We start from the raw sequence: 126,964 nt of genomic DNA, 5'->3' as shown, positions 1-126,964 counted from the left end.
TGGACAATGAAGTTACGTAACCCCAGATAGCAAAAGTTAATCAGGAAATTTAAAGAGAGTGAAAACAATGTTTTTACCAATGCTTATTTGTGGAACAAATGTAATAAGTATATTTAAATTAAAGTAATTTTGAAAAGAGTCAGGTAAATGTTTGAAATAGTGGATATTCTGTCCATCCTATCCTATGGATATTGTATTGATCTTAAAAACATTTTTTATTTTTTTGCAGTTCTTGAAACTTGCCTTTTCTCGACCAATCCTTTTCCTCCCTTCACTCATGTTTTTGCAGTTAACAGAATACCATGTGATTACTTTAATAGAGTAAATATTGTCAAGTTGGGGAAAATTTGAAAATTGCACAAAAGGTCTTGACTCAAGTGTCTTTGGACATCCATCCATCCATCCATCCATCCATCCATCCATCCATCCATCCATCCATCCATCCATCCATCCATCCATCCATCCATCCATCCATCCATCCATCCATCCATCCATCCAACCAACCACGCAATCCTAAACATTCACATTTGCACACCTGGGGACACTGTTGAGTAACCAATTAATCTATGAAGCATGTTTTTGGGCTGTGGGAGGAAGCCGGAGAACCTGGAGAAAACCCACATGTGGACAGGGAGTGCCTGCAAAGTCCACACACAAAGGTCCTAGCCGGGATTTAAACCAGGGTCTTCTCGCTGTGAGGTCAGAGCGCACTGCGCCAGCATGCAATTCATCTTTGTTCAGAAGCTTCAGGGATTCACTGTTTGCTGTGACATCTACATTTACTTTAACTGATTTTCATAAACAATTATACTATGGGAAATTGCAAAGCAGAAGTTTTTTCACAGCCAAAAAGTCTGTAAGTTTTCCAGATATCATTGCCCTACTCTCAGTAATTTACTGAATCAGGTGAGTCCAGCCAATTTGAACATGCCAAAGCCAGGTATGTTGGAAAAAAAAGCTGGAGTGCATCCATTAGTACTCATCCATAACCTAAGTAAGATACCTCCAACTTACCAGACTTACCAATAGGCAAAGATAGGCAATTGCAATGGCCCCCACACACTTTGGGGGCCCCGAGCTGAACACTTAAAATATCGATAAAACATTTTTCAAGCTCTTTATTAATTATAACTCTGTCATTAAAAAAAAACACTAAAAATGGCCTAAAACTGCTTATGTGAAAGGGTTTTGTCTTTCCCATCCTTCTGCTGCAGTTGATTATTCCGTCAACAGCAACTTAGCCAGGAGAAAGAAAATCTTTAAAGAAAACAAAAGAAAAATACAGCAGTAAATTAAAGTGTAGATATCCGAGCAGCAGGTGTGCAAAAAGGAAAAGGCAAAGAGAAAGCAAGACATTTTTTGCCAAACAGACCAAACAGAATAAAGTTTTTTTTCCAAGTAAAAAATATTGTATATAAAATACATTTAATGTGATTACCGTTCTAAGATGCTTATCAAAGCATTTGGATTGTTTACATTGATGCTATCTAAAAGTGAACTAGTGAGGCAGTTATTTAACAGGCATTTTTCCTAGGTAAGATAGGAAAAGCGCTTTTTATAAATAAAGATTGATTGATTGATTGATTGATTGATTGATTGAGTGATTGATTGATTGGAGGATTTAAAAAAACAAAAATGAATACAACCGCTGCAGAGGGTCCCATATTACTGTTCGCCTTAGGCCCCCAAACTGCTAAGTCCACTCCCTCCAACAAAAAACACCATCATTTGTATGAAAGGCCAAATAATTATTTCTCTGCAGGGATCATGCCTTAAGGTAAAACTATCAGAGAAAAGTAAAGGAGCGCACAAACCTTGTTCACTGGGTGGGAAGAGACCACCTTCTATGAAAAGCATCAGGATATTTTGACACCTTAACTTTGACTTTTCATCAGCCTATTTATAGTGGATAATACAGAAAATTAGTTTGGTTTTTGCCATCAACCAATGAGAGAAGCTGCAGAACTTCATGTATTGCATTCCTTCCTGACTGCAAAAGCTCTCTATAGTTGCAGGATAACTATAGATAGAGTTGTTAATATCAAACACAGGACTATTTTTGAACTGTCACTGTGCCAGGTCAAAGTAAAATAAAAATGGATCAAGTTTCTGGAACCTTTCTATTTTCTGATGTGTTAACCAACATGCACTTCATTAACCATGAAACAAATGTGCAGCTTAAAGCAAATTAATGTTTTTAAATGTATTCCTCTTTGTACTTTGATTAATTTAGTTTGGCTACAATTCTGTATCACTTCTTTCTGTCAATCATTGATCTGATCCCTCTTTTATTGTGCAGAGTCTGTGGCTCTTTCCAGAAGAGCCTTCCTCTCCACCTGTGGCTCTCCCTGGAGCAGCATACAGCTGCCTGCACTGAGGCTGATCAGCTCACTGCATGTCAGTTGCCATGGCATTATTATTCTGTCATTACACCAAAGAAGGGGGCAGTTCTGCTCCAATGTAGGAGAGCATTAATGACAGGATAAAATGCCATTGTTGCTCCTTTGTGAGACCGTATTAGTATTGATGAGTTCTGTTTGTTTCTTTGCGTTTAAGGCTTTTTTTCCCAAACCTAGAGACCTTTCTTAAAATAAACATTTTCAAGTCAAGCCTGCGTTCTTACTGCATCTGGGTCTTCCCCTTACAACTTTATGACAATTAGAAAAACAGATATAAATTAGTTAAAAACACACAGCATAAAATGAATGATGTTTGTGTGTAGATCACTAGCCATGAGTAAAAAGCAATTTTTGTGAAACGTATTAAAAATAGAATTTCTAAGGCCTAATGGGTTATAATATACCCACAAAGTTGTTTATGTGCAATCAGTGCTTTCCTAATAGACAAGCTTTGTGTACTGCCACGAGAAAGGTATGAAGGGTTTGAACTTAAACGTAAACAGCAAACGGACAAAGGGAGACCACTGTTATCGGTTAGAGAAGTTCCATTGTCTTTGCCGTCCAAAACCCTCTTTGAATCCAAGAAGCAGATCGTTGTGCAGAAGCACTAAATAAGCTATGGTTCTGACTCTTTATTTATAAGATCTGAACTAGAATTTTTATTAAAACATTGAGAGAGAAAAAACCCTGACCAAAAGCATAGGACTTTTTGCACCCTCAACACAAAAAACTGGATACAGTTGCAACCTTTTACAAATAATGTTGCATTATTATGCATTATTATTGCAATAAAGAACTGGATCAATGCCTAGATTAAAAATGTCTTTCTATTTAGTATTGTGTCATAATCCATTAGAAAAATAATGAAATTCCTCTGGTGTTATAAGTTTTACAAAATTCCACCTGGATTCTTTTTTTTATCACAGATTGGGCAAAATGTCTTTTTACCAACATTTTCCCTTTAAGTTTGACTCAATACATCATGTTTTTTCAAGTATATCACTCATTGGTGTGTATGCAAAACATGTCAACATGCTGATGACACAAAAGTATTTTGAACTCTAGGAGACACACAACGCTTGTGAAGCAGTAGTGGTGAGTGACAGAGTAAACCTACATGTTACAATTTAATTACCGGTACTCCTAAACTTGAAGTTATATTTAAAAAAAAACAATTCCGATATTGGTAATGAGTATCAGCTAAAAAAAAAACGAGAATATGCTCAGTAATTCTATAATGAGGATTCCTTGTTCACATTACTGTCCATTTTATAAAGGAAAAATGTTGGCACCTAAGCAGTACACTGCAAATAATCTGCACACATTGAATCCTAACTTTTCATATTCACTCCCAGATTTCTTTAAACAAAATTTTAAATCTAAATTCTTATGTATTTTTCTACAAACTAAAAAAAGCGTTGAGATTTTTTACAGATGAGCCCTTTAATTTCACTTTCTAACTTAAGCTTTTTATGGGCTAAATCAGAATGTATTAGCTTACATCTGCTGAAGGACTGTATGTCTAATGTTGAATATAAACAGCTCTTAACAACTGTTTTTTCATGGATTTCATTAGTTCAAAATTTGTTTTAATGAACTTTTTCCCCCTTTTAAAAAGTAGCAATATATTCTAGTCATCTGAAAGTTTGGCAGAGAGGACTGAAACTTTGACGATCTAGTTTCAGTCTAAGAGTAAAGCAGGGGGCAATTTAAACTGCAAACTGATAATAAGCTGAATTCTGATGCCACACATGGTTTTTGTAGTTCTCTGAGGTTAATGGAGTCATTTTCACACTTAAACCTGACCTTCAGTTGCAATGTGTCCTTGTACACAGCCTACCCTGAGACCTTTCTGTCTTTCAGAGTATCCCAAACAGTTTGGGAGACCTCTGAGCTTATTTTATGGCTCTGTTCTGTTCCTCTAGATCTTTGCTACTAAATATAAACATGTGCGCCATCTGTGAGAATGATTTTCTCTCCTTAATATCAACCATCAGCACTTTCAGCTGGCCATCAGAGACTTCCCCACAAGCATTAATGACCCTCCTCTCCCGTTTCATTTCAGACTCCCAACTTCAACCTCCTCCTCCTTCTGTCTTGACACCAACACTTCTTCCACCCACACCCCCAAGCCTCTGGAATATCCCTTATCTGAGTGTTGTGCAGGTTTTGCACTTCCCAGGACCCGAGTCCATAGGGTCAGAGGCTCTAAGGGATTTGTAAACTTGTGATTAAGATCAAGAACCTCTGCTTGGTATTTTTAGGTCTAATTGTCCTTGCAGGATTACAACAGAAACCCGGTGAGTAGATCTTAACTTATTAGTCCATTTTTTTGGGGGGATAAATTATTAAGAAACACTTCAGAATTTCAGGTACTGATGCAGTAGAGAGGAACAGAATTGCATAAAATAGAACAGATTTCTACACAATGCTCAGGAGGTGAAAATAACCTTGAATATGTCAAATTGCAAAAATGTAATACAAAAATATTTATAGACCAACTTGAAAGCTCCACTTTGTTAGATTTCTTTGCATGCTTTAAAACAATTAAACACGTGGTTAAATATGCCAACCTTTGTTGAAATTTCGCAGCATTAGACCCTGAGAGGAGGATAGCAAATCTCGTATCTCATAACTATACATCTAAGTAAAATGTCAAAATTCAACCTCATGAATATCAGATTAAAGTTCCTACTTATGTTTTAGGCTTGTCAAGTGTTTTGCTTGTGTTTTGTGTTCTTTTGAGTTGTGTCAAGACCATTTGATCGTTGAATGACGCCATTGCAGGTTGCTAAAATGTCTTGGCTGAAAATGGCTTTTAAAAATAGCCGCAGTGGCTTAAATTACAGCCTGTAAATGTGATGTGATGGTTTGCTACTTGACTGGGCCTTGAAGTAACAGTTGGAGCTGAATGTACTGAGAATTAAAATGTCAAAGTTTTCTAAATAAATGACTAAAATAGAGAGAAAAGCATCAGACTTGGAAATGTGGATGACCGAAAGTGTGAGAAAGGTGATCGTTAGGACATAAAGGACACGAGAAATAATTGTATACACTTGGTAAACTTATTTTTAGCATGTAGAATCAAAATATTCTTTAATCTGAGACAAATTAATAAAATGACTGTTACAACGAAGCCTTGCACTGTCGTGGAATGTCGGTTGACATAAAAGATGAACACTTTCCACACAAACTACACCTCTGCCTCTGTTTACGCTGGCACAGACTGTCTGCAGATCTTGTGACCACACACACACAACTGAAACACACGTTGAGCCATACATTTCCCCAGGAGCAGACATCCTTTCCACGGGAGCATTTAGGGAATCTCTGGCTAATGACATGAAATATATGCATACGATCCCTAAAAGCACTTTAAAACTTTTTATTTACTTTCATGTTCTCCTTTAAGTCGACTACACCTTTAATGAAATTTAATTCTCTAAGTTAAATGTGTATATGACACTTTGTGCCATTTTTGGCTAAAGTGGATCCAAGATTGTCTGTCAAACAAACTTAAAATAAAGTTAGGTATCAGCAGCAGTTTAACTCTATTTTTTGTCCAACCCTCCAGACATGCCTCTGAGAACACCTGCCCTCCTAAACAAGCGGAAAAAGCCCTCCAAGATCATCACTGACCTATCGCATATCTCTCAGAATGGTAAGAATTACGTGGCCATGTGCTACTCTGTCATATAAATGCACCACAGGAATAGATGGATTGTGGAGAACAGACATTGTATATGGGGCACTAATCTTAGATTTGGAATATCTATACTTTATAAATGCTGAACATGAAACCTACAGCTGCAGAAATGGTCATGTAGAAATAACCTTTTTTTATCAAGAAAACACATTTCTTTCTTTTTCTTTTCTAAATCACTGATTTCATGCTTACATGTAAAAAAATTATTCAAATTTAAGTTTTTGTGCTGATAAAAAGGAGTATTTGTGATCTTTTAAGATAATCTTGGGAGATTATCATTGGAATAACAACTCTGGTTGTTTGTGCATCACCTCATCTAGAATATGAGTCAGAACCAGAGGCATCGGAATTCGACCTGGGAACAAAGATTAGGACTCCCAAAGACATCATGCTGGAGGAGCTTTCCCTGATGAATAACAAAGGCTCAAAGATGTTCAGGATGAGGCAGAAGAGAGTCGATAGGTTTATCTACGAGAACAACCCCGATATCTTCAGCAGTGAGTCGATGGTGAGAGCCTAGTTTGTGGTGAAACCAAATCAAATTATGAAGAATAAGTTTGTCTCAAAAAAGGTACTGTTAGATTTGTATTTTTTTTTAATCTTTGGTTAAAGTGACCAAACCTATAGGACAATTCTCATAAAAGAATGATTAAACTTATGAAGTAACAAGGACTTTTATTATAAAAACACTGAGACCACAACTAACCAAGTCAAATTTCCTATTTAATCACTTAACTTCTTTCAAATCATTTTGATGGTGTCATATTGTTGTATGTTTCAGGACAGCCTCCAGAAGTTTGTTCCCTCTCTAGGAGGTCAAATGGGAGGTCAGACAATAAATGTCGGAGGGCATCATGTTAGTAAAGAGCATGGACATATGTATTTAGGAGTAATACCTGTGGGAGGGGCCCCTGTACCTCCCCCAAAACCTGGAAGTAAAGGTGTTGGAGCTGGAGGAGCAGGCAGTGGGTTTGGAACTGACGGTGCAGGTGGACAGGGTCGGGGAGAAAGCCTGGGAAATGGACAGGGGGCTGGCGAGTGGTCTTCACAAAAAGGTGTGTTTTTGGAAAAAGAAAATGCATTTGCAAATCTTAACTGTGCTTAAAGATGTAATCAAACAAGATATCTAGCTAAATATCTATAAATCACGATTCATTGATTTCTGTTATACCATATTTATACCACTAATAAAAAAAGCAAGATATTCATTGCATAATTCTGAAAAGTTGAAAATACTTTTTATAGAAAAATCTAGTTCACAAAGAAGAACATGAAATAAGCAAAATAATGATTAGGTCATTTTAAAATGAAAAAAAAAAGAAACCTTATACTTTCTTTCAGCAAAGAGATGAAAGATTATTTCAGTTTTCAAATAGTTTAATTGTAATACTTTTCAATATTTTAAAAGTGACTTTTTGTTTCACTTATGACATTAGTGTTGTTTTTTCTACTTGCAGTATTGTTAAAGTGTACATGAAATACAAATTTTTTGACAAAGAAAAGTTGTTTGTTGGACCTATCCTTTAGATTTTCCTGTTATTTTTTGCAGCGGGGGGAAAAGCTGGTGAATCCAAGAAGCAGTTTGTTGTGAAAACGTATATCTCACCATGGGAGAAGGCCATGAAGGGTGATGAGAATCTGCTAGCTACCCTAAAACCAATGATGCCTGGTCCTATTGACTATAAGGATTTGCCCAAGTACAAGTGCTTTAACAGGTACTTTCTTAGCCCTGCTTTTAAACTCTGTTTGCAGCTACAGAAAATTTACCTGCCATGTGTCTCGCCTTGATTTGACAGGGCTGCTATGCCTTTTGGGGGCTTTGAGAAGGCAAATCAGTTCATGAAATTCCAGATGCCAGAAGCCCAGGCGACCAAAGAGGAGCCTGAACCTTCGGTGGTGTACCAACATGACATCGGCTGCCGACCTTCTTTCAACCGTACTCCTATTGGTTGGGTGGGAAGCAATGAGCCCAGTAGCATTCACATGGAGACCAATGCTGTGCCATTTGATGGAGAGACAGACGAGCTGTAAAAACATATCAGTCCTGTGATTATACTCAATGTACACAAATATATGCTAGCATGACTGTATGTAGTCCTCTAAACATGCATACACATGATGGATAGGTTGACATTTTTTGTGGTACTGATACATCTAAAAGTCTTAGTGATGGTAACTGAAAGTGTACATGAGTTTTGACAAAGCTCAACATGGTGTAAAAATAAAAACAGAATGGGAAAGGAAGAAGCAGCAGATATTACACTGAAACAGAACGTTTTTGTTTAGTCACAGCTTTGGTTTATGAGATATACTTAAATGTGATAAAGAAAGTTATGGCTTTTGTCAATAAGGAAAATAATAAATTATGCATGAAAATTAGAAATTTAATATTATCGTTGTACATGTTGTCTTAATGTTAACTTGTTACCACATTTATTATTACCCTTCACATACATGCTGCTAAGATTATATGTAAAAAGATATGAAACCCTCACAAACTTGTTTTATTCAGCATGTTGTTCCTTATCCCTACAGAGCATATAGGAAATATATATTTTGCCATAATAAACTGAGATTCTTTTTAAATGTATATGGAAATATTGAAATCTTTCATATTATTGGCAAAAGATTATTAGAAGTTGTGAAAAAATTAAGGTTAAAAAAAAAGATGTTCTTGTTTTATTTGTTAAGAAAAAATCAGGTACTAATCAGAACTAGCATTGGTTTTGAACAAAATGTCAATGTCAAGCCAAACAGAGTTTTAACTCATTAAATAAAAGCTTGCAATAATGTTATAATTTTAATAATGACTTGAAACTTAAAATTGAAATAAAAAATCTGGAAAAATGTATAATAATGTATAATAAATAAAAAAAATGTATAGTAATCAGTAAGCAAAACATAAAACAAAATTAATTATTTATTCCTGAACGTGTTTAACATTTATGTTAAAATATAAAAGCCTGAAATTGCAAAAAAGAAAGAAAAAAAGGAAAAACCAAAACAAAACAAACCAAAAACACTTTACCTCTGTCGCTTGACTACTCCTGAACAGATGGGGGCAGTCTTGCTCCGAAAAGTTCTTCGCCAAGCCAGAACAGGAAAAAGCAGAAGAAGAAGACATTCCTTTGAATGATACCGGGATCGCTATCAGCTAACAGCTAGCTACGCGATGTGCGCCGGGTAATTTATTATTTTATCATGATAGAAAATCTGTCAACTTAGCTTCTAACACAGCTGTCGTTCTCCTTCCTTTCAGTTATTTTTGGCGTTTGAATTTCTTCTAGAATGTGATCTGGAAATGTCAAAATCAGTTGTCAAATCCCCTGCCTTTTAGTTTTATTTCCAAGAAGTAATTGGGTGGATAGCAACCCTCGCAGTAAAAAACTTGTGGAAAAACAGAGCTGTCCCAAAGAATAGACGATCTATATTTAAGGAAAGCTGGCAGAAAAAAAAAGAAGACATTATTTATGTACTAGATTTGATGGCAACTTGTTCACAGTTGCTTACTTCCAGATGGCTTTTTTTTATTTCTTATCAATTTTAGGAATTAATAAACTGTGTCAAATAGATTTGATGTGCAATTTATATTTTAATAAACACACCAGGTTTTTCTTCTTCTTTTTAATGTGGACTTTGCTTGAAAATAAAAAAAAATAAAGCAACCATGACCTTGGTGCTCACAGGAGTATGCTAGTAAACGCAAATTTCTCTCTCTACAATGTATTTTTTAAATTGCCAGATTAACACACCTACACCACATTTACAAAGTAAGAAAAATATTTATTTTCGTACAAGATAAAAGATGTGACTGACAATGTGGTCTTGAAAACAATCTTTAATATCACACTACTCTTTTCCAACTAAACTTCAATCATCTTTAAGAATCATCCTCCACCAGACTTGACATTTTTCAGAACACTTAGCTTTGAAACTTTCACTTCCGAACACAAAAAAATGCTTTTGTACGTACTAAATTGTATAAAACATTTTTTTTACATTTATTAAAAATATGTATTATGTTAAATATGTTAAAAATTATAGTTCAAGCTAGATAAATTCAAATTAACCATGGGGAGGTGTCAATTTTGACCTAAACTGTGAGAAGAAAAAAAACATCCTGTGGAATTGTTTAAAATAACCGGTTGCAATTCAGGTCCTTGAATTAAAGTCTATTAAAATAATTCAATTTGGAGCTAGATGGAAAACAAAAGAACACCAGGTTCAGGTTATACATCCACAGCTGTCTGCTTTTAGTTTTTAGTTCCTTGCTGTTCTGTTCTAGTCTGCCTTGTCTCCCTTTTTGTTGCTTCAATGATTTTTTGGGTCATTTTTCTGGTCTATTAATAAATAAAAATAATAAATATTTTACTTTGTGTCACCAAAGCTGGTCTCCTGCATTTTGGGTCTGACACCACCAGTTCCTGACAGAATTACTGGTGAATGCATTGGCTCTGGCAGCAAAATGTCACATTCTTAATGCAGCTATGCAACCCCCCCCCCCCCCCCCCCCCACCCCCCCAGCATGAAACTCTGTAGTCACAGCAATATTCAAAAGAAAATGTAAAGCCCTTTTTTATGCTCGAACATGATGTTACTGAACCCTAATTTATGTAAGTCTGAGCTCTCCCCTCAGGAGAGTTTGTTTTAAGTTCATTGGTCACGATTTTATTGGGAACAAATTAATTACTTAAAATGTAAAACAATTAAAATTGTATTTAATCTTTTGTCTTCAATAAAATCTGTGTTGGATGTGACATGTAGGTAAAAGCCAGAACTTAAATGCTGGATACAACAAAATATGAATCATCTATTGTAAAGCATTCATGTAAAATTCAATTTAAAAAAGTCAATTTCGCCTGTAGTTTTTACTCTTACTGATACAGTTTAAGCATCAACTGTTATCATCATAACCAAAAATAAAAAAACTTGACATAGTCAGATGGCTTCCTTCAGTTTAAAGTTAGAAGTCAATCCCTGCTGACAAAGTGTCTCTGTATTTTATTAGATGCGCATTAGCGCCTGGACTTTAGCAGATGAAATCCCGCGTGTCACCCCTGCCCCAGACAGAGATCCTTGTGTACTGGGTGCTGTCTTTTGGCTCCCATCTATATTCTTTCTTCCAGCTGCACAAGTTCTCTAAAGGTAAAGTTGATGATATTATTGTATTTGCTTTGTGGACATCGAGCAAAAAAGTGAAGTGACCACTGTGTTCTTTTTGTAGAGCATGAAGCCGGATTATCTAGAGAATTCCAGTTGGAAAAGGGTCTTCTTCAGGGTTTTAAAAGGGTAGGTTTGATACTTTGAGTTGTTGGTCAAAGCCTCAGCTATCATTTTTCTACATTTTATTCAATTTTTTTAAAATGGAAGATTACAATGATATTTAAAAGAAGGTTTATAACATAGTAAACCACTTAAATACGCTTGAAAAGTTCCAAAACTCACAGTGAATCACTCCTCTTTAGGACTCATCAGACTTTGAGTGGAGTTTCTGGAGTGATTGGGGCAGAAAGTCTTTGCTGTTGACGCTTATTGGTCACTGTGTAGTATCCAGATTGTCTGGCTACTTTTACCCAAAGGTACAAAGTCATTAAGTGTACCTACATATCAGTTCAATTCATTTTTAAATATTTAATGCTCCTTTCATTGTTGTCCAACAGTTTAAGGTGCTTGCTATCACACTATACGGCCTCCTAGCAGCCGTCAGTGTGCTGGGTGTTAAAGGTGTGAGTGTCCTGTTGGTGCATCTGAGTGTGACCTTTTTGGTGGCCCAGCTGCAAAAACCCGCTATGTCGTGGATGTGTAACTTGCTGCTGATTGCTACGCTTTATATTCAGCCAATTCAAGAAATCCAGGTAAGTTCTGTCCCTTGGTTTATGTTAGGGATGTAGTTTTTATTTTTTTTATTATTTTTTGTTGTTACAATATGTTTAAAACAGGAACATATTTTGAAATATAATAATAAATAAAAGGTCCCTGCTTTTGCATTGTGCAGTCTTTAACCAAATGGTTTGTGTCCTGCATAGCTCATGTTTTTGCAAACCACTAACACTGCAGAGTTAAAGTTTACACCAAAACTTTAGTTCTGATTAAAAATATTTATTTTATCTATTTGATAAGTATGTGCTATATTTATAGAAAACACAAGAGGGCGACATATACTAAAAGGATAAGTCGCACATTAGATTTTCTAGCATCTCGATTATAACACAAAACTAATTAAAGAAATAAGATATTAATAGTAGTTTTTTATATTTTCCTGATGTTTCTAGGCAATCCTTTTACTGACCTTAGTCTATTTGTGTATTTATTTTTGGGGGGGGACTAATATCCAATTTATCTGGATTTGAACTCTCACTTACTTTCAAGCCTTATTTCCTAGTAATTGTATATTTTTCATTAACATCATGTGGTCAAATTTCCAGCACAGTAGCTATGAATGCTTTATACTGTTACATTATCCCTGTCAAGCTGTCATTCTGTAGTTTCCATGGTTATAGGCCTTTAGGTATGGCAGACATAAATATTCCTGTTTTCTCCTTTACTCACAAGAAAGTGCACAACAGAGTCTCATTTAATCATAGATATTAGATTATAGATTTGATAATTTAGTCAGGTGCTTAATAATCTTCCAATATGTTAAGTTTTTCTTTTTTAAGATAGAAAGCAAAGATGTTATTTTGTATTTCAGCTGCATGCTTTTGTATCATACAGAAAAGCTGGTACATGACCGAGGAGGAGTACTATCTGCTGCTCTTTAGCGTTGCTGTGTGCAGCCTGCGTTTCATCAGTTTCAGCCTGGAGCAGTGCTGGAGCTCATGCAATGCACTTGTGCAGCTCTTCTGGTTGCTCGCATACACCTTCTATCATCCCTTTTTCTACAACGGACCTATCATGACTTACAAAGCCTTCACAGAGCAGGTAAGGGTCTACACAAAATCTCAAATGCTGGTGTACTACAACTATGGGAGAATCATTTATTCTCTATGCAATAACTCGTTTAATGCTTTTTTCCCTAAACTAAACTTCTCAAAAATATCATTGGTTCTATTTCAGATGCAGAGATCTACTGAGGAGAACAACAGGACAACCTTTGCTTTCAGTCACCTGCTGCTCAGATCAGGAAGAATCCTTCTGTGGTGGTGTCTGGCAGAATGCCTGATTCACTTCATGTACATGCACTCCATCCAGTCTAATGAAACCTATATAGAAATACTTCCACCCTGGGCGTTGGGTAATTCTTTTTCCTTTTTTGGGTTTGGGGTGGAGGGGGATCTCATATAGGATAAAATGATCATCATTCTAAACGTTTCCTTGCCATTTGGGAAGCATTCAACCTGCTTTTGAAATCCTACATCCACAGAATTTTCCCACTGAAGTGCCAGCTCCAAAATGACTCATCTTTAGGTCATAATCCAGTTTTTTCCTAGTAGGTTAGCCAAGATCTCATCTCTTTTATGTCCCTGAAAAACCTGTGGAGGCATCTATAATGTAGGAAAACAAGCAACCTGGCTGAACAGATTGAACCCCTTCAAGTTCCATGGTGTTTAAAGCAGAACAGAAAAATGCTAGCAGGGATTTAGAACCACAAACCTCTATTTAGGGTAGGGATGTGTGTTATGTTTAGCACAAGTTTTAAATGACATTTACCTCACATTGCCAAAATCTCCATAAAATAAACTGAACTGTTTTCATGAAGAATATATCATCTTATGGTCGTGCAGCATTTGGTGAAAACCCTTGAAGTGTGTACATCCCCGTCCTCTCTGCTGCAGGTGGTCTGGCCCTGGCCCTCGTCCAGTTTTTCTATGTAAAGTACCTGGTGCTGTTTGGACTTCCTTGCATGCTTGCTTCCTTGGATCAGCTGGTTCCTCCACAGCTTCCTCGTTGTGTCAGCCTCATGTATAGCTTCACAGGGATGTGGAGGTATGTTGCTGCAGAGAATTCCACAACGTTCTGATCCAGCAGCCTTAATGGTAAAAAACTGTACTTTGCCGGTACCTTTGAAGAAAAGAGTCAAATGCAATAAGGGCCCACTTCATCTTAGGAATGAGATCCGCTCTGGGAAAAAGGGAATTGTTTCATCTTGTGCCACTACTGACAATAGAACAATAGGTCACCTAAACACAGGGAGCTCTATATATCTCTTTCACATTTGCTATAAATTGTCTCATTCACTTTGAACAGAACCTCATTCTTTCCTCCTCTAAAGTAAAAATGGATGTAACACTTATTAAAAATTCTTAAATAAAAATTAAAAATGTGAGCAGCAGAGGAGCATTTTCGTTAAATGGTTTCACGTTGAGAAAAACTGCACAAAACTGAAAAATGCTTCCTCTGCAGTGTTTTAAAATGGGATTTTACACTTTTATGCGCTTCCCCCCCATGCGAAGGATTGCTACACGTCAGGCTTGTTTACCACTTGTTCCATCACAAAAGCTGTTTTAAAAGATTATGCCTGTTTCAAGCTGAAGGGGTCACAATTGCTTAAGTTAACAGACAAACACAGTGCAGAGCTTGTTACATGGAAAAGATGATGAAAAAAGACAAAAAAGGGGGCTTAAGATATAGCTGTGAACAAACTCAGGCAATAGATGTAACAGGCTGTGATCCTGTAGTTGCTCAAGAGCTTTAGAGAAATTCTAATTCAGCTCAGTATTTTGCATTTAAACATCCTACTTGAGCACAGTAATTATCCTAATGAAGCTGAATAAGTTCTCTTTAAAAACAGTCTTTCCTTAACGAAGGTTTTTTTTCTTTTAATGTTGATTATTAGTTAATTGGGCCCAACACATCCAGCTAGCTATGGTTTAAAAAATAATATGTATTTATAACATGTTGGAATCTATAAAAAAAAAAGATGACTAATTCTGATTTCTCTGCACTGTTGTGTTGCAAAACTGCGAGTTTGTTGCTTTTAATAATAAAATCATGTCTGCCATTTTTACAATTTGGGCTGAAAAAGCTTAAAAATGGAAGGCTTAGGTTGTGAATGATAAAAGTGGACTGTCTGTGCAGTAGACCAACCAATATGCTGACACGGGAGTAGCAGCCTGTGTGCTGAGCTGGTCGATGTTGACAACTTTGATGGAATGTATAAAGCTGTCCACTGACATCAGTGACTAAATGGTTTGAATTTATTGACGCTGCCAAATCTAATCTTTGTAACGACAAAGAGGAGGCATGCGTGTGCGTGTGCATGCTGCAGAAGATGCTGCACAGGACTGCGTTTATTGCACATGGAACCTGGAGCTCAGGTGCTTCTCACTCAGTGCAAAATGATTATGTAAATTTGCGACTAAAATATCTATTTCTTTTCTATCTCAGGCACTTTGATGAGGGGTTGTATCGATGGCTCATCAGGTAAGGGGCTCTTCATGAGCGGCGGACTCACTAATTTGCATCTTAACACTTACCAACAATTTCAAATGCCGTTTAAACCAAACGGTTGCTCGCAAATTAAAAAGTCTGGATGTTTGTGTTAATTTCCGTGTGTTTTGCTTCACACTTTATCTGTTATTCATTGCACATTTAAATAGCTCATATCCAGTGGGACACTGAACTTGGCAGCAGAACAACCAAAAAAAAAAAAAGGTGCCACTCTCCTGCTGCCTGTCTTGTTGCAATGGAGAAGGATGCTGCATTTGCACACAGGCTTTCTCATGTTTATGAGGTTTTTACATTGCTGGTGAATGATAATCCTATTGCATTACAGCTCCCACACCACAGAGAAATGCCTCCCTGTTTAATATGTGCATAAGTAGCAGCGCGATTATCTTTTTCTCACTAGTACTTTGGACAACACTCGTTATTAGTCTCCTTTCTTTTAATGATGCACACTCGGCTGAGTTCAGCCTAAAGGGAGTTTATGGTCTGTTTGGCTGAGCTGCATGCTTGTCAGAGAAGACTATTACATTTTTTTGGAAATGTCTCTTATCTTTGTTGTTACGTGCAATCGGGGATTTGTGGTGTTGTTGTTATTTTTTTCCCCTCTCCAGGTTTTCGTACAGTAAAGCTAGTTTTTAGAAACACATCTGCTATGTAGTTGTAGAAGCACAAAACGCTCATCAAACTGACACCAGTTCAAACAGGGAGAAATCCCTCAATTTAAATTGCAAATACAAGTTTCCATTTTAGTCTGTGCTCGTTGGAAATTGTTTTTTTTTCCTGCTTAATGGCATCACTTGCAATTATCCTTCTGCAGATGCAAAATGATACCTGTGATACAAAGCCCTGGCGGGTTCTTTCTGCCAAAGTGCTTTTAAAGATCTTTTAATGCAGTTCGGAAATTCAGCTGGACCTGTCTGAAGAGCGCGGGATGTGAGTGTAGGTGTTAAATGATGTGCTCAACATGACTCACTGACACCGCGTCTCCCTGGGCAGCTAAGTGGCTCATTCTTTGCCATTCCGATATGCATTTGCTGCCCCTATACTGTTGTTTCACTCTCATTGAGTCAGAGGGGGCAGCAAGTGAGCAAGGCCTCTTTATAGATTGAGTAACTGCAGAAAATAAGGAACACACGATGCCACATCCTGACCTCTAACTTGTACAAATTTGGAGTTGGAGATAAACGTCATCACTACATTCCAAATAAAACAAATTTGTACAAGATTGTGGTACTTCATTGTAATATTTAGGAGATTTTTTGCTTCATTTGCATGGGGCAAAGCAGGTGTTACATAAAAAAAAGATTATGCAGGGATATAGTATAAGCCTAAATATGATCATACTTAATCAGCTTCTGTTTACAAACCAATCACATCCAAACAAATTAAACTGATGAAGAGCTGCTCGTCTTGTTGAGGTCTTCACTTCTCTCTCCATCTGCTTCAATATCTTCCCTCTTCCTGGCCTGTCTAGCCGATCTATTTAAGGCTCAGAAAATGCTGACTCATCTTTCTGATCATTGATTGGCCACAGGGGAGTTTGGATAATTAGTTTTCAGCTCAGCAGCTATGCACACAATCATGTTGGCTGCGTTGGACTGATGTTGCATGTTCAGCTCAGGTTTCCAGCAGTATATGAAGCCACTTGTTAGTGATCGGTGTTACATTATTAAAATCAAAAGCCTGTCCCGTGAGTCTAAAGCAGCTATTTTTATACAGTGTTACATCATTCATGAATTGCACCAGATTTTTTCATCTTTGGTAAATATGCTGGTGGGCCTGCTTTTTATACTTATTTCGTGGACTCCAAAGCTTTGTCACTTGAGTTTGATTAAAAAGATATCAATGAATATGACATCATTATATGGATGTCAGATCTTTTTTGAAATTCATTGGTGCGTTGTCTCCATTTATAGCCTGTTTATAGTTTTCAGCGACACCAGCTTCTTTATTTATTTTTTTTAAGATTAAACATTTAAGCAAGAGTTGCATTATCATGAATCCATCAAAGAGCTTGTTTTCATCCTTTAGGTACATCTACGTGCCTTTGGGTGGTTCACGGCGCGGCCCTCTTCACAAACTGCTCTCCACTGGCCTCACATTTGCATTCATTTGCTTCTGGCATGGCGGTCATGACTACTTAAAGTACTGGGCCTTGATGAATTGGGCCGGAGTAGTGGCGGAAAACGGACTGGCGTCTCTTTTCTCCTTACCCCGCGTTCGCATCATGATGGTAAGTTCCAAACTTTAACAGTAGTGATTAACGTTGCTATTATTTAAGATTTCAGGACATCATTAAACTGTTCCTGTAGCTAGAATCAAGTCACATAATCTGATTTAATAGGAGATAATGCCTCAAGTTGCTACATAAAGTTCATGCAGCTGACAGACTGATTGGACCATATTACAGATAATTGGAATCTATATTTAATTCTTAAAATGCCTGTAAGTATTTGCACACATTTGCTTTAGAGACTACTTGTTCCGTCTCTAAACAGTGCTAAAGTCTAAAGGGATTGTGTGTAATCTTTGTTGTTTATGGTCACATGGTGCATTTGTTTCAGGAGCTTTGCAGATTTAGAAAAGGAAATTTCTTGTGATTTTTCTTTCTTTTTTTACTTGATTTCCCAGGAGCAGAAATTCTCTATGGCGATACAAAGACGCTGCACTGCTCTTCTGTCTGCCTTCTCAACTGCTCTGCTCATCCTGTCTAATCTAGTCTTCCTCGGGGGTACACATGTTGGCAGAATCTTCTGGAAACGTGTATTTGTTCAAGGTAAATTGCTCGGCCCTCGCCCAGCAGGAATTGTGTAGTTTTTTTTTTTTTTTCATTACCATTAGGGTGGAGGATTTTTATGCTCTTTATAGTTTTGTTTCTGGGACCTAGTTTATATCTGCATGATAATAAGTTGCATTAAGATCGAATCAATTATTTAAAGTCCTTCTGTTTAGTAAGTAAAATAATAATTAATCCATTACTTGCTATTTTGAGTATCTACGTGAAAAAACGGAGCGGGGCGTCTGATTCATGTTGTGCCAGTGCCCGCTCTCTTCTTGGCACCTTTATTTGGCTGATTTGGTACCTAAAGCGAGATGGCAGGCCCTCCCGAAGCCTGTCCACTTATGATAAGCAGCCTGAGCTCCACTTGAGTTGCTGCTGTACTGGGAGTGGAATCAGCACCGAGAATTCAACCCTGATTAATTTTCATCATATGCCGTCATGAGTGTATTTAAATCCTGTGTTTCCAGAGGCTTTGCTGACCTGAAGCTTCCAGGTGTGTTCTAACAAAAACGCACAGGAGAGAGCCAGCTGATTCTTCACACCAGTTTCTAAAAAATAATAATGGAAAAAAAAACATTTTAAACACTTTCTCTGAACCATCTCATAAAATATACAGCACATCTTTGCCATGCAGTGCTGTGGGGATGTAAAAACAAAACAAAACTCAGATTTGACATGTCCTCCTCAGTGTGTTAAATGTTAATTAGAAAAAGACTGAACAAGTGTAGTTTCTTGAAAGGTTTGCTAGGAGAAAGAATGTATATAAAATATATATGAACTTTGACAAAACAGCACCTAAATAAACAACAAGGTGCTGTGTGATTCAGAAGAGACTTCTTAACTGTCAAGCATGGTAGTGGAGGAGTGATGGTTTAGACCTGAGAACTTTGCTCTCACCAATCTTTTTAAACAGTAGTTCTTTGTGTGTATCCGTGAATCACTTCTTAAATGGTGGTCATTTAAACTCTACATCAGAGTAACTAAAAAAAAAAAATCAAATTTTAGATTTTGCACTACCGGTATATTTTTTTTTAAGTCCCACTCTAAGCATCTTTTGATCTCTTATAATAGTGTTCCCAGTGGTCTTTTAATCATGATTCTGCCGTTTTTAGCCAAAATTAAAAAAAAACATGGTAACACTTTGTATTAAGATTCCTTAACAACCTTTGTTAATGCATTAACAAGCATTATAATAGAATTTTTAGGGTGTTAGTAAGACATTTATTAGTACAATAAGTCCAATAAGGTTTATCAAATTACTTAGCACATTTAAAAGCATTATTATTAGGACGTTTTTAAGATGCTAATGATACATTTATTGGTATTATATATGCATAACAAATTTGTCAGTGTTAATAAGCTTAATACGATTTATAAAAAACTTTTGTTGACAAATTAAGAAGTAGTATTATTGTTTGGGGTTCTTGTAAGAAATTTAATAGCTTTATAGAAGTGTTAATAGGCTTAATAGGTTTATTAACTAACTTAAAAAATCTTTATTAATGTGTAAGATGGGAGCCGGTTTAGCTCGTGCTGGTTTGCGGCGCCTTCCGTCCGTGAAACTAGGGTTCGAATCTGGGCTGCTCCCTGTTCCCTTCTCTGCTTCCTTGCCGGTCCCAAGCCCTGATGCATTGAAAGGGTTGCATCAGGAAGGGCATCCGGTGTAAAACATTGCCAAGTTTACCATGCGACTCATTCTTGAAAGAGAGGTTGATTCGCTGTGGCAACCCCTGATGGGAAAAGCCGAAAGAGAAAGAAGATTAATGTGTACGATTCTAGTAAGATATTCAGTAACATCTAAAGTCAAACCATTGTCTTCTAAGTCCATATTACTAAACTGCTTATAAGCTTAACAAATGTATTAATTAACTTTGTTAACAGTTTAGTAAAAGTTTTGCATCTGAAGTGTGGGACGTTTTTACCACAAACAAACACAAAGCAAAACCACAAGCCAATCAGAATCGAGTATTCACCCGGACCATGGGATAAAATAATTTAATTCAGACAAATTTAAAAAAACAAACCGAAAACATAGGGACCGGTGTCAGATTACGCTAGCATCATCAGCTAATAAGGATAAAGTATTAGCATCTATCCTGAGTGAAACATTCATTGCAAATCCCATCACCAGGAGACAGTTCTCTGGATTCAATGCTAGCTGCATTCAACTTCTGTTGCCTTGCTTCCAAGTCTACAGGAAAGTTGCACAAGCCAGTAATTTTTGAAGAGCGAAGGTAATAAACCTACAGGAGCCATGCTAAAGCTAACACGCTAACGACCGACCGATACAGAATCAAAGATGGACGGGGCTTTTTTTTGTCACCTGTGTGAAAGCTTAGAGAAAGTCTAAGAGGCCATTCAATTGGCTGAAAGCGAGCATGCCTGTTTTTCTAAACATGTTGTTTTCTGGGTCATAGCTTCTGCAGAGTGGCAGTTATTCATTAGAAATTCACCATATGATTGGGACTGTTGGTGCAGAGCAACCCCGCCCCCCCTTACCCTCACTATTGCTGAGAGCTCGGGGCAGGAAGTTTGTGGTCCACCCAGCGTATTTTCAACGTCACACATAAATTCTTTTTCAAACGCTATTTTGTCATGTGCTCCTGATCACAAGGATTTGAATAAAGAAATACTCAAAAATGCTAATTTTGAGTCATATTTTCTTAAATATAAAGTCCCACTTTCTGTCACACACCTAGGTGTGCGAAATTTGTTCTCCGCATTTGACCCATCCCCTGGGGGAGCGGTGAGCTGCAGACGAGCCGCGCTTGTCAGGCAGCAGCGTTAAGGGTCTTGCCCTAGGGCCCTCATTGGGTGATGTTAATTGCTCGCCATTGATATGGGAATTGCCCCCGGTACCATTATTTATTCCCTTTACCTTATCAACCGAGCTACCCAGCCGTGGTTCAAAACACCAAAAATGTTCATTGCAGTGGGTCTTTAACATTTCAATGTTATATGGTTATCAAATTTTAATTAACTTTTTAGTTCTTGAAGCTTTTTGCCAACAGAAAAAGATATAGCATGATTTGAAATTCCCCTTGGCATTTGTGCCAAGAAAAATACGATCATTTTCAAAAATGTTCCTATTTTCCTATGTTTTCCTATTTTAAAAGTAGTTCTGAGTGTTTAAAGGCACTAAGCGTTGTTAGAATCAAGTCTCAACATAGTATTGATGTATTGATTGCTCACGTAGCTCAAACAAGTGCAACATTATTCACAAATGGCTGTTTGCCTATAAGGTCCTCTCCGGGGAGAAATCTATGGCTTTCAAGCTGCTAAATGTTTAAATGTGTTTACATGCAAGTCAACAAGATCGGTCGTGTGTGTCCGTGCACAGTAGCTGCTATAAATCAAGTATAAAACTCATTTAGTAAAGTAGAAGGGTTCACAGGTCTCGTTATGCACTAATCTGACTTCTTAATTGATTTTCATGTGGCCTGAAGCTTTGCCCATTTAGCAAAATATCATCAACTATAGAGAGAATAAATATGCGGTGGCCCTGAAGTGCTAATCAAAAGCAAGTCAAAGATCACAACCACAACTAAAAAAGCAAAACAATAAGAAACCGATAAATGTAGGTACTTTGGGACATCCTGATTGGATGATGCTGTTGTAATCTTTGATAGGTTATTGTGTTTAGTGATTTGCACTTCAGGGCCGCCCTTAGAAATAGGAACTAAGGTATTGACCAGTGTTGGGTTGCAAAGGCCTCCTAATGCGTATCCTTTCCTTGTTTAAATATCCAAGAAGCTGATAGTTAACAGGCGTCACAAGCTTTATTAGTTATTAGTTATTGATCATAGAGGCTCTAAACAGAATTCCCAAATAAGTTAAGTGAAAATGCTTGCAGTGTTTTTAACCTTCGGTGTTTGTGAAAGCTGCTGTCAGTTTCTCAGGAAGAGAGATTTAGTTTAGTAAGTGTTAATATGCACTTGTAAATATTGATGTGTACAAATAATCTAATGGTGATGCTTGGAGGGCCAGATGGAGCTGCATGGAAGTGTTGACACACACTGATGTTACCTGCAAGGGTATTTTATAAACAGACTGGAAATGGGTGAGCTACTGCCTTGAGATAAACAAGCTGTAATCTGTGGAGACTCTCTAGCTCTTTCTGATCTCTAATGAAATTTAGGAAACACCTGAGGGAGGTTTAGGTGATGTATTAGAAGGAGAATTTTGTGTGATGTGAGTATGCTGCTGTGGAAGCTATCTAGCTGTACAAAAACAAAACCGGCTGTTTAAGGGTTGTACTTTTGTATGGAAAGCGGCTCTGAACTGGCAGTAAAACCAATCAAGTTTCAGCAGTGACAGCACTGAGGAGCAAGCACATCACACTGGAGCCCGATTGACATTTATATGGTTTTTTTTTATTAGTACTAGCCTGATAAAATACAGTAACTACAACATCCAAGACTATTTTCATGGTAAAATGCTGAATGTCAAACACAGTTTTGTAGACTCAGTCAAAATAAGACACTAAAAATGAGGGAGAGTTGTTTAGAAATACCTCTTTCCTCATGAATTATTCAGTGAAGGAGCTGGAAGACAAACTAGGAATGCCTGTTTGTTTTTTTTGCTTTTTTCATATGGCAGTTCAGACAGATTATGGAAGTACTAGGGCGGCCGTGGTGCTAGGGCGGTCGACCCATGATCGTAAGATTGCAGCCACCGATTGCTTCCACCGATTGCTTGTTTTTTTCTCCTTTTGTGATCCAAATGTAATGGTTTCCTAAGAAAAGCATCATCTGGTGTCCTCATGTGTCTGTCCACCGAGCCACTGGGTGGAGGGGGGCAGTTTCATTAGCACGATCAATGCTTTTAAATCAGCCTGTCTGGGATTTTCACACGAGCCGGGGTGGGGTGTGGTGTGGGGGTTTTCTGGAGAAGTCTACAGTGTCCTACTCAAACTGCATGTCTATAGTTGTTTGAGCTGCTTATGTCCCTCAAAGCTGCATCCTATGTTATATAGTGACCTCCACCTGCAACCTGCCCACCCCTCTCTAAGAGATGAGGAGGTTAATTAAAACATGAAAGAACAAAATTAGGTCAAGATTCTTCCTCAGTGGGACATCAATAATAACACATTAGGTGATTGTTGAGATATATGAGCCATAAAACCTTGTGGCGAATGCAAAGAGAGACAGCACAGTTTATAATCGGGGGGATAATGTGATATGTGGTCTGTGACTCCAATAATAATTAAGTGGGTTTAAAAAATGGATAATAATTTAATGTTCGTTTTACCTTCTTTGTCATTTCAAATATGTGCAGCACTTTCAAAATGATATCTTTAAATATTTGTGCTTCAAAATAAGTAAATTAGGATTGGCAGAATATTTTAAAATTGGTTATCCCTGATAAGGATTTAACCCTCCTGTTATGTTCGTTTGTGAGGAACAGAGATGATGTTCCTGGGTCAATTTGACCCGGTGCATGTTTTATTAATTAAAAGATGTCTGAAACCCAAAAAATCCTAACAAGCAGTGTGAATATTTAATTACTAACTTCATTACTAATTATTCTATCAAAACTTAGTGAAATGGTGTTCCTGACCTCTAAAAGCTAGTGGTTGAATTATTGGATAATTCACTCGTTTTTCTTAAAAATATACATGTTCAAACTTTTTTCAAATTTTTCACTACTGTATTATTTTTAAAAGACTAAGATATAAAATACAATAGTTTTACATAACATTGAAACATAATCTTGAAATTTTGTTTTACATACATGCACTGTGAACCAGAAAAAAAACATCACAATGCAACAGACAAGCAATCGCACTATGAACTTGTGTGTGTGTCTGTACATATACACAACACAAGAGTGATCAGTCATCACATTGTGCTTTGTGCAAATTCATTTTGCACATTTCGCACAGGTCATGCTGGTCTTGACCTGGATCCTGTCTCCGGCTCGACTCGCGCCCCTGACCGTCACCCCAACTCCATCTGGATGAAGCTCATCTGCTGGACTTTATATATGTAGTTGTAGCGTTAGATAAATTAATTCTTCTCTAAGAGTTTTGGTAATCGCCTGTCCGTCCTGGGGGAGGATCCCTCCTTCATGTGGGCACACCTGAGGTTTCTTAGTTTTTTCCGGAATCCGTTTTTTTTTAGGAGTTTTTCCTTACCGTGATTTTATGTTTTACTTTTTCAATTACCTATAGGAAGCCCATTGAGACGACTGTTGTTGTGAATTTGGGCTAAACAAACAAAATAAAATAAAATTAGATTGAATTGACATGGTCACATGTGTCACTGCCATCCTAGTGGGCCCTGGCACTGTGTTTATTATGTTTTCTACAGACAGGTTTGTCTGACGCATATTTGGGGATTAAGACGAATGTATTTCACCATTCTTTGATATGAATGTCTTGCTTGGAGGAACAGTAATAGCAATTCCCTCATCTGGTTCAAAATCAGAATCATTAGAATCAGAATTTAGCTCAAGATGGTCTTCTTCTGATCATGATCAGTGATGACTTCCAGAGCCTCCTGGACTGTCATCTTTCTGCTTCTGCTGCCAATTTTGTAAAGGTCTGTCTAACAGGGTGTAATGTTGGAACGACTCCCATGCAGAGAATCTTTTATATGTTTTGCCCCTCCCCTGTTGAGTGTCCACTGAATGTGGGTTAAGTTTTCCCGAACGAACATAAATGGTTCCTGTCAAAAGTCATAACACCTTTGCACCTGTGTGTATGTGTGTGTGTGTGTGGGTGTGTGTGTGTGTGTGTGTGTGCGTGTGTGCGTGCGTGTGTGTCTGTGTGTGATTGGGGTGAAATATGTCTCACAGCTGCAAAGAAAGCAATACTACTTATAATAAGACATCCTTGTACCTCCAGTTTGACTGCCGGGTCAAATTGACCTGAACAGTATCTATGTGATATATACATGCAGGGGGGGGGTTGCAAAAATGTGAGATGAACCAAATTCATAATATATAATTTGATTACACTAATTAAGGCAAGCAGAAGAAGTTTCATGCTGAAAAAATACTTTTAACTATTTTTCCTAGATGTTTAAACTTTGAAACGGGTCAATTTGACCCGCAACATAACAGGAGGGTTAATGGGCGATGCAGCAGCTCATTTAGTAGTGCTCATTCTTACCATCGGGTGTCTGGATCAGCACTATCCATGTTCCACATTGTCTTTGATTGCTGTGGAAGTGGTGGGGTTGTAGTTTTTTCCCACACACACTTGCATTCTGACAATGTTTTATTTAAAAATTGGCTGGGCGTGCATTAAATGTTTGAATCTGGGTGTGAAATGGGTGCGTTTTGTTCCCTAATTGCTATGTGTTTTACAAAACAGTGGGCTGGCCATTAAACCCCTACTGATGTAAAAATATTTGCAAATTCTTTGTTTAAATCTATTTTTTTTCTGTGCACTGAACTGCCATTAAATAGTTGTTTTCAATTTATTCAAATGTGTCATAAACCTTAGGTTAAAGAGTTTGTCATGTAAAATGTAAAAAGGTGACCTATTTAAAACATCTTTATTTTATATTAAGCAAGTTTTTTTGTTTTTATGACTGTATTTTATCCTGTTTTGTTTTAAAAAAAATATCTGTACTTAGTTTAGGATGGATGGAAGGTATTTAAAGCCAGCAGCCACTTTCCAGTTTAACTTGAGTCATGTGAGAGCACAGAACTATTTTTCTGAGTTGGAAACAAATGAAGGCTCTTAAATTGAACTTTTGCTTAGAGATAGTGATATAACCCAATAAAAACACAACATGCAGCTGAAGGAAATACGTTTCTGGCTTTTATTAACTGCTCTGAAACTTCACTCTAGATTTGATTAACTTTGTAACCGTCTAAAATTGTAGACAGATCCAGCCCACACACTCTATTGGATTGTTTGCTTTTGAACTACAGGGTTCAAAATGCTTGTGCAGTAAAATGAAAACTAGCTTCTTTTCAGGGGAAAACCTAGTTTTACTTCTAAAGGTGATACATGTGAGTAAAATACAATGATTTTGAGTTTAACACAGACTATTCTGAATAAATATAACTTACCTGGACATGTCCAAGCCAAGCTTTTTTTTTTCCATTAAAGAAAAGCAGAAAGACAACTCTGCAATGCATGAAGCAGCTGATGTGTATGTAAAGGAGAGTTTTACATGAGAAGAGAATAGACCATTGAAAAGCATTGTCGGTGCAGGTGCGAGTTGCGGGGATAATTTGGAGGCAGGCCAGTTTGGAAGGAGGCACAGACAGCTGTCTTTACCTGCATGCTCTTGACCCTTTGCAGAAAAAGCTATAAATAGGGGAGAGGAAAGAACCTAAGAGCACAGATTTCTGGGAAATTAACTAAACCACGGGACATAGAAGACACCAACAGTTCCCATTGACATGAATTTATTTGTAATTGTTTGTAAAGCGAGTGGAAAGTCTTAAAATGTTCAGACTGAATTGACATTGTCTTTTTATTTCAGGTTGGTTAACCATTGCCCCACCAATGCTGGCGTTCCTCTACTGCTTTGCTCAGGTTGGACTTGAGCAGGATCGCCTTGGGTCACCTTGACTTATAAAGCAGAAAAACCTGCCAGCTTCAGCAGCCTGTCCTCACCAGCCAGAGCCCACAGAGCTGAACCTGTTTCAGATGGACAGAAGGCATCTGAGCCTGTGTAAACTAGTCCTAAAGAGTACTGTAATTTTCTTTAGAATCTCACTTCTTGAACTTTAATTAAAGTGTAAGGTTATGTTGAAGGCAAGCTGCTGGAGCAGCCTTGACACCTAGAGTTTTTTTCTCTAAGCTGCAGCAAATCATAGTTTTTTTTAATAAACTGGAGGAAAATGTGATCCCTGAGTTTTTTTTAGTTTAAGGATGTGGTAACACTCACTGGTGCCGGAAGAAGAATTTTACATTTACTGCCATTATCAAGCTTCCCAGCAAAGCTCCTCATGATAAAAATAGCTGAAGAAACCAAATCAACTGCATTGATTTTTCTTTTTTCTTTTTTACACATAACATAATAATGATATAAGACATAGTTTGAAAATTACTAAACAAAGGATATGAATTTGTTTTAATTTGGGGAAGTATGCATATTTCGTGGTCTGTTGTGGTGAAGAGAGAGCTGAGCCAGAAAGCAAAGCTCTCAATTTACCGGTTGATCTTTGTTCCAGTACTCACCTATGGTCATTCTGGGTCATGACCGAAAGAACGAGAACCCGGCTACAAGTGGCTGAAATGAGCTTCCTCCAGAGTGTGGCTGGGTACTCCTTTAGAGATAGCGTGAGAAGCTCGGTCACCCACGGAGAGCTCGGAGTAGAACCGCTTCTCCACATCGTAAGGGGCCACTTGAGGTGGCTCGGGCATCTGGTCTGGATGCCTCCTGGACGCCTACCTGGGGAGGTGTTCCGCGCATGTCCCAGGCGAAGGCCCCAGGGAAGACCTATGCCACACTACGTCACTTGGCTGGTCTGGGAAAGCCTCAGGGTCCCCCCCAGAGGAGCTGGAGGAGGTGGCCGGGGCGAGGGAAGTCTCAGCATCTTTACTTAGACTGCTGCCCCTGTGACCTGGTCCCAGTTGAGTGAAAAAGATGGATAGATGAATGGATGGATATTTCATCATTTTGTCCCCAAAATTTGGAACCTACAAACCCACAACCAAATTCACCCAGATACAACCCTTTAAAATCTTAATTTTCTTTAGATCTAATCAAAGTAAAAAAATGTTTAGCTCCTGGTTCTTTTTGTAGATAGGTTTCACAACGTAATGACTGATATATATCTATATATCTTTATATAAATATCCCTTGTGCTATCCTATGGGGTCAAGATGGCCATTGACGTGTTATCCTCACCATGACAAAGGTGGATAAAGGTGGAGAGGATTTTATGTAATCCATGGACACCAGTGAAGATCACAAATCATTGGAGAAAAAAGGTTCAGCGCACTATATATATATATATATATATATATATATATATATATATATATATATATATATATATATATATATATATATATATATATATATATATATATAAAAACCCTTGTGCTATCCTAGGCATGTTAAAGTTGGGAGTGGGCCACTAGACAGTGGGCTGAACCCTTTTTCTTCAATGATTTGTCATCTTCACTGGTGTCCATGGATTACACAAAATCCTCTCCACCTTTATCCACCTTTGTCATGGTGAGGATAACACGTCAATGGCCATCTTGACCCCATAGGATAGCACAAGGGATATTTATATAAAGATATATAGATATATATCAGTCATTACGTTGTGAAACCTATCTACAAAAAGAACTGAGATAGCACAAGGGATATATATCTATATCTATATATATATATATATATATATATATATACACACATATAAACATTTTGACAGTTTTAAACGTTTTAACAATGACAGATTTAAACAGTCTTCAATGTTGGAGCCGCTAATGGATGAATAAAATGAATAAATGAATGAATAAACTAAGACCAAAGATGGCATGTTGAGAATGTTGAAGCCGTAAGAAAATTTAACATTTGGGATTTGACAGCTGAAGACGAATTTTCTAATGTGTAAGGCATAAAAGTATACTCTTATATGGGTTTGAAATATTGTAAATTTAAGCTTTCATGGATGTATTTTGATTTTTACATGTGAAATAAAAGTGAACCAATCGTCTTGCAAGAAGTGCCCGTTTTCAGAAGTAGTCGAGTACAAGTAACCAATTGCGTTAGCAATTGCATAAGGAGGAGTATATAGTTCAGTGCATGTTTCAAACAAGAAAGTCATTTAAAACAGATTATCTGGGGTCATTCAAGAAAAAAACATTTTTAACCCTTGTGCTATCTTAGATGACCCCACCCTAACATTGACGTGTTCTCCCTACCATGATAAAGGTGTAGAGATTTCATGTAATCCATGGACACCAGTGAGGTTCACAAATCATTGAAGAAAAAAGGATCAGCGCACTGTCTAGTGGGTCTAGATGACCCAACTCACAACATTAAAGTGCCTAGGATAGCACAAGGGTTAAGTACATAAAAAATCCTACTTCAGAAAGATGCAAACTGGAAGACAACAAGATTAATTTATCACAAGGACCATGCACTGTTAACACATATAGGTCAAATTTCAGAATAAAATGCATCTAAATAAGAGGTGTCCAAAGTTTTGTTTATCATAGCAACCTCTGTTTGGACTCTGTGTTCATAAGAAATTATCTGAACACTGACTTTTTCCCCACCTATTAAGCTTAAAGCTTTTCATCAAATACAATCTAATCCTCAAGCGATTTGAGGTGTACGCGAAAGCAAGCAGACAGGTTCAAGGTAATGCTTCAAGAAGATTAGTTCAAGATTTGTGGGGTTTAAAGTCACTGATGCTATTAAGGTCATGAATAACATGTCATATATTATACCAACTTATTAGTTATTTATATTCCGAGAGGGGCTTTTCTGTCCCTTATTAACATCTGATCAAAACTGTTGAGCTTTTAGGGTTTTCATTATCTGATTTCTGTCCTTGGGATTATCATCTGTGGCTGCAAGTTGGATCAATCTGAGCAGGGGTCACGAAGGAATCCTCTTAAATGAGCACAGAACTGTGAGCTTTATCTGATGTAAGAAGATCAGTTAAGGAATACACCTGCGGACTTGCAGCTCCTTTGAGGAGGTAAAACACTAGTCCAGTATGTACAAAATATTTATTATGAATAGCACATTATATCACAGTTCATAACAAAATTCCAGCTGTGCTTAAAATAGTACATTTGTCATCACAGGACATAGAGGCATGTGCATAAAACATAAACCGAACATCAAATTCAAATGTTGCTCTTTCTCCTACGTTTGAACATTGCAGGATTTCTTGTGCATATGTTTATATCTGTATGGGTTTCTCCAGAGCACAAAAAAAACCATGATCTTTGCTCAAACTGGTTCAGAGGAGCAACAATAGATTTGATAATAAACTCGACTTTTTCCTTCCACAAGCCCGAAAAGCAGTTAGGGGCAAAAATCATGAAGGCACAGGTTTGCATGCTTTAGAGTCACAATCAAAAGTGAAGATTTCAACAATATGAGAGCTGATGAGATAAAGCAGTTGTGCAGCTTAAAGTTGTGCCTCTAGAACTGTTGCAGCACAGCTACATATTGCTTTCCACTTAACTGAAATTTCCCATGCGTTTCTTTTAATTTGACCACAACAATCCAATTTTGTTTAGCCAGAAACCGTTTTGTAGCTTTTTTTATGTCATCCAAAATGAAGACTATAAAGGAGTTCAAAGCAGAGACATTTTGCCTTGGAAACATATTTAAAAAAATCAAACAAAGTGTTAAAAAACACTGTCATTCAAAGTGAAAGTCACGATTTACCATCTGCTAACAGTTCTGTCATTCATCTGTGTCGGTGGTGAGGTGAAACAGTGATTTGCTTCTTCTTTACAGAAAATATTCCTTCAAAAGTAAATTCAAAGAACAAGTATTTACACTTTTTAAAGTACAACAAAATATTTGTTGTGAGAGAAAAAAAACCTCTTTGCCTGACATGTGCAGAAAAGAGAAAAATATCAGCACCTTGTTAAGTTAGTTCAATAAAGTTCATAGTGTCTGTATGTGTTAACGGACTTCTTGGGTTCTTCTATAATCAGACACCGTGTCTGATAATAGAAGAACCTAAGAAGTCAGCTTGTTAAGTTATATGGAAGGTTTTATTAATAAAGTTACTGTATTTAAAAAGCTAAGTGACATTCAGACATTTTGTTCGGACCGTTTTGTGATAAGAATACGCTGTCAGTATTTGAGGGTTAAAACCCTCAATAAATAAAAAATATATATACTTCCTGGGCTGAAAAAGTAGCATTTATGAGAAACTTTAGCCATCGTCATCAGGCTGTTAAATATGTCATATCTTAGGAAGCAGATTATGACTTTTTTTTTCTGTTGGATGGTCGTGCAAGTACTAACGAGCAAACGCTGGAGGTTCAGAGGCCCAGTTCAGCTAAAAGACTGAAAGCTGTTATCATTTAAAAAAATATATTTTAGTGGGTGCTGCATAAGGTATTTCTGAACTTCTTTAGTTCCCCCCTCCCCACATACTCTGATGGAGTCTTTGTCTTGTGGTGTCTTCTGCAGCTGCTTTAACTGTTTTTGGTGCAAAATTGACGTGGCGGGCCATTGCTGCAACCACAGTGATTCCCTTTCCTGTGAGCGTCTGTGTGCCTCAGCGCATTTGGCCCGGAAAACGTCGGGTCAGTTGCATTAAGCTGGTTCTGCAGCGCAGAATGTGGTGCCAGGATGTGGATGGATTTTTTTTTTTTTTTTTTGGGAGGATTTTCTGCAGCACAAGCGAAGTATATAAAATGTCAAACTGCCCCCTTCTTATTGGTCAAACAACTACTCTGAAGATGATGATGGTACAAAACTGTCTTCTAAAACCAAACTTTTTAGAAGCTCAATTACTGCTAAAATAAGCCACGCTGGATCTCATATTTACTCAAGGAATGTACTTTTATTTGTTACAGAAGCTACCTGTCCTTCTGTAATTGAGTTTTTATGTTTTAAGCACAACAAAACGTACTTGCAACTGGGTTTAATTACAAAAAAGATTAACCTCAAAAGGATAAAACGTTCCACTTTTTTCAACATAAAGAATTCTAAACTGTGGCGATTTGAAAGACCTATTGACTCATTTGGTTGCTTCGATCAACCTTTTTATTCATCATTACATAACTTCACTGGAGTGATCAAATTCCTCTGTGATGCTGTCTGACTCCCTTTTTTCTCCTCTTGCAGTTTGTGAACATTTTGCTCATGAGCAGCAGTTTTTAAATGTATCTACTGTGAGGAAGCTGCTGCCTGGTGACTTCAGAGGCTTTTCTTTTCTACTTTGAGAAGAAATTTCTTGTCCCACAAACACTGGCTCGAAACCAAATGAGCTCTCGTTTTCTGCGATGACATGCCCATTTATTTTTAGCTACCAGTAGCTTAATTTTTGATGGAAATGGAGGCAACCAAAAACCATAAGCATGTATTTCCACTCAGCTGTGTGCACTTAAGTTTGTCTTTTGTCTTTTAAGTGTACAGGCAACCAAGAAACATAAATTATCCATGTGAATAATCAATAATGTAGGGTGATGTTCTTTTATTTATTTATTCTTTGTCGCATCAAAAAAATAAAACCCCTCCCACCTCTTTTGTGCTTTACAGTAATCATACTATGACAAAATTCAAGATCATCTTTTTCCTGCAAACTGCTTTTGTCACATTTATTACCTGCTAAAACAGTCAGGCAGTCTACAGATATTTGTCAGTTACATTAAAAAATTATTTGTTTATCTTCCATTGACACAAAATAATATTTTAGCGCATGATTTAGCTTTAAAAGCTTGAGTTATTGCTTGATTTCAGAGCTTGTGGCTCTAACTTTTAAAATGTTTTATGCATATTTATTATACTGAAAATCTGCAAATCATGTCATTCACACTGATTCTTTTTTTCTTATATATTTTTATTAAAAAGATGCATTTTTGGTAGAATTATAGGTTGGAAAATAGTGCAATTTACAATAAATTCTTGCTATTATCTACATATTTTTTTTACATTTTTGCCCCCAAACCTTTCCAGTTTTTTAGTAAAAAATATTTAAACTGAAACCATTTTTACAGCTGATAGGAATACATTTCATTTAGTATTTTATTTCAGGTGTCTGCATCTTGTTTATATTTAAAAAAGTTGCTCCTTAACATAAATAACGAGCTGCACTTGTATATCACCATATGTATGTAGACTGATGATCACTTTTTATTAATAAGTTAGAAATCTATTAAGATTCAAAAATTTTAAGTTTTCACAGCTGAATGCAATTATTGCATTCAACACACAGAGCTAAAATCTATGTATGATTTTTTTAAAGAAATGTAAAAAAAAATAAAAACAACTCTTGCCTGCCATCACTTTAGTTACCCAATTTACAGCCGTTCAAGTAGCAAATGCTGGTCAGCGACCTATACTGTGAAAATCTATACTTTTGGTACAGTTTTATTTTGGGGGTTTAGAGTTATTTTGGGTTTTGTGTTTATATTTACTTGCTTAGTCTCTGTTTTTATTTTTTTTTATTTCTTCCACTTATATGCCACAAGTAAGTTTGTTTTCAGCATAACACAACTGCTTTCTGGGATTTACCCTAATTTTCTTTTAGTTCATGGTTGTTGTTGTTCACTGCCAGATTCTGTCCTCCTTTGATTGGTGTGATGCTTTAGATGTACAAGTATATTACTTTGTATTTTGGTCCTGATTAAAGTCACAGGTTTGTCTCCTGCATTTTGTTCCTCCATCACCTCCGTTCCAGACATGTATGACCATTTTTTCTTTCACACTGACCCTGCTTTGTGATATGTACATAAAAAACGTTCATCATTGTCTCTAATTTTGTAAAAATTATTTAAAAAAAATACATAAACATGCAGCATCTGTGGCGCACAAGACAGAAACAAAAACTAGAAAAATATCTTCATCTTGTAAATGTCACAACTTACCGTAAATGTGTCCATTTTTGAACACATTTTGTTCAGATGATTTTTGATATATTTTGTTGGATTTCCTCAACCTTTGTTCTCAATTGAAAAAGATTGTTCTTTCAATGTAAACAAAAAAAACTAGATATGTCAAAACAGCTTTTGTAATTGGATCAAATGGGTAAAATTTCAATTAAGTGAACTAGTTCCGTTACCACATGGAAAATAAATCCTTTTAAAGCACAATTTACCACTTTAATAACAAGGTGAGCTCATTACCTTCTTAAGCAATTACACCTTTGTGACTATTATTTTATACCCTCTGGTTGAATTGAATAAAATTACCAACTGGGAGAAAAATTTGACAATTTTTCAACGTGAAATCAAAGAAAACCATGCAAGTAGCTATTGTCATGCTCATTTAAGATCAATAACAGATGTGCTTGTGCCCCCTTTTCACCTCCCCTTTTCATTTGCTTGACATTTCTAAGCAGGCCTGAATGTACAAAGAAAACCTCCAGTAATTAATGTCACCCATGACAATCAGGTTCTAAATATGCTCTCAATAAAAGTAGTTTTCAAACCCTTTCACAATTTGTACCCAAAGTATATAAACATGTGAACACAATTGCAGAAGTCAGGTGGAATATATGAAGGCATTATGACCTTAAAGAGCAAAGTGTGCCTGTGGACAGGTTTTCAAATGTTAACCAATCAGAGGAACATGTGCCTTTTTGAAGCTACTTCTAGATTTGAATGCCAAAGAGTGTTATTTAGGCTTTAAAACAAACATACACTTAAAAAAGTCACCTAAATTTAACTAATCTAAGGCGGAAATTGTTATGTTTTCAATGGTAAAATACCTTTTAAAAAGTATTTTAAACTAGATTATTAAGGAGAAAAAGAAAATGTAGGAATGGAGTCGACGTGAGACCATCGTTTGTTTTACAGAAAAATATATTTCACTTTCAGAAATACAAGTCGTTACTCTTTGTAAAATGATGCAGAGGCATAATCTTCAGCATATTCAGCATTATGTAATTACTCCATGCAAAAGCTAAAAATACACCTCTTTGATGCAAAAGTGTATCATGTTTGCAGCTGAGGAATCATGCAATTAACAAATACCAAACTTCAGGAAAGATGGATTACTTTTTAACCACGGACTCACTAGTTGGCATTTAAATTCATTTTTCGTCAAGCGCATCCGTCTGTGATTTATGGAAATTACTCCGTAAGCTGCTCAAATATGTTTTTGGAAATCAGATTGCCTGGTCAGAGTTATCTGTTGTATAATTCATAATGATCCAGGCAGCTCATTAAATAAGACATGTGTTTGAGGAAATGACTCGAAGATAGTTCCGACATGTCTCTCCTTTCTTATTGCCAACTTGAAATAATGCAAATGACTCACTGTGCAGCCTCAGTTAATCAAACAAATCATCTGCAATTCGAGGCACACATCTATTTTATATGACATGCAACAAATCTCATATGAATGTCTCAATGACACACCAATGGTTCATGCTGCCTGCATTGGTGCATCCCAACAGAGATACATCTACAAGTAAGATCTACTGTTGGGAGAAAAATCTAACCGCCCAGATTATTTTTCCATCCAAAGTGCAGTGGAAAAATAAATCTATGTACAAACATGGAGCTGTCAGTTTTCCTGTAGCCTTCTGGTTATTAGTGCTACAAACACAGAAATCTTGGCTACCATGTCAACTTGTCAACTATACCTTGTTAACCTGCAGGCACACCCCTTCAGCACAGGCAGGTGGACCTTATGGACCACAATGATGCCTAATTTGTATGGTGCATTCACTGCAGCCACAGCTTTCCAAGTAATAGATATTACTGGAGTCCAGCTGTTTCCTCGTTTCCATGTAACCTGACGACTTTTCCGCCCTTCAAGAAAAGATGTCCTCTTTGTCTAATTCTGGTGAAGCAGGTCTAGAAATGTCAAAAAGAGGCTGCGGGGAGCCAGAACTGGATTTCCTGGCCCTAAGAAGTTTAAGTGCTTCAGCAAGTTGAGCCTCCAGGCTGGACATTCGAACACTTAGATCCTTAAGGTCGTCTTTTAGCTCAAGCTTCAGCTCCTGAAGCGAGGCCTGAAGGGTTTGCTCTGGGATGGGGTAGAAGGCATGCCTGGTCTCCGGAGGTTGAACAGGACTTCGGTCCTGAGGAGTCATGCGAAACTCACCTACTTTGTCCAGTCTCAGTTCACTTTTAGTGATCCCACTGTCACAAGAGTCCGTCTTCTTTAGAGAGATCTGCAACTCAAGCGCATTGGTCCTCTCTGGTAACGTTTCCATGGATTCAGCTTTGGACACTTTGTTCCAGTTGTCTGTTTTGGCCATGGACTCCTTAAAGCGGCCCCAGCCTTTGACCTTGACTGGTTCAGCAGGCCGGCAGCCGACCAAAGGAATAGACAAAGGCACATGGAGTTTAGCCTTGTCTGAGGGGTTGCAACTGGGAGGGGTTAAGGGTGAAGGCGTTGAAGATGAGGGCGTTGCAGGGCTCTCCGTTACGGTAACAATGCTGGTGGTGGTAATGGCTGCTTTAGGCATAGGGACATCAGCATACACAGGGCCTTTCTCTACATCTTGAGCATCCAGATCTGGTTTTCCCGTAGCCATGCGGGCTTCCTTCTGCTGTCGGAAGCGCTGGAAGAGTTTTCTGACGGGGTGATCTGGGGGGAGGTTGAGAGGGGCTTCGTTTTTACGTCTCTGTCGCTCCTCCTCCTCTCGTTTGACATCACTAATCTTCCGGAAGACAATCTGGAAGAAAGAATCCACAGTTTGATTTCAAAGAAAAGAACAGTAAACCTGTTTAAATGAATGACGGTATTGGGTTTTTACAATAACAGGAAATAAAAAAAATTTAAAGCCATCTTTTTTTATATTTACTTTAAAGACTAAAAAAAGTAATAAAACTGAGAGATTTACTAAAGAAATGGTCAAAGGAGATTTAAAAGAATTAAAAGAATAAAAAGAGATAAAAAAAAGGCCACTAGTTTGACAGAAATTAAAGAAATATTTGACAATTGTGGTTCCTTAAATGAAAAATTTAAAAAGCCTTGCATATTTTTTCCCTTCTCGAGAAAACATCATTTAGCTGTTACTTCAATCTGGAAGTATTTTAGTGCGTGAAGGAAAGAAGCCCGTTTAAACTGGACACGGGTCATCTCTGATCCCCTGAATGACACTGCACTGGAATCATTAAAAACAAGAACACACACAAAAGAAAACTAAACAAGTAAAAAGAGTAGTCGACATTTCTGAGCATGGAGAATTCAGGGAGTACGGCTGCTTAGATGAAATCCATAATTTCTCAATCTTTTTTGGGATAAAAAAGATGTGATGGGACCCCAAAAACAAAAAAACACTGCTCCCATTTGAGAAAGTGAGATTTTCAAAGAAAATGCATATAAAAACCTGCAGACTTCAAGAAGAAAGGAGGGCTAAAGCAATCATAACAAACGATACAAAGATATCCTTGCGTCATGGTGTCTGTGACAAAATGAAACTTTATAGGAAGGGAAGAACTGTCCTATTTCCTAGAAAGACAATAAAATCTCACAAATGACATTTGGGGGCCAGGCCCTCTCTTGGATCCATTTGCGGATTTCCCTGCCGTATAGGCTACATTCAGAAAGTATGGAACCCACATGAATAGTCTCTTCTTGGCAGCAGATTAGATTGCTTCCTTATATGCAGGCAATTCAGTCTTGTTTTTTCACTCTCATGGGCAGAGGAACAGTATGACAAAAATAATGATTGGTAGACACATTTGGCCTGCTGTTCATTTCTGACACAAGAACGTTAAACTAGTGTTTATTTAAAGGTAAAGTATTTATAAATAACATTTTTGTTGAAGTTGTAACTTTTTCTGTTCAGTCTTTCAAAATCTTTATTCACATTAAAGAAAATAACTCTGCTTTTAGCAGAAAGTAAAAATAAGTCATTACTTTGGTTTGTTTTTTGATAGTATTGAAGCTGTATGTACTTTCTGCCTTTACTTTACAATGTTTTTCCTTTTCACAAGCAGGCTATCCCCAGGTTATGTGATGAAAATATACACACAACACATGAATGCAGTTTTTTAAATAACATTTTCGACTATTGCTTTATATTAAAGTCATATGTCTGGCAAGGAGCCTAAGTGTTTTGCTAAAAACACAGAAAATATTAAATATTTATCACTCGGACCACTGCAATCATTTTATGTCTTCTAATTCTTAAGAGGAAAACCTTTATTTTTCATCAAATATTACATTTTAGAAATATTTTAATCATCAATTTCCTATGCTGAACCCTAATTAAAGGTTCAGCATAACCTACTTTTAACTTTTATACAACAACAAACAACTATCTAGGACGTGAGGATATTGATGATATTGCTGGAGCGGGATGTTGCTCTCCCTCTGTGCCCATTATCTTCTTATGAGGCCTTTGTTTTGAAAGCCTATAGGTGGCCCAGCATGTATTTGAGTCTCTACAGAGCTAGCAAAGCTTTTCTTGGACAGAATAAATGCTCTTAAAAAAAAGGGTCCCACTGACAAAAGGATAAGATCAGAGTCCCTATTGATCAAATTTTTTGAAAGCGAGATCGAGGAAAGAGCAAAAAGAGAAAAAGCTGTGGATCAAATTCACGGGTCTCATTTTTTTTGTATTTTTTCTTGTATTTTTAAGCTTAAAAGGGAAAAATTACATAAAAAACAAAGAACATTTGCTGGGGTTTTCAAATAACTTTCATAAAAACTATTCACTTATTTCTTTAAAGTTTCCAGTTTCCTGGATTTAGATCTTTTATTCCATCCCTCTTCATCTTTCCATTTTTTCGGATTTTAAGCCCATTATTGTGATTGTAGTTTAAGGTTGAATGTGAACTTTTTGGTTTCAGCATTTTTCTGTTGGAGCTCATTTCCACGCAAGAACAAACCAGTTGCTTGGACACACAATTCTGCTTATTAAACTGCTAGTTTGTAGAAACAGCCTGATATGTTGAAAGGTGGATTGGGCAGCTTCCTGATTGGTATTTGGCTTTAGTGGCTTTTTTGGGCAAGTATTGACAAAAATCTCGGTTAACCTTTAGTTCTCAGGATGAATTCTGGGTGAACCGAAGCTTAATCCGAATGGAAACAAACCAAGACCACCTCCAAAGATGGGTCCCAGAACAGTGACTGCTTGGGGGCAGTCAGACTGAAAATGTGTCCCTAAATATCGGGGGAAACAAACTCTTGCTCACTGAAGTGGACCAACTATGTCCGGCTCTGAATACACCCATAAAGAAACTTCCAAACGTTTCAGTAAACTTTTTGGTTTCAGCATTTTTCTGTTGGAGCTCATTTCCACGCAAGAACAAACCAGTTGCTTGGACACACAATTCTGCTTATTAAACTGCTAGTTTGTAGAAACAGCCTGATATGTTGAAAGGTGGATTGGGCAGCTTCCTGATTGGTATTTGGCTTTAGTGGCTTTTTTGGGCAAGTATTGACAAAAATCTCGGTTAACCTTTAGTTCTCAGGATGAATTCTGGGTGAACCGAAGCTTAATCCGAATGGAAACAAACCAAGACCACCTCCAAAGATGGGTCCCAGAACAGTGACTGCTTGGGGGCAGTCAGACTGAAAATGTGTCCCTAAATATCGGGGGAAACAAACTCTTGCTCACTGAAGTGGACCAACTATGTCCGGCTCTGAATACACCCATAAAGAAACTTCCAAACGTTTCAGTAAAGCTTTTAGAATGAGGTTTTGTCGAATAATAAGGTTAAAATAGAAGTGGACCTATTTAGTAATGATGATAAATACAGAAGTACAGCAAATGCTTTCCGGATGCTGAGTCATTTTGAAGAGCACTTAAAAAAATAATTAGTCATAATAATTACTCAGCACTTGGACAAAAAAAATATTGAGTGGAAAAAAGATGCAGGCAGTAAAATGTCAGGCTGGAATCTAGATGGAAAGCCCATCAACTAAATCCAAAATAAATTAAAGGATACATTTTTATTTGTTGCTCAAACTAAGAGAGATAGGTAAGGACATGTGTCGCTGTTTTGTGAAATTTTTCTTCTGAATCTTTGAAGGCAGATTGGACACCATGATGCATTTCAACATTTTGCCTTGTTTTGTTCAGTTTTAACTAAACCCCTGGTTATGTGTTTTTCACTGCCAACTATTCTTTCCGTGCACCTGTGGATTCTTTTGTTTCCACAAACCTCAGCTGACGCCTGACGTCCTCACAGTCTCTCATATTTGAGGCTCATCCATTCAAACAATTCACTCTGAGCCAAAAGAGGGCATGTCAGCTGTTTTTATGACTGTAGGCACGCTTTAACTGACAGCAGCTGTTATTTGTTTGTGAAATGCACCGTGATTTATTGTTATTTCTACAGGCAAGGTAACACAGCTCCAGGTATTCACACATAGGCTGACTGTTTCCTTTTATAGGACATTTGGGTCTGTTTAAAAAGGTCATGATGTTAAAAAGTCTGGTCTATTGAATAGAAATAATGCGAAATAGTCAAAGGTACAATAGATTTAGGAATTTAATGGTTAAAATGTTTGGACATCAGAAATGTTGATTGCTTTAGGCTAGTGCTAAATTATATGTGGGGAAAAAACACATCTTAAAGTTTAAAACGTTTAAATATTTTCCATGAATTATCCAGGAAAAAATACATTTAAAAAAGCTTTAAAAAAAAGGACATAAAAGGAGTTTCTCTGCGTTATAGAAGAACCCACCCACCCTCTTTCTCAGGTTGTAGGTAAGCAGCAGGTTTCTGGAGAAGTGGTTGGAAAATGCGGTGTAGAACTCCAGCACCTTCTGCAGTGCATCACGTTTAATGACGTGGAGGTCGCAGTAGGTCAGCGCTCTGACATTTGCGCAGGACTGAGCCAGAGTCACCTCTTTCCAGAAAACATCACCAAACACATCTCCCTTACCTGCAGGAAAAAAAGACAATGATTTCAGACAGAACGTTTGTTTAAACCTCTAATGTTTTTTTTTTAACACTTGCATTCAGGTATTCTTTTTTATTATAATTGAGAAAAACTTTTTTTTCCCCATTATGTTCAAATGTCAAGCTGGGTAAGCTTTTCTTTTGCAGTGACAATAGGGATCTACCATTTCTTTACCTGTTTGCAAAATGTTAACATGAAAATATGAACTTTCTGCTAATTTATAGAACATATAACTTGGATCAGTTCTTTTGGGAAACCTCTGGGCTATATTTCTGGACAAAACTAATAAACTACTGTTAAATTTCTCTGAAATTAGAGTTTGATGATGGCCATATGAGTAAAAACCGTATACTTACAGTGGTGGACAAAACTGTTGGTACCCCTCAGCTAAAGAAGGAAAGTTCACAATGCTCACTGAAATGACTTGAAACGTTCAAAAGTAACAATAAATTAAAATGTATTGAAAATTAAATAATCAAAATCAGCCATTACTTTTAAATTGTTGATTAACAGAAGTATTTAAAACCGGAGAAAGGTAGTTTGCCATCTCTCGGTGGGTGGAGTGTCCTTGCCCCAGGTGGAGGAGTTTAAATACCTTGGGGTCTTGTTCACGAGTGAGGGAAGATCGGAGCGTGAGATTGACAGGCGGATCGGAGCGGCATCCGTAGTTATGCGGTCGCTCTATCGGTCCGTCGTGGTGAAGAGAGAGCTGAGCCGAAAAGCAAAGCTCTCAATTTACCGGTCGATCTACGTTCCAGTACTCACCTATGGTCATGAGCTATGGGTCATGACCGAAAGAACGAGGTCCCGAATACAAGCGGCTGAAATGAGCTTCCTCCGCAGGGTGGCTGGGCGCTCCCTTAGAGATAGGGTGAGAAGCTCGGTCACCCGCGGAGAGCTCGGAGTAGAACCGCTTCTCCTCCACATCGAAAGGAGCCAGTTGAGGTGGCTCGGGCATCTAGTCCGGATGCCTCCTGGACGCCTCCCTGGAGAGGTGTTCCGGGCATGTCCCACTGGGCGGAGGCCCCGGGGAAGACCCAGGACATGCTGGAGAGACTACGTCTCTCGGCTGGCCAGGGAACGTCTCGGGGTCCCCCCAGAGGAGCTGGAGGAAGTGGCTGGGGTGAGGGAAGTCTGGGCATCTCTGCTCAGTCTGCTGCCCCCGCGACCCGGTCCCAGATAAGCGGAGGAAGATGGATGGATGGATGGATGGATTTAAAAAAAAACAAACTAATGAAATAGGGCTGTACAAAAATGATGGTACCTCCACAAAAGGACTGAGAACTAATTTTCCAGGGGGTCATGATAAACTCAGGTATGTCCTTTAATTGACATCACAGCTGTTTTCAAACCCATAATCAGTCAGTCTGCCTATTTAAAGGGAGTCAAATAATCATGTTGCTGTTTGGTGAAAAGGTGTGTAGCACACTGAACATGGACAACAGAAAGCGAAGGACAGAATTGTCCCAGGACATTAGAAACAGAATTATAGACAAACATCATAAAGGTAAAGGCTATAAAACCATCTCTAAGCAGCTTGAAGTTCCTGTGACGACGGTGGCACATATTATTCAGAAGTTTAAGACCCACGGGACAGTAGCCAACCTCCCTGGACGTGGCCGTAAGAGGAAAATTGATGACAAATTGAGAAGACGGATAGTTGGAACTGTATCCAAAGAGCCCAGAACAACCTCCAAAGACATTTAAAGGTGAACTCCTAGATCAAGGTACATCAGTGTCAGATCGCACCATTTGTCGTTGTTTGAGCCAGAGTGGACTTCATGGGAGATGACCAAGGAGGACACCACTTTTGAAAGGAAATCATAAAAAAGCCAGACTGGAATTTGCAAAAATGCATGTTAACAAGCCACAAAGCTTCTGGGAAAATGTCCATGGACAGGTGAGACAAAACTGGAGCTTTTTGGCAAGGCACATCAGCTCTATGTTGGTAGACTGAAAAATGAAGCGTACAACGAAAAGAACACTGTCCTTACTGTGGAACATGGAGGAGGCTCAGTTCTGTTTTAGGGCTGCTTTGCTGCATCTGGCACAGGGTGTCTTGAAGTTGTGCAAGGTAAAATGAAATCTCAAGATTATCAAGGCATTCTGGATAGAAATGTGCTTAGTGTCAGAAAGCTTGGTCTCAGTCGGAGGTCATGGGTCTTCCAACAGGACAATCATCCAAAACACACAGCCAAAAACACCCAAGAATGGCTAAGAGTAAAGCGTTGGACTATTCTGAAGTGGCCTTCTATGAGCCCAGATCTGAATCTCATTGAACATCTGTGGAAGGAGCTGAAACATGCCATTTGGAGAAGACACCCGTCAAACCTGAGACAACTGGAGCAGTTTGCTCATGAGGAGTGGGCCAAATTACTGTGGACAGGTGCAGAAGGCTCATTGACAAATACAGAAACCGTTTCATTGCAGTGATTGCCTCAAAAGGTTGTGCAACAAAATATTAAGTTATAGGTACCATCATTTTTGTCCAGCCCCATTTCATTCGTTATTTTTTTTTTAAAATAATTATGTTAATCAACAACTCAAAAGTAATGGCTGATTTTGATTATTTAATTTTCAATACATTTTAATTTATTGTTACTTTTAATCGTTTCAAGTCATTTCAGTGAGCATTGTGGACATTCTTTCTTTAACTAAGGGGTACCAACAATTTTGTCCACGACTGTCTATAGCACTTTTCTACCTTGCTCAAATAATAATAATAATAATAATAATAAACTTCATTTGTGTAGCACCTTTCAAGATAAAAATCACAAAGAGTTTCACAGTAAAACATGGTAAAACACAATAAAACACGGTAAAACACATTAAAACACGGTAAAACACAATAAAACACGGCAAAACACAGAATACAGAGAAAATTAAGAAAAAGCAATTTTAAAAAGCACGGTTTTTAGCTGCTTTTTAAAAGAAAACACTGAGTGGGCAGATCTGAGGCTGAGAGGAAGGGAGTGCCAGAGGGATGGAGCCACTGCTGCAAAGGCTCTGTCACCTTTAGTTTTCAACCGGATTCTCTTAACAACCAGCAAACCCTGGTCACATGACCTCAGGGACCTGCTGGGAGTGTACAGCTGCAAAAGGTCTTTTAAGTAGACCAGAGCTTGGCTATTAAGTGCTGTGTATGTTAAAACCAGGATTTTAAAATGCCTTCTCGGTAGCGGATGGGGAGCCAGTGCCGCTGGATTAACAACGGATGACGTGTGAAAACTTAAATGATTTAGTTAAAAGCCTTGCAGCAGCATTCTGGACAACCTGGAGCCGTTCTAAAGATTTTTTCAAAGGCCCAAAGTGCTTTACAGTCACAGTCCCATTCACCCATGAACACACTTTCACACACTAATGGCAGCTCAACTGCCACCTGTAACCACCAGGAGTAATGTAGGCTTGAGTGTCTCACCAGAGGACACTTCAACTCAAGGAAGCAAGTACGGAACCAAACCTGCAACCTTCCAATCAGAGGTTGACCGCTCTATCTCTGCACCACAGCCACCTTCTTATTCTATTCACATTGCTTTTATTATTTTCAAGTTGTAACTTTTAAAAGCACTCCATCTGTGACAGTACCTCTAATACACAAAACTGCCAGCCCCTGTTTAGTCTATTTGAGATGATGTCCTTTAGCTTTCAAACTTCAATTTCAAATTTGTGGAAAAACATTTTCCACAAAGCAGCAAGCTGTGACTCCCTCCTTATTGCAAGGGCTTTTGCTCATAGTAGGATTTAAACTCTGTTTTCTGCAGCGTCTTTATTGCTCCAAAGTTAATTTTTTTACAACAAAGCAGTCTAATCACAGGCACGGAAGTAATGTCCCTCCTGAGAAACATGATGACTCATGCTTCTAATGTATTTACTCTTTAATAATATTCTGTCAACAAAGGCAAAATAAACATAAAGATGAACCAGGTTTAGAGATCCACGAACCCTTTTTTGATGTTTCACTTGACTTCTTTGTTTCTTTTTATTTAGTAACCCAATGAGGCTCTTGTGACTGGAATTGTGCCTCTAATTAATTCAAAGAATGTTAATCAGAGGCCTCTAATGCCAAAACATCATTAAATGGAGTTCACTAAGCTCCTTGAAGCCACTTAGTGGATGTAATGTCCTCGTTTAAATGCCAGTAATTAAAAATATCTTAAGACAATTATGATATTTCCCAAAAAAATCAAAAGATTTTGGGCAAAAATAGCGTTTTGTGTGCTTCAATCATTGATTTTTACCTTTAAAATTTGTTCCACATTTTAAACAGGAACAAATCCAAGCACTGACGATCCTTTTAGAACAAGACATTAAGTTTACAACAAGAGGAAAGAGCTCTTTTTAGGTTAACCAATTCTTAAACAAAAAAAAGTGATGTGAATGAATCACATTTGCTTATTTCTTTTTTTTTTTTTTTACTTGTCCTGTTCAACAGCTAGGCAGGCAGATGAGAGCTGAAGGCCTCTTGTGTTGGACATATTTTACTTTAACAACAGGGATTATTTATCTTCAGACAAACCAAAGGTATGTCTGAATAAACCCCTTTTGTAATTGAGGCCAAACTTTATTAATTTCAACCGTGTTTGAAAATCTCTTGTGTTGGACCGGACGGAAAAGGAAAGAAGGGAAGAAGAGAGAAGGATATTAGAGAGAAGGGGGGGTTAGGAGGGTGATAATACGAGGGGAAGGGGGATAAGACAATGAAGCAGCATAGAGCAGCAAGTTTACTGGTTGTTTATCATTACGGTAATGTTCAAATGTAGTACAAAAAGGGCGGGGCCTGTCCACACACACACTCAAATGTTATCAACACACCTGCTGGCTGAAAAAATGTCCACATGTCAACATGTACACAAAACATAGTGTTCACACACGCATACTTATGCCTTAAAACCAACTAGTGTGAAATATTTCATTCATTCTATCACGCAAACTATTAGTGCAAAGGTGAGCTAACACCTGTGCTCAGGTGAGTGTTTATCTTCTTCTAAAATGGATGGAGGAATGTGTAAAGAAGGAAGGAGAGTGCCCAGCCATCCCCACCCCAAGACCCCCGCCGCAGCAGCAGCGGCAGCCGGAACCCCCCCCAACGCCACACGGGAGCAGGCAGGGAACAACCGCCCCCCGGGCAACCAAATCCGCCACTCAGGCCAGGGCCAGCGGGACCGCCGCGAGGCCCCCAGAGCCAGAGAGCAGGGAGGGACGGGGGGAAAGAGAGCGCCGCCTCAGCCCAACCAGGAGAACAGCCCCCCGCCCAACGCAGGGCCCCACCGGAGAAGGGCGCCCGCAGCCCCAGACGAGCACCCCATCACCACCCAGGAGTTCCGGGCATCCCCCCCCGCCCCAACCCCAGGTACGAGCCAGGACCCCCCAAGGGAGACCCGCTCTGCGCTCCAGGCAGCCACCCACCCGGCCCACGGTTGGTCCAGGGAGGAGCAAGGCAGGGGCCCGCCGCCCCCGCCCAGGAGGGGGGCACCCCGGGGAAAAAGGGGGCCCACAAGGGGTGTTGTAAACATGACCCGACCAGGCTCGGCCATAGTTGGAAATTTGGCGGGGCCCAGCGCTCAGGGGCAAGGACCAGAACCCACCCCCCAGGGACACGAACACCCCTGGCTCAGGTGTAATGTGAACCCCCTCCCCGCACGGAGAGAGCACTGCCAGGCTCAGGAAGCCGGCACCCAAGGGACACGGCCGCCGTTGCCAAGGGCCCCGTACCCCCCACCAGGGAAGGGGTAGGGGACAGATGGTCCGAGGTCCCACCTTCCTTGCAAAATGTGTGTGCGTGTGTTTGAGAGGGAGTGCATGTGTGTGTGTTTATGTTGGGATGTATATATTGAGGGGGGAGGGGTGTGTGTACTAAGGGGGGTGCAGTTAAAATTGGCGGGTAGGGCACTAAGGGGACATCTCCTGATTACTCACAGTGATGTCCCCTCACCCTCCCCACCAAGGGGCCCTAAATGTCTAAGGTGCGGTTAAAATTGGCGGGTAGGGTGCCAGGAGGACATCTGCTGCTTGCTGGCAGTGATGTCCAAGCACCCCCCCTACCAAGGGCCCTACATGTCTAAGGTGCAAATAAAACCGAAAGAGGGGGGGCCCACTCCATACGGCAACCATAGGAGGGGGGCCACTGCCAAGTAGCCCCCCCCCAAGGCGCATCGCAGGCTAAACCCCCACCCCCTCACCCTAATATGAGGTTATATGAGGAAGGGGGTAAGTTAGGGACAGCTGGTAGACTGTCCCATGGCACATTTGCTTATTTCTAATGACGTCCCAAGAACACAAAAAAATAATATTTTTTCGTTAGCGCAGACAAAACAAATATGTGCACAACAAATAACCTTGTAGGGACAAAAAATCCTTCTGTGTGCACAACAAAAACTAAAAGTATTTATTTATTGATGTCTTTTGAGCACAAGGTTAAAAAACTAAAATGTCTTTTTAACCTTGAAAAGTAATTTGGAAAAAATAAAAACATACCTCCAACATTGGCAGCAATATATTTGTGTTCCTCTTTATGATTAGAATTATCTGTTTTTCCTTTCTGCCGATTTTATTTACGTTTAAATTGCCCAACGGGATTAGTAGTGTTTGCATTTGTTTCACAGTCATGCACTCTGCATAAAAAAAGCTGTACCTAACAATGCACGTTTTATTTCCGAACACAACATAAAATCGTATTATTTAAGAAGTGGTGTTGAAATATTTTATTTTTTTGTACAAAAAAGTACAAAAAACTTTCTTGCTTAAAATATTTCCAAGTATATCTCTGGTTCTTCTACATGGAACATACATGTTCCATAATCTTTTATTCACTCTGTATGTTTACATGAGTTGTGTGTGTCTATTTCTTCAAACCCTGTAAGTCTACATTTTTGTTCGAGGCATCTCAAGCTCCCTCTGACTCATGCACTATTTTAAGTCAAACAACTCAGCGTGACTGTACGTAACTGTAACCCACGAAGCACAATGATTCAGACCAAAATCAAAATAAACATTAAAGAGAAAATACCTTTAACTGTGGCTGTTACTGAGAAAATATACTGAAGAAGGTGTTACAAAGATGTTACAAATAAAAATTACAAAACCATGACACAGATCCTCTTACAAGTATTTATAATTAAAAAACATCCCATCTAAAAAGCTGCTGTTGTTCTGTAAAATGCAACACAAAGTGTTTTACATAACAGGAAAAAAAAGAAAAAGTTTAGGTTTTCTAGTCTATTCATTGATCCTATTACCAAAAAACTCCCCAAAATTCCCCTAAAAAAATAAAAAAAGAAGAAACAAAGTCTTCAACTTCAGTTAGACGTTAAAGGTGTCAGCAAAAATTTACCCAAAGAACATCCAAAAGGTCGACCACTATTCGATCATTTGTTGAAAATAAAAGGAAATTATTAAAATAGAGAGAGATCCTGCTGGATCTTAACCTCAAAACTGAAATAAAATGAAGAAATATCTACATCAACTTAGCTGCAATAAAAGAGGAACCTGAGTGATAGTCAAAATGTCTGAGCACTGATCAAAGCTGCTGATTGCAAAAGCTATGTCCCACAATCCAAGTTAACTACTCTCACTGGTCAGATGGTTACACCTCTAGTTGCCTGCAATAATTATTGTAAGGGAAAATATTTTTGCAATGACGTCCGTAGATTTAAACAGATATTTTTTGTATTAAAATTTGTTAGACACTATAATAAGATTTACTCAGTGGACATTGGAGCCTTTATTTCATTTTGCCTCTCCTAATACTGTAACAATTTCTCGCATGTTTTTTTCTGTTTTTCTCAGCTTAATGATGGCTCCTTTCACCTGCAAGGAGAGCTCCTTCGACCGCATGTTGTCTGTTCACAGCAAAATCTTCCAAATACAAGCACGAGTCCTCTAATCAACTCCAGGCCTTTTATGTGCTTCACTCATAATGACATAACAAGGGAATTGCCTACACCTGCCTGGAAGTCAATTGTCCAATTACTTACCAGCCCATTAAATGAAGGGATTGTGTTTAAAAAATGCTTTAGTTTTTCACATTTTTATGCAATCTTTTTGTTCAACCCATGGAATAAAAGACGAAAGTCTGCACTTCAATGGTATTTGAGTTGTTTTATTTAGAATTTACTTTGGTAACGTACAGAAACTAAATTAGAAAGACTGTGTTTCTGTCCAAATATTTATGGTCCTGACTGTAGGTCAATCCACTGATCACACTCCACTTGTGAGAAATTTCAAAGTCTGGAATATAAATTAAAATGTTTCAAAAAATATTTATCTGTTTGAAATGTAATTGTAAAAAAAAATAGGATATAAAATTTTTTATTTTATTATTTTTTTTGTTATGGGGTTGGAGAAGTATTTCCTAGAGTAAAAGGTTTCTGGCTTGTTTGGGCAACAAGACCCTAGTGATTTTTGTTTTTTTCCAACAATCTTTAATGTGAAGCCATGCAGTCAATAATCTAAGCTCTCCTCTGCAAGACTCTGCTTGTTTCCCAGGTGATAATGAACAAAAAGTATAAAATAAACATGTGCTATAAATGTGTCCAACCACATTACAACAAGGTAAAAAATAGAAGAAACTGTTTCCAACTGCTGAAGAAGATTCCTGTCTTCTGTTTGGTCTTTAAGGTTAACAATAGAGCAAATCACAGTTGCTTATAGTATCTTAATCTAAGTTTTATTCAAACATGGAGGCAAACACACAGGCAAGACCCATTCATATCTTTTGAACTAATATAAAAGCGTTCCTGGTCGTCTTTTGATTATGTTTATGCCGTTTTTAGCCAAAATTAGAAAGCTTGTGTTGTTTTTGTAACTGTATTTTTTCATCTGCTCCTGATTCACTGTAATTTGAACTGGCAAATACTCAGAAATGCAATTTTGAGCTCAACTTTCTTCATACATGTCCTACATCAGAAAAATGGCGCAAGAACACGTTGAAAACATCAAAAACATGACTTCCGGGTCTTTAAGAAGTTGATGCAGTTCAGTAGATTTAATTTTATTTTTAAAAATAAAGTAAAAAATGCTGATAAAAATTAATCATGGAAAAAGTTAAAATTCCAGATAGTTTCATCTCATTAATTTATTTTAAAGACAGAATTCAAACCCATCAGGTTCAGGTAGTTTTCCATCACTCGGTGTGGCTCTGCATCTTCTGTCTCAGACCCTGATTCTTTCTACTTGACACATGTCAAAGCAGCAGCAAATTGGTGAAGACTTTTCCTAAAAATCAATGGGAACTGGAGTCTGGCAGCCACAGCCATGTGGACGTGTCGCCGTCGGGAGTGTGTGTTACCACTATTGATCTTAACCCCTAGTGGACTTAGAGATCACAAGTGATGCTGCAGCTTTCTCTTTCACTCAAACCTAAAGGAGCTGGGTTAGTATTTCAGGGAAGTTTAAATCCTCTATTTGAACATTGTGTTTTGTAGTGTAACTTTAGTTGTAAGATAGAAAAAATGCACATTTGCACAATGATATAATAAAAGATGGTTTTGTAATACGGGAAAGGACTGAATTGGATATAGAAGGAGTTAAAAACACTCAACTGTACACAAAGAGCAGCTGGGAGGATTGTAGATCAGTGACAGATTCTAATTCAATTCCTGGATCCATCAATTTGCAGAAAAATATCCTAAACCAGCTCAGTTTCCCTGGAGGGACAGTCTGTAGCACAAAAAGACTGGAATAATTCTTTTTAAGTCTTCCAACAAAATTATTCTGTTGCCATGGTGGAAAACAATTTAGTAGGAAAAATGCTGGAGGAACCTTGACTGAGCTGCACTTGCGTCGTGTTCGCTGCCAGTTATAGTATTGATGAGCAACTGAGATGATAAATTCAGATAAGATGCACTGCTGTGTCTTCACATCTGCACATCTTATGAAGACATTTGTATCAGCATAGCAGCTTCAAACATTTCCAGCTTCTTTGACATATGGCATAAAGAGAAGTGTTGAAGTCCAAAAAAAAAACTTTACTTTTACCGTCAATGAAGATTCCCATTCATACTATTACTGTTTTACACATTTTTTACAATCACTACTTTAAAATTCTTCTATTCTATCACTTTTCCAACTCTGTCTAGTAAAAAATGTGTTTAATAGTCAAGTACTATACTTATGTTTAACCACAGCCAATAAAAAATATTTTTTTCCTAATGATGGTATATTAAAAAAACAACAACAATTGACCTCCTTATTGAGCCGCAGAAGTCAAAATATCCTCAGAAAAGCTCAGCTCACCTAAAATAGCCACCACCTCATCATCCTGGATGACCTCCAGCGATCCAGACACCACAAAACAGAGGCTGTCCACGCTCTCACCGGCATGGTAGATCAAATCTCCAGGAGCACAGTGGATCGTCTGAAACTCCATGGCCAGCGCTCTCAGACACCCATCACTGGCTAGCCTGAAAGCGGGATGCTCCTTAAAAACCTTGCGGTTGAGATGAACACAAATATCTGCTCTCATGTCCTTTGGACAAATCTGCAGCACCTACGGAAAAAAAATGGGGGAAGGGAGAAGAGGTGGCAGTTATGAGGGAAGTCTGGTGGAAAGTCTTCAGATAACACCCATAATGTTGAGTTGCGAGTATTTAGTTTCTGTGTTTATCACTGACACTGGCTGGTAAAAGCTGACGTCACACAAAGAACGTGGACGGGCTTGTGACGCAAGATGGGACTCATTCTGTGTCATGGTCCAAATCAGATGGTAGGTGGATGGTAGGTTCAGTAAAAATAATGCTTCTCCCTGTTGTAGTGGCTTCTTACTAAGAAAGTGCATCATCTGTAAATCTGAATTCCCAAAACACTCCCAGATAAAAACTGGGCATTTGTTCCTTAGTTTTTTAAATTGTTTTATTTTCTCATCCCTTTTCTAAGGCAACTGCTCAGAGGTTGTTAGACATTTCTGTGCAATTTTGTGTTGCCATTAGGAGGAAAATCTCCTGCTGGCAACACTGATTCTTCAGAAATCCCAATCTTCAGACTTTCTGGAAAGGTCTATATAAATAAAAACAGAAGATGGAACCTGGAGAAGAAGTTTTCTTTTTCATTCAAGATCAATGTGGGTTCCCTTCTGCCTGTGGAACACTAGCCCAGCTTATTACCCTCACCTAGATCCTCAGGTTTATGGCAGGGGTGTCGGCCAACATCCTGATTGCTTTTCTAAAAACCAGCCCCAACTGCTGCTGATTACCTAGTTTAGGAGTCGGAAACCTGTACCTCTCAAAGAGCCATTTGGATCAGTTTCCCACTGAGATTAAAGGGAGCTGCAAAACTAGGTGTGTGAGAAAAAAATGTTTTTGTCAATATATCGCAATAGTTCATTTGGCAAAACTTGTATTGTTTCAAAATGCTGTCAGGATATTTATTTTAATTATTATTATTATTATTTTTGTTTTTGTTTATGAGCGTGATGTTTCCTTTGATCTTTTGTCCATTTTCCACAAAACTTGAATTGACTTTTCCATCTGTCAAAACACCCAGAGTTAAGATGACTGAGATGATGGAAAAAAATTCACTTTGATGCAGAAACTTTTTCTTTTTTTCTTTTTTTTTCTTTAAATCCAGTAAACCCAATAAATTATATTAATTTTATGGATGACAACTATTTTTTATTAGGAAGCAGCTGTTAGTTTGTCTGGAATCATAAGCAGGGGGTCTAAACCCCGCCCCCGCCTCTCTACCTGTTCGTTGTTTTCCCCCGCGTGCAACCCCCCCCTCCAGCGTGTTCTACACAGACAGGGCAACAAACGGTCATCATAGCACCAAGGTGACAGGATAGTAGGGGCGACGTGACGCAAATTTAATTGATTTTACGCGGAAATGGGTGGTTTTAGTCTAAGGGGAAAAAAGGCGTTCATGTGTCCTCTACAACATCGCCACTGACTGTCATTCCAGAAAAACTTTCCATCCCACAACCGACTCTGGTCGGTGTTCACATCTGCGCGTTCACGCTGCTCTCTTCCTCCTGCCTGCTTGCTCTACCTGACGGTGTTAAAGGCACAACGACAATCTTAGAACATGATAGTTATTTTACAAAAACACGGGGGCCGCAGCACAGCGATGAAAGAGCCGCCGGCTGCCGACCCCTGACCTAGGTCATGTGTGTTTTGCCTATAAGAAGCTTCAGTGGCAGGTTAGTTGGAAAACATGTAACACTGGCCCTTGAGGCCTGGAGTTTGACACCCATGGTTTGTGGGAATTTGCACATCTAGTCAGCATGTGTTTTTTTAAGAATAGGTGCTCTGGGAGAGTAAAACATACGATGTGCTGTTGGGGATTTTCGGTTCTTACACAAACAGGGCAGCTGCCTTGTTCACATGTCCAGCCATAAGACAGACTTCTTTCAGATAAAAGCTGGACTCTGCCAGGACTGCCAGGGTTGCCAAACCTGTTCAAACCTTTTGTGCACCTAATTGGCAAAGAGGTTCTGCTTTCTAAGCTCTAAGATCCCATCTCTGCAAAGGGTGTCCTTCTTTAAGATTTCTCAAACCACGAATTCCAAAGGGAGTGTGAATCAGATGGGATGATTAAAGTCTGAGGCTACAGCTCTCAGTCAAAACAGGTGGAAGTACCCTATCCAAAAGTTAAGGAGGGCAAGTATGAGGGCACTACTGTACATTTACAAGTGAGGAAAAATCGGAGTGACACATTGACCAGTGGAATAATGAGGAGTGTGCTTTATTCTGAAGCAGCCTGACAAAGTCCTCTGTGGACTAAAACAAGGACCTAAATTAACAAATCGATCTATGATCCTTCCATTATTAATGGCGAAGAATTGTTGGTTAAAAATTAACAGATAGAATCATGTAAAAGGAACAGACATGAGATTCTTTTGCAAGAAAGGTTGGGTTCTATTTTAGAGAGAGGTTCGAATATCCCAGAAAAAGTCAGACCAAAGGTCTTCCATGGTAAGACGAGGCAGTTAAAATGGTTTAGGCATCTAAAAAAAAATGTTGGAATGCCAGAGCATCTTCTGAGACATAGATGTTTGCAGCAGGCAATGCATGAAGTTTATAGTGGTGTGCCATTTGGTGGTATTGGGATCGTAACCACTAACTCAGAGATAAGCTGTCAATAAGCAGCAGCGTGTTCTTCAAGGACACCTCATCAACAGGATGCCAGCCTGCTGCAGGCTACCTCTGAAACAAATCTACCTGAAGATGAATGCAAAGCAGTGAGGGGAGTTGGTACCATTTTTAGACCCTTCAGTGTGGCCTGAAGCCAGAACAATAAAAAACACATTGATGCAGTGCAGACTCAGTGTGTGTGCATTATAAATTTTAATTAGAGAGTTCAGCTCTGATTACAAGTGAGCACATTTTGCTTGTCCTAGAGATATTAGTCCAAGAGTCAGAAGCACTGGTGCTTCTGATCAAAACCGAATTAATAAAATCATTATATTTCAGATAAGTGGATTTTAATCAGGTGCAGCAATGCTCTTTGGCTAAAAATCATGGTAGTAGTTTTAGTGCCCCCCAAAAAAAGAACTTTTAAATGCTTAATTCACATCGTTTATAGATCATGTGAGTATAGCAGCAGGCACTCTGTGCAGCATTTCTTTTGAATATTTTCTTAAATACTTCTGATCTAAACCACCTTTTATTTGTGTTTTTTAAAGTGAAACAGATTTTCAAGTTAAATAAAACTAAGCAAATGTTGTACAAATGATTCATATGGTAAGCAGCTTGTGTTCTGTGAAAACAGCTTGTGTTGTGTGAATCTTACATTTGATCAAGATACATTAGTTTAAAAAGAAATCTGAACAAAAAAAAAGCCAACAATCTGAGAAAAAAATCCTGAACTCCAACTATTTACATTTGCTATGGATGTTTTGATTTATTGCTTTAGGTAAAAAGTCAATAACAAGAACACATTTCATCTTTTCTTTTAACCTTGAATGATTGAAATAAAAAAGGAAATGGTCATCAACCTTTATGTTTCATACCTTTTCAGTGTCTATACCCCGTGACATGGACCAGGTGGAGGCGATATAGTCCATTACTCTTTCACTCAAGCCTTTAGGAACCTGATAGAGTTTCAGGAAGTCCCGTACACTGTTGATCATCTCGTGGTAGCGGTTCGTGTTGGCGTACATCTGCTGGAAGATGGTCGTCACATTACCAAAGATGGTGGCATACAGAAGGGCTAGAGAAAAAAAAGACCAGTGATATGGACATTGAAAGTAACTTCAAAGTATCCTTTTACTGTCATTGAAGATAGGAGGTGGAAAAGGTAGAAATACTTGATCTCTGGGTAAAAAATGCCAAAGCTTTAAATAAATAGCCATATTTGATGACGAGAATAAATATTTATCATTAATTTAAAAATAGAATTTTGGGACCTTCAGCCTATTTAGGCCACGTTCACACTGAAGGCTGAGACGACCCAATTGAGATTTTTTTTTGCCCCTATGCGACCTGTATCTGATCTTTTTACACTGAACGACACAGACCCGATCTTTTCAAATGCGACCCAGGCCACTTGGGTATGTGGTCCTGAATCCGATACGTATCCAATCTTTTGAAATGCGACCTCCGTCTGACCGGCCAGGCAACATGTATACAAACGTCAAAATTCTGCATTGAAGTAGCCGGGAACTAGAACATAAACATCAACCATAGCGGACGATGCTGCCGAGACCAGTCAGTGGAAGGGAAGCGAGGTCACTGATTTGATTAATATTTGGGGTGACAGCTCTATTCAAGCCAAACTTGAGGGCTCTTATCGCAACTGGGCGTTTTTTGAAAACATTTCCAGCAAAATGGCAGAGCGTGGTTTGAACCTTTCCAGGGACGACTTTTTTTTTCCCTTTCCGACCGTGTTTAAAAGCGGGGGGGACCGAAGGCAGATCCTCCTTCGGGGTTCACTTCCCCGTTCGGACCCTCAGATTCTCCAGAGGGGGTTAATAAAGAGTCAATAGCAGTTCTGCTGGGGGAAGCCTTCTTTTATTATCGTTCTCCTTCCTCCGTAACACACAAAATGAATGCGCGCCCCCACAGCCCCACTCACTGCGTGCAGCAGCGCAGTAGGGAATACTGCACTGCTGCACGCGCTCTCTCCTCTCTCTTACACACACGCGTGGCCCCAGCACATTCACATCCTCATTCCACAGTAGTGGGTACAGATGATCCTGCCTCCAATGCCTTCTTAAAATGAAAAGATTGTAATTATGCTGGCTCCTTTGTGAAAATAAATGTAATAATGCATAAAAAAAAAACGCTTTGACAACACTGTTGTTGACATCCATTAACGTTAGCTACTTCCGCAAACAACGAGTGACTGTTCACCGTTGAGTACTCTTCTGCGCATGTGGGTCACTTCTGGGTCATTTCACAGTCACAAAGGAGATCACAAAAGTTCGCATTTAATTGGAAATGTGAACGCCCTTGGAAGCTCAAATCGGAATTGAGCTTCAAGCCCTGCGGTGTGAACGTGGCCTTAGACGACTGACAGTCCCGACATTGAGAGTAATAGATAAGTATTTTCTAAATTTGTCATTTGATACATGATCTTATAATGAGAAACAAAAGATGAATCATATTATGGTCATTTTGTCGTAAACATGTAAAAAGGAGAAACTGTCAAAACAGGGCAAGAACAATTTGTTTATTTCCAGGACATTTACATAAAATGCCATTTTGGTTGGAAATATGATCTACAATGGAGATTAACCAGAGGAAAGATTGAATTTAGAACTGACCACCAATAAGATAATTTAAACTTGTCAGTGGCTGCTCTGTTGGTAGGTCCAGGTTTTCCAGTGTGCTTTGCATGCTTACAACTGAACAGACATTTCCTATTCTCTCCTGCTGATTGAAGACAATGATGTACAGTAGCTAGGAAAGGTTTAATGGTCAATTCAGAGCAGCCGCCTATGCTTATCGCAGTCAGATCATTTTTAAATTTTTGGGCATTTTGCTGCCTCTTTACCAACATGTCCCCCAGCTGGGTTATAGAAAAACATCCTCACACAGCTTCCTTAACATTTCTGTTTTTTTCTGCAGGTGTAATAATGATGAGTCGATGCACACTGCCTGCAGGTTGTTACATCAGATCAGAAGATCTGCAAGTTATTCAGTCGCCATTGGACTTGCTACTTTTAATGAGGAATGGCCTTTCCCTGGCCACTCTAGATCCTGACTGAGCAGCACTGACGCCTGTTCTCTCATCTCTGCAAGAAAAATCTGATTTCAAAGGCAGCATTGATTTAATGGTTAACCTGATGAACCAATGGGACAAAAATTTTTCCACTCAACATAGAAAAAGGCTCTGCAGACACTTTTGGGGTTTTCATAGTTTCACACTACATAAGGAGATTTTTTTTTACAGATAGGCAGTGCCCTTTGATTTAATATTGAGTTTTTAGTAAAATATTTGAAAGGTTGATATTTAATCAAGTGCTACACTATTTTATCTCAAATGATCTGTTTACTAGTGCACAGCATGCCTACAGACCAGGTCATTCAACCAATACGGCATTAGTACATATGGTAGACCAGTGGTTAACACATTTGGACAATAAAAAATATGTGGGTGCTGTACTTTTAGATTTCACAGCTGCTTTTGATGTAATCAACCATGATATTCTGTTGGCAAAGCACAAATTTTATGGATTTTCACAGTTGTCTCTTTCACTGATAAGAAATTATCTTAATGGCAGAACACAGAAGGTCCTCTTCAATGGTAGCTTGTCAAAAAGTTTTTAATCATGTGGTATTCCACAAGGTAGTTGTTTGGGTCCACTTTTATTTTTCAGTATTTGTGAATGATCTGTCCCAGGAGGTGAAAAATGCAGAAGTGGTCTGCTACTGTCCCAGAGCTCAATACAGCCCTACAGAATCAACTTAATTCAGTTACCAACTGAGTTAAGTTGAATAAATTGGTTCTTAATACATATAAACAAAATGCAATGTTTTCGGTACAAAATATTTGTTGAATGCACCATGTTACCTGAATTTGAGTATTGACAATAGTTTGGTTGAACAACTGACTAAAACCAAGCTTCTGGGCATCAAATTGGATGATCAGCTCTCTTGGACAGATCAGATTAATCATATAGTACCCAAGATGGGCAGAGGAATTGCCTTAGCTTGGAGGTGTGCGCAACATTGTCCACCTTCAGTCATGAGGACAGTTGTACAGTCTCTGGTCTTGTAACATCTGGAGTATTGCCCAGTCATTTGGTCTAGTGATGCACAAGGGCATCTAAAAAAATTACAACTTGCTCTAAATCGAGCTGCCAGGGTGGCTCTTGGTTGCTCTTATTGGATCACTGTGAATGAGATGCACATCACTTTAGGTTGGTTAAGGGTAAAAGACAAAGTCCAACTCAGTCTTCAATGCTTAATGCACATCATTTTTAAAAAATGCCCACAATATTTGGTAAATAAAGCTGTATACAGTGGGTATTGTCAACATCAAATTCGTCAGGTCAGCTCTGGTGATTTGATTGTTCCTTTTTCAAGATCTAACTGTATGAGAGCAGTGCTATTTAGATCTTCTGTAGCATGGAATCAAATGTCTGGAAGGACAAGGCTTATTAGTAACAAATATCATTTCAAAAATATTGAAAAACTAAGATTCATGGACTATTTACAATAACTCACGATTTGCATGATTTGCTGTTATGAAATGTATGTGTTGTTGATTTGCTGGTATGTGTTTTTGATATGCTGGTACAAAAATTAATTTCCTTTAACTTATTTTAACATGTGAAGCTTTTAAGATAAATATGATGAATTAGTCAGTGAATTTGGTGAAATTATTTTCGGCTTTTGTGAAATTGGTAAAATGTATGTATTTCTTGGGTAAAGACCACAGGAAGACTAGCGACCACTTTGAAGAAGCTAATGGGGTTCCAAAATAAATAAATAAATAAATATTGTTTATAATGGTTAATGCTTTATTTAGCCACATGGGAAATTAAGCAGTAGGAGTATTCACAGTTATTGCATACAATCAGGAAAACTCGAGCCAAAAGGGAAGATCTTTTAAACACATTTTTTTCTTTATTTCTTTCTTTTGGTAGAAAATCATAAGAAAATCGGCAGAAAGACTCAAGCTGAGGTGGCTGAACTGGTGCAACAGCTGGCGCATGTCAGTGGATCAAAGCCATCACATGCGTGCTCTGTGCGAGCAGGACTCTCCTGGCAATGGAGCCCTAATTAGCCCTGCTTGAAGGGACGGAGAGCAAACACGGCAGCCAAACATTTCAATTACCCAGAGATGATGGCGCTAACCCTTGTGTGCATTTGTCTGCATTTGTTTATTTTACAGACCACAATTAAAGTTCTGAAAAGCTGCTTGAGGAATAATACTAATTAAAAAACTCCTCATGAGAAAAAAGAGCAGTCCAACTTTTATTCTTTTATCACACTTGCTCAGCTCTAAACTGCATAATCCAACATAGCAGTACTTTGATTTTCTTTATTGTTTTTACTCTGGTAAGCGGTGCTTTAAAATTTATTTTAAAAAGCAGGAATCTTTTGAAAATGCCAGAACTTATTAAATCTAAGGGAGAAGTTAAACATTTTTAGGGTCTACCAACACCGCCAATCCCAGCACAGATGGCCATGGCTTTGCTGATCAGCAGGAAATATTTCGTATTCAATCTCTTTGTTTAAAGGGCGACACCATTATCTTCACTCACTGTGGCCTACATGTTTGCTGCGCAGAGCTCACCATAAAACACCTGGCTCACTTGAAGGTAGGTAGCTTAAACATACTTGTCAGAAACTGTAGCCCTAGGCCAACCGTTGCTATAGAAACAGAACATATGTATAGTGCCCCCCTCCGACCCATACACACTCGCGCACTTTTTCCCATGCCACTCTGCAATCCTTCGTCACGCTGTGATCCTCTGCTGCCAGCACCGATCCAGCGCTGCTGGTAAAAATAGCTCTGTATCAGGGCATCCATATTTCATACAGAAAAGACATGGACTACACAAAGCCGCATCTACAACCAGAGCTCCCCGGGCTGTCTGCTTTTCAGATATTTAAGACCATTTGTATCTCATAATAAGAATTTTATAGAGTCTGCGAATGAGTTTTACCAGTGTCTCCCTTGAGTGTGTTCATAAACCTGAACAGCCAAATCAGCAAGAAAGCGGAGGGAGGGCACGGTCTCTTCTTTTCAGGGCTGATTTTATGGATAAAAAAAATATATGAAGCAGGTGAGCAAGGTTTGCGGAGGGATTGGAGGGAGTGCCGGGCTAAATTGATCCGGCAATGTTGCTCTCTGTGTGCAGTCACACATAATGGCACAGTGCTGTACACCGTTTTATGAGCCACATAAGCCGAAGGCAGATTATTAATACTGAGATGAGAAAACAAGAGCGTGCTGTGAAAATTTGCCTTCTTTTTAGAAAATTAGTTTTTTTATTATTACATTGTGAGGGAAACATAATTCTTTTTATATTAAAGTAATTACGGGGCAAAGCAACTAAAGTCTATTTTTAGAAATACAATTTTAGCAGTTCTCCAAATTCTGCCATCTTTTATTTGCTGTTTCAACCGTGCTTTACTTTTGAGGCTTTTCAAAAACACGCCCCAGAAGATCTAAATTATTCAGTGCAAAACAGCTCAGCGGGCTGGGGCAAGGAGTGAAACGTGGGTAAAAAATGACAGTGCACTCCACATTTCTTTATTAAATCAGACTTTGTGAGGCTGGCAGCAATCTAACGACACTGAAAAAGGAAAATGACATTTGAAACTCATTAGGTTTGTCTCAGTGGTAATATTGAGTTTTCAACACATTGATTCTAATAAAATGTATTTTGTGTTTAACTTTTGCAGGAAGTTGTTATCTAACTCAGCAAGTTACAGCAGTGACGCACTGAGGTCTGTTTTTTGCCCCCACACATTTATGATTTCTTTTAGTGATTTCCATTTTTCACAGACTGCTGAGTCTATCAGAGCATTTTAAGACCATATTTAGACTGCTGACATCAGACTATAAAGTGATTTAAAAAACTGTTTGTAATATCCAAGAAAAGTATGTTATTTAAAAAAAAACATGGATATTAATCAATCTGCAACAAAAACTCTGGTTTAAAAGAACTTCTTTCCTTTTAGGCTTGAACTTCTCTGTACACATCAACAACCCTGGAGGTAGATTTTTAGGGACCTTATCACTTCTATATCTCAGTTTAGGAATATTTAAGGGCATGGCCCTTTGACTCACAGGTAAGTGTCAAAAATTGTCAGCTCTAGAATTCTCTTGCTGGGCGTGTTCTACCAACTGTCACGCTTGTAATTGATATGTAAAACACAATACATTATCGCAAATCATGAGTTTCAAGTGTAAGGCTGTCTTCTTGTATATAAGCTCTGTATTTAAATATAGCTTAAATCTTTTTTAGAAGATATTGGGGCTCTTTTTCAAGCTTCTTATACTCTCACAGTTTAACAATTCTGCACACACAAACCCAATATTTGTGTGACCCAGCTCTGTGTCAGTGCAGCATTACAGGGCTGCTGTGGTAATCAGCTGATCTTGTAATAGAAGCAAAAATGACATGTTTGGAATAAAATTATACTAAATGGAGCTGTATCATGACCCGAAAGAAAAAAAACTTGAGAACTGAGCAAACTCCTCTCCGTATTAAAAGTTGGTGCTATAGCATTGCTTTACAAGTCTCTATCAACAAATCTGGTATACATAAAAACTAAACTGTACTTCTAATGCAAATCTTATGTTTATCTGTGCTCATGTAAGTATTTGTGTCCCCAACTGTGGAATCAGAGTGTGCTAATCAAGCTAATATATTCTGTACTGATATTTCTATATCTGTCATTATGATTCCAAACTTATTCTTTTTTTTTCATCCATTCATTCAGTGTTGCCAATTGTATTAAATTTAACACCAAAGAATATATATACATAAAAAAGGTATTCAAATGTGTACCCGACCTTTCAAAAGTATTAACTTTTTTTTGCTTAAAGTAGTAGAAGTATCTATAAAGTGTGAGTAAAGAAGAGAGCGGAACCAGACATACTGCTAAAAACAAACAGCAGCACTACTTGTGGCAGCCACTCACCCTGAGCCTCACATTCAAAAGTCGAGTCAGGAGTATTGGATCTTTTATTTCTAATTTTTTTCATTTTTTAAACTCAGATGGTCCTGTTTTTAATTCTATTACTCACACATTTTAATAGCTTGAAGCTTTTAAAGTCATAGCAGGGCTTGTCTGGTATGTTTTTGCAGCATTAGAAGGAAGATAAAGGGCTTCCACTCACATCCAATCATCATCATGGCCACGGCGAAGATTTTCTCTCCATCCGTCGTTGGGGCAATGTTGCCAAAGCCAATACTGGTCAGACTGGTCATGGTGAAGTACAAGGAGGTGATGTAGACCGAGTCTTTGTTTGGTCCGCCCTCCCACTTTCCTGAACCGGTGGTGTTGAAGCGATACGGCCTCCCCACGGTCTCAGCAAGGATATAAAGCCAGCTGTCCGTGCGGACAAGATTGGTTTCTTCATCAATGACCTCATAATCCCCAATGCTGTACCTAAAGAGTTAATAATTGTTAGTAAAGAGTGAAACATTCCAAATTGTTGTTCAACAATAGAATTTAAGGAGGTTTGAAAGCAGATATGGGAGATGTATTCTCATTCCAAGAAAAAGTGTTTTTTAAACATTTGGTGTCCAACTGCAGCCCACAAATACTAACTCTAGTTCAACGACAAAATCCAGTCCAGTGGTTTCATGAACTGCTTGATTTGTTTTCCTGCTGGAAGTGACCAAAACTGTCTGTTAACTTTATTACCGAATCAGTTTTAATAAACGTGAATAAAACGGAGTGGTGTCTAGGTGATTTAAAAGAGTAAAAAATTAAAACGTGCAGATAGGTGTCATTTTCCCATAATGCCCATTGAAAGAAGTTTGAAGATTCTGTATAGCTTTTGACAAGGACAAATATTTAGTGTTCAATTCATTTAAAAAAAAAGGTTGAAAAATTACAATAAAATCTCACTGGGTTGAAGCTTTGTGCCACCCAAGAAACTGGCAATAGGTTCAAATACCAGGTTGAACTGACAAATAATGAACAAAATTATAAACAAATAGAAAAAATAAATTGTAGGTAGATAGTTTGGAAGTGATTGCTTTGTTGTTGTAATGAAAGTTAGATTTAAAACAGTTTTGGAAAAAACAAATGAAATGTATTTTAGAAAAAACACAAAACATATAAAATATAGATTTGTAGAAATGTCATCAATGTATGTATTTCTTTGTAGGTATCCTGCATTTTCGCTAAATATGGTATGTGTGTCATCTTTAAATAAAACACACAAAATAAAATTAGTTTTATTAAAAAAAAAAATCCCCAAAGTGGTCATTCCAGTGAGAGAGAGACACAATATTTAATTAAAAATGGAACTAGAGGCATAAAATGGAAAACATTTCTTTGAACAGCATAATGTAACGGACACCAACAGCGGTTTTGCAAGGGCTTCGACTCTCAGAGGATTGTTAGAGTTATGAGATAAAAGGCAGATTCATCTAAATCTGGTGCTAATCCATGGCAACTGCTGAGGATTCTGGGAGACTATAAATTCAATGTGACATCAGTTGACAGAAGTGAGATGCCTCGTTCTTCTCAGAAACTTTTCAGAAAAACCCAAAGAGCTCTTTTTGCCATTTTAGAAGAAATAATTTGCTGATGTACTTTCTAAATGTATTTTCTATTGTCTCGCTATTTTCTCCAACACAGCATAGCTGTTACTTTCCTGTCCTCCAAACAGACCAAAATGCTTCAATGTCCTGTATGATCCTGTAGAGGTTATAGTGCACAATAACATCATGCTGCTTATGCTTCACTGGTTCTCCAACCTCTTTGTGTAAAAACAACAGCAGCACACAGGGAGGAGGTGCTGCCGTTGCTGCTGTTTTCTAAGTTGACGATGGGTTAACTTTTCCGAAGTCGAAGATGCAGCTCTGTGTGTCGCCATGGCAACCAGAAAAACCACACAGGAGCTATTTTTACTGGTACTATATTTTACTGGTATTGTTCTGGGGTTTTGGAGCTTTTGTACCTCTTCATTCACTTGTCTTTGATTCTGCTGCCGTGGTCAAAAGTGGTTATTTTATGCTGATCAAACAATAATGAAAAATAAATCTAAATTCACAAAATTAAGCCTGCGAATAAACGAAAAGGATAAACAACTTTTTTTATATGAGCTGGATCTGATTTTGTTGCATCAAGTACTTGTGGATCTCGTTGTGCTCTGTGCTTTTATTACACTTTTCCCCCTGTAAAGCAGGCAATCTGATCACACTTTAGAAGTATCTTCCATAAATTTACATACTGATGACGAAAAATGTGTAAAACCAAAAGAAATTCAGTCTTCACGGTATGAAAATCACACACAACTTTTGGACATAAAAAAGCACTGGCTCCTAATTAGCATACATCAGCTTTGTTATTTGCCTCATTTATATTAACTGTCTGTGCTATTAATGCACCGCTGCGATGGCAGAACAAAGCATCAGGATCTGTTATGTAATTTGGCTTTCGAGCAAACAGTCACGCCCACCTAAAATGTCACATTTATCAGTCTTTATTCCCTTTTTATCCGTTACTTGAATGAAAATGAGAAAGTCCTGTCATCATGGGAGCATGCAAAGACTGGAATCATACCAGATGCAGGCCAGCCAGTGTGCAGCCAAGCCAAAAACACACACCAGCAGCACCAGAACAGCTGCTCCATACTCAATGTAGTGGTCCAGTTTACGAGCGACCCGACCCAGACGAAGCAGCCGGACCACTTTAAGGGAGCTAAACAAACTGCTGATCCCCTGAAAAAAGAAAAGAGGCGACAAACACACTTTTTTATGTTTTTTCTTATTGGAACAGGTTTTTGTATCAATAGATCCTACAATGACTTTACCAAATATTCCACATATATAATCAGCATATAATATTTATAGTTTTAGTCATCTTGTTAACTTTTTTTTAACTATCAGTTAAGTAAAACTAAACTATTTTAGGTTACCAAGTGGCACAGACTTCATTTGTGTTTTGATATTTTATCATTCTAAGTTTTGTTGTTTGCAGTTTATCTTCCTGTTTCTGAAAGAGAATTAACAAAGTTGCAGTTATTGCATTGCACATTATTTCTAGAGATTTTTCGGACATTAAAATACCTGCCAATTATCTTCCTATGAGGCAATAACTGCAACCATTTCAGGAAAAAAATATTTTTAACACAGATTAATCTGAATTTATAAATCATCCTTAAACACAGAAAATAAGTACTTTGTCGTAATAAACAGATGCATAACCGCTAATAAACTTCAACTCAGTCTTACTGTAGCCTGAAACAGCAATGCTGAAATTCTGACAGACAACAGCAGTCCCCAGGTTCTGCTTTTCATTTTGCTGCTAAAGTGTCATTGTGTGCGTGCGTGTGTGTGTGTGTGTGCATCTACACTATCAGGGGAATTGATTTTGCTGATGTGCTGTGGTCTGCAATGCAAGTACGACTGCAGCGCTTGCCGTCACTCGATCTGATCTCACTGCTTGGCAGACACCTCAGTTCCAGCTTGTCTGAAATCCCTTCACAGCCCAAAGATCTAAATCCACTTAATTGTCACTGTTACTGTACTTTCGAGTTCTGCAAGACACGTGGGATATCCTCTCTGATTTTGACCTAGAGTTAAAATAAACAACTCAGTCTTAAGACATTCTGTGATGCTAAATATAACATTATATACATTTCTTTAAAAATTATGTTGTAAAAGGTACTGCTAAATAAATGTAATTATCTTAATGGATTGGCAAAAACATGAACTAATTTAGGCTAAAGATGCGTGTTTCAGAGAAATTCTACAGATTGCATCATTAAATAAACCAAATAATGGTGGAAAACTGCTGTGTTTTGTTCTCATTTCAATTTAAAACGGAGGATTCTCCATTAGACCCATACCCAGCAGAAAAAGAAGAGATAGCCAAGAGATAAAGTAGATAAAGCCTTTGCTGAGAAACTGCAGAAGTAGTCCAACCTCTAATATAATACTTTACAACAACCAGAATGCAGTATGTATGTAGAACAGCCTTATTTCTGCTGCAGGCATCTTTGACATTAAACCTCATACACTTAGTATAATTTTGGTTCCTACATACCTTAACGTCTCTTTTTCATGTCTTAAAGTTCACTTTAACTAATCTCAAAGTTGTTTTTTTACACAATTAGATCCCTGAATCCGCATAGACCGACCAGGCAGAAAGAAACAGCAGTATACTTGGATTCTATAGGGGATTCTTCCACAGATGCATTGCTTTACAATTCATTTATAACAAATAATAACTGATAACATGTCATCTTCCTACCCCTAAAATTGTGGGGCCTTGTCTTTGCTCGTCAGTACATTAATCAAAACTGGGGTATTTTGCTAAGAAAGAGCTCAAATAAGTGATAATCATTAAAATTGACCGGTTAAAATAAGTCTAATTGAATATTTGTTCTAAATTGACAGGTTAAAAATGATCCTTTTAAAGTAAATATTCAAGTTTTAAGACATTATTGAAGTAACCCCATCTCTTGCCCAATAAAAGGAATCAGAGGATTCCATCCATATGTCCTAATGAACAAGATCAGATAAAAACTGATTTAAAAAAAGCGATTACTATTAACATTATCTGAATAAATGCTGTTTAATTAGGATCCTAAAGCACTTTTTAACTCCTTCAAACATACTTTTAATTTACTGCAGACAACTGTTTTCTGGCAAAAGAGGCAGGTTTAGTAAATATTCAAGAAAATGTCATTAACTCCTGATTATAAAGTTGACTTGGACTATTTTGTTATTTAACATGGCTGCAATATCTTGTTACAATCTCCTAACATGTGCAGGAATTCTTTCTAAATTCCTTGAGAGATTAAGAGTGTCCTACATTTTTCTTGAAAACAAGCCACAAAAAGAGATCTATTAACTTTGACATTTCCCTTTTAACGGTTAATTTTTTAGCTTAAACTGGTGTAACAATGTATAAAGTTTTGTACAGAGCTCTGTAAAGCCTTCAGCCTAAAACAATTTTTTTAAAGGCATATAAAATAAAAGCAAAAAGCAGCAACATATTCCAATCAAAATTAAGCCTACTTGAGTGACAGCATGGTGGTTCCAATTCTTCCAATCACGTCCATGCAAGAACACAGGCAGAAGAGGAATGGGTGGGGCCATGCAAACAGAATGAAGGAATGAAACAAAGAGAAAAAAAATGAAGAACGCGTAAGAGAAAAGACTCTTAATCATTGCTAAAAAAAATGAAAAACACCCCTTAAAAACTTATAGTCAATAAACATTAATGAAAAGGTATAAATAAAAAACATAAAAACAGTCAAATGTGTGCAGGATGAATACAAAGAGATTTAAAAACTGCCTGAAGTGAACCTAACAGCCACTGCTTGTTTTTTGATCTTCACTTACATATTTGCTTTTGGGAGAAGCTGGCTGTCAGAGTTACTCATGTCAGTCATTAAGCTCTGAAAAAACAGCAAAAGCGTTTGACGCGACCTTAATGGGTTAGCCTCTCATTTACTCGCTTTCATTTACTTCTGTCAATGAATGTCTTAAAGCAATCTGGAACAATTGGAAGCCTCTGCATCAAAGCAGAGGTAAACTAGACAATTTTGAATGACTGACCTTGATGCCATGTTTTTTTCAGATTTCTTTAAACATGCAGATAAAATTAGGCTTCAACTGAAATATATTACAAGATGGACACGTCCTGAAACATGAATGGTTTTATTATTTCTTTATTAATGTTATGTTCATAAGGTACCAGTAGTCAAAGGGGAATTTATATACTCCAAGTACAAATGATTTGCTAAAAAATCTACAAGACAGATCAAGATCAAGATCAAATAAATGGTTAGGTTTTAATAAATCTATCTAAATGCAAAAACAGATTCATTATATTCCATAGTTAAAATATTTTGGTAGGCAAAAAATAATAATTAAGATGACCTAAAAAATGTTTCTAAATGATTAATTTAAACACACACAAATTTCAAAAGTTCAAGTATTAAAAAAAATTAAACTAGTAGTAAAGATGAGCATACTTTAATCCTTATATTGACAACTCTGAATGTTATTCACAAGCTTTTATCCCTGTCAACATTCATAGACTTTCATTTCTTGTTTCTTTTTACTCAGTTTATGGGACTAAGAGGACTAAGATGCTATAAATACCCACAAAGAAATTTGTAAAGCGTGACATTGCATGGAACGTCTAAAAATGCATTGCCGTACATAAAATGTTCTTAAGATTTAAGTTGGAGTGTTGAGGTAAGGGGTAAAAGCCTTCGAAGTGTGCATTATCAGAAATTAACGCACGCCATGGAAGCAATCAGTTCAATCAATTTTAAGTACTTTATTCTTGTTATTTGTCTGGTTTAGATGGCCTTTTTCACAAAAAGCGGACTATTTGTTACGTGGTGCTTGCCCGGCAGAGTCGGCACCGACCAAGACTGCAACATCACAGGAAAGCGATATATACAGTGAAGACCAAAAGTTTGGACACACCTTCTCATTCAAATGAATGGGGAGGTGTGTCCAAATCTTTGGTTTGTACTGTATACAGTATATGCTGATCATCACAATGTGTCAAATAAAGCATCAGATCAGGGAAAAAGTTCACCTCTTCCTGCTTGTTTTTGTCCAGATGATGAAGCAAAAGTTTGTTTTAAAGAAGTCAGCACAGCGATTAAGAACATTTAAGCTAGGTGACCAGAATTTCTTTTTTAGACGTGCATTATCACTGTGGATTATCACTTTTTAATGCACACCTAGGAGCCAATCAGAATCGACAATTCCCCTGGACCATGGTATTATAGGACATAAAAAACAGAAAATTATAAAGGTTAGAAAAAACATTTGAAGAATTTACTACTGTCAACAGTAAAAAATTAACAAGTTCATTTCATTTCTTTCAAATGAGTTTAGATTTTCACATGTTTTTAAACAAAACAAGACTGCAACCATGGGTAACTGTGTCCATTTGCTGTTTTCTTTAGTGATGATTCAGAGAAGATCGAATAACGCCAGCCTTAGGCTATAAAAAAAAAATGACAAAAGATTTCTGTCTTTCTCTTTTGCTGACCCCTGTCCATTTTTGCTCGGATACTTGAACCTGTCAGCATTCAGGATGCTGAGGTTCTGAAAAACTAGAAACGGCCAAAACGCTGGACCTGCAGAAGCAATTTAGTACACAAGGTTCTTCTGAAAGCTTTACAACTGCGCTCTCACATTACCTTTTCACAACCACAGAGAGCTGACAGCTCCCATGAGCCGCCAGCATCCCGCTCACTGTGACACGCGGCACCCTTAAATGCCATAGCAGCATTTCACATGACCACAATAACGCGTATTTCATGAGACATGACACATTAGGCACTCTCAGGGACACAAAACTACACAGCGACGTGTTGGTAATATGAAAACTGACAGGGTGAGGAGGCTCATTTCAATCACTATGTGTGCCGTATTTTTGGATGGAAAAAGAAAACAAAAGATATCTACAATGACCACCCTGATAATCTTTACACAACTGTTAAAGCAGTGAGTGTTGGTTTATGTTTTCCCACAATTCAGATTTCTGCCAGCTGTCATGAAGTGTTAGTGGTTAGGGGGAATTAGCAGCAGGGGCACAGTATACCAGGACCGCTCCAGTTCAACAGTGCAACACCACTTCCACAATTAAAATGTAGCAATTATCTCAAAATCCTGTGATGGCTCTCCAGCAAACACTCATCTCTGTGGAAAAACCTGCACAAATCCACAAACAAGCGTACTCCACTGTTCAGTCAGTCTGACACAAATTAAACTAGCGACATGCGGCTCTGAGCTATAGAGGCTATTAAACGTGGCTGAATGCTCACACACTGGCTTAATCGCTCAGTCAATTTGGAAAAAGTCAATTTTTGGATTTATATTTAGTCTTAATTCAGGAGAAAGACTAGACAATAATTGTTGCATAACTAGGTCATTCAAGCCAAAAGAACAAAAGAAAACTGTAATGATTGCGAAGAAACAAAAGCTGCCCTTCATTGATTCATTTCTGAAAGAAAGATCAGTGCTGCATGAAAGAGTTTTCCTTCCTTTTTACCAAAGCCAAGATTACTTGCTATAAGGATAACATACAAGAGTGCCTTGAAACTTAAAAACTGCTCTGCCACCCCTTCAAACTGACTCTGTCCTCAGATTTACTGATTCTTGGAAAGGCTCTTTAGTTTTCTCTCATCTTCTATCTTTAGTTCTTGTTGTCTTCTATATGTCTGCTTCTGAATGTCCTTGTTTTTTTATCTTTGTTCTCTGCAATATAACAGTATTCAAATTCTAACTGAACTGTTGTGTTTCCTTTCAGAAATGTATATCAGTTATAACCCATCACCAAATGTCTGAATACAAAACATGTGGATGCATTCTAATTTATTAAAAAGTGTTCTTTTGTAACATTAGGAAAAGAAAAGGGTCTTTATACTACCTTAAAATAATGATTATAAATTCTTCAAACTTGAAATTGTTGTTGAAATGAAAATATAATTAAAATAACCAAAATTCCAACAAATCTCACCATTTATACGACTAAGTTATAAAGTAATTTTCCAGAACTTCCAAAAGAATTGAAATGAAAGAATTAAAAGATGGCAGCAATGTTCTCGTCTTTTCTGGCTCTAAGTCTGAGGACGTTTTGACAGATTTCTTTCAGCAGAGATAATAAAGGAATAAAAATGTGAGAGCATAGGTTTTAAAAGTGCAAATGTAAAGTAGGATTCGGAGAAAACTGGGGGCTGAAATTGTGACATCTCTCAAAGCACCTGTGAACTTGTGTTTGAAAACCACATTTTGACATAAAGAAAGTATTTGCACACAGTTGGACATTTTATCAAATTTTATAAGTGTGCTGGTTGAGGTTTAACACTGTTGCACTGCAATGAAAACAAATTAATTAAATACAGGCAAGTATAAGTAAAAGCTCATTTGAACTGATCAAAAAGTCTAACAAACGGTTTTGGTTTTTGTGTTTTGTAAACCTCCTAAAAGAAAGAAAAGTGACATTTTTCACTGTTCTATAAAAGGATTGTTTCAATTTCTGAAGCTGGAGTAAAAATACCCGATGGCCACATAAAGTGGCACAGTTTTTTTATTTTGTCGATCAATCAGTTTTAAGCACCCAAAACAGCAAAATCTTAGCAGAAAGACTACAACTTCTAAAATTCGGAATTCAATTCCTACATTGATCAAGTAAGAAGCCTTATGATTCATATTTTTTATTTTAATCTAAATCATGGACTCACCTCATCAACATTCTCAAACGCGTTGATGACATCATATGGCAGGCAGGACAACAGGTCGATGACAAACCAGGTCTTCAAGTAGTTCATTCGGATCAGCTTGGGGTCTGAGATGACCTCACCAGCAGGTCCAACAAACGTGGTGTGAAAGTTTAAAACTATATCCACCAAGAAGATAACGTCCACAATGCTGTCCACCACTAGCCACGTTACATTGTTCTGCTTTGTCTTGAAGGAGACGTTGTAGGGCACCATGATGGCAGTGTAGAAGGTGAGGATGAGGATGACCCAGTCCCATGTGGTCTTGAAGAGGCAATAGTGTAGTATTATATGAGGGGGGGTTTTAGGGGTCTCCTGTTTGTACTGAGGTAGGATGTCAGAGCCCAGCTGCAGAACCTGCACGATAGATATAACACAGAATAATAAATTACAACAGCAGGAGAAGAGTTCAATAAACAGTTTCAATCATAATGCAAATTACAAACGAAGCTGCACGAGTCTGCATAGCTCAAAGAAGCACCTGCTTACAGTTTCTAAAGAACATTAGACTGTTTTACCACACGAACAAAAGTGACCTCAGCCAGGCGGGAGTGCTTGAGGACATTCTCTCCTTTGTGAACTGTGGGCTGCAGTTGCTGTAAAACTCCTCTGCTGCTTGTAAGAGCTCGAGTCAGTCGTGCAAATTTTCCCCAGCCTGAGGATAGCACACAAACAGATGATCGTTACTGTTTTCCACGTGTCCTCGGGCTTTAAAATTCTTTTTCTTGCTTGCAGGAATCAACTTTTGAGTTTATTTAATTTTTTAAAACTAAAAATGCATATATAAACACGTACATAAATATATATCTACAGTGTATATACTGCAGCACTAGCTGATTAAATTTTTATGACTAGCTGTGCAAACAGGACTTCAGTGGCTTCAACTAGCTTTAAACTTCCACTTACAGAAAGATTCGGCATCAGACAGATCTTATTCGGAAAATGATCAGCATATAAATAGGATTTAGAAGGCACAGAACGCCAGATCACAGATTAGTTGGGATTGGAAAGGCTTTATTCTTTTTGATCTGTAAACCAAATGATCCCTATTCAAAAACACTAAAGGTCCGATCAATGTTTGGTTTCTACAGCTACTGTGGCTCATAAGAATCCAACTTTCTTATCTGATTAACATAATAAAAATTCTCACCATTAATCTTTAGTTTTTCATGTATCTGACTTGTTCTGATAAACTGTGCATTTGAAAACAACATTTTAAAAATAAATGCACCTCATTAATGAACACATACACTTCACAATAAACCCCAAAGCAGTAGAAACAATTCAAACCATGCTTTTTTTAAATACTGCAATTCTAAAGCCCATGAAAACACATTATTCCTAATTATTATAATTACACAAAATTGTGTTTGTTTACTGCCCATAATCAGATGTACAGTGAGAAAAAAAAACTGTGATTCATCTGTGATTTTAATGGTGAGATTTAAACGATGAGAGACAACATACGGTAGAAACATTTACATAAAAAATGGTAAACAATAAAAAAAACTTTGCTTAGTTCTGATTATTATTATCACCAAGTTTTGCCACATCTTAAGGGGAATTGTCTCCACAGCAATAAAGGAGTTGGGTAACACTTTATATTAAGATTCCTTAACAAGCTTTGTTAACACATTAACAAGCATTATAAATGAATTTATAGGGTGTTAGTAAGACATTTATTAGTACAATAAGTCTAATAAGGTTTATTAAATTACTTAGTTAACACATTTACAAGCATTATTATTAGGATGTTTTTAAGATGCTTATGATGCATTTACTGATATTATAGGTGCTAAACAAATGTGTCAGAGTTGATAAGCTTAATAAGATTTATTAACAACCTTTGTTAACAAATTAAGAAGTATTATTATTGTTTGGGGTTCTAGTAAGATATTTATTAGCATTATAGACGTCTGACACAAGCCTAATTGTTCATAAGCTTAATAAGTTTTATTAACTAACTTAACAAATTATTAGGCTTTATTAATGTGTCAGATGCTTGAAAGATATTTATTAGCATTATAGATGTCTTGCAAATACCTGAAAGTGTTAATAAGATTTATTAACATCTAAAGTCAGACCATTGTCTTCTAAATCCATATTACTAAACTGCTTATAAGCTTTACAAATGTATTAATTAACTTTGTTAATAGTTTATTAATTGTTTTGCAGCACCTCATCTAAAGTGTGGACGTATTTTACCACAAACAACCACAAAGCATAAAGATTGTAAAAAGAACTTTATGACATTAAAACAGACTAAACATACACAAATCGTTCTCAAAGTTCTCTCAAAGTTAATAAATACATTTGTAAAGCTTATAAGCAGTTTAGTAATATGGATTTAGAAGACAATGGTCTGACTTTAGATGTTAATAAATCTTATTAACACTTTCAGGTATTTGCAAGACATCTATAATGCTAATAAATATCTTACTAGCATCTGACACATTAATAAAGCCTATTAATTTGTTAAGTTAGTTAATAAAACTTATTAAGCCTATGAACACTTAGGCTTGTGTGAGACATCTATAATACTAATAAATATCTTACTAGAACCCCAAACAATAGTAATACTTCTTAATTTGTTAACAAAGGTTATTAATAAATCTTATTAAGCTTATTAACACTGACACATTTGTTAGGCACCTATAATATCAGTAAAGGCATCATTAGCATCTTGAAAACATCCTAATAATAATGCTTGTAAATGTGTTAACTAAGTAATTTAATAAACCTTATTAGACTTATTGTACTAATAAATGTCTTACTAACACCCTATAAATTCATTTATAATGCTTGTTAATGTGTTAACAAAGCTTGTTAAGGAATCTTAATATAAAGTGTTACCAGGAGTTGTTGCACTTGTTAGACAACCTTTTTCTTATGTTCTATAATTCCTTGTCCCTGATTTCTTTGGACAGCTCTATGGCCTTCAACAGGTGCGTCTTATACATGTAACGAGCTGAGATTAAGTCCTTCATTACCAGTATTGAAGACACCTGTGTGCCAGAACATTTGCTGATTTTTAGGGTCTTGAAATCAAATTTCTTGTGTGTGTGTTTTTTTTTTTTTGCCACAGATGAAATACACCTCAAGAAAAACAATGTCATTAAACAAATCTATAAAACCAGCAGGGCCTCAAATATGTTTTTCTTCAATGTAAACAGGGATTTTTCCTTTTAACTGATGTGTTCTTTAACTAGTTAACTGCACTCCTAAGAATTTGCAGCAGTTTTCTGCATACTGTAATTGAGGGAAACAGTTACTTCCATAACTTTTAGGATATGTCTGTCATAAAATTGCAAATTGGGTATTTGCTGGAGTAGACATCCAGTACTCAGGACAGACACATTTTGCCTGCGTTGGAGGATAATACAAAAACTGGATGCTCATGTCTGAATGTGAATTAATTAGGCTAACATTCTTTTTATTTTAAATAAACATACTGTTGCAAACACACCACCTTTTATTTTGTCTTTTACCTTTGGAGGAATCATCTTCAATGGGCTGCTTAAAGGCTGTGATATCACTGAATGTGCAGAGGAACAGAACCACTTTCTCTTGCTCATTTCGAATGGGAGCAATCTTTACAAAAAACCAAACCGGTGTCCCTGAAAGCACAGAAGAGAACAACACATTTTCATCTCTATTATGCACACACTTTTAGGAAAACTGAAATATTTAGCTGAACGTTTGAGTCTAAATTTGACTCTGTAATTTTTTTGTCTTTGGCACAACAATGGATACACCTGTAAGTCAAAACAAACAGAAGATTTTGTGGTGGAAGGTAATCTCTGGTCTGGTATTTAGCACTTCTCTACAGAAGTAGAAATGTTCTGGGCTGCCTTTGAACTCTGCTGTGTGTCACAGAGGCTCCGAATACATTTGCATTACAAGAAGTGGGAAGTTCATATTTTTTCCCTTCCCCACATCATCAGGCATCATTACTTACTGTTCTTCTTGTACATCAGTATTTCAAATGAATTCATCTCGTAATTTTCAAATGTTAGTCGCACTTTTTCCGTCGTGTCCTTGTCTGTGAGTTCCCCGTACATGAAGCTGGAGGAGAAAGAAGAGAGAGAATAAGAAATGACATTACTCCATGGATGACACTGCTTTAGGGAATAATGTTCCTCCTTTTGACTACAGACCCGAAGAATACTCAGACGAGTGCAGACTAGGCATTAATCTTTGTATTTTTTCTTTTGTGTGCGTGTATCAAAAGCTGTTCATATTTTAGCAGTTGCAAAGTCAGCTCTGAAATGGAATCACTACTATCGTCTTTTAACACACGATAACTTCATCTTATGTTTCAAACAGGGTACTGCTTCAATCTTTTTATTCACCTTCTCACAACCAATTCAGGTAACGCTAAATTTTAGTAACCTAGTAGTATCCCGTCTGCTCTTAGACAAATAATTATGTGCTGAAATCTACTCGAGGATCATCCAAAGACTTAAAAGGCATGGAAAGAGGCCAAATTGTTTTTCTAAATGTGGTTGAGACTGCCGTTTACCAGTGGGGTACATTTTCACACTTTTTTTCCTCTTGGGGATACAATTCTGCCAATTAAACATAGGTGAACTTTAATTTAATTATAGCCTTTTTTTGAATATATTTTTTGCTAAATTTGTTTTGAATAACAACTGATTAATTAAGCTACGATTCAGATAATGTCACAGACAAAAAATAAGAGAATTGTTTTATAAATATCTAGGCAAATCTTGCAAATGGTATAGCACTAACAGGCAATAACTTTGGCATAAATACAACTGGAACATGCTGTAAGAACTGATCATTTAATTTTCTACAAAGACTGCTGTCATTATTTTTTTATTACAGTTAACTTTTCCCTGCTCACTTCACTCACATTCAGTCATGTATTCTGCCTTTCCGTGTTAACCTATTGCCATTTGCCATAAAAAAGCAATGCCTGAGGCTAGAAAAAGGATTGGAGCACCTTTTTTTTTTTCGTTTTTACAAAATATTGATTTTTTGTCTCAGTTTGTCAATACTCATATTGAACATGGCAAAAACAATATATCACAGTAACATGTTTTTTTCACATCTACAGTGAAAAAGACACCAGCATTCACAAGTCAATATGGATTTACTATCATTTTGATGTACAGGGAAATAGTCATCCCCTATTATTTTTTAAGATACCAGAGGGACTGACAAGAGTTGTGGCTTTTCCTCTATGTTTCTCTTTCATATCCTTTTCAACTATATACAAAGGGGGGAAACATGTATTTTGATGTGCTCAAAAAGAACCTTGTAAACTGCAAACAACTCATTATATTCAAAGTCAAATGTTTACATTAGCAAAAAGCCCAATACGCTTTTGAAATTTAAAGTATACATTTTTACGAAAGATTTGTTGATCATCTATTATTTAAAAAAACTGCACCCCTTTTTGTGTACATTAATAAAATAAAATATAAAATGAAATTACAAGGTAAATATAAAAAATTCTTATAGTTGTCCAAAGTTAAAGCACTTAAATGGGGAAAAAAATTGTTTGTAATTTTTTTAGAACTTTACTGCTGTCAAACAGCAAAAGAAATTGAAGAAATTTTTGCTTGGTCGATTTTGTCTTTGTTGTAACAATACTTATTGACAATAAATGAAAAATGCCTGACTATGACCCTTTCAAGGTATTCCCATTTCTAAGGAATCTGAGGTATGAGCAGAGGAGCTGAGTCTGTGTGTGGCCTGTAAATATGAAAAACTTCTCTGCCAAAACAAGAAAAAATAATTTGAAAAAGAGGAATACTAGTAATTTAAGAATTTATTAAATTAGGAATCAGTGTGTGTAAGAATTGTGCATGGCTTGCCACCTCCTTTTCAAGAACACCAGCCTGGTAACACTCCGGCCCCACGACCTTCAATCAGCATTTGCTGCTCAATAACCAATGCTGCAGTGTTGGTCACTCTGCCATGAGCAGCAAAGCCAAGCTGATCCCACAATTGTTCAATAGGACTCAGGTTAAAGACTGCTGGCAAGCCATGATCATCCTCTCGCAATACCAAATTCTAAAGGTACAGTCAGATAAATCCTACGCTGCTCTTATGTTAAAGGGAAGAGTTCAGTCCCAGATTTTGGACGGATGGGAAAGTCACTGAATCCAAAATCTCATCTCAATGTTTTCTGTATTTGGACTAGATGTTTCGAGTTTTATGTATAGAGAGATGTCTGCCATATTGTCACTGACAAGTGCTGACAGAGTAAAGGGACAATACTCTAGTGTACTACTCATGGAAACACACACAAGTCCAGCAGTAAATCATTAATTCCAACAAAAACATCCTTATTTTTATGTTTTTTTAAGTGTTTTAAGCTGTAAAGATTGACTCCTTTACATTAAATAAAATAGTCGCTCCTTTAGTTTATAACTCACCAAGCAGTTAGAATTAATGACATGGCTCCGGTTACTTTTGTTTTTGAAAGCAGTTTTAATCCAGAAGTTGAAGTGTTGGAGCCGGGGCTTGCACTTCAAGCCTGTCGTTGTATAGACTGATTGGAAAATAATGGTTGACATTAAGTCTTTTTTTGTATGTCCAATTATCATATTCATATCCACTGTAAATACAATAACATCAATGAGATTTACAAGTCATTTAAATGATTGCCAAGAACTAAAAAACTGTGAGCACTGAAGCTCCACGTGCATTAAACTTTAAAAACTAATTTGTATGATTATGAGTTTCTGTTGTTTTCTATCAATATTCCTGATATTCATCATTTAAAATGACGGCAAAAACCTGTGAGTGCATTGATTTCTCTAATCATTTCATGCTACATCCAAGCACCACTTCTGAGGAAATTCCCTTTGGGTATTTCTTAGAAAGGGAATGAACAGTGAAGGAATCTGGAGGAATGAACAGTTGCTGCTGAAACGAGGTCATTAAATAGATTTACAGTGATTTACACCTAAACTGTGCAGACCTAGTAGCACTAAATATAGAACATTTACAGATTAAAAATTATACAAATGTTCCTGCAAAGCCCATAACAGACAAATGAATCCAAGCCTCTAATTGCCCAAATGTAATGTGCCCCTCAAAAACAAATTAAACCGGAGGCATGGTCAAGCGAGCATGAACACCTTTAACCATGCCGCAGAGGCATTCATCTCACTTTATGTGTTAGTGCCACCCTGAGCAGCAGCCGCTCTAGCACGGTCTAAATATAACTCTAGAGTTTGTTATGAAATACAAAAGGAGGGCTATATTTAATGAGACAATCTGACGCGGCAGACACATTTCCAACCACTGCATGATGTAACATCTCTAATGAATGTCAGCCATTGCTTCTTTTGTCTTCTCCAAGGAAGTAGAAGGATAGATTTCTTCAAATACAAATGTTACAGTACATTAACTGAAACAACTTTGCAACCATCTTGTAACAAACGGCAAGAAACCACACTCGGGCAAAATAACACCAAACTGGACACAAATTCCGACAGTCGTGCTGAAGATGGAAATAATATCTTTGATCTCCAGGTCTCTGCAGGGAAAGACCTATAGATACTTGACTCTGGGGGGCATGAGTGCACATTTTACATCTGCATCATCATTAAAACATCCAGGAAAAGTGAGTGCTCTGTGGTTTCTTTACCAAGCTTACAAAGGAGGCTTCAGATAAGAACTGAAAAGAGCATAAAAACATTTTTTTTATAGTTGTGACACTGTCTTTGAAGTGGCATGAAAGCAGTACTAAATAAAAAGACCAAGAACTATCTTATGCAATGTTAAAGTAATTACAGATTAGAAATGAAATAAGTACATTGTTTTTTTATTGAAAGCTAGATGATAGAAAATTTGATTGTTTTCAAAATGCCACAGATAAATGGCGTGGTTCAAATGACTAATTTATCTGATTACTTTGGTTTATATTTAGTTTTAATGATGATACTAAGGGGTGAGATGCATCTGAAACTGCTTGAGCTGTTCTTGAAATCACATATTTCATATTCTCTCTGTGGTTGGACTCAGAATTTCTTAAAACTCTTTTCCTTAGTCTCCTACTTAAACCTAAAAAGTAGTGTATTTAATGAGATATCCCTGTAACTCCGTTGTGATAAAAACACAAAGCCCTTTATTTTAGTGAGGAGATATGGTTAATAAATGTCTCAGGATTGTGTATAATTTCCAAAACCGGTGGTTAATGCCGAACAATGGGTAAAGTATCACCATCATTGGTAATAAGCAAAAATGGGTGAGAGGATGACACAGAATGTTGTTAGTAAGCTAAATAATGAATTAAAATAGTAATGAATCCAAGTATACAGAGTATACATTTCTTTAATATCTTAGATAAACCAACTGTCAGAAATATGTCTAGTTTTTATTTATTATGTCTCATTTTTATTCATTTATAATATTTTTTACATTTTTATATGATTCATAATAACTTTAATTATTTCCGTATTGATGGAACCAAATGGTAAATGGCGTTTACTTGTGTAGCGCTTTTCTACCTTTCTCGAAGGCCCAAGGCGATTTACAGTCACAAACCCATTCACCCGTTCACACACACATTCATACACTGTCGGTAGCTCCACTGCTCCACTCCAAACACTGGCACTAAACTTCCACCAGAGGCAAGGTGGGGTTCAGTGTCTTGCCCCGACATGTGTGTGCATGTGTATTCCGATCAGAGGGTGACCGCTCTACCACTGCACCACGGCCGCACCAAAACCTATCTTGTATCTTTTATGGAGCTAAACTAAGAAATAATCGGTTTTAACTTTTTAGGATCTTCTGTCTTAAATGTTCACTTAGAATTTTGACAGGAGAAGCAAATTTTTGACCCAGAATGCTTTGTGAAAACCCTGCATTAGGTGTCTCACAACTACGTCTAAAGAAGTTTCTAAATAGATATAAATGAAGTGGACACTTGAGTGAAACAAAACAGTGAACCTAAATTTAAAGAATAGAAAACCTTCTTTTGCAAAAGGACAAGCATCTCAATTAAGCTAGAGTTTCAGCTAGAACATGTCCATGCTGAATGCACTAATCAGCGCATCCTGAAATTAGACCTGAATAGAAAATTTTTATTGCATTTTTAATGTTTCACTTGCATTAATTTTCCTTTCTTCTTCTTGTAGTTCCATCAATACCAGAACAAAAAGATAAATTCCTTTGAATCTCTTAGTCCTAAAAGCTTGAGTTTTTTTATTCGATTTGTGTTTATGTTCACCTGTTTTCTTAAAGGTTCAATTTATTTTTTTCTCCCTTGAATATATTTAATTCACTGTTTAAGCTTTCCAGGAGCATTCCCACACTATATTTTTCTGCATTTATCTATTTACACTTAACTTGTCTTTCCTCCTCAACATGGGCCTAACTTGGCAGCTTGCCTGCATAACATTTGAAATTGCTCATTCATTTGAAAACCTGAGTCACTCAAACAATGCTCTCACATTTGTGAGGAGTTGGTTCATAACTACGAAGAATGATGCGCCAGTAATGATTAAGTCACTGGTAATGAGTGTGGTTTATCCTTGTCTGTACTGTAGTAACTCATCTTTTTTTTATTGGACCTCAGCTCATGGTTGCAGACCTGACTCCTAAAACATTTATTAATCGCCTAGTTTAATATCAAGTGCCGTATGTATTTCATGCAAGTCTTTACAATAAAACACCTTATTCAATCTGAAAATCTCAAATTAGCCCTAAAAAACAGCTCACTCCAGTGTTTGTGTTGGCAAACGTGGTGCAGCTTATGTTCAAGGAGCCACAGGTCTAAATCAGTAAGAGTCTCATTGCTGGCTGATGCAAACAGCGTCTCCCACAACAGATGAAATCGCCCACAGTTTTCTGGCACCAACTGTTCCACTGGTTTTCTATTGGTAGCTATGTTTTCAATAAAAAGCACAAGAAACAAGTTAAAAAAAAAGTTGGTCACTAAAGTTTGAATCTAAGGACGGCTGAGTAGGGTTTAGTTCTTGCAGGGCAAGTCAACGCCCTCAAATGGACTGTTTTAACAGATACAGCCAGATAAAAATCACAGGTATGTGTCTTAGTTATCTGGTCTTTGCAAAAAGAAACCATTTTACTGTATTTAGTTAAGGATATTATAAATTGACATCAATGGGAATGCAACCGTTTTTCAATTTCACAGCCTTCAGGGGTGAAAAATGAAATACAAGTACAAAACAAGGAGTATTTTTACCACAACTTTTTTCATTGAAAAAAAACACATCTGAATGTATGAATAAATGAAATAAAAAAACCATCATCTATAATAACAATGTTGTATGTAATGTGATTATTTTTAGATAAATTAAATAAAAACGAATGATCAAATCATTCTGTTAAGACAAACAAAGCTATGAATCAGTTTTGTGATTTACATTAAAAGTAGAGATGAATCAGGAGATAAAAGAAAGTGCTAGAAGACCTTAACTTTCAGAAGGTAAGGAAAACTAATGTCAAAGCAGTTGTTGGCTGATTAGCAGCTGTGGGTGCAGGTGAAGACAAAAAAGGGGAGTCGTTCTGGGGCGCTGGAAGTTACTGTTTGTCTATTTGGTGTCATAGCGCCCTAAATAAACTAAATCCCTAATGTTGGGAGGGTGCTCCCTAAAGACCCCAGCAGTGCAGCGTCCATCTTTGAGGTGGGTCACAATGTCGTTTCAATTGTCTGCTAAACTTCTATATAAAGGGTTCTTCCTTTTTTAACTGTTTATTATTTATTTTGTTGAATACTGCTGGCCCTTTCTGTTCAGAATTGACCAAGATTTGCAGTAATTGTGAAGTATCAGGACAAAAAAAAAAAATCAATGACTTAAACCATTTCCAAAAACAAATCAACTTAAAACAAATCATGTTTGTGATCACAAACAGGTTTAAGCACGATGGGGATCGAGATATGCATTTATGGATCATAGATGTTGGAAGAAAAGTAATTATTTATGTTACAAATAATAAATTTGGAAGAGGAGAAATCCATTTGCTGTGAACCATGTAATAATGACTGTTTAAAGACCCACTCCAAGCCCCTCTTTTAAACGCATTCTCAGTGGTCTTTTCATTAGGATTTTGCCGCCTTTAGCCAAAATCACGAACCTGTGTCTTTCTCTGGGGTTTAGTTTCTGCTGAGCAGCAGAAAGATGGTGCAGTGCCCTTATCTGTTGGTGCCACCTTCTCAGCCCTTGACTAGTTATACATATTCAAAAAAAAATCCAAGACTCAGGACTGTGAGAACAAGGCCAATGGCCTTTCTATGCAACATATTACAGAAGCTCAAGTGCAGAACCCCTGAGATGCTTTAAAAGGGCCCTCCCTCTGCAGCAAAATTCATGCTGCTACAACATTAAAGCAAAAACAATACAGTGACAGCAAAGCACTAACAGTAAAAAATGATAAGTTCAGTGTTCAGGAAGAACAGAGAGACTTGTTTAAAAACAGACAGGGAAGACTTGTCATTAATGTAAGTGAGTGATGAGGAAAATGAAGAAAGCAAGTGATCTGTCAGACACAGGGAGGGTCCTGCTGTTCAGCTCCTCTCTTACATTCTTACCCTAAACAGTCAAATGTTTGACTCGTCACACAACAGTTGCATGATAGACAAGAACAAATTTTGATCAGATTATTGTGTCAAAAACAAGCAGCGAGAACTTCAAAATGGGAGCAACCAGGCAGAAAATCTGTTATTATCAAATGGTGTTCAGTGACATATTTCATACTTTTCCTATTGTTGAAAGGTCAGGAGGTCAGCCATTTGTCTGAATCTTGTCATTTAGGAGTGTAAGGTGAACAAATGACAGGAAGCAACAGTGGATAAATGCTTTAGAGGGCATTTCTCTCAACAGCTAATGATACACTGATACCAAAAGAGTAAATTGGTGTAATAATTGGAATAATATATAAATACATCCATTGAATCTCCTTTTTACCAAATAACAGACACTTTTCTTAGTAAAACATCCAACAAATCATCTAGGTCACAAAAAGGGAGAGGCTATACGTGTTGCACCATCATGACAAAATAATGGCTAAATGTTTGATGTACATATTATATTTAAAAAAAAAAGAGACATTTGACAAAAGATGAATTACAATCTTCTAAGTATATGTGCAACTTCAGCATCCAGGACCCTGCCCTGCAGAAGAGGCTGGCATCAAATGACAGAAGCCAAACCCCAGCAGCAGCGGAGCTGGTTGAATTAGACAGCACTTGATATGTCCACACTGGTAAGTCGACAAATGAGAGCATTCAAATGAAATTACGGAGCACACTCTTCCCCTTGCTTACCTGCATGTGCTGCTTTTCTGCATCACTTCTGCTCGGTGGTACCCCGACAGCTTACAGAAACCGTCATTGCTGTACACAATGGGCCAATCCACAATCTGAGCATTTCCCAGGACAAAGTTGGTGTCTGTTTTGGAGAGAAGAAAGAGGGAGGATGCAAATGTCTAGCTTAATTTTCGGTATTTCTGAAAAATAATTACAAATTCTTATGATGAATATTTGAGACCTACTAATTAACTATTTGAGTCATTTTGAGCAAGAACAGAAATTAGTGTGAACATTTTTACCCCCAAAAAAGATGCATTCAGTGATTAATAATAATCCCTCTTACATTTTTATGCTGCAACTTTTAATATCCAATTTAAATAGGAATATTTGGGGTAATTTAACATCCCATTGGTTTCATTCTTTTGCTCAGGATCAGGATACACAAGTTTTATTGCCAATGTTATCCAAAGCAAGCATCTAATTTAATGAATTAATTTGTTTATCAAGCCATGTTTAACCAATCATCAAAAAGATTGAAAAATGCTCCCTTTAAGAGCCAGCGCAGACTTAAGTGATTTTCATTAGAGTCAATGATGCTCTCCAGCTCATTTCACCCTCCACACAGACTGAGTGTACACAAATGTTACCCAGTCTCTGTGATTCCAAAGAGAACATCCAAAATGTCTGCCTCCTTCTCTTTATTTGTATTCACCGGCAGTAAAGAACAGCTTGTGCACCATTCCTATTGGCAAATACAACGTTCAAGCCTTAATATCAGGATTTCATGGGAAATAGAACTCATTAATCCTCATATGGCATATTTTGCATATTCAAATGTTAGTGGGGCCTCCCAGCCAACGCTATTTGTGGTCAAATGTTAATAAACCCAAATAGTCAGTCACATTAACATTTTAATGGCTTCCTTTGCTTGCATCCTTTTGTTTTTAACCAGGTCTGTAGTCATATAATGATTATAATTAATTCAGTATGTCAAAATGCATAAAATGGGAGTGACATTTTTTTTGTATTTTAAAGATTAAAATCTGTTTTAAGTCCAAAAATATAAAAATATTTACATTATTTTTTTATGTAAATAAGATGAGTCATCATTGACAAAAATGTGTAAATCTAAATAAAATTTACTAGTTGACCAAAAGGAAATTATTTGATGTAGTATTTTTTTTAAACAGCAAAAAGTCCTATTAAACTAAAACAGCTTAACCGTTTAACAAGACAACAATGACTGACAACAGTCAATAAGCATGAGAAGGAACTGCAAACAACCAACCACAAAAAACACAGGAACACAATGTAAGATACATTTATTTATTGATTCACAACAAAACAGCAACATAAAGCATGAGTGGAAAAAGAGAACATGATGCACAAGTAGTTCCATGCCAATGTGTTATTTTACAATGGTCATGTATGAAAAATATGGGATAAAGTCCAAAGCTCAGGCCAACTTATTACCTCTGATTTGTTTATTTCTTTTGGCTCAATTTGTCATCACAAATAATTTTAAATTACTTTGTAAATTAACAGCATTTGGTATAGAACATTTAGAAGAACACTACAAGGAGGCAAATACTGAAAAACTTATAGCATCATTGAATACCTGTGTGTCTATGGGACAGAGTCCAAACTGAAAATTTATAACAGAAAAGAAAGTTAACAGATTACAGGGAGAAACATGAAATGAATATCAGACAAAGAAGATGACCTATTGTGTAAGATGGCCATCCCTTCTGGAGTTATTGGCCATCTTACCTTATCTGAACGAGTTCAGGTCCACAGGACTTTTTTAGTACAAAGTATAGTTTATTGTAGAGTGGCACAATGCTAAGAAAACACTAAATATGCCATTTTGTTGAAAATTAGAAAGATAAAATTAATTCCTAATTTTTACTTGGTCAAAAATCCAACGCATGCAAAGGGAAAACATGCAAACTTCACAAAAAAGAACAAGCCGGGATTTGAACCAAGACCTTGTTGCTGGAAAGTGCTAACCATCACACCACCATGCAACCCAAGGACCAAAGCTCGCAAAAAAAAAAGAGCTCTAATCATGTGATCACATACTGCAAATGAGAACTGAACCAAGTGAGTGTGACATCACCCATAGGAAAACTTTTGCTTTTGGTTCCAACATAATGAAGTAAATTCAGTTGCCATTTTTTCACAATAAGAACATCGCCATGTTGGACCCAGAAATAGTCAGTAAGCAGCGATTGGTCCGAGTCGCTCTGCCCAGTTCTCTTATCCAGTCAATGGCTCTAACTTAGTAGGAAGGGGAGAAAATAAAACATCGTCGTGTATTGATCAGCACCTGCACCTCCTCACTACAACATGTTTACTTACCACATGTTTTCCAATTTTTTTGAGACTTACTCTTTCAATGTTGCACTTTGGCCTGCTTTTATTACCCAACTCATTGACGGATACCACTTAAATTTGCTCCCTTTGGTTCCTCCCTGCTCTTTAGTCTGCAGATAGTTCATCTACATTCACATTAAACCGAACCACACCAGAGTACGTTAGCAGGTAGACTCAGACTTTAACTGTGAAGTGGAGCAGGGTTTGCTTTTTTGAGCAACACGTACAGATGGACTATCAAACTTTTTAGGAAATGGATTCTGGTGTCAATTATAACGACTGCTCACATGGGGGGCACAACACTGTGCTACTGTACCACCAGGACTGGAATGAGAAGAGAGCCAGTGTCACTAGTCTTATTATGACCATTATTGGTATGTGCCAGCACCTCTTTACTGCACCACTGGAAGCCATTGAGTTCACACTGAAGTGTACTGTAGCAGAGTTCTTTTCCAAGAACCATTTGTTTCCCAAGTGGACCAGGCTTTGATTGTTCACTCTACACCTGAGTTCAGGTTAGCTTTCACTTGTCAGCAAGGTAAACTATCCAAGTAAACAAACCCAAGTAAATGCCAAATGAGAACCATATGAGAGAATAAAATTGGGACAATGGCCATTCCTTTCAAGAAGAACTCTGTTATAAAAGCACAAACAATCTTAAACTCTTGTTTTGAATTTCTCTGATACAAACAAGCTCACATGTCATTTTTTGAGATTTTTGGTCAAGTCTTTAGAGAGATTTTAAAAGTTTGAGTAAAATCCTGCTTAACATGCCCTCACGACCAAAGTAAATCTGACAATACAATAAGTTTGTCTAAACACTGATCAGATTATGCTTGTCTGGAGAAAGAAAATGTGAAAGCATTACAGAAGAAACCTGTCTGTGCTGGTTATAATTATCAAATATCCCCAAAAAGTCTTAGATTCTCTGGTCTTAACCACTTCACACCATTCTTAACATAGGATCACCTTTAAAGGAAAAAACAATGAAGAATATTTTTTTTACATAACTGAAAATAAATTGAGGCATGAAGGGATTAAGACTCATTTCGGTGGCACTGAAATCCATTAAATTTTCTATGTCTGTTTGGACTTAACCTGCAAAAAATGTAAAAAAGCAGCATGCAATGGTCAAACCTGTAAAAACATGTAAGTAGAGATGGGAATGAATGAGTGAATACCTTTTGAAGATTGGCAACCTATCAATGATTTTCTAACGTTTCTCCTCAGATCCAGTTCATTTTGGTTCAATATTGACTCTATGTTCTCTACAAAATCCTATTAGAGGTTATTACCCTTATGTGTAACTATATTTGTATATTTTCATAAATGACAAATTACTAATGAGCATGAAAGGTGACTTTCAAGTGAAAGAGAATGAAATTTAAGCTGGAAAATGTTTAAAAAAAGGACAAAACAGACAGGTGAACTGAAACATGGCAACATATGAGAGACTGCTTTGTAAAAGATTAACAGCTGCACTCTTTAAAATAGGCCTAAAAACACAAAGAACAACAGAGAAAAGAATAAAAATGAACATGACAAATACAGCAAGTATGATTTTACACAAGCAGCACATTCACTTTTTCCTTTAGTCAAACTTCGGTCACTTTTAACTAACTATTATATATTTGTTTTAAGTCATTTAGAGGGTTAATAAAGTGCTCCAGAAAACACTTCTTAAATATAGCTCTTTAAAGCTCTTTTTGTTTTATTTAGGAAGGAACACCTAATCTATAAAGCCCCTTCAGTCATTACAAAGAAAAACATTTTTTTTAATAAAACACACTAACATCTCTATACATAGCTTTCTTTTTTTTACACTTTTCTTTACATGCAGTTGTGTAAACTGAGAGATAGCCATAAGTTATTTACACCATCATGTTGTCATCATAGATCAAGACCCTTTCTTTGTTTGTATCCAATATCTGTGGCTCAAAGTTTGGCTCAAGATAGAAATAGAAAATACTCCAATATTACAGCTTCAGGCAGCTGTCGAGTTTAATATTTGTCTGGTCTATCTTGTCACTTCTCTTTTTTGGGTGTCATAATACAGACAATGCCCAAAAAGTTAAAAAGCTGGTATATTTTTCACTTGTTGGATTGCTCAATTAGATAAGTCAATCAGTTTTTTTCTTGGTTATATTTTAAGGAATTGAATAAGAATGGAGAATTACCGGTACTGCTGTAGCTGTTCTCATACTCCTAAACGAAATATTTTTTAAGATTTTTTGGAAAAAAAGATTGTGAAAGCTGAGACTAATAGAAAACTGAGTTAGCTGTTGTTTTTCTTTGTTTTTTCAGAGCAAAGGTCTCTGCATTTATTGCCTTAATTATAACTGAGCATTCTAGGCTACATTAGAACGCTCTGTGCTTTAATTCAAACATAAAACTTGAAAGAAAGAAGAAGAAAAATCAAACAAATTGCCTAGTTATGGCACAATTAGAGGCTTTTCAGAGAACAATGTCACAAAAACTTGTCATTTTTTTCTGAATCTTGAAGTGAATGGTGGAATAAATAGCTTCAGATCACAGTGATCTACTAAAGCAGCTTTTTCTTCTATTACACAATTTGTTTTTGATATTTTCTTTTTCGTGAAAAACATTGGTTAAGATAGATTTCCCCCCCAGAAAATAGTGTCTTATTCATAGTCAATAGGTTAATTTCACAGAAGACTCCAGTGGTTTTATGTAATCAATGTAATGGCTATTTTGACCTGCAGTCTTCTCCATAATCAGAATCTGCAATCTAAATTAGGTTTTTTTAAGCCAATCATTATAATTGATTAGACCTGACCTACACCATTTAAAATGACTGGGGAAACCTACATAGCAAGTATGTGAAAATTTGCTTTAAACAGTTTTAGTATTTAAACTTCAAGTTTTTTTGTTTAAGTTACATTTCATGTTTTTTTATTGTTGAGTTTAGTTTTTAAATAGAATATTCCAATTTGTTTACGTTTCAGAGCTCAGGTAAGAGTCACGTGCCGGTTTTTATTCTTACCGTTAGACCGCCTGACAATATTCTCCAAAAAAGTGTTCTGGGGGGCCACAAGTCCTCTCCGACCCCCCGCCATGCTGCCGCTTCACTCAGAGGTTTGCAGATGAATCTTTGCTGCTGCTCAGTTCGCCGCTGTTTGTCATGGTGTCCCCGGATCTGAGGGGCTGCGTGGATTTGGTGAACACGGGCTCACTGTCTGGGCTTCTCATTATCCGCCTCCTCAGCCCGGTGCGTTGCGTTGGCACCTCATCATCCAAGAGTGGAAAACAACGCCGCGGAGCAGAGCGCAAAGGGGGGGCCTTCCAGGCTCAGCTCCTCCGCGGCCAACCCGGAGTGGAGCTAGAGCTCCCTCTGCTGGACAGGACTGCGCATTACACAATCGCTGGGAGATCCTAATCCACTTTAACCTTATTTTCATAATTTCAAAATTAACACGTAGGTTATAAAATAAAGACCCTACTTATTTTCTTGATTTTTGATTTATATCAATGACTCCTGATGGTTATCTATCACGTGACCTGTAATAATAATTTTTCAAACATTGCAAAAATGTACTGTATTTTGATACTTGAACTGTGGTATTTTGATTTCTAAAATAATGTTGTCTTCCTATGTAATTAATATGTATTTATTTATTTTTTGTCAATTGATTTTATTATCTCTTATTGATTTTTTTTGTTATAAATGACCAACATTTGTGTTGACAAAGTATAAATAACTGATCAGAAGTTGAGAACTGCATAACTATAATTTATGTTTAAAAAAAGTAAAAAAGTTAAGTAAAGCATATCATGAGGATTATATATCAATATTTCATGTTTTCAGTGTATGCATTAGGTCAACTAATGATTTAGAGTAAATATAATTGAATTGGTAAATATAATTGAATTGTTTACACACACACACACACACACACACACACCCACACACACACACACACACACACACATATATATATATATATATATATATATATATATATATATATATATATATGTGTGTGTGTGTGTGTGTGAGATTATTGATGCCCGTTTTTCTGACCATCTGCCCGTTTTATTTGACTTTGATCTCTTAACGCTGCCGCCTGATGAACGCGCCCCCGCGCGCCCCCGCCGCCTGATGAACGCGCAGACAGCGCTGCAGTTTTCAGCGGCTTTCTCAGCCTCTGAGCTTTGCTCCTTGGATGTTCAGGATGGAGATGTTGATAAACTCCTGGGGGATTTTAGCTCTGTTTGCACGGGCATTTTAGATGTCATTGCTCCATATAAGGTTAAACGCAGTAAACCGGCCCCGGAGCCTTGGATTAATGACCATACTCGCGCGCTCAGACGCTCATGCCGTCGCGCGGAGCGTAAATGGAAAAAAGACGGGCTTCATGTTTCATTACAGATTTTTAGAAACTCCTTGACTGAGTATCAGGCTGCTGTAAAAAATTCCAAGACCCAGTTTATGTCAAATGTTGTGTCTGAGAACATCAGCAAGCCTAAGGTCCTTTTTAATTCTTTAAAGTCTCTTTTAAGTCCTGGTAATTTATCCTGTCTGACTCCTTCTGTTTTACTTTGTGAACAGTTCTTAACATTTTTTATTGACAAAGTCAGTGCTGTCAGGTTTTTACCCTCTCCTTGTACCCCTGACCCCTCTGTTTTAACGCCCCCACCTGCTATTTTTGACCAGTTTGAGCCTGTCACTGTCTCCCAGATCTCTGAGATAGTTCAACACCTGAGGCCTTCCTCCTGCCCAGGTGACTGCATTCCCCCCAGACTCCTGAAGGAGGTCTTTGATACCATTGGCCCCTGGATAGTTGGTCTCCTTAACTCCTCTCTTGTCTCGGGGTGTGTGCCAGCTGCTTTTAAACATGCTGTTGTGCACCCCCTTTTGAAAAAGCACAACTTGGATCCCAATGTTCTATCAAACTTTAGGCCGATCTCCAAGTTGTCTTTTCTTTCAAAAATTTTAGAGAAGGTGGTTTATCTACAACTGCAGGAGCATCTAACAAATTATGATATCTTCGAGAAGTTTCAGTCAGGTTTTAAATCCTGCCACAGCACTGAAACGGCTCTCCTCAGGGTGTGTAACGACCTGCTTCTAGCTGCTGATTCTGGGGCCTCCACTGTTTTAATTCTTTTAGATCTCTCTGCTGCTTTCGACACAGTGGATCACAGTGTTTTATTATCCCGACTGGAGCAGTCTGTCGGTGTGAAGGGCACAGCACTCAGTTGGTTCAGTTCATATTTATGTGGCAGGAGTTTTTCTGTCCAACTAGGACAGTGCTCTTCTTCAGAGGCTCCGCTCAAATATGGTGTACCCCAGGGCTCAGTTTTAGGCCCACTTTTATTCTCACTTTATCTGCTGCCACTGGGGTCCATTTTTAGGAAATATAACGTGTCATTCCACTGCTACGCAGATGACATCCAGATCTATCTTCCCCTAAAATCTGGAGGAGCGGATGTTCTCGACAGATTGCAGAACTGCTTAGCAGACATCAAGTCTTGGATGGAGCTTAACTTCCTCTGTCTAAATGAAAACAAGACAGAGGTGTTTGTCTTTGGAAAGACTGACCTGCTGACAGGCTGCTGTAGTGCTGTTGGCCCCCTGGACCCTTCAGATGCTCCATTCATTAGAGATCTTGGGGTAAACCTTGACAGACATTTTAAATTTGACAGGCAGGTCAGTGTTGTAGTCCAGTCTAGTTTTTATCACTTGAGGCTAATTAGCAAAGTCAAGCCATATCTTCCTCCTCACGCTTTGCAACAAGTGATTCATGCTTTGATCTTTTCCAGACTGGACTACTGTAACTCTCTGTACAGTGGTATAGATCAGTCTCTGCTCCGCCGCCTCCAGCTGGTTCAAAATTCAGCGGCCCGCCTGTTAACAGGGACCAGACGGTGTGAGCATATAACACCGATATTACGCTCACTTCATTGGCTGCCTGTGTCTTTTAGAATTACTTTTAAGATTTTGCTTTTGGTTTTTAAATGTCTGAATGGTCTGGCACCTCAGTATCTTTCTGAGCTTCTGCATGTTTATCGTCCTTGTCGGGTCCTTAGGTCTGAAGATCAAATGCTTTTAGCGGTTCCCAGGACTCGGCTTGTGACTCGGGGAGACAGAGCCTTTTCAGTTGCAGGTCCTAAACTCTGGAATGCTCTCCCTTTTTCTGTGAGGTCTGCCAGAACTGTCAGTAATTTTAAGACTCTTTTAAAAACACATCTTTTTACTCAGGCTTTTAACTCCAGTGAGCATATCTAGTGGGCCAGCTTGTTCATTGTTCATTTTATTAATCTTATTCTTTTATTGTTTTATTGCTTTTATTGTTCAATTGATTTTATTGTTTTATTCCTATTGTTTCTTTATTGCATCGTATTGTTTGTGATTTTAGTTGATTTTATGTTAAGCACTTTGGTTGCCTTGGCTTTTATAAGTGCTATACAAATAATAAATTGATTGATTGATTGATTGATTGATATATATATATATATATATATATATATATATATATATATATATATATATATATATATATATATATATATATATATATATATATATATATACATATACATATACATATATATATATATATATATATATATATATATATATATATATATATATATATATATATATATATATATATATATATATATATATATATCTTGGCATTCTCTTGATGAGCTTCAAGAGGTAGTCACCTGAAATGTTTTTCACTTCACAGGTGTGCCCTGTCAGGTTAAATAAGTTTGATTTCTTGCTTTGTAAACGGGATTGGGACCATCATTTGTGTTGTGCAGAAGTCAGGTGGAGACACAGCTGATAGTCCTACTGAATAGACATTTAGAATTCGTATTGTGGCAAGAATAAAGCAGCTAAGTACAGAAAAATGACTGGCCATCATTACTTTAAGAAATGAAGGTCAGTCAGTCCTAAAAATTGGGAAAACTTTGAAAGTGTCCCCAAGCGCAGTCATAAAGACCATCAAGCGCTACAAAAAGAAACTGGTTCACATGCGGACCGCCCCAGGAAAGGAAGACCAAGAGTCACCTCTGCTGTGGAGGATAAGTTCATCCGAGTCACCACCCTCTGAAATGGGAGGTTGACAGCAGCTCAGATTAGAGAGCAGGTCAATGGCACACAGAGTTCTAACAGCAGACACATCTCTACTACAACTGTTCAAAGGAGACTGTGTGAATCAGGCCTTCATGGTGGAATATCTGCTAGGAAACCACTTATAAAGAAAGGCAACAAGCAGAAGAGACTTGTTCAGAGTCACCGAACCTGAACCCAATCAAGATGGTTTGGGGGGGAGCTGGACCGCAGAGTGAAGGCAAAAGGGCCAACAAGTGCTAAGCATCTCTGGGAACTCCTTCAAGACTGTTGGTAGACCATTTCAGGGGACTACCTCTTGAAGCTCATCAAGAGAATATGGAAGCGATTCTGTAGCATAAGAGAATGCCAAGAGTGTGCAAAGCAGTAATCAAAGCAAAAGGTGGCTACTTTGAAGAACCTACAATATGACAAATTTTCAATTGTTTCACACGTTTTTATTATGTATAATCCTCCACATGTGTTAATTCTAATTGATGCCTTCAGTGTTAATCTACAATTTTCATAGTCATAAAAATAAAGAAAACTCTGAGTGAGGTGTGTCCAAACTTTTGGTCTGCATGTAAATTATGTAAAAAGAAAGAAGATCTTAAAATTGGGTCTTCCTTTTGGCATATTAACATGCCAAATGGCATTATGTTGAGTCTGACGCCAAATAAAAACAGTAGGAAATTTAAAAGATCAAGGTCCCATGGATGGATTGTCCAAGCATTTTTAAGAATCTTCCAACACAGAGAATAGATTCCAGTGATCAAACTCAACTTTGCCCAAACCACCGTCCTCAGGCTAAATTATTCCCTAAATCCATTCCCTCTGGAATGCTCTTCTTCTTCGATATTCCCAGTGGCTTGGCTGTTTATCTGAGTGGAATAAGAAAACTTTTAAACAGCACTAAAAAAAGGGGAAACACATCCAGTGGATTGTGTAAAGTAGACTTTATGTAGAGAATCACAGTAATGGTGCAGTTCAAATTCAGTTTCTGTTATACAGAAATAACATTTTTTAACAGAAATAAATTCAGATGATATTTGGTGAAATTTCCATTGCAGATTTTCAGAAGGTAAAGGATGATATGCTTTAAACTAATTAGCAACAAACAGCTTTTATTTTTGCATATCATGAGGTTCTTTTAAGCAGTCTGTGTTTCTTTTTTTCCACGTGTTAACTTGACCACGTCTTGGTAACTCTCAGGTGACTCAGGTGGTCGGTCATATGCTTGTGCTGAGGAAAGTTCAGAAACTTGTTCTCCTTGATCTTGAGCCAGGCTTGGGCTCTGCGCTCTGCAGCGTGGGAGTGCTCCTGCTCCCGGGTCATGTACGGCCGGCTGATCCAGTATTCGTTCTCGGCTTCACGCTCCAGGTTCTTCAGGGTGTTGCACTTCATCTGCCACGTGATCTGCCGTGGCCGGCGATACTTTCCAATCCACTGCTTCCCTGGAATACCTTTCCGCAGCAGTGAGAGGGTGAGGAACATGATGGCAGAGTAAATCTGGAAGAATAAAGAATTCATATTTACTGTTAAAAATTTTCATCTTAAACTCTCAGTAGTGTTTTACTAATATTTTTTTAAGTCTGTTCTACATTATTAGATGACTTCTTGATGTTGTTTCCTACAGGAGTCAGTGGCATATTGGCTGCTTTTGACCCTGTTGTCTGAGCTTTTTGTCTTTTCTTATATCATACACCCACTTCCTCATAGCTGTCTTTTACAAGACCTATGTATCTTCCACTGAATCTGAAATTCCCACTGATATGCTCATTTCTGTCCAAAGTCAGTCTCTTCGCTCACGGAAATGTCAGCATTAACACTGGTTGACATATTAATTACTTTTGAGACTTTTTTTATTTGCTTCAACTTGTTGCCAAAGGTTAATCAACATGGAACAAAAGAACCAGATTCAGAGGTCATGTGCCTTCAGTGGGGCCAGAAAAGATTCTCAATCTTTACTTGGTCATAAAACAAGTCTAAGCCAGCTCAAATGCAGCATTATTAAACTTTTCTTTAAAACTTACATTGTTCTGATGAAATACTCCGTAGTGCTTTGAGCCTAACTCTGCCACATTGTTTGCTACTTCTGAGCAGATCTTAATTTGTCCAGTTTTAAGTCCATTTGCTCCCAAATCTTGGTTAATTTATATGGAGTAATATTTATGACACCACGTTGCACAGAAAACTTTCTAAGTTGAAAAGGAAAATATTAAATATCTGCTTTCAAAAAAACTTTTTTTGCTTTCAAATTTATTTATTTTTGCTTTCAAGAATTTTTCTTGAAAGGCCCATATCTCTCAGAGTAAAACCCAGAAGGAGCAGCAAAGCAGCTAAAATAAAACAGGGTTTTGTATTTATTTATGTTAGTGTAGCGACCAGCGTGTTTAATATGTCTGCAGCAGAAAAAAACGTCCAAACTCCGACTCTGTCCAGCCGGATGTTACATTTTATTACGATTTAGATTTGTATCTGAAGTATCGTTATTTTTTTTCGATAAATGTTGAAATATGAATAGAAAATAGCATTTTTTCTTGATTTTTTTTACTTTTACAAAAGCACACGAGTTCTTAAAAATAGGACACTGTGAAAATTAACATAAAAGTTAAAAATGCTTATTCTGTTAAATCCATTGAGTCTGCTTTGGTGAGCCATCCTTCTTTTGCTTATTACTGCTGTTAATCTATTACAAAACACTTGTGTAGCATAAAATATGTGCTTTAAATCTCTCTCTCCTGTTTTTTTTTCCAAACAGCTCAAAATTTTTATCAATATTTTGCTCTGGAGGTTTTACAGATCACACACATGTCTGTTGATTTAACGTAATGTCAGCAGATGAGATGACATTCTTGCAAAAACGTTTGTTTTGCAAACGCAAAAAGGTTTTTTGAAAGGAAAAAAAAACCCTAGAAGGCAAAATTAAAAAGTTTGAAGGAAAACATTTTTTAAAGCAAAAATAAAAATGTGAAAGCAAAAGAAAAATGTGAAAGCAAAAAAAAATGTTTTTGAAAGCAGATGTTTAATATTTTCATTTGCAACTTAAAAAGTTGAGTGCAACGTGGTGGTATAAATATCACTCCATGAATTTACCAATCAATATAAATTCTTACCTGGTCTGATGTGTCAAAGTTTAATTACACAAGGCAAAATAACACTAAAGAGTCAATCCTGAAGTCCAACATTGGATTTAAATTTGCTACATCTTTGACAAGATTTTTCAAAATTCTCTAAAAAACTACTTAAAGTGCCATAAACTGGATTAATTAGAAATTTATATTTTCTTAAATGTATTTGGGAAATGATCTAAATATTATCAGTTTTGCTGTGTTTGGCAGCAACACTAAAAGAAATACCAAACCCCTTATTTCAGTTGTCGTGGCCGAGTGGTTAAGGCGATGGACTAGAAATCCATTGGGGTCTCCCCGCGCAGGTTCGAATCCTGCCGACAACGCTTAAATTCTTTTCGAATTTTCCACATCGGTAAAACTAAATGTTTATTTTGTCTATGATATTATAAAGCACAATCAACTACATCTTCCCTTTTGTTTCTTTTTTTGTGAATGTATTACTCAATAATTTTTACTGTCTGCAGGCTTTTAGCAGTTAAGAAAAATAACCAATACATTATTCTTCTTTTCCCAGAATGTTTAAAACTTGCTATTTTTAAATATCGGAGTTAAGGCCATATATGCATGACTCTTAACAAACCCTTTCTAGACAAAACCACAAAATATCATTGCACATGATTTGGCTAGCAACAAAGCTTCACTGAAAGACCGCCGGTTACGCCTGCAACTACAATTGTTACAACACGAGATAGATTCAGCTGAAAGTTTGCAAAAGTTATACAAAATAAAATTAATCATAATCCATGTAATAACAAACCAAGTCTAGTTGTTTCAGATGTTTACGTTTGATGACTGCTATGACAGCAGAGTGAGTCCAAGGGCGTAGGAGACACGAGGTCGCTAAACGCTCACAAACATCATGCACCACATGTGTTTTCATAAACGTACCTTTTCTCACCCTTAGTTCCCAAATGCAAGTTTAAATTACTCAAAAAAGTATTAAACAAGACAACGGCCACGCTGCAAAAGATGGTACAAACTGTACTTCCGGATTATCTACGGGGAAGCGAAAGGCTCAAAATACTCTTCTTCTTTATCGTTGTAGTTTTAATGGCAGAAGGAGGCACCAAAAATACTCTTACAAATGCAGCCCAGGAAGAACGCAGCCTTCGAATCCGGCCATAGCTGAAATTTCTCTTCGTGCTAAAAAGTATTGCGTTGTGAAAAGCTGAATGTAAGCCACATCATGTATTTTGTGCTTTATCGTTACATTCCTTCATTATTGAATTGGGTTCTGTTTATCCGTCAAGTTAAAATGTTTTATTCCCTAGTTCGGTAGCACTTTTAGATGATCAAGATCAATTGTATGTGCACATAAACTTGTTTTGTTTGAAGCTAAAATAGTGACAATTAACCAATATTCGCTGTTCTGAGTAATCACGCCTACCTGAATATTATTTACGACATAAAACTCATTCGTAATTGATTAAGGGACGAAATTTACACCCAAAAAAAGATTTGAAAAAAGACATTGAAGTGCATTCCTCTCTTTTTGGCCTTTTTTTTTTTATAATTGACACATTGGAAAAACAGATATTTTAGAATATTTAAAGTAATTAAATAAACAAACAAAAAATACCATTACTTAGTTTCTGTTTCAAAAGAGTCCGCCTCCCACCGCGGAAGGCTGATGGGTTTTCCACAGAGGTTCTTCACGCTGAATTCTATTGCCACAGACAGAGCCATCATCCAGATCGCTCACAATGTTCTCTGCAACCACATGGACTTTGCTGGCCCTATTTTTCACCGTCCTCTTGCTGTGGGTATATCTCTCCTTTTCGGATTGTCACTTTTTGTTTGAGTTTGTGCATTCCCACTCTTCTTAAGTCGCTCTTTTTCCCGGACGCAGATATGGGGTCTGGCCGTATCGGGTTTTCAGGAAGCTGGGCATTTCAGGACCGATGCCCCTGCCGTTTGTTGGAAATGTTCTGCAAATGGGGAGGGTACATCAAACCACAATTCCTTTGACATAACCTGGCAATGAATATTTAAACATATGTTTCTATCTTTTTATTCAGGACATTTTGAGCTTCGATCGTCAGTGCCTGGACAAGTATGGAGATGTTTGGGGGTGCGTCTTTCTTTGTTGGCATTTGCTTATCACAGCTAAAGTAATAATAATAATAGTAATAGTTGTTTTTTTATTTTTTGGTTGTTGTTGTTACTATAACAAGCTCATACGGGGAATTTAATTTCTCTTGCCTATATTTCTTTCAGAGTTTTCGAGGGAAGGCAACCAATGTTGATGGTTGCAAATCCCGAGCTTGTCAAAGCTGTTATGGTGAAGGAGTGTTACAGTGCGTTTACAAACCGCAGGGTAAGTCATTCAGGATCCTCATGTAAAATTAAGTGTTCTGTATGTAAAGGTAAAGGTATTTACGATAGTAAAACAAATGTTAAAGAATACATTTGCTTACATATGGAAATTCATATTACTGAAAACAATAAGCTGATTTCATGTTTTACGGAAAGGGCCATACTTTTGAAAGAAAACATTGTAAAAAAAAAATCACTGCTATTTTAAAGAAATAGATTAACCCACTATATCTAGCTGAATGTAAAGATTTTGATATAAAGGCTTCTGCAGATTTAAAGGCACCGCAGTAAAGCATTGAAACTGTAAATAATAATTTCCTCCTATTTATTGCTATAAATTCACTCCACTATATCTATTGCATAAGCACTGACTGAGCAGGTGGGAAAAGCTTTTTTTACAAGTTATCTTATCAAAGGCTTGCAAGAACTAACTCAGAATTTAATTCTTGCAAAGCTTTGACTCATTTGATTATTTATTAGGATATAGAAATAAAAGTTAGAAAAGACTAAAAACTAAACAGCAAATTTAAGAGGGCTAAGCTGCAAAAACAAAAATTCCTGATCTAGCTCTGGCCTCTTTTGGCCGGTTCTGCTGTGAATGTTGGACTACTTCCAGTAGAAGACAAATACAGGAAACTGATGGTCAATGGTCAAAATGGTTACAGCTTCAGTTCCAGGGAAAGTTCATGTGTTGTATTTCATTGTACTGAACAGATACTGAAATGTTTTTTGAAACTTTTCTTTTAGCAAAACAAAAAAAAGGAAAAGTGCAGAACTTTTGGTTTATCAAGCCTTTGTGTGCTTTTCCTGCATTGAATACATAGTTGCTGCTTAAAAATAAATAAAGCAAAAGACTGATGGTAAACAGACAGAGAGGCCAAAGCAACAGACAGTGACTAAGAACAGACACTTTTAAAGAAAGTGAGATGTTTCCTGGGTTATTATTGTCTAAGCAGGGAAGAGCTATGAGAGAGCTTTGTAACTATGCTGCATTGCAGACCAAAACAGTCAAAAAGCACAGATAAAGCAGATCTGTTTCATTTCAGATTGGAGACGTTCCTTCCTGAATGAGAGGGTGCAGCTGCAGTATTACAGATTTTTTGTAGGAGATCAGGTTGTTGAGGTGGAAGGAACTTCAACGGTGTCATGTATCAGTTTATTTCAAGATATGCCTTACTGGTTGGAATGGGTCCAAAGACTGTGTCAGACTCCCTAACTTGTGTTAAAAGAAATCAATAATAGAAAACAACTTCAATATATGGTAGACAATAAAATAACCAAGATGTGTATATAGTCACCACATTGGATACACTCCATCTGCTGTTGAATCCTCTGCTTAGAACTTTTTTCCAGAAGATGGACCATTAGCTGATGGTGTTGCAGTTGTTAAAGATGAAAAGTGGAAAAGGATCCGCAGCTCATTGACTCCATGCTTTACCAGTGGAAGACTGAAACAGGTTACTGTTTTCTGATGTTTGCTGTTGATCTAGCAAATGTATGCATTTTTACTATCAATCTAATTAATTTGTTGAAAGGTTTCTTACAAATTTTTATCAAAGAATTTTTCCATGTAAATCAGAATCAGAACTACTTTATTGATCCCACACGTGGGAAATTTGTGCGTTACCATAGCAGCTTGTAATCATAAAAAGAAAAAAGAATACAATAAGAAAAAAGTAAATGTAAACAAATAAGGGGGTATAATAATAATTTAAAAACAATTTACAACAGTGTAGGCAAAAATGTGCAAGAATGTGTAAATGTTATCTGCTCCCCTGTGAGTTGTTGTAAAGTGTTATTGTGTTGGGTGTGAAGGATTTCCGGTATCGGACAGTTTATGAGCGGAGCTGTCTGAGCCTCTTAGAGAAGGAGCTCCGCTGTTTGTCCAGGACAGGGTGGAGAGAAAAAAATAGCAAATATATATATAAAAAATATATATACAAATTTCAATATGAACCAGAAATAAAAAGTTATTGAAAAATGTATCTTTTATTTTTTATCAAATCTATTTTTAAGATTTATAAAAATCCATTTGGTCGTATATTCAGTGGATGGATATAGTTTTAATGCATTTTTTAGTACCTTGAGAATCATAGATGAGTCTTAAATTCTTAAGAATTATTAGACTTTTAAGATTCTTTTTTACTAACTATAATAAGAAAATCAACTATGTTTTTTTCAAATTATTTTTTATGCAAACCAAAATCATGTGTCATGACATTAACAAAAATGAATCAGGAGAATAAGTCATTTGATTAAGCATTAGTATATCTTGTTATTCTCTAGGGACTTATTTTGAAAGTTAATGATAATTATAAAATATTAAAAGCCCATCACTTTTCTTATCATTCTTTAACAATACTTGTTTTTTCTTCTGTCTAGGTTTATCCCCTTGTTGCACGCTACGCAGAGAACCTTGTTAAAAAACTTGGACGAATGAATTCGGACGAACCCATTGATGTCAGACAGTAAGTTGTTTATCTTTAAAATACCCACATTTGTCTCCTCGTCTTGTTCAGATCATGGAAATAGGTACTTGTTTAAAATAAATCTGTCTGCTGTTTTTCTGGCTTTATTGTTTGGATATTTGTCAAACTTAAGTGATTCTAGTCTTTGAAGCAATTTTACTATTGCACAATGATAATCAAAAATACACACTTTGGTGGGTTTTAAAATTATGATTTTAGTATTTAAGGGGCCAAAACCCGCTATTTCTGTATTTTCCTGTGAAGGAGTCCTCTGGCAGCCTCGTGACCCCGACAGGGAAAAACAGATTAGAAGATGAATGAATGAATGAATGAATGAATGAATGAATGAATGAATGAATGAATGAATGAATGAATGAATGAATGAATGTTGCTAGGTCAGTTAATTAGGTTGTAACTTACTCTCTGTTCCCCCCCAAATAAAGACAACCCAACTTCACAAATAAGTTGTAGGTCAAAACACAAATCGAGACCCAAAGGGGTCTTGATTCCTAAACCCCTTTGGTGATATTCAATGTCCATAACAGCTAACTCTAATGGGAGTGATATTTTCTATTGCTCATTAATTTGTTTTGAGATTATGCATGTGAGAGAGCTTTAAACTCTCAGCTCCAGGACAGCTTTACTGGTTGTCTTCCAACAACTGTCAGTGGTTTGTCCCTCCAGTAAGGAAGCCGAAAACGGCATGCCCTTCCTTTTTTGTGTGTGACCGTTTTCTTATGATAATAAGATCCACTATCTTGCTATCACAAGATAATGGAGAATATACTCTAGCGTCGCTCTCTCTCTATCCTTCGTTGAGACGCAGAGACTTTACCTGTTTTCAAGTTCTTTATTTTGTGGTTTACAACAAAGACAGCAGAAAAAAACACTCCCTAAAAGTTTTTTTTTTGTCTTTTTCTCTCTCCATATTACTGGATCTACGCTCCTCAGACTTCTAATGTTGTCTGATGTAGCAGCCCCCTCCATTTATTTCTGTAAAATCCCTGACAACAGGTTAAATGACAAAACCCAGGGCAGACAAACGTCTCTGCCTGTCGAACACCAGAAAAACTCGTCATTTTATAATTGATTAATTTAATTGTGTTTGAAATTTCCTCTGACAAACTTCTTTGTTTTGCTGCAGATTATAGAAAAATGATGAAAGTATTTTGTATCGGACTGAGTTGGGCTGTTTGGGCCCCCCTAATGTCCGGAGTTCAGTGAACGCATCACACAGAGACGCTCGTCAGCCCTGGGTTCTGTCATTCAATCTGTTGTTGGGGGTTTTAGGGAAATATATTTTAAAAAATAGACTAAAAAAGCAACTTTTGGGGAGTCTTTTCTTTTGCTGTCTTTGTTGTTAAGCCCAAATAAATCTGTTTCTCAGTGAGAGAATGGGAGAGCGTGGTGCTACAATATATTCTTCATTATGTCCTTATCACGAGAAAACACATTTAATTTTCCTGTGATAACAAGATAATGGATCTCGTTATTATGGAAAAAAGGTAAAAAAACAGTAGGACAACAGATGCAACAAGATGCACACCTTTCAGTAAGTTAACCCTTATTTATCAGCCCACATGTATATGATGTATATTTAAAAAAATCATTGTTGAAGTTTACTTGAGAAATGAATTTCTATAAATGAGTTGTTCTGCTTTGTCTACAACCAAACTGATAAGTCATAGTTAATCAAGCTAATCAAAACATCCCTTGTGATTGTTTGTTCACCGCTGTAGATTGGGCCGATTTATTGCACATTTAAGGTGAACAGCTGCCGCCGGGTCAATACAATATCATTTACTGCATTCCCAGGATCACGTTCCTTGCAGAAAAACAATGAACACATTTTATTATATATGATAACACAACAGTACAGAAGTTCTGAGTAAATATGGGATAACTTATATACAAATTTATTCTAACACTGATATAATAGTTTTTCTTTTTTTTTCTAGATTTGTGGCACCATACAGCATGGATGTTGTGGCCAGCACATCTTTCAGTGTGGATACAGACTGTATAAATAACCCCGATGACCCTGTTAATGTTCAAGCCCAGAAAGCGACAAACTTCAATTTTTGGCCAGTTATTTTACAAAGTAAAAAACAACATTTTTGAAGTGATTTTTGAACATTTAATGTAAACATCCTCAAAGTTTTGCTTAATATTGTGTGGTCTATTTCAGCAATGATTCCTTTTGGTGATCTCCTGCTGAAGCTCCTCAAATTTGAAACTCTCCCCAGATCTAATGTGGATTTTTTTTATGATCTCATCAAGAGACTGAGAGACCAACATAAAGCAGGGAAACTGGTAAGAATTCAACTAAGAGGTGCAAAAATTGTATTGTACAGTTGTACAGTTGAGGTTGGATATTTGAAGTATGTCAGTTGGTTTACTGCCACTGAAACCTCCGCAGTAAACCTGTTGCTGTTAGACTCCAACAGGATAGTGTTTTTATTTAGAATACTTTAAACTATCTACCATTTTTTCTGAACTATTGGGCAGACTGGATTTTAAGATGAGCCATCAACGAAAGATATATTTACAAACTTTTGCCATACAGTGGGGGAAAAAAAACTTAGTCTGCCACCAATGGTTAAAGGCCTCCCTCTTAAAAAATTAGAGAGGCCTGTAATTTTCATCATAGGTATACCAATGCACACAGCTGTGCATAGGTATACCTATGCACATACCTGTGCACAAACTATGTCCTTGAAAAAGACACAGGTTGTTTATGTTGCATAAAGCGGCAATTTCCTGATTAAAAAAACACTAGGAGCGCTTTTTCAAGAGTTTAAAAGATGATCAGAGTGCGACTTTAAGGCTTTTATTTGCGTCTTTTAGTGTGGAAAATACAGTACCAGTTTTTTTAAATTTAATGTGAGTAGTTTAAATTACATGGTTATTTACAGATGCTTGTATCCAAAGTGCCTCACATTGACAGTTTCTTACAATATGGGGCAAGGCGGGATTGCATTTCTTTCCTATAAGAAAATATTGACTGTCAAGCTTGGGATCTAAATCCTTGACAAAATCTTTGGCTAATAAAAGCTGGTCAAACTGTATAGATGGTATTTTTCACCAACAGAATACCATTATTTGGCTCTGTGTAGGAAGTTGTAAAGCTATCTTTTGATCTTATAACTTTGCCTGTAGATTTTAATTCATGGTAATTATTGCAAACAGAGATTCTCTTTAATTTACGAGTTTCTTCTTTTCTTTTTATTAACCCAGGGCTGCTCAACTCTGATCCTTGAGATCTGCCGCCATGCCTGTTTGCGAAGCCCTCCCTGCTTGATAGCTGACTCTGGTGTCTCTTCATCTGACGGAAAAAACTAATCTGATCTGGAAAACAGGCAGGGTGTTAAATCTTGAGGCCCAGGGCTGGGCAGCCCGGAACTGTACCATTTCAGCCTTTGTCTAGAAAACTGCATCTTGTAAAAATATATCAGCTGACTTTGTGCCTTTCTGTGATCTTCACAAACACACATTTCCAGATGGTTAAAGAACTGCATATCCATGTTTTATCTGCTAATACAGACTCGACCAGACTTTCTGCAGGTGCTGATTGATAGCGAGATACCTCAAGAACATGTAAAGAATGAACAACCAAGTAAAGGTATGTTTTATTCCACAACATTTCTTCTTCAGTTAGCATCTTAACCCACACCCTGCTCTAGTTGATGTCAGTTAAGAAAATTCCCAATTTTACAAGGTAATAATGTTCCATGTGGTACTTTCTCAGTTTTCTTTCATAAACAGGAGAAGGTACATGTTTAAACAAATAGTTATTAGGCTTATGCTCATAGAATATAGGGTTTAACTGGAAGACCCCAACACACAATTACCTAGAACAACTAAAAAACAAAATCGTTTATTATAACTATCAATTAAAAGAGCAGCTGGTACAGAAATAAGATGATTCAAACAGCAGGTACCATCAGAAAGTGCTTTAAAAATAAAGGCAATAGGGTTAGGAGGACCTTTTTCTTTTTTGTTCATGAAAGGTTACTACACACGTATACATTTGATGATGACTTTTACTCGTTCTGCCAGCTATAAGGATATATATATGCATGTAGTGTAGGATGCAGCTGACAGAATAAACATGTGACCTACTGAAGCTGTGTATATGTTAGCAGAGAGCTGTCATAGATGTAAAGGCAAGATTTTGAGTGGACCCAGAGGTCAATCAAGCCGACTTCTTATTATTGACACTGTTCAGTTGAGATGGTGTGCTTGTAAATGACTGAAATTTGAAAAATTAAATATTGAAAAAATGTACATTTGGCAAACACCTTCTTGTTCTTGATTTCAGGTTTGACTGAACATGAGGTCCTTTCCCAGGCCTTTGGCTTTGTATTAGCTGGCTATGAGACAATGTCCAACACTCTGTGTTTCATCCTCTACAATCTTGCCACAAATCCTGATGCAATGTGCACTTTGCAAAAAGAAATTGACAGCAATCTACAAAATGATGTACTATGATTCTACCAATGTCATTAACAATGTTCTATCCAAAAACTACAAAACCTCATCTTTTACTTGGGTAATTTCTTCCACATTTTAGGGATCATTTTCTTACGAAGAGCTGAGTGGTCTGGAGTATCTCGACCAGGTTCTTTGTGAGTCGATGCGTTTTTTTTCACCCACACCTCGACTTGACCGGGAGTGCAAAAAGACCATAGAGATCCATGGCGTCACCATCCCCAAAGGAACCTTGGTTGCGATTCCTGTGTCTCTCTTACATATGGACCCACGCTTCTGGAGCTCACCTGAGATTTTCCGGCCAGAGAGGTAACCTCAAAGAGAAGATATTGTAATTTTACAGAGAGGTAACCTCAAAGAGAAGATATTGTAATTTTACTTACATCTAATGTGAAAGAGTATAAATGTGTAGAATAACACAATCGTTTTGTTAAAAATCTATGTATTTTAAGAAAAGCCAAAGTTTCAACTTATTGTTTTTACAAGTGCTTAAGAAAACGGGTTAGAATGAGCTTTTCCTAGTAATCTGCCTTTCTGTTCTCTTAAAAAGAGAAGTAGTTGGTTAAGGAAAATTATTATGTCCCTTATGATAGAGCAGAGGTGTGAAAACCTGTAGAAATACACTAGTTGTCCTCAAAATCGTGTGGTCTGTGCAGATTCAGTAAGGAGAATGCATCAGAGCTGAACCCATATGCTTACATGCCCTTTGGCTTGGGGCCTCGTAACTGTGTTGGGATGCGCTTCGCAGTTCTCGTCATGAAGATGGTTATTGTGCGACTCTTGCAGAGTTACTCTCTGGAAACGTGCAAAGACACCTTGGTAAGACACTAACCTGATGGATGTCTATCAGTAATGATTATGCTGCTGATTTGTTTATCTTTTTAATTTTACAGATTCCCATGCAGTATGATTGGCAGTTTCAACCCATCAAACCAATCAAACTTAAGTTTGTTCCAAGAAAACAGTGATTCCAGAAGAACCAACCAATGCCTGCATCTACTTCTCTGCCAAATGGTGGTATTAATTGAACTTCGGTAAATTTTAATTATGCATGTGATTTTGCTTTGTTTTTTCAAACTCAGATGTATTTGACTCATCTTAAATCTTTTTTTTTTTGGTATTTGAATAGTTTATTGGGTGATGATTTTAAAGTTCGAGAAGCATAAAGATGTTTGCAAATTTTCTGTTAACTAATAAATAGACATAATTGTTCATACCTACATGTTTCATTCGCTTTTGTTAAGTGTTGGATTTTTACACAAACTAACAGTTGATTTCATTGATACAACTAACAAAAACATTTTGAAAATCAAGGACAGTCTAGTAGTTTTTGTAAATGGTTATGATAATCAGAACTTACAGTAGGTTATGTGTGTATGGGACTATTACAACATCAATGAAGTAGCCTACAACACATTTCATGGTGGAGTGGAAAGTATTGTCAGGATCCTGCTCTCCTACCACTCCTATTGGGGGATGATCTTCACATCTGCCATCTATCAGCTCATCAGCCTGCAGCCTTTATGTCACCCTTCAGCCGACATCAGTCCGTCTACCTGCGGTATAGAGTACCGCCAAGCCTTATGCCAAGTGCCAATTTCTACCTGAACACTTATCAACTCTGTGTTTTGCCCCTTCAGGAATTGCAACCAGCTTCATCTCCACCATTGTCCACCAATTGTCATTCATTGGGACACCAAGCAAGGCTCCACTCTTTAATCTTCATAACTTCCACCAGACCAGCAGCTCATCCATTTCATCATCCATCCAAGCCACGTGCCTTTCAAGCCAAGACCCTCTACCGCCACTGGAACTAAATAAAAGATTATTTAATCCACCTACAGTTTCTGTCCTGAGTCTTTGTCCAGCCCCATTCAACATAACAAGTATGACCCTTTCTTGCAGATTATGAAATTGTCAGAAATATTATATTTTGTTGTCTTGGTTCCCGGATATTCCTGCCCAGTTAACAAATACAGAAGGACTTCAACCAATACAGAAAGGACTTCAATCTGCATGTGATGAAATGACCACAAACAGTTGTTTATGGTACTTGCACAACATAAAAAAACTAAATTTGCAAGGTTCTAGCTAAAACTAAGTACAAAAGCTTGTAGTTTACAAACTACAGCAGCCAAAAAATACACAGGGTAATCATTTTAGTGACAATTAAGGGAAATGTCAAAGGTTACAAAATCAGAAAAATGTCAATGGATGCATTCCATAAGCAGACTAAATAATTGTTTAGTTGAGTTGTTGTGTTATCAGAACAGTGACAAATGATTCTTCTAAATTTAAATGCTCACCTGTTTCCATATTATATAATAAATGCAATACAGGACTCTGGAAAATGACAAGTTAGAAACTTTTATTTTAAATGGGTTGAGACATTACATAATGATGGGACACATCTACCAATAAGAAGAAAAAGAGTCCTGTTGCCCCCACTAACCAATGGACTTTTTGTACTAGAAAATATGAAACTGGTATTGTTACTTTTTACCTGCAAATCTAAACCTAGATCCTTTCCATCAACTCAAAAAGTGTTATCATAGAATCAATCACAGCTCAGCAATTGCTTAAAATGGTTAGTGGTTAGAGTACAGAGAGACATTTTAAATCCAGCTTTGCAAGCGTTAAATCAGATATGAGGTGACCTTCGGCCAGTGCCCAAAACTCCTATAAACCATGTTTTTATCATGCAGCCTCATTATACACGTAGACGCTGTCCAGGTCACAATGTTGTTCTTATTTTCTGCAACCACATGGACTTTGTTGGCTCTTATTTTCACCATTTTGTTACTGTGAGTGTTTTGATTCTGGTTAAGTCTCGTTCCTCCTTCTCTAAAGATAACTTTTCAAAACTGTCATCTAAAGATGTCCTATTTTTTTCTACTTCTTGAATGTAGCTTTGGAATCTGGCCTTTTAGGATTTTCCAAAATATGGGCATATCCGGGCCAATGCCTATGCCCTATGTTGGAAATCTCTTGCAACAAGGAAAGGTAGGCAAGCAAACAGTTACTAACAGTTCTGAGATCTATCCTTTTGTTTTATTTATAAAGCTAAAAGTTACTTCAGTAAAAACCAGAAGTGGCTCAGTCCTTAAAATGTAATGATTTTGAACACTAAAGACTCATATGAGTGATGTAACTAAATTTTTGTGGACAGTGTAAAACAGTCCAAGTTTCTATTTAATTTCATCTTTTTATGCAAATTCAATTCAAGAAAAAAAAGTTGTTGTCATTTACATTTTTTTTTGTCTTTAATTAAAGCAACATGGCCTGATTCTGTTTTTGAAACATTGTCTTCAAGATTATTTTAGCCATGATCTTATCTATTTGAATTTATTTCTGTCATTTGAAATAGGGATTTTTTGAATTTGATCATGAATGCCAGACCAAGTATGGAGATGTCTGGGGGTGAGTAAATACATGATTGATGATACTCAAACTGACATAATTTATATAAATATTCAATTAAAAGTGACTTCTAATCATGAAAAAAGCGCAAAAACAACTAGTAAAAGCTTGTTGTGCTTGTTGTTATGTTAAGCAGTTGTTGTTTGTTTTAGGTTTCAGAATTAGTTTTGTGTCCTGTGTTTTCTCAGATTAATAATTAAAAAGTTACTTTTTCTCTTCTCTTTCTTGTTCTTTAAATTTTCTTTTTTAGAGTTTTTGAAGGACGGCAACCAATCCTAATGGTTGCAGACCCAGAGATTATTAAAACAGTGATGGTGAAAGAATGCTACTCAGCATTTACAAACCGCAGGGTAAGAGATTAAAGGATCTGTAGTAACTGGGTTAATATTTTCTTTTTAATGATGGCAATGAGTGTCATACGTCACACAGTCAGGCCGCTAACAGATTTAGAATTGATAACTCTGCTGAGATGTGATTTAGCTCTATTACATTATTCGTAAACTAAATTTGTGCTTAGAAGATTTAAAAGTAAATAGCAACCTTGGTAGACCCCTCCTCAAAAGGACCCAGGATTTTTTTCCCTTCACCCACTCAACAATCTGCGAGGTGCCAATACTCATATCAGCCCCTCCACCCTTTACTGCCAACTGTCACAGTGCACACTGAGGGTCCTGGCTAGATGAAGCCAACAGAACATCTACAAAACAGCAGAGATTAAAAACCTGGCCCAAACCAGACTCCCTCCAGCTGATCTTTAAATTATTATTGTTGAAAATTCTGAACAGAACCACATAAAAAGGCATCCCCGCTGAAATCCCATAAACACAAGTTTAACTTAATTTAGACAATTCAATCCAAACCCCATATTCCCACCTCCCACAGAATATTTCTGATCGCTGTACATGTTGTTTAGAATTTTTTTGAAGGTGACGGACCACTGACTGAAGCAGTTGCTTCTGCTAAAGATGAAAAGTGGAAAAGAATTCGCAGCTCATTGTCTCCGTGCTTCACCAGTGGAAGGCTCAAACAGGTTGTTGGTTTGTTTCAGTTTTCACTGTCAAATCTCTATTAAAAACATATCCTTTATTATGCTTTTCTTAACTGTTAATTTTTTTTTCCAAGCAATGTGTTTCAGAAAATGTAACAAAATAAAAAAATATATTAAGAGAATACAGTTTGGGCTTAAGATTTCTCTTAGTAAATTATGTATCAACTTTACTCTTTTGCGTCCTTCTCAAGGTTTTCTCCATTGTATCTCGCTATGCAGACCGACTTGTGGAAAAACTTGGAGAAACGTATTTAAATAAAGCCATTGATATCAGACAGTATGTTGGTAATCTCTTAAAAGCTTTCATTTGAGATTAATGTCAAATATGGTCCCAGTGAAACATGATAAAGTATGTAAATAAAGATGTAATGCTACAAACACGTTTGTTTCTTTTTTCCAGATTTGTGGCTCCATATACTTTGGATGTTGTGGCCAGCGCGTCTTTTAGCGTGGATCCAGACTGCATAAATAACCCAGATGACCCTATTAACGTTCAGGCCCAGAAAGCTACACGTTTTAATTTTTTGCCAACAATTCTACAATGTATTTCCTTAGTATTGGTGTTATTTTGTAATCTCATTTGATCTTATAGCATGAATAATAAGTGTTGTTCTCTCTTTTGCAGCAATTATTCCCTTTGGTGGTCGTCTGCTCAAGCTCTTCAAAATTGAAACCCTACCCTCAGCTAATGTGGAATTTTTCATTGACATCATAAGAAATTTAAAAGATCAGCATAAAACAGGTAAAATGGTAAGCATTTCTCTAATATTAAGTGAAAAATCTGGTAAAGATGATTTAATAATGCAGATGACATTTTTAAAGGTGTTCTGCGTGGTAAACAGCCTTGCACTGTTAAAGCAGAACAAATTTTAAAAGATAAAGGCTTTTGAGTTATTTTCTATCACAATATTTTAATAAATCTTCTATCATTTGTGTGCAAATGTAGAATCGACCAGACTTTCTGCAAGTGCTAATTGAGAGTGAGATGCCAGACGCAGAGATAAAGAACAGTCAACAGCAGCCAAGTAAAGGTGAGCTTTCACAACAACAGTATTTATTTCAGATCATATTTACCGGTATTCCACTTTCACAGAATCTACTTTAAATTCTGTCTCCTTAAGTCTTTAACAGTGTTATTATGATGTTATCACAATTTATTTAACTTGATATAAAATTAAATTACTTTGTTCAACAAATTCCCTTTCCATTATAGACCCAATCCAAAAATCCAAAAAATGGCGATTGAAAAAGAACATTTTTGTGACGTAAAATCTACAGTCAGCAGGCACCAATCTTCCTGCTCTGCTCCATTCTGATGCATCTTTAGATTAATGTGTCTTTGTTTTCCTCATCTTAGCTGGCAGGCTCTGCAGAAAATATGTCTAGAAAAGCAACAACACAGGCGTTTTGATTTGAACTAAAAACAGCATGATAATTAAAAGACCAAGGAGAATTCTTTTACAATATATCAAAAAATGATTCAAGTGGGACAAATTATTTTACATTTTACACAGTTATATTTGCTGAAGGCTCCTGACTGACGGCAGCAATACTTGTGAGTTGCAGCCAACCTGAACACAGGTTTTATTTTGTTCTTCCTTATCAGCTAAATGCTGCATCAGCTACAACATTGAACTTTGTGTTGGAGGTAAATGGTCATAGAAGCTGTAACAATATACGCAATTTTTATTTGAGTGAGAATCCAATAGAAATAACAAATCACATACTAAATGTAAGAAAATTTGCTCTAAACGTTCTGCAATACAAATGCCACGAGTTTTCTAGTTTTAGCATAAAATACGACCCTACCATTTGAGATTACAATTATTGCAAAGTTAAAAATAAAAATTGATGAAAAGATTGATTTTAAAGTTGTGTGTAGAGCAGTAAATGCTTCCTAGGCCTTTTGTGGGTTTCTTCCACGCAGCCCAAATAGGAATCTTACTAGTTCTCATTTGACTTTTACTAATTGACTGTGGTTGTGTGTTGGCATAGTCTTAGTCTTATGCTAAAAAGAACATGTGGTCTGGCTGGGTTGTGCCCCTCTTCTCACTGGTGGATGGAAGTCTAAGGTCAAGATCCACGCTATCATGACCTGATTTATGAAGATTATAAAAATAAGAATATTACAAATTATCAGAACAAAGGCTTTTTTTCCAAATGAAGAACTCAGAATTTAAAGATTAATTAGAAAAATGAGAAATAATCCAGTAAAAACAACAAATACATATAGTTGTTCATAGTCCTTACAGATACATTTTAAAACTTGAGCTGTAGAGAACATTTTTTAAACGACTTGAATCGATGTTGGACAATGTTCTGTTTGAAAGTGTCACTGACATGAAAACTGATTGCTTTTATCTTTAGGTTTGACTGAAACTGAGATCCTTTCCCAGGCTTTAGGCTTCATAGTAGGTGGCTATGATACAACCAGCACTGCCCTGTCCTACATCTTTTACTGTCTAGCCACAAACACTGATGCAATGCACACCTTGCAGAAAGAAATTGATTCAAACCTACAAAAAAACGTATGCGTGCTCTTTAAGAGTTTTTTTTAATGAAAATATTCAACTGCTTTCTAATCTTTTCATTTCTTCTCATCTATGTAGAGCTCCATTTCATATGAGGACCTTAATGGTCTGGAGTACCTGGACCAGGTTATTAATGAGTCATTGCGCTTGTATCCTGTTGCACCTCGGCTTGACAGGGAATGCAAAATGACTGTTGAGACCCAAGGCTTCACCGTCCCTGAAGGAATGATAGTTGGGATTCCTGTGTATCTCTTACACAAGGATCCACGATTTTGGAGCTCACCTGAGCTGTTCAGGCCAGAGAGGTATTCCTAAAGCAAATCTAAAGCTGTATTTTACTCTAGAAACTAAGCTCATAAGTTTTGCACACCACCATATTTAAATTTAAAATAAATGTCAGATTGTTTGGACTGTGCAGATTCAGTAAAGAAAATGAAGGGGAGCTGAACCCATATGCATACATGCCTTTTGGTCTGGGTCCTCGTAACTGCGTTGGGATGCGCTTTGCTGTCCTTATGATGAAGATGATCATTGTGCGTCTCCTGCAAAGATACTCAGTGGAAACATGCAAATACACCTTGGTAAGACCCCATTGGTATTCCCTCAGTCCTGGAGTTCAACGTCCATGCTAATGATCCTCTTACATCTGTTTGTTCTTTCAGATTCCAATGCAGTTTAATTGGATGTTTCAACCAATCAAACCTGTAAAACTGAAATTTGTTCCTAAATAAAGGAGATTTGAAAAAACTTCCATCCCCAAAAGTGATTTATTTGTGGATTTTTTCCTGAAGTGACATTTGGAATGCACTTAATATACGTCTGTTTTTTTCTTCAATTTTTGCTAAATGTAATTGACTTTTTGAAAATGGAGTTAAAACTTATTGGCATGTTAACTTGTGAATTCACTTTAGTTACTTTAAATGCATTGTGCCAACAATGACACTTTTCTTTAAAGTCCCACTCCAATCGCATTTTGATCTAATGAAGAAGCGTTCCCAGTTGCATTTGATAACCATTATGCCGTTTTTAGCCTAATTAAGTAAGCTTGTGTTGTGCAGCTAGCTCATAGCCCTTTACAACCCTCAGCTAACATTACCAGTGCAACAAAAATGGCGAGCAATGCTGCTATCCAGCCATAAAGTTTTGTGCCAATGCCAGCTCAGGCGAGGAAAATGAAGGTATTTATGTATCTATTTCTCTGCAAGTGGGTGCATCAGAATAGAATGGAATGGAGCAGGGAGGCTTTTCCTCGCTGATATTAGCTGCTGCGTCACAAAAGAGACCTTTTTCAAACATTTTTTTTCATCTGCTCCTGATTCATCCTGATTTAAATAAATAGACTCAGAAACACTGTCTTAATCTCAATTTATTTTTTACACATCCATCATGAGAAAAATTCTACAAGAACGTTATAAACACCAAAACAGTATTTTCATTGGAGCAGGCCTTCGGAGCTGCTCTGTATTTCAAATATTTTGATTTGATTAAAAGCTTGAAAACCTCTTGATCCTCCTATTTATAAGTGTAAGTAGAAAGGCACCAGTGTGTTCTCATAACTCTTTTTTTTATTTCCTCAATTATCCTTTCAGTTCAACTTTACTGACACTGTGTCTTCACTGTTACAGCATCAGAGATTCATCCCAGATCAGGAACCAATGTCTTATGTTGCTTTACATTACAAGCATACTGAATAAACAATTTATTTACATTTAGTATGTAAATATTCTATTCAATTTTCTTTCTTTCGTGTTACTGTTGTTAAAAATAAACATTATCTTTTTCTTTTAAAAGTTATACGAATGTTCTTGATGATATGAAGGACTTATAGCAGAGCTGAAAATGTCCATCCATTAATTCTCAAAACCCCTAAATCCTTTTTGGGGTCACACGCTTTCTGGGGCCACGCCCAGCTACCTTTGGGTGAAGGCAGGCAACACCCTGGATAGGTTGCCAGTCCATCGCAGGACCACACAACTGCATGCAATCACAGTCACACCTATGGACAATTTAGAGTCACCAACAATCCATGTTTCTGCACTGTGGAAGGAAGCCACACAAAAATGACCCAGATGGGACTAGATGCAGTGTCTTTCTACTTAGCAAGAGTGCTAACCGCTACAGATTTACAGCCTTCACCCTTCCAGAAAAAAATGGAATTTTTTTCTTATTATATCTAACTGTAACTGTTTGGCAAAAAAGGACACTTTATTATAGCTACTGTTTTCCATTTCTATGCATCACCTGAGTTAAGACGAGATGAAAGGGAGTGTGCTGTCTTTTTTTTTTTCATTTGTTAGAACAAATGAGCCCAAATATATACAAATACATGTGCTTGCTTTGTGTGATGTAGGGAATGAGGTGTGATCTTTACTTAGTTTTTTTTTAGTCTAAGACCAGTTTCCCTAATCCATGTTATAGTTTACAACACTTAACTTTCATGTAAAGGAAATTTGAGTTAAACCCCCAGTCAGTATGGAAAATAAAATATGACAAAATTTAGGAATTTGCAGGACTGGGCTGCTAAAGCTTATCTTTGCCAGGGTTAAAGGGTGGGTACAATCAGTCAGTTCACAACTCCATCGCAAGACAACACATCATAAAAATGTTAAAACATTAGCATAATATAGGAAAACGTAAAGTCATATGTGAGTGTGTGTGTTTCAATACTGTTTGGCGAATACATTTTATTTCATCTGTGGGCAAAAGTAGAAATAACCGGACATTCTGCATGTGCTTATTGAGAGTGTTACAGAGAGGTCATCAACAGCTAAAGAAAGTTGATTTGTTATATATCCAAATACAGATATTTCAGAGAAATGAATGTAGAAAAAATGTCAGCTAAGAGGTGGACTTATCTGCAGCACAACTGAACTTTGTGTTTGAGGTAAATGGTCACAGTGGCGAAAACAGTGAGCAGTTTTAGTGTTAGTGGTGCCAAAACATTTCCCCCTAGTGGCAACAGTTTGTAACTGTATGCAATTTCAACACAAACAAAACTGAGCAATATGTCATAGTTTGCAGGTAAGTCTTATAGAATAGCGCAGCGTTTTGTCTTAAAACGGTTACTACTAATTTTAAACACTGACCAAAAAAAAAAAAAACTACTTAGCAAGCCTTGAGCTGCACCCTTTAAGTTAAGGACATCTGGTTAATGTTTTCTTTCAAGACTCCTCCTTCTTGTGCAGGAATACTTTTTTAAAACTTGTTTTTGACGGCTTTTCCTCTATAAGACTTTGTTTCTTTGTCAATAGACTCTAAGTCGAGATGTTTTGGTCTTGGTTTCCTGGCGCCACTTGGACTTTGCTGGCTCTCCTTTTAACCATCTTAATATTGTAAGTCTGTTCATTAACGACAACTGTTTATTTGTTGATGGTAGAATATCAAAAAGTAGTGTTTTTTTCTCCACGCAGTTATGGATTGTGGCCGTACAGGGTTTTCAAAAACCTCGGCATTTCCGGACCAATGCCCCTGCCTTTTGTAGGAACGGTACCGCAACAAATGAAGGTAAACAAAGTGGGCATAACAACAGCAGAAACGAGAGATTATATAAATTACATTTTGAAGGGCTCTAAAATAACATGATTAGCCAAATGCGTGTAAGATTTGAATCATCTATGTTGAAACAGTAGAAGTCGTTTTACTATTATGTTTTAATGCATTTTATGTTCTTTCATCACTTTTTTGTGCGTAAATTTTGAGTGTACCATGCCTTGGAGTGAATCAACTACATTTCCCATCAGTATGATATAATGACATCACATCGTTTGATTGGCTGCGCCCTGACTGAGGGCTTGTTTGGAGTGTGTCTAAAATTGTATATTTCTGTGGAAACATCACACCTGTTAAGTATAAATATCACGATGGGAAAAAAATGTGCTTATAATAATAATAATAATAATAATAATAATAATAATAATAATAATAATAATAATAATAATAATAATAATAATGGAGATAAAGTAACAATTATGAGGACTGAGAGGATTTTGCTCCTTTTTTGGGGGGGAATTTTTTAGGTTTTGTCTGTTTTCCTCGTCAATCACTCCAGGTTCTTGTTATTTTTCCACAGCTGTTTTCATACCTATTAATTGCCCTCAGTGTTTTTTTGAGTGTCTGGTTTTCAAGCAGTCGACTGCATTTTGGGTCATTTGGGTCAATGAAATTTAAAACATTGAATGTTAAAAAAAAAAAAAAAATTCTATGATGTCATTTTGGAAAAAAAAGAAATCAAGAATGGCTTTCCTACCAATAATTTTAGGGTAGAAAGTAAACCAGAACAAAACGGATTCTGAAGCGGCAGAGCTTCAGAGGATTGGAAAATCAAAGCTCTAGACAAGCTCTGTTGAAATATGAATTTTACGGAAATAAAAAGTAAAGATGAATAAATAGTTAAGACAAATATACTTGTTTGTTATTCACTTCAAATTATTGTTGTGCTTAATATTTATTAATGTTACAAATGTAAAATTATTGCTATTGTTAAAATGCAATTTGAACAACCTAGTAAACCTAAGTTTACAAGAGACCACTTTTATTTTGTCAACAGTAAAAATGACTTTTATTTGCTTTCTGGTGATTTCATTATTATACGATTAATTAAATAAATTCTTAAAAATGTACAGGGTTAACATTACTGTTCTTGGAGTTACAACAAAGATATGCATTCCAAAATAAAGTAGCCCTGGTTCGAATCCCAGCTGGATCTTTCTGTGGAGTTTGCATGTTCCCCTCCTGAATGCATGTTTTTTCCGAGCACTCTGGCTTCCCCCCACTGTCCAAAAACATGCTTCATAGGATAATTGGTGACTCTAAGTTGCCCAATAGTGCATGTGAGCATGAGTGTGTGGCCCTGCAACAGACTGGTGGCCTGTTCAGGGTGTACCCTGCCTTTGTCCAACTGTAGTTCGGTTTTGCTCCAGCAACCCTGTGACCCCAAAAGGATACAGCAGGTTCAGAAGATGGATAGATGACTGTGGAGTACATTTTCCAACTTTGCTAGTGGTCAAAATGTAAAAGTCTGGAATCCTAATTGTCGATATTGTTTTAATCGACACATTTTTGTCATTTTATTTATAGGGATTGTTTGCCTTTAATCGAGAGTGTCAGGCCAAGTATGGAGACGTCTGGGGGTGAGTTGTTGCATCTTTATCAACCCTCTATTTTGTGCCAAACTCAATTTACAAAAAGGTGGCTGTGAAGATAAGAAAAGGAAAAGAAATAACAGGTGTCAATGATAAACATTTTTGTTAAAGTCTTTAACAGATCAAAGTGACAGGATCATTCTTTGTGCTGATTTTGTATTTGGACTTTATTTTATTTATTCTTTCAATAGCAATAAGTGAAAAACTGCATTCATAGTTTTAAAAATGTTGTGTCTAAACTGAGTGCTTGTAATACAAGATATCAGTAAATTTGGATGAACAGAAAGACATTTTAAATGTTTTTTATGTATGTATTAATTTCTGTTTCAGCCTTTATGAGGGAAGGTCACCATTGCTGATGATTGCAGATCCTAAGATTATTAAAACTGTGCTGGTGAAGGAGTGTTATTCTACATTTACAAACCGCAGGGTAAGAGATAAGAGGATATAATGACAAACAAGTCAACATTTTGTTCTCATTTGTGCATTGAGTTCAGAAGTTAGTTTTGCACAAAGTTAAAGAATTTCACAAATGATTAAACGTCATAAATTTAATTACTATTTCCCAATTCTAACACAATTGATACTTGTCTGTTGAAATTCGTACAAGTGCTTAAAAATATCAACAACATTCTACTGGATGCAGCATTTCCCTCTGGCCTGAAAGTCAAAACAAATTGAGATTATACAGGAATATATAGGCTAGTTGGAAATGTAAGAAAAATGTTTTTAATACACCTAATAGCTACAAAAGACAGATAAAAAAAAAATTTTAAAGAAAAAAACTACAATAAACATATAACACTTTAAAATAAATTGTAAAACAAAAATTAACATAACAGCCACTGCTGTTAAATCTCTGCAAAAAGCTTTTGACACGGTACAGCACACATTTCTCTATCTAAAATTAATGGTTAATGCAGACAAAACCAAAGTAATGTTGTTTTCAACTCTAGAAAAACACCACAGGTTTTCCCTAAAGTTTCCACTCTGGAAGAAAATGAAATTGAGGTGGTTCATGTGTACAGATATCTGGGAATCTTGAGTGATGATGCACTCTCATTCAAGCCCCACATTGAGAATCTTGTTAGGAAACTGAAATTGAAACTGGGTTTTTTATTCAGAAAAAAGTGTTGTTTTTCCTTTGGGATTAAAAAGCGACTTGTCACAGCAACCTTTTTATCCATTTTAGATTATGGAGACCTTTTATATATGAATGCTACAGCTCAATATTTGAGTAAGAATGATTCGGTGTATCACGCTGCTTTGAGGTTTGTAATAAACTGTATGGGCTCGACTCATCATTATGATGTGCTCTTGAGTGGGATGGTCTTCTCTGTCCACCAGTAGGTTCACACACTGGTGCATTTTTATTTACAAATCTCTTCTTGGACTTTTACCTTCCTACATATGCAGCTTGATCAGGCTGAGGACTGTGGAATCATATGGACTGTGTTCCAATGAACATCTGTTGCTTGCTGTTCCATTTTCCCGTACAGAACTGGGAAAAAAGGCTTTTGTCTTTTCTGCCCCCTCCATATGGCATGCTCTACTAAAAAGCTGAAAATTAAAATAACTCATTCCTCTCAATATTTTTAAATCCAGGCTGAGAATGGAGGAGAAAGTCACTTTTAATTGTACCTGCTTTACGTAAACTCTCATTTTTATATATTTTATGCTTTAAATGTTTACATTTTAATTGTAAATGAAATTTATTTTTTCCCTCTAGCAGCATTCCCTTAAAAAAGAGACTCTTAATCTCAATGGGACATTTCCTGGGTAAATAAAGTTTAAAAAAATTAAAAATTAAAAAATTAAACAACACTTAAAAAACCTTGTTAGACTGAAAATACAAAAGACTGAAAGTCTTTTGTAGTTTTTATTTTTGTCGTATTCACGATGTTACACAGTAAAGTTAGCATTAAATAAATGTTAGTTATCCAGGCATGTGTGTCAGCAATCTTTTTGATACTTGTTGCTGCCAGTAAAGTTATTTAATGTTTTTACATGATAAATTTGATATGATGAAGTTTTTATATGATATAATAAAATGTCTTAAAAGTAGTTATCATTATTTTTAATTTGAAAGAGAAGTGGCTTTTTGAGATATGCTTAGCCCTACATCCTGTTTACAATTCGTCATTTTTGGCGCTGCCTTTAGGTATTAAGTGTAGTTGTGTTCCATGATGGAGACATTAAAAAGTCTTTGTATCATATCCTTAAACATCTCAGCTCCCATCTTCTGCTCTCAGAATGTATTTGACGATGATGGACCGCTGGGCAATGGAGTTGCAGCAGTTAAAGATGAAAGGTGGAAACGAATTCGCAGCACAATCTCTCCATGTTTTACCAGTGGAAGACTGAAACAGGTTAGTGTCTTTTCTCATTTAAATAGAATCTGCAGTAATTATGTATATGTATTTATGAAAGACAGCAGATGCTGGCTAAACTACTGATTTATTCTGAACGCCCTGGGGAAGATAAGCAAATTATTAGCAGTTAGTGTAAACTTTATGACAGAATATTTTTTACAAGTGTCAAAAATGTTTCAGTGCATTTGTATTTAGGGTTTTAGATTACTACAGTGATAGGTTTTTTTTCATTCTTTATTAATTATTATTTAACACCAAGCTTAAACTTTAAGGTGTCACAGTGAAAACCATATTTAAAAAAAAGAACAACAATACATTTTTGTGGTACATTCTTATATGTTCATTGGATTCCCTATTTGAAAATTTATCAGCATAAAGCCTTTAAAAAACGCATAATTATAATGATGTTTTCTGGGGGTTTTTTGTCTTTCCAATCAAGGTTTTTCCTTTTGTTGCCCGCTATGCAGACCGGCTTGTCAATAAACTTCAGAAAATGAATTTAAATGAACCCATTGACATCAAACAGTAAGTTTTTAATTTATTTTTTTAAACTTCAAAAATCATACTTAAAGTCCAAATAAGTTTACCCAGAGAATTTGAGTTACAATACCCAACTTAATAAGCAACTTATAAAGGTCCCAATCACCTCAATAAAGGTCCTTGGAATGACTTCTTGTGTCCCTGGAGACTATTTTAGTACAGTGAATGTGTTACTTTATAAAGGAAACGGGTTTCAGGTTAATTAACCTTTGTTAAGTGGTGCAGTTTTTAACTGAAAGTTGAAAGATGGCTACTGCAGAGTCAGAAAGGGATAGACTGCAGTCTGCAGAAATAGTTGTAGACTCGGTGCTGAGACCAAGCTGGTACTCAAATTGTGGTAAACCACCACTTGTAGCCGGCACTGCTGATGTAAGGCACGCTCTTACATTTTTGAATATTAAATTCTGACCATAATTGCTGAGCATTATGGCTGAAGTAGAGACTCGTCCCATCAGAAACATTCTTCCAATTTTCTGTCGTCAAATCTAGCAAACAGTTTGAGTTGAAGACCCCGTTTCCTGTTCTGACTGTTTTTAATGCTGATTCACACAAATGCAGCTTTGTGGATTTAGTTCCATTTTTCCAACTGAGGTCTGTAAACCGAGATGGTTACAAAATCCAAGAGGATTTTTGATACCTAAAGTTATCTTTAGATATCCACATTCCCAACTGCTGTGACTGCCTAACAATGTCGTTGTTTAAACAAACTAAATTGTGAATAAAAAGACTAAAAAAACCTCATAAGCCCTTTCTTTTTCTTTCCAGGTTCGTGGCACCGTACAGTTTGGATGTTGTGACCAGCGCCTCTTTCAGCGTGGAAACAGACTGCATAAATAATCCAAATGACCCTGTTAATGTTCAAGCCATAAAAGCAACAAATTTCAATTTATGGCCAATGATTATCAGAAGTATGTCTTCTATTCTGTTATGTCGCGATCTGATTATTTGATCATTTGGCTTCAGAGACTGGTGGCTATGTTTTTAACAGCTTCATGGTGTCTTTTCAGTGATATTTCCCTTAGGTGCTCGTCTGCTGAAGCACTTTAAATTTGAAATCATACCCAGATCCAGTGTCGACTTTTTCTGTGATGTTATCAAGAAAATTAAAGACCAGCATAATGCTGGGAAACTTGTAAGTATATATTTCAAATAACAATGTTGTAGTGAACCAACATACTTCATTTTGACTTAAAAAATGCTTTTGAAAACGTAAGCGATCATCAAAGCAGTCTAGAAAAGAAAAAAAAAGTATTTCAACATAGAATATACTGTCACATTGTTATTTTAATACTAATCCTACTAAGGTAGGCCTCATTTCAAAAGAAGGAATGTCTTATATACTGTGAAAACTCAAGTATTTTGTCTGAAACAAATGTGAGTTACACATTTACTAGCATTGCTTTGGTTCTTCATCATCACAGATGATGTTCACATTTCACTGATGTATCATGTCACTGTCTGTGCATGTTTAGACTCGACCAGACTTCCTGCAGGTAATGATTGAAAGCGAGATTCCAGAGAGCGAGGTAAAGAACAAAAAAGATGAGCCCAGCAAAGGTCAGTTTTCACCAAAACAGAAACTTTTGAATATATGATGTCCTTTTAAAATCAATATATGTAGTTATTTATAAAAACTAATCAGAATTCACTTGATGTGATATACGTACTTTGGCCATTAGGTTTTATGTCCCACCCACAAATGTCTTTTCCACATTATCTCATAAGAAATAATCACATGGCCAGTTTATAATTTGTTGGGAAAAAATTTGAACAAATAATCTAAAACTGTTTTTTATGCAACTTTTATTTTGAACTTTCTTCATATATGCTGTTCCTTTCACTTATAGTAGTTGCCTAAGACATTGGAGGTAATTATGCTATTTTATTGATTCTTTGGGGACAAAAAAGGAAATTTGCATCAGTAAGAGAAAAATATTACTCACAAAGTGAAAGATCATCCTAATGGGATAGGATAACAAATGTAGTCAGCATTTTGCTGTCCAAATGTGTAAATTATTGTAGTTTGGACCATTCGTATGCCATTTTAAATAAGAAGAAAATTAAACTAACGTTTTTTTTTTTTGTTTCAGGTTTAACTGAACAGGAGATCCTTTTTCAGGCCTTTAGCTTTATCTTAGGTGGCTATGAGACAACCAGCACCACTCTGTCTCACATTTTCTACAACCTGGCCATAAACCCGGATGCAATGCACACCCTGCAGGAAGAAATTGATGCCAACCTACAAAAAGATGTACTGTGATTCGTAATCACTTGTTTCAGACATACTGTTGATAGAAAAAGCAAAAATTCATAAAATTGTGTTGCTCTCTGATCCCTAGGTTCCAGTTTCATATGATAAACTGAATGGTCTGGAGTACCTGGACCAAGTTCTTTGTGAGTCACTACGTTTAATTCCCCCTGCCCCTTTACTTGATAGGGTGTGCAAAAAGACCATGCAGATCAATGGTCTCACCATCCCAGAAGGAACAGTGGTTGGGATTCCTGTGCATCTTCTACACAGGGACCCACGATTCTGGGACTCCCCTGATCTTTTCAGACCGGACAGGTAAATCTTACGAGAAAAGAACACTTTATAAAATTTGCTGTGCAAATTCCATCTGAGCTGTCTGTTTACAGGTGGTAATACTGAGACACAAAAAATGTTCTGTTATTAAAACAAAGTTTTATTTTGCAGTACTCAGAAATATGCTCTAAATGTTTGGTCTCTGCAGATTCAGTAAGGAAAATGAGGGGGCACTGAACCCGTATGCGTACATGCCCTTTGGCCTGGGTCCTCGTAACTGTGTTGGGATGCGCTACGCAATCCTGGTCATGAAGATGGTTATTGTGCGTCTCCTGCAAAACTACACCCTGGAATCATGTAAAGACACCTTGGTGAGACATTAAAACCCTTTGGCACTTTGACTGTAATGGTGCTCTGCAGTCACATCACTGATACATTCGCTTCTGTGTTTCTTCAGATTCCAATTCAGTTTAACTGGAAGTTTCAACCTCTCAAACCCATAAAACTCAAGTTTGTCCCAAGAAAACGCTGATCCAAGAGGGAAACGTCCCCCAATGTTATTCATATTCCTTTCATGATTGATTTCTAGCATGTTAAGATAATTATAAATCAATAACAGTGAAGTATTATGGCCTGCACATTTACATACATTTTACATCAAACTTTCTGAATCACGTGTTTTCACATCAATGTTTAATCCTAATATATACAAAACATGCTTTTGTTATATTTTTTGGAAAGATTATCATGCAGCACACAAATTTAGTTAATTTTCAAAATATTTCAATTATTATAAACATCAAATAAACTCTTTCCTCTTTAGAAATTGTGAGATAAAAGTGTCACTAATACTGCTTGTTCATTTCATGGCATCAATGTATTGTTGATCTATCATTAAAGAGGTAACACAAAGAAATGTAATGTTTTTCTGATTTATCTGGTCTCTAATGTGCTCATTCAAATAAAATGCTGCTATTTGGGTTTAGTGGAACAACACCTCAATGTTTCCTTAATTCACAGGCCCTATTCAGATCAGTAGGATATGATTTTCGCACAAATCAAAAACAATAGTTATCCAGTCACATGACTTGCTCCTGCAACTGCAAAAACTAAATTTCTAAATTCAGTTAAAAAAAGATATTTGTACAAAATGCTTGTGAGACATTAGTTTAAACCTGTAAAGCCCACTACTTTAAAGAATTGACAGAAAATTCCAATATTTGGGGAATTTAGATGTTTTTTCTTAAACCCTGTCACTAAAACTACAAAAAAATGTGTAATGCCATTTTTTATGACATATAGATAATATCTGTCATGATACTTTGGGTGATTCAAGTTTTTGCTCACAACAATGTTAGTTTAAGATGGAAGAATATTGATCTGGGTGTTAAAAAGACTCACCTTATTTACCCACTGTCTTAAATTAGTTAATAAAAGTGTTTTTTTGAGATTTCATGGAAGCAGCCACCAGGAAAAGTCTTTCTACTGCCCCTGCCTGATGAACTATAAGGCAGAAAACATTGACCAGGTTGTGTACAATGGGTTTTTAAAGAAAGTGTGGATCATACTAATGAAATAAGGGGCTCTTATTTATCAAATATAGTATGACTATAGGGTTATTTTTTCTTGGAATTATATCACTGTGAAGCCCTTTGACCTATCAAAACGCAGAAAAGGAAATGGTTTGGTCTCACACGCTCTAAACATTTCCTCTCAATCAGAGCAACTTCCCCAAACCCTCGTGATCCAAACGTGGGAAATGGTGTATCATGGTGATTGCAGCTTCAGGGTCATTGATAGTTCAGAGGGATGGCTTTTCTTCTCTTTTATTGCTGTTTGTGTTTGCCCAAATATGGTGCATGGAGAATCTGGTTTTGCAAGTTTATTGATTGCTTATAATGACTCAGATAAGACAACCGATAAGCACTCTAATTTGACAGACACTAAATACAAAACCACACAACTGACACATGCAGGCAAGCCTTGTTTGGTAAAACCTGACATGAGAGGAGGAGTAAAGTTTAACTGAATTTACAGCTTGGTGTGGTATATACAAGGCACGTGAGCGGTGCGTCAATGTGTTTAACAAACCCTTTGCTGGAAAGCAAAGTACAACTCCAATTCCAATTTTTTTGACAACATTAAAATAGTTCAAAGTGATGCATTTTACAACTAAACACATATAGTCTTTTTTAATATGATTGCGGTAAGTAAAAAAGAATGTTGGAAAAATTTACTCGGAATTTCATTTTCAATTGTACTGAGTTAGAATTTGCACTAAAGACGATCCAGTTTTTTTTAATTGTTGCTTTTAAGTTTTTTAAGATGAAAAAACTAAAACATACTGTTTAATAGTCTGGAATAATATACTTGAAAAAGTTAACCCAAAATCAAAATTGCATTTAAGAGAAAGACTCAAGCCATTTTCATCTAATGCTGTTCTTTCTAGTTTCACTAGCTTTTATGTATGTTCTCTGTGGCTTAGGTAGTATTATGGTATGGTGGTTAGTGCTGTTACCTTATCAAAAATGCTTGTGTGACTGAAGGCATTCTGTGTCAAGTTTGAGATTACTTTACTTGTCCTTACATCTGTTGTTTACACCATACTCCCATTAAATTCAATTTGAACAATAGGAGGTCAATCCTTTGGTCAGTGCAATGTTGTTCTTTAATGGACTAGTGACCTGTTAAAGGTGTGGTCTTTCACTCTCACTGTGCTCTATTTTTTTTAATATAAATTCTTCTGCTCTCCTAATTTAGAAATGCTGCCATAAAAGGAAAGCTTTCAGTGTACCCTCAGCATGTAAAGATATTGTATTATTTCTAAGCTCCACAAATTTATAAACGGAACACATTCACTCCATTACCCAATTTTAATTTCTTGTTTATTTACTTGTGACTGTTTTAAATTTTGATTTTTACTGTTCAAATAGGATTTTCAAAGTTGTTAACCTATAACAGTGGAACCTCATTGTCTTTTCTTGAAAAGTATCATTCTTTTCAAATAGGTGCATCAACTTCTATTACAAACAGTAATAAATAGCTCATATTATGAAAGGAACCCACCTGCGTCCAACAATATCCAGGGCAGGGTCCAATGACCCCATGACTCCATGACCCTGTGACCCCAAAAGGGATTCAGTGGGTTAAAATGACGTATAGATGTGAGTTTAAGCCTGAATCTTGGTACATCAAACTGGATGCTGTGATTGTGAAGAAATGACTCCTTGTTGGTTAAAATAAAGAACTTTTCACATTTTCTGGAAAGCTTCTCTGTCATAGGTAGCATATTGTGAAAATATAAAGATCTAACAAATCCAGACTAATACTGTGTCCAAACAGAGTTACAGAAGTGTACTTTGTGTTTTTTATACAACTTTTGCTGCCTCTGCAAATGTTAGTTTATGATTGAATCATTTTCTTAATTCTCTTTTAATTTCCTCCTTTTAAATCACGTTTCTGCGTGGTTCTCCGCATAGACATTTCCCCCATACATGTTCACAGTCCAGCTTTTCTTCTTCTAGAAAGAAGAGGAACATGTGGGAAATCTACGTGCTTTACAGAGAGGCTTTTGCCTCATAAACTTGTAAGAAAAGAAGCTGTTGAATTCAAGAGTTTGTTGCTTGTAAAAGTCTATTTGTCCTCCCTAAAAGACAAAGTTTTAAACAGGACAAACTGCTCATCACTCCTGTTGTCAAATACTTATACTGGCTACCAGTTAAATTAAAAAGATATGCTGCACACCAATGAAAAGGCTTTCTTGTGAGCTCATTTTCCTCACTGAATCAATGTTTGTTCTTTACTAGCACCTTTGTTTAAAATGGTGAATCCTCACTGTTTCATTCAACTTGGGTTTACATTGATTTAATGTACTGCATTTCATTTTTGTGATAATGTGTTATCATCATTTTTACAATCTGTTTTTACTGTGTATATTTGACAACTTAAAAACTGGGTTTTGATTTTGTAGTGTCCGTGAACACTGAATTATGTTGACTATGTTTTTAACAGCAGAAAAGCCTTACCTAAAGAAATTTGTAAGGCCTAAAATGTTTTGACCATTTTTAAAGCATGAATTTAACCAAATCAAAATGTCCTATTTAAAAATAATAATATTGGAAATATCAAAAAGATATTGTGACTCGTAAAAAGGAATTTCTCTATGCAGACCTGCACTCTTGGCTCACAGAAAGGCGGCCTTGGTTCAAATCCCTGTA

At 36.9% G+C, this 126,964-nt stretch overlaps 7 protein-coding genes and 1 non-coding gene across 19 annotated transcripts; 6 read left to right on the top strand and 2 right to left on the bottom strand.

Moving 5' to 3' along the window:
• Window positions 1-4,448: 4,448 nt before the first annotated feature.
• myoz1a (myozenin 1a) lies at window positions 4,449-8,695 on the top strand. Its single transcript, XM_004077041.4, has 6 exons — window positions 4,449-4,699; window positions 5,974-6,060; window positions 6,426-6,613; window positions 6,887-7,160; window positions 7,655-7,820; window positions 7,902-8,695. The coding sequence occupies exons 2-6, from the start codon at window positions 5,976-5,978 to the stop codon at window positions 8,134-8,136; spliced, it is 948 nt and encodes a 315-aa protein (XP_004077089.1). The 5' UTR covers window positions 4,449-4,699; window positions 5,974-5,975; the 3' UTR covers window positions 8,137-8,695.
• Window positions 8,696-9,151: 456 nt separating this feature from the next.
• hhat (hedgehog acyltransferase) lies at window positions 9,152-27,085 on the top strand. The gene is made up of 12 exons (XM_011484280.4): window positions 9,152-9,288; window positions 11,114-11,250; window positions 11,330-11,394; window positions 11,571-11,684; window positions 11,766-11,960; window positions 12,820-13,026; window positions 13,162-13,339; window positions 13,881-14,031; window positions 15,433-15,468; window positions 17,524-17,725; window positions 18,124-18,268; window positions 26,719-27,085. Exons 2-12 carry the CDS (start codon window positions 11,142-11,144, stop codon window positions 26,805-26,807), a joined length of 1,491 nt encoding a protein of 496 aa, XP_011482582.1. The 5' UTR covers window positions 9,152-9,288; window positions 11,114-11,141; the 3' UTR covers window positions 26,808-27,085.
• A 7,599-nt stretch (window positions 27,086-34,684) lies between these two features.
• kcnh1a (potassium voltage-gated channel, subfamily H (eag-related), member 1a) lies at window positions 34,685-89,017 on the bottom strand. Of its 7 annotated transcripts, none has more exons than XM_078932508.1 (14): window positions 88,686-89,011; window positions 84,924-84,950; window positions 83,321-83,444; window positions 75,011-75,117; window positions 74,541-74,669; window positions 71,571-71,707; window positions 71,017-71,409; window positions 66,818-66,844; window positions 64,356-64,513; window positions 61,954-62,225; window positions 54,659-54,858; window positions 50,950-51,202; window positions 40,502-40,698; window positions 34,685-36,529 (listed from the first exon to the last, which is right to left on the bottom strand). In XM_078932508.1, the coding sequence occupies exons 1-14, from the start codon at window positions 88,756-88,758 to the stop codon at window positions 35,660-35,662; spliced, it is 2,967 nt and encodes a 988-aa protein (XP_078788634.1). In that variant the 5' UTR covers window positions 88,759-89,011; the 3' UTR covers window positions 34,685-35,659. The 7 variants fall into 7 exon arrangements, with proteins under 7 accessions (XP_078788634.1, XP_078788635.1, XP_020565084.1 ...); XM_078932509.1 differs by having other exon boundaries at window positions 71,589-71,707; XM_020709425.3 differs by lacking the exon at window positions 84,924-84,950 and having other exon boundaries at window positions 71,589-71,707; window positions 88,686-89,017.
• Window positions 89,018-93,703: 4,686 nt separating this feature from the next.
• Window positions 93,704-96,925, bottom strand: mrpl57 (mitochondrial ribosomal protein L57). 2 transcript variants are annotated; one of them, XM_004077039.3, is made up of 2 exons: window positions 96,785-96,925; window positions 93,704-94,271 (listed from the first exon to the last, which is right to left on the bottom strand). In XM_004077039.3, the coding sequence occupies exon 2, from the start codon at window positions 94,254-94,256 to the stop codon at window positions 93,945-93,947; it is 312 nt and encodes a 103-aa protein (XP_004077087.1). In that variant the 5' UTR covers window positions 94,257-94,271; window positions 96,785-96,925; the 3' UTR covers window positions 93,704-93,944. The 2 variants fall into 2 exon arrangements, with proteins under 2 accessions (XP_004077087.1, XP_078788574.1); XM_078932448.1 differs by having other exon boundaries at window positions 96,654-96,785.
• trnas-aga (transfer RNA serine (anticodon AGA)) lies at window positions 96,138-96,219 on the top strand. Its single transcript has one exon. It is a non-coding gene; the product is annotated as a tRNA-Ser (tRNA).
• A 1-nt stretch (window position 96,926) lies between the features above and the next one.
• LOC101158047 (cytochrome P450 3A40) lies at window positions 96,927-106,387 on the top strand. 3 transcript variants are annotated; one of them, XM_011484278.2, is made up of 14 exons: window positions 96,927-97,070; window positions 97,573-97,655; window positions 97,746-97,839; window positions 97,915-97,967; window positions 98,114-98,213; window positions 99,553-99,669; window positions 100,595-100,680; window positions 102,639-102,781; window positions 102,869-102,993; window positions 104,224-104,302; window positions 105,002-105,162; window positions 105,254-105,480; window positions 105,828-105,990; window positions 106,065-106,387. In XM_011484278.2, the coding sequence occupies exons 2-14, from the start codon at window positions 97,600-97,602 to the stop codon at window positions 106,137-106,139; spliced, it is 1,479 nt and encodes a 492-aa protein (XP_011482580.1). In that variant the 5' UTR covers window positions 96,927-97,070; window positions 97,573-97,599; the 3' UTR covers window positions 106,140-106,387. The 3 variants fall into 3 exon arrangements, with proteins under 3 accessions (XP_011482580.1, XP_011482579.1, XP_078788571.1); XM_011484277.3 differs by having other exon boundaries at window positions 96,932-97,070; window positions 97,501-97,655; XM_078932445.1 differs by lacking the exon at window positions 96,927-97,070 and having other exon boundaries at window positions 97,498-97,655.
• Window positions 106,388-107,758: 1,371 nt separating this feature from the next.
• Window positions 107,759-112,988, top strand: LOC101157802 (cytochrome P450 3A30). 2 transcript variants are annotated; one of them, XM_011484276.3, is made up of 13 exons: window positions 107,759-107,975; window positions 108,081-108,174; window positions 108,539-108,591; window positions 108,842-108,941; window positions 109,505-109,621; window positions 109,831-109,916; window positions 110,040-110,182; window positions 110,265-110,389; window positions 110,586-110,670; window positions 112,007-112,167; window positions 112,249-112,475; window positions 112,571-112,751; window positions 112,833-112,988. In XM_011484276.3, exons 1-13 carry the CDS (start codon window positions 107,860-107,862, stop codon window positions 112,899-112,901), a joined length of 1,557 nt encoding a protein of 518 aa, XP_011482578.1. In that variant the 5' UTR covers window positions 107,759-107,859; the 3' UTR covers window positions 112,902-112,988. The 2 variants fall into 2 exon arrangements, with proteins under 2 accessions (XP_011482578.1, XP_004077085.2); XM_004077037.5 differs by having other exon boundaries at window positions 107,769-107,975; window positions 112,589-112,751; window positions 112,833-112,987.
• A 2,138-nt stretch (window positions 112,989-115,126) lies between these two features.
• On the top strand, window positions 115,127-123,663 carry LOC101155538 (cytochrome P450 3A30). 2 transcript variants are annotated; one of them, XM_023963338.2, is made up of 14 exons: window positions 115,127-115,191; window positions 115,422-115,502; window positions 115,581-115,674; window positions 117,247-117,299; window positions 117,642-117,741; window positions 119,564-119,680; window positions 120,123-120,208; window positions 120,989-121,131; window positions 121,231-121,355; window positions 121,696-121,780; window positions 122,314-122,474; window positions 122,563-122,789; window positions 122,956-123,118; window positions 123,205-123,663. In XM_023963338.2, the coding sequence occupies exons 2-14, from the start codon at window positions 115,435-115,437 to the stop codon at window positions 123,277-123,279; spliced, it is 1,497 nt and encodes a 498-aa protein (XP_023819106.1). In that variant the 5' UTR covers window positions 115,127-115,191; window positions 115,422-115,434; the 3' UTR covers window positions 123,280-123,663. The 2 variants fall into 2 exon arrangements, with proteins under 2 accessions (XP_023819106.1, XP_011482576.1); XM_011484274.4 differs by lacking the exon at window positions 115,127-115,191 and having other exon boundaries at window positions 115,334-115,502.
• The last annotated feature ends 3,301 nt before the right edge of the window (window positions 123,664-126,964 follow it).

Source organism: Oryzias latipes, chromosome 15 (assembly GCF_053564925.1).
Source record: "Oryzias latipes strain Hd-rR chromosome 15, Olatipes_Hd-rR_3.1".
NCBI classification, from domain to species: domain Eukaryota; kingdom Metazoa; phylum Chordata; class Actinopteri; order Beloniformes; family Adrianichthyidae; genus Oryzias; species Oryzias latipes.
This window is presented reverse-complemented; position numbering and strand designations above follow the sequence as displayed.

Bases quoted from the DNA above. Each gene is read 5' to 3' on its own strand.
- LOC101155538 (XM_023963338.2), top strand. From the start codon at position 115,435: ATGTTTTGGTCTTGGTTTCCTGGCGCCACTTGGACTTTGCTGGCTCTC. The intron at 122,475-122,562 runs GTACTGTGATTC...TCTGATCCCTAG, and splicing joins ATGCCAACCTACAAAAAGAT to GTTCCAGTTTCATATGATAA. The intron at 123,119-123,204 runs GTGAGACATTAA...GTGTTTCTTCAG, and splicing joins AATCATGTAAAGACACCTTG to ATTCCAATTCAGTTTAACTG.
- LOC101157802 (XM_011484276.3), top strand. From the start codon at position 107,860: ATGTTTTTATCATGCAGCCTCATTATACACGTAGACGCTGTCCAGGTC. The intron at 107,976-108,080 runs GTGAGTGTTTTG...TCTTGAATGTAG, and splicing joins ATTTTCACCATTTTGTTACT to CTTTGGAATCTGGCCTTTTA. The intron at 110,183-110,264 runs GTATTTCCTTAG...TCTCTTTTGCAG, and splicing joins TTTGCCAACAATTCTACAAT to CAATTATTCCCTTTGGTGGT.
- kcnh1a (XM_078932508.1), bottom strand. From the start codon at position 88,758: ATGGCGGGGGGTCGGAGAGGACTTGTGGCCCCCCAGAACACTTTTTTG. The intron at 71,410-71,570 runs GTAAAACAGTCT...TCTATCGTGCAG, and splicing joins AGGTCACTTTTGTTCGTGTG to GTTCTGCAGCTGGGCTCTGA. The intron at 66,845-71,016 runs GTGAGTCCATGA...CGTGATTGGAAG, and splicing joins CGTTTGAGAATGTTGATGAG to AATTGGAACCACCATGCTGT.
- hhat (XM_011484280.4), top strand. From the start codon at position 11,142: ATGAAATCCCGCGTGTCACCCCTGCCCCAGACAGAGATCCTTGTGTAC. The intron at 14,032-15,432 runs GTATGTTGCTGC...TTTCTATCTCAG, and splicing joins AGCTTCACAGGGATGTGGAG to GCACTTTGATGAGGGGTTGT. The intron at 18,269-26,718 runs GTAAATTGCTCG...TTTTTATTTCAG, and splicing joins GAAACGTGTATTTGTTCAAG to GTTGGTTAACCATTGCCCCA.
- myoz1a (XM_004077041.4), top strand. From the start codon at position 5,976: ATGCCTCTGAGAACACCTGCCCTCCTAAACAAGCGGAAAAAGCCCTCC. The intron at 6,061-6,425 runs GTAAGAATTACG...CACCTCATCTAG, and splicing joins ATCGCATATCTCTCAGAATG to AATATGAGTCAGAACCAGAG. The intron at 6,614-6,886 runs GTGAGAGCCTAG...TGTATGTTTCAG, and splicing joins TCTTCAGCAGTGAGTCGATG to GACAGCCTCCAGAAGTTTGT.
- LOC101158047 (XM_011484278.2), top strand. From the start codon at position 97,600: ATGTTCTCTGCAACCACATGGACTTTGCTGGCCCTATTTTTCACCGTC. The intron at 98,214-99,552 runs GTAAGTCATTCA...TCCTCTGCTTAG, and splicing joins GTGCGTTTACAAACCGCAGG to AACTTTTTTCCAGAAGATGG. The intron at 100,681-102,638 runs GTAAGTTGTTTA...TTTTTTTTCTAG, and splicing joins GAACCCATTGATGTCAGACA to ATTTGTGGCACCATACAGCA.
- mrpl57 (XM_078932448.1), bottom strand. From the start codon at position 96,776: ATGAAAACACATGTGGTGCATGATGTTTGTGAGCGTTTAGCGACCTCG. The intron at 94,272-96,653 runs GTTTGTTATTAC...TTATTCTTCCAG, and splicing joins ATCTGAAACAACTAGACTTG to ATTTACTCTGCCATCATGTT.